At 40.8% G+C, this 141,127-nt stretch overlaps 3 protein-coding genes across 7 annotated transcripts; 1 reads left to right on the forward strand and 2 right to left on the reverse strand.

Moving 5' to 3' along the window:
- Positions 1-33,941: 33,941 nt before the first annotated feature.
- Positions 33,942-36,030, reverse strand: LOC121864965 (frizzled-1-like). The gene has a single exon (XM_042364191.1). It carries the CDS (start codon positions 35,922-35,924, stop codon positions 34,509-34,511), a length of 1,416 nt encoding a protein of 471 aa, XP_042220125.1. The 5' UTR covers positions 35,925-36,030; the 3' UTR covers positions 33,942-34,508.
- Positions 36,031-39,935: 3,905 nt separating this feature from the next.
- Positions 39,936-42,880, forward strand: LOC121864967. Its single transcript, XM_042364197.1, has one exon. The coding sequence runs from the start codon at positions 40,047-40,049 to the stop codon at positions 42,411-42,413; it is 2,367 nt and encodes a 788-aa protein (XP_042220131.1). The 5' UTR covers positions 39,936-40,046; the 3' UTR covers positions 42,414-42,880.
- A 1,225-nt stretch (positions 42,881-44,105) lies between these two features.
- On the reverse strand, positions 44,106-118,650 carry LOC121864966 (receptor-type guanylate cyclase Gyc76C-like). Of its 5 annotated transcripts, none has more exons than XM_042364195.1 (25): positions 118,635-118,650; positions 103,044-103,089; positions 99,567-100,018; positions 99,257-99,412; positions 98,876-99,025; positions 92,256-92,321; positions 91,932-92,130; positions 91,020-91,178; positions 90,516-90,700; positions 84,664-84,693; positions 79,782-79,805; positions 71,199-71,364; positions 70,273-70,421; positions 69,419-69,682; positions 55,124-55,272; positions 54,496-54,700; positions 53,880-54,048; positions 52,683-52,838; positions 51,194-51,392; positions 50,680-50,823; positions 49,935-50,058; positions 49,415-49,591; positions 48,794-48,951; positions 48,305-48,586; positions 44,106-46,914 (listed from the first exon to the last, which is right to left on the reverse strand). In XM_042364195.1, the coding sequence occupies exons 3-25, from the start codon at positions 99,996-99,998 to the stop codon at positions 46,311-46,313; spliced, it is 4,347 nt and encodes a 1,448-aa protein (XP_042220129.1). In that variant the 5' UTR covers positions 99,999-100,018; positions 103,044-103,089; positions 118,635-118,650; the 3' UTR covers positions 44,106-46,310. The 5 variants fall into 5 exon arrangements, with proteins under 5 accessions (XP_042220129.1, XP_042220126.1, XP_042220127.1 ...); XM_042364192.1 differs by having other exon boundaries at positions 69,371-69,682; XM_042364193.1 differs by lacking the exon at positions 79,782-79,805 and having other exon boundaries at positions 69,371-69,682.
- Between the last annotated feature and the right edge of the window lie 22,477 nt (positions 118,651-141,127).

The following is a 141,127-nucleotide window of genomic DNA, read 5'->3' on the forward strand; positions in this document are numbered from 1 at the left end:
CTAACCTAACCTAACCAACCCAACTTAATGTAACCTAACCTAACCTAACTTAACCTAACCTAACCTAACCAACCAAACTTAATGTAACCTAGCCTAACCTAAAGTGTGTATAGTACAGTAATTCTCCTGTAACAAGACGGTTTGAGACTCGCACACTTCTCATTTCCTGTACCCAACGTAGAGATGACCAACGAGGAGGGTACAGTTACAGTCACGGGGTACAGTTAGGGGGGTACAGTTACAGTCACGGGGTACAGTTAGGGGGTACAATTACAGTCACGGGGTACAGTTAGGGGTGCAGTTGCAGTCTGCGAAATTTACAGTTGAGGCACAATTACAGTCTGCAGGGGTACAGTTAGGGGTGCGATTTACAGTCTGCGGGGTACCAGTTAGGGATTCTGATTTAGTCTGAGATTACAGTTAGGGGGTACAATTACAGTCACGGGGTACAGTTAGGGGGATACAGTTAGTCACGGGGTACAGTTGTCACGGGGTACAGTTAGTCACGGGGTACAGTTACAGTCACGGGGTACAGTTACAGTCACGGGGTACAGTTACAGTCATCTTTGTGTCGTTGTCTGAGCCTGTTAGGATGTATGCTCTCTACAGTTAGTCACGGGGTACAGTTACAGTCACGGGGTACAGTTACACAAGGAGTCAACACTTTTTACCCTTGAAAATATGACAACCCACAATCATGTCTTTCAGCGTACCGTATCGAACCCACCGCTCTAACTCACTGTAACACTGTAACTTACTGTACCGCCCTCTTACTCTCGTTGAACACTGACTTACTGTAACTAGCTGTAACTCACTATACCTCTGTAACTCACTGTAACATGTAACTCACTGTACAATTGTTACTGTGCCTTCTGTAACTTACTGCACCGCGGTACCTCACTGTAACACCGACCATCACCGTAGCAGCCACACATACCTGTAAACAAGAATACAGTGTAAACAACTACAGTAAACTACACGTATCCATAAGTATAACAAATAATCTGTATTCTACCTGTTATTAACCTCTAGTTTACCTGTGATTAATCTCTAGTTTACCTGGGATTAATCTCTAGTTTACATGGGAATAATCAATGGTTTACCTGGGATTAATCTCTAGTTTACATGGGAATAATCAATGGTTTACCTGGGATTAATCTCTAGTTTACCTGGGATTAATCTCTAGTTTACCTGGGATTAATCTCTAGTTTACCTGGGATTAATCTCTAGTTTACATGGGAATAATCAATGGTTTACCTGGGATTAATCTCTAGTTTACATGGGAATAATCAATGGTTTACCTGGGATTAATCTCTAGTTTACATGGGAATAATCAATGGTTTACCTGGGATTAATCTCTAGTTTACCTGGGATTAATCTCTAGTTTACCTGGGATTAATCTCTAGTTTACCTGGGATTAATCTCTAGTTTACATGGGAATAATCAATGGTTTACCTGGGATTAATCTCTAGTTTACCTGGGATTAACAATGGTTTTTTTTTTGCCATAAATAAAAACTCTCTCTCTCCCACAACAAAGGGAGGAACGTCAGCTGGTAGTGGTGGTGGTGTGGGGCGGACGTACACACACACACACACACACACACACACACACACACACACACACATCCCAGGTACAGTAATTACCTCCTACCACCAGCTCGTGCTCTCACTTCCGTTCCTCCTCCTCCTACCTCTACCTACCTCCTCCTCTTCTTTCTACCTCCCTTCCTGTACTTCCTCCTCCTAACTCCTAATCTACCGTCCTCTGTTCCTCCTCCAGTTGGTCTTCTCTCTTCTTCCTCCTTCATCCTCCATTCTATATTCTCCCTCACTCCCCTCCCCCACTCAGTAAAACTCCCATAACCTCTCCTCCCACTCAGTAAACAAACACCCATCTCACCTCCTCCCCACTCAGTAACAAACACCTCCACCTCCACTCCAATAAACAAACACCCCACCTCCCCCCCTCAGTAAACAAACAACCATCTCCTCCTCCCTTAGTAAATAAACAGTTTCACCTATCATACACAAAAGTAAACGAGAAAACAACTGTCTCGCCCACACAACAAACAGATGCCCCCTCCCCCCGACCTGCACAGACTGCATCAAGCGAGGTGAACACCGACGAATTACACAAGATTCCACAGTCCATTACGACAGAACAGCAGAACACCCGATAAGGGCAAAGGTCTTCAGCCTAAACAAACATGAATATACAGATGCCATTGCTCTAAGTTAAGGTATGGCTAGCCAATAGAAGGTTTGCCCTCCCAATGAGTGTGTGGCTAATCCTACGACATCGACCACGTCATGCGTGAGATATGACGAAGTATAAGATCTCAGCGAATAATATGCTGAAGGAAATTTGCCACGACGTTACGGCGAAACTAACCCTCCTTGTACCACAGGACGTCCAACATATCCAATGAAGCCCGTGTAAACGTCATTGTTTGAGAATATTCGACCCCAAGGCCGCATGTCCCCGTAACCCGTCCCTAGAGGCTGCACACAAGAGGAACGAGAACGACAAGAACAGGGTGTAGTAAAAAGAATTCAGAACGTGGATCAAGGCAGCTTCACTCCTCTGGCGTTCACAACCTCTGGCGGGATGGGACCAATGATGATTCTGTCATTCTATGCATAGATCTGAGGCTTAACTAACTCAGTTAGGGTAGTTACTTTTGTATTAGAATAGTTAAGTAATAAAATGTGTGGATAAATTATGGCTATAAGCAGAGGTTGGAGGCCATATTAAAAAAGGTAGTAGTAGTATCATTATTATTAATACCGTATATTTAACAAACACATCAACCTAACCTAACCTAACCCCCAGGCAGCTCTAGGGTGTTTATTCTTCAAGTGATATAAGCTGGGGTGCCTTATCTTCAGATGATCTTTCCCATACACTTGAAAGGTAAATGAGAGGGCACAGTAGATTGAATTTAGAGAGAGGGGGGGGGGGTGTGTTATGGGTAGGTGAGGAAGTGGAGGGTGTGTTTATGGGTAGGTGAGGGTGCAGGGGGCGTTTATGGGCCAGAATGTGAGGATGGGGAGTGTTGTGTATCAGGACATATAGAGGGGGTGGAGAGAATGTTTACTCGTGGAGTGAGGGGGGGATAGAGTGTTGTGTATCAGGACATCGAGGGGTGGAGGGTATTTATGGTAGGTGAGGGGATGGGGGTGTCAAATTGAAGGTTATGAGGGAATGGGTAGGAAGAGAGAGAGGTGATCATGGATGGGTCAGGTTGGTGGAGGAGGTTATGGGAAATGGGGTGACATTTGGAGGGAGGGAGGAGGGAGGACTCACACACACACAGGGGGCACCCCACTAACATACCCCTCTCACCCTCTGTCATTTAGACACCACGCAGTCCCCCTACCTACCCCCACTTAACCTACACCCCCACAGCAAAAATTCAACTTCCCCACCGAACCTATCCTGACCAAACATCTTTACATAAACGAATCCATTGTCCATCCATCCATTCATCCAAGAGACACACACAGAGAGAACGAGAGATAAGAGATAAGAGAGAGAGAGAGACAAGAGACAAGACTCGGGGCAAAAATAAATCAGAGAATTATCGCGAACATGAAACTGGTTCTAGGAGACGGACCATGTTGCCATAACGAGATCATTTAATTTTTCCTCCATCACTACGAGACGAGATTCTTAACAACCTATTTATATTTTGAAATTAATAATAAAATAGGAACTAGAATAGGTTAAGATTAATAGCATAGGTGTGTAGGTAAGGAGGGTGTAGGAGGGAGGGTAGGAAGAGGGAGGTAGGAAGAGGGAGGTAGGAGGAGGAGGTGGTTTAAGAGCCCCAGGCGACCAACGTTTATCGCGTCTTGTTGTGGGGGAGGGAGGGAGGAGACGCCGCCATCATGGTTCTCTTCGGTCGTCGTCTCCTCCTCCTCAGCTACTACCACTACTACCACCACCACATATTATCCGTTCTGTAACTTGGAATACCGTTGCAACCACCACCACCACCACTACTACAATCATCAACCACCATCTTCAAGACAACGGTTACTACCACAACTATCATCCCTCACCACTACCACCTAGAACCCAATCCACTATCATCCCTACCACCACTCACTACCACAACCACCATCCCTACTACTATCTTCAAGACCACAACACCCCCCCACCACATCCACCCCCCCCACCCACCTCTTTGACGAATTCAATTCCTTTGGTAACACACACACACACACACACACACTTACTTGCTTATAGTTGCCCCTCGTGTAAAGAGGATGGCCGGTCCAAGGGCCACCTAGGCGTGAATTTGTTTAAGGTGTAGAAGCTGTCGCCAACACAACAACCACACCCTAAGTTAACGAGCTGCATGACCCAGTGTCAAGGAATAGTCCGAGAAGACCGGACAGCTCGCCAACTGTACACACACACACACACACACACACCACTTCTGTTCACCAATTGACCAAAATCAAGTTACAAATGGAGCAGAAATTCCACTGAGACTCAACAGCACAGTGAGTCAGTCAGTACGTTCTCACATCAGCAGTTAGGAGAAGTGGATCACCTGAAGATTAGCCACCCCAGACTATTACACCTGATGATTATTAACCACTGTAACGCTACCTGGGGGTTAGATTAGGTTTTGTTAGGATAGGTTAGGTTAGGTTCCCAAAAATACTGAAGATAAGCTTTGAGAATTCATCCTTATTACTGCTGAACTGCTTCCCCGTTATACTTATGTTTTTTTCAATTCCACTGAAATTTATGTATATACTTCTAATATATAAATAACAAAAATAAACTAAAAAAAAAAATAAAATAATAAATAAATATACTGTAATTAATAAATATTGAAGTGATAACCGTGGTAACATTATGAGATGTTCTTATTACCGCCATGCTATTGAACTATTCCAGGTGTTACTAAATGTTACATAATACTTCCTTGAGATAAATGAATAGTATATATCAGGTGCCTAAAAGAGAGCTCAGGTTCTCAAATGGCTCAGCCATGGTAATATTGTTATTATTATCCACTCTGTATCTGTGTTTTTCTGGCTAAATAAACTGTTTCAATCCAATTCAAACCATATACGGATACATAAGCAACTTGAGAGCTTTATGAGAATCATAACATAACCTAACCTAACCTAACCTAACGTAACCTTCAATCCTAGCAACTGTCCCTAACGCTAATCTAACTAACCTAATCTAACCTAACAAGCACAGATTATCTAACTGCCCTAATCAGCCTAACCAATGCTAATCCATCGCTAACAATACTAATCTAACAATATCTAACCTTACATCAGCATGAAAATCCTTCAACCCACCCCTACTTAAGCCCTAACCTAACGATAACCTACCCTTCCTAACCTAACCTAACGCCCACTCAACCCTTTACATATATAGACTCGTTCTGGCCAGCAATAGCGAGAATGAGTGTTTCTAAGGCCATAAATAGTGGGTGAGAGAGCCTCATTGTCTACCCAGATGAGTCACACGTCCCCCCCCACCCCACCACACTATCCTCGACTGTAGTGGTGGAGGGGAGGGAGGGAGGGGGGTAGGGGAAGGGGGAAAGGGGTATGAGGAGGGGGAAAGGGGTATGAGGAGGGGGAGGGGGGAAGTAAGTGGTCCTATTTTGGGCACTTTGTAAACATTTTGTGATTTCCTTTGTGTCGATATTTTGTTGGTTAATATTTTTGTTGTTGTTTTGGTATTTTTCTTATTTCTTGTTTTGTTAATTATTTATTATCGCTGTTGTTTATTATTCTAACATTATTATTGTTATTGTTATCATCTTAATAAGTGTAGTGGTGATGGTGGTAGTGGTGATGGTGGTGGTGATGGTGGCAGTGGTGGTATCCTACAAGAGGGCTCCTACATGGCAAGGACTACTGCCTACAACAAGACGCCCAACATCAGAGGGTCCTACTCCAACAGCAAAAAGGTCCTATAAGTGATTCAAGGCCAGAGATCCTTAGAGAGGGTTATCCTGAAGGAGAAGCGGGAGGAAGAGGTGGAGGGGGAGGAAGAAGAGGTGGAGCAGAAGGAGGAAGAGAGGTGTAGAAGGTAAGGAGGTGGAGCAGGAGGAGGAAGAAGAGGTGGGGAAAGGGGAGGAGGTAGAGGAGGAGGTCGAGGAAGAGGAGGGGGTGGGCTGAGGAGGGGACAAGGAACATGAGTGACAGCATCAACAATCAGGAGGAGGAGGAGGTGGTCAGGGTGTCTCAAGGGCACCAAACTAACCCTGCGGCGCACACTTCCTCTCCGTCTCCCTCCCCTGCTGTTGCTACTACTACTGCTGCTGCTGCAACTACTACTACTGCTACTACTACTACTGCTGCTACTACTGCTGCTGCTACTTCTGCTGGTGTTGGTATTATAGGTCTTTTACACCTACTACTACTACTATTATTACTTTAACTACTATTCATACTTTTACTACCACTACTACTGTTATTACTTTAACTACTATTACTAATACTATTCCTCTTCCTATTACCCCCGCCCCCCCACCTAGCCACTCTCCCTAATACTGCTTCTCCTCCTCGCCACTGCTCTTCCTCCTCCTCCTTCTAGCCACTGCTCCTCTTCCTCCTCCTAGCCACTGCTCCTCTTCCTCCTCCTAGCCACTGCTCCTCTTCCTCCTCCTAGCCACTGCTCCTCCTCCTCCTCCTGGCCGGTCTTCCACACCCTCTTGTTTCTGAACACATCAAGCGCTTCCAACCCTTAGACGTCCCCTTACCACCGCACCTCCCTAACGTACCCGGGCCATGTGGGGTCGTCCTTGTCCGTGTACGTGCGTGGCTCTCTCTCTCTCTCTCTCTCTCTCTCTCTCTCTCTCTCTCTCTCGGCGGTCATACACTCACTTTCAGACATAAGAACATACACTTGTTCTCCAGATAACATAACACCCAATTGTTCACCAGATCATAAAAAGCCTAGCCACACACACACACACACACACACACACACACACACACACACACACACACACACACCGTAGATCTTGTCACCTATACAAATCACTGTGAGAGTTAATTGGGAATCTACCTGGCGTTCACCGTAAATTAATTGGAAGTTCACGTGGAGGATTGCCTGGATTCAACGTAGGAGTTCAATTGAGTTCATTTGTCGTTCAGTGAGAGTTGGGGATGGGTTCATTTGGGAGAGTTTTATCCTAGTGTTTAGTGGAGAATTAATTAGTGTTTACCTTGTATTACCTGGCGTTCACTTATGTCCATTTAGCATTACCTGGCGTTCACCTATGTCCATTTAGCATTACCTGGCGTTCACCTATGTCCATTTAGCATTACCTGGCGTTCACTTACGTTCACCAACCACTACCCAGCTATCACCTACCATCGTGTGGCGGACGAGGTTGATGGTAGTTGTTAGTTAAGAGAGAGAGGTAGTTAGGTAGGTAGGGTGGTTGACGTGTAATTACCCTTCCTCTGAGTTATCCTGACCAACTTCCTCCATGCGGGAAATACCCCATTAATCTGTCAACCCCTTCCCCCATCACCCCCCTCTCCCTCCCCATCACCCCCTACCCCACCACCCCCCTCAGGTGATGGGTCGGCCGCAGGTAGGAACAGTTTCGTGGAACAATTAATACTACACAGGTACAAAAAAAAAAGATATGATGGCAATTTATCGCAGGTTGAAAAAAAAATGTAAAAAAATAATAATAAAAATGATAAAACGGATATTTTTATTTATTTTTATTATTGTTTGTTAAATAAAGTTCGATTTATTGTATTTATTTTATTCATATTAACAAACACACAAACACTCACACACCCCCAAAAAATATCATTACAATTTGGTTAGGTTAGGTTTAGGTTAGGTTTATGTTAGGTTAGGTTAGGTTTAGGTTAGGTTTATGTTAGGTTAGGTTAGGTTTATGTTAGGTTTATGTTAGGTTAGGTTAGGTTAGGTTAGGTTAGGTGACTGCAGGACTGAGAGGTTGGGGAAGGTTCCGACAGTGCTAGACGACACGTTATGCATTATTCATCACCCATACATCCACCCCTCGCTTTAATTAAGAGAGAGAGAGAGAGAGAGAGAGAGAGAGAGAGAGAGAGAGAGAGAGAGAGAGAGAGATATTGGCCTCTTTCACTACAGATGTCGAAGTACTTGAGACTAATGAGGCGAGACAAGCAGAGGCTGATAATGATCCCAGGACGAACAGGAAATGGCAAGTTATATCTACGTCAATGGAGGCTTTGTGATGCTTGGTGAGGAGGGGGAAGGAGGAGAGGATGAGGTAGGAGGGTAGGAGAGGAATCAACAATTAAAATACAATAAAGTTAAATTTATCAGTTGAAGTAAACAAAAAAATATTCAAGGGTATTTAAGCTCCGCCCATTATCTCCCAAGCTCACTACTCGTCATCAAGCACAAAACCTTACCAACATACCTCACTTATTTCACTTTATAACTCACTACTCATTAACTTACAACCAATAATATTTACTTATAATAAAAATTCAATGTTTTACCCTCCATTCAAGCATAAATTCGAGTCCATTACTTAATAAATATTATGTTAAAATGAGAAACAAACACACGCTACCCCCAGCCAGCCAGACGAAGGTGGTGGGCGGGGCTTAAATAACTCAGGTTTGTCCGGGAAGTTAAAACAAGCAATAAATTAAACCACAAACCCTAATTAAAACAGTAGCCAGGAAATTACAGATATAAATCAAAGAACAGTAGCAATATACACATAATAGAACTTCCTAATAGCTAGATAACTCAGGAACACACCTCTGATTAATACATTTGAAGTAGCATTGACTTTACTGGGGATAATGATAATAAGAAAACGTATATTGGATAGATGGGAAACTTTTATATATCAATGTATTATGTCTAAAATAAATAAAAATAATAACTTTAGATAATAATAAGTAAGAGTGCCAACCTTAGTGCCCTGTAGTCAATTATCGCCCCCTTGCTCCAGTGCCACTTAATATCCACCAGCACCCCCTCCCCCCAGGCTACACGTGTGAGGGTCAGTTTAACCTCCAGGTAGTCTTTCCCCTCAGCCGCGCCCCCCCCCCCTCTTTCCTCCTAGTGCCTTCCCCTCATATTGGCACCTCTCCCCTTAGTGCCACCCTATACCCTGGGGCCAGCCTTTTCTCTATCACCTAAGTGTCATTTCCCACCGGTGCCACATCCCCCCTTAACGGTGCCACATCCTCCCTAAACAGTGCCACATCCTCCCTAAACAGTGCCACATCCTCCCTAAAAGCGCCACATCCTCCCTAAACAGTGCCACATCCTCCCTAAACAGTGCCACATCCCCCCAGTCCGAATTCCCCTTCCTAATGTTATCTCCCTACTGATGGCACTGACACCCCACTCCCCTCACACCTTCTCTCCCCAGTGCCGCCTTTCTCCGCTCCCCCCTCCCAGAAATGCCATGCCTCTGGGGACCTTCCTGGGCTGTTGGGAGGGGAGAGAGAGGGGGGGGAGAGAGGGGAGAGAGGGGGGAGGGAGGTGAGAGGGTGACCAGCCGACCCCTAACAGAGGCGCCCTTCACAGTCTGGGTAAACATGGCACCGCGGCCCTACCTACCCTCATGGCACCGTCCACCATTCACCATCAACCATATTTTTCTCTAAACCATCTACCATATCCTGAAAACATCACCATATCCTGTCACTGTCCACCATCCCTACAGTGCCACCGCCACCATCAATTTACTGAATTACTACACCATACTTACCTTCCCATGACCACACCATTATCAGGCCACCATTAACCATTACTCTCTACACCACAACAATCACTATTAACAACCAACACCACCAATAACAACCACCATCACCTACCACTACTATTATTGCCAACCACAACTACCATCACCACCCACCAACACAGTCACCTGAAGATTAACGTAAAGGTCGTATGTGTCTATCTATCCATCTATCTATCCACCAATCTATCTATCTATTATTTCCATGTTACCAGCCGTCTCTTGGCCAAAAACCACGAGATGAATGGCCTTAAATCCTCCTTGCACAATGGAACACCTGAAGCACGGAAGATGACCTACACCATCAACTATCTATCCTCATATCTATCCATCTATCTCAACTCACAAGCGATTGACATTCCCACCACCAAGCTAATGACACCAGGGTCTTTGTTCCATAATGCAAAACCCGAAGCTTGAGAGTATCCACCTATCCATTTCTCTACCCGACCCGTCTATCTATCCTCCTAATCTATCCATCTATCTCTACTGGCCGGGTCATCGAGATTCTCAGCCTCACCTGCTCGTCACTAACCAACAGGTGAGTATAATGCCTGATTCTTCCTGTTGAATAAAGCAATGCTGTAACACCCGGTAGAGTATACTGTTGGTGGGGAAGGGAGAGGGGGGAGAGGGGCGAGAGGGGGGAGGGAAGAAGGAAGGGGGAAGAGAGGGAGGTGAGAGGTAGGGTAAAAATGGAAGAGGGAGAAGGGAAAGGCGAGGAAGGATAAGAGGAGGACATGAGAGAGAGAGAGAGAGAGAGAGAGAGAGAGAGAGAGAGCATCCATCTGAAGGCTTTGTCATCCATCCTTCGTCAAATTGGCTTATTGTTTACCACTGTTGTATACCTACACGCTCTACCTACACTGTATACCTTCGCGGGTCTACCTACACTGTATACCTGCACTGTCTCTATACATGTTAAGGCAATTATAAACTTGTATGACGACTTGACTGAATCATCATCATCATCATCATCATTATCATCATCATCATTATACCCCCCTTGTCACCCACCGAGTATGACGTCACTGAAGGTCAACACGTGATAAACATTATAGGTCAAGTCCGTCTGTCTGTCTGTCTGTCATAAGCCGTCTTCCGTTTCACCCTCATTCTATCTTTTATCTCCCTCATTCTTCCCTCCCCTCCCCCTCTCTCCTCACCGCTCCACGCCCCTCTCGTTAGGCGTGGGCGGGCGGGCGGGGGAGGGGGGCGTAGACAGTGGGTCAATGTGGGTAATAAACGTGTTGGTACCCCATAAAACACTACCATTACGGTCCCATAGTCTCAACCCGCCGCCACCATACTCTCTCTCTCTCTCTCCTACAGCACCGCCTCTCCCTCCCTCCCTCTCTCTTTTCCCCCTTTCTCTCTCTCTCCTGTTCGGGGATGGGATGGAGGATAGGGAGAGGAGGGGGAAGAAGCAGGGAAGTCAAGAGAAGAAGGAAGAAGAAAATCTGCAATGATGTGACGTAATAAAGTTGGTCTTCAATAACATCAACACAATTACTAATCAACAACTTCCTTCTGATTGGACGAAGCAGCGTGGTACGTTACTTCAGACTGTTTCCTAATTGGTTGAGATGCTTTGTGACGTCAGAAAATAAACCTTGGCTTATTGGTCTACTGAGTTTATCAATTACCATATTGGTTGAGGCGCTTCATGACGTCAGAAAATACACTTTACCCTATTGGTCCACTGGATTAATCAAATATCTTATTGGCAGAGATGCTTTATGACGTCACAAAATTACATGTTCACTTGGACCTATGCGGTTTTCAATTGGGTGATACGGTACATGACGTCAGTGGGTCCACCTCATCCTATTGGTCGATGAATCAAGCTGTGCGCGCCACGTTCTGTAAACATTAAGGCTGTTGTTTTTTTTTCTTCAACTGCAGAGAGAGAGAGAGAGAGAGAGAGAGAGAGAATAAAAAAAAATATCCACCACCAATATATTTCCTTCACTATCCATTTAATTAATTCTATCAACAACCAAATCCCCTCCTCAAACACCCACCCTCCCCCTCCCCCCACCCTCACCCCCACCCCCCACAACTCTAACAAAAACACAAGCGATAATTTACACACCAAAGAAAATCCAAAGGCACAAAATCCACGACCCGACAGCTGTTGAAAGTGTAGCCAAGATAAAAAAAAATATATATACATACCCACACAGAGAAGACACACTGGGGTGGCAACACTGAGGAACAGATGTAAACAAAGCGACAATGGCGACTCAGCTACGGTACAAAATGGTTGAGTGCGTCGTCCATGGCTATTGAGAGTACTGTATCGGGAGGGTGTTTAACTGAGAGAGAGAGAGAGAGAGAGAGAAAGAAATAATGATAGATTGAGAAAGAAAGACTACCAAACCCCACACACACACACACATCTACCAGTAGCACCTTGAACTTAACCAACCAACCAAGGAAGCATCTGGCGGCTATGTTTTGAACTAAGACATAAACAACACTGGCCGAGAGAGAGAGAGAGAGAGAGTTATTATCAACCTGCCTCTCCTCCATCATTCCACACGACACACACTTATTATGGACCGTATCATCTACATTCTACAACAACTACCTAAAGCAAGATGGAGGTGGTGTTTACGTCGTGGATATAACTTCATTTGTGAACGAGAGAGCGGGTCGGGTCCTGCCATAAATACTATCAGCGTCTTCATCTATCTACGGCTGAGTATAATCTTTTCCTTGCTATTGGTCGGGTAGATGTGACGTTACTTTTATCCCCGTTGTGTTATTGGTTGTAAGGTTTGACGTCATTGTTATATCTGTCGTTTTATTGGTTGTAAGGTTTGACGTCATTGTTATATCTGTCGTTTTATTGGTTGTAAGGTTTGACGTCATTGTTATATCTGTCGTTTTATTGGTTGTAAGGTTTGACGTCATTGTTATATCTGTCGTTTTATTGGTTGTAAGGTTTGACGTCATTGTTATATCTGTCGTTTTATTGGTTGTAAGGTTTGACGTCATTGTTATATCTGTCGTTTTATTGGGTGTAAGGTTTGACGTCATTGTTATATCTGTCGTTTTATTGGTTGTAAGGTTTGACGTCATTGTTATATCTGTCGTTTTATTGGTTGTAAGGTTTGACGTCATTGTTATATCTGTCGTTTTATTGGTTGTAAGGTTTGACGTCATTGTTATATCTGTCGTTTTATTGGTTGTAAGGTTTGACGTCACTCTTAAAGTTGTCGTTTTATTTGCTGCACGGTTTGACGTCGTTCATATATCCGTCGTGTTGGTAGTATTAAGGTTTGACGTCTTTCTTAAAGTAGTTGTGTTATTACGAGTAAGGTTTGACGCCACCATTAAACTAGCATTTGTTAGTTGTAAGGCATGACGTCACTACTCAACTCCTCAGGTGTTAAAATCCCACCAACTTGCCACGTGATTGGTCAAAAAGACTAATTACCTCTATTAGTCACCAGCACAAAATGAAAGGTTGACGTCACTGCCAACTCTCCCACGATTGGTCGATGAGGTTGACGTCACTACCAACCCTCCCACGATTGGTCGATAGGGTTACCGTCACCTTCAAACTCAGCTAATCATTGGCCATAGAAAAAACTCGGGAGTCAAAACAGCATCTGAGATAACAACAACAATAATAATAATAATAAAAAAAATATATAAATAACAATAATAAAAAAATTACAATAAAAATAAATAAAAATCACAATAAAAAGTTACATGAACAATATAAACAAGACTAATGACGAAATTTACACCCACTTCACCACCTATAGGCCACACAATATTATTCCACAAACCAGTTCTAGTACACAACTGTTACCACCCCCCCCCCCACTACCACAGACACACACGGACGCATATAAAAGGCCAGTCGACGTCCTAACTATCTAGCCGGAGCCATTTAACGTGTAGAGGACTAATATTCGCTGATAATGTACCGTGTTGTTGTTTGGGTAGGTAAGAATGATGATTAGATGTATACCTGTGTGGGAGGGAGGGAGAGGGTCTGGGGAGGGAGGGGAACGGAGGGAAGGAGAGACAAGGAATGAGAGACAGAGAATGAGATAGAAAGAGAATGGAAGAGAGTTTAGTGAGAAAATGATTCAGAGAAAAAAAGAATGACCCCTCAAATGACAAGTAATTACGCCCTCTAATGACCTGTGCCTGCGTTAACTACCTCGTACCTGGCTTGTACCTAGGTTGTGGTTTAACCTAACCTAACCTAACCAAACTTAACCTAACCGTCATGACTCAAGATGCTACCTGGAGGGCGAGGAGAGGGGGGGGGGTGAACCTCGTAAGTCAGCCTCGAGGGGGTGGTGGGGGAGGGGGTAGGAGGGTAACTACTCAACTACTACCCACGAGAATTAAACTGTTGACTAGCCAATTGGTCTGCCTGAGGGTCCTGTACTCACCTGAGCTGTGTACCGTACGTCATGGTAGTGGGGTCTTACCTGTAATTAGAGTAAGGTACTGGTTACTGGCGTGTTCAGGGGTTAGGTTACGTTTGGTTAGGTTTGGTTTGGTTAGGTTAGGTTGGGTTTGGTTAGGTTAGGTTACGTTTGGTTAGGTTGGGTTTGGTTAGGTTAGGTTACGTTTGGTTAGGTAGGATTAGGTTGGGTTCTATGTGCCTTAAATTATAAGTAATTAAATACAGGTGACTTATGAATACAATAATAATAATAATAATAATGACATTGAAAATAAATCACTTTATTAACGAGTAAAGATTTTAATTACACTAATAGAAATGTATACATGTACAGACATACAATTTAATACAAACTCATACATACACATTCATACCTAAACTAAAATACACAATTAAACACACACATACAGTACAAGCACGCAAACTAACGCACACACACACACACACACACACACACACAACTTTATGCAACAATAAACTAAATAAACAAAATAAACCTGAAATAACGAAGCGAGAAAAAAATAAAAATAAATGTGAGTATTTTTCTGTATAAAAATAAGTAAGGCGATGAAATATGTCAAGTCATTAGTGTGAGTGTGTGTCATATCTCTCTCTCTCTCTATCTCTCTCTCAGTAGGTCGCATTATGGCTACCCGTTATAAATAAAGGGTAGCAGCTATCTTTGTCGCCGCTACCCCTTCACTGTGGTCAAGTTGAGCGATTTTTGCTAAACTTGGGGTAAGGAGGAGGAGGAGGAGGATAGAGAAAGAGAAGGAGGAGAAGAAGAAGAATAGAGGAGATAGAGGGGGGGCAGAAGGTGTCATTGACTAGTATCCCCCAAAATCAGCCTCAGCCACACCCCTAATCAGCCTCACCTGCCCAGCCCAGACCACAAGGGCAGACCAGCACCGTAAGAGAGTAAGGTGGCCTTTAAGAACCAACACTCCCGGCCAACTCCAATCATGATGCTTTCACAGATTAATTACCAGCAGAGGGCCACCGGTGAGGTGCCTGGTAATACCTGGCGCTGGGTTATTTGTGGATAGGTGGATGGATGGGATGGATGGATGGATGGATGGATGGATGGATGAGATAGATGGATGGATGGATGGATAGGTGGATGGATGGATAGATGGATGGATGGATGGATGGATGGATGGATAGAGAGGAGATAGACAAAAAAGGAGAGAAAGAGGGGGAAGAAAGGAAGGAATGGAGGAGAGAGAAAAGGATTAGAGAGAGAGAGAGAGAGAATTATTTACACAGCGGGAATAAATTATGTGAGGACAGCAAGAGGCGATGACGGCGGTGATATTATCTTCGTCTGGCGGATGATACTTCGTCAGACGATGGTGAGAGAGAGAGAGAGAGAGTTAATTTAAGGTTAAACCAGCAGGTAAACTAAAGGTAAACCTAAATTAAATCCCCAAAGTAAATTTAAGGTAAACCAACAGGTAAACTAAAGGTAATCCCTAAACAAACCCAAGTAAAATCCTGAAAGTAAACCCAAGGTAAACCAAGAGTAACCTCCAGGTAAACCAAGAGTAACCTCCAGGTAAACCAAGAGTAACCTCCAGGTAAACCAAGAGTAACCTCCAGGTAAACCAAGAGTAACCTCCAGGTAAACCAAGAGTAACCTCCAGGTAAACCAAGAGTAACCTCGGAAGTAAACCAAGAGTAACCTCCAGGTAAACCAAGAGTAACCTCCAGGTAAACCAAGAGTAACCTCCAGGTAAACCAAGAGTAACCTCCAGGTAAACCAAGAGTAACCTCCAGGTAAACCAAGAGTAACCTCCAGGTAAACCAAGAGTAACCTCCAGGTAAACCAAGAGTAACCTCCAGGTAAACTCTGATAAGGTCCATCACTCAGCCCCCCCACACAAAGACGGCGAATCAGAGCGACTTCACTGTGGGTCAGGTGGGGAGGAGGGCAGGAGGAAGAGACAGAGGAGGCGGAAGAGGGGAAAGAGGGAAGGATAAGAGAAGATAAGAGGAGTAGGAAGAGAGAAAAGGAGTAGGAGGTGGAGTAGAACAGTAGACAAAAGAACAACAAGAGGAAAGGAAGAAGTAGGAAGGGAGGAGGAGGAGAAAGAGGAGGAGAAGAAAGAGAAGAAGTAGAAGGGGAGGAGGAGGAAGAAGGAAGAGAGAGGAGACAAGAGGAGAACAATACGACAATAAAACCAGTAAACACGTCCCACCCTGAACTAATCTGTTATTGACTGACCCACAATGTGCATTCTCTCTCTCTCTCTCTCTCTCTCTTGTGCGAGCATTCTCTTTTAAATACTCTCTCTCCTCTCTATACACACACACGCATGAATATATTCTTTTAAAAACACAATGTATATCACTTTTTTTATATAACCATTCTTTATCACACACACACACACACACACACACACACACACACACACACACACACGAACGGACAGAAAGATGATCAACAACTAGGGTAGGTTAGCCCTTTCAAAAATAATAATAATAATAATAATAATAATAATAATAATAATAATAATAATAATAACAACCACCACCACTACCATTACCTCACTATGCTAAACAAGACCCCCCCCAACACCCAGTACATGTCTCCTATGTGATGTAAATATTAAAAAATCTGTTTTACATGGCCCAGGCATCTTGAATAGGCCTAGGAGACGCCAACTCTCTTAGGCCTAAGCCATCAGCCGGGCCAGCATGCTGTTACGGAGAACATTTGTATGCCAGTGTAGTGAGGCTGATGGCTAGGTGGGGATAGGCCTAGCTGAGATGAACTAGCCCCAGCTCTCTCTATATCATAAGGCGAGGGAGGGGATAGATGCAACGGATAGGCCTATGCACTCTCCATCTCACTACATATAGAATAAAAGCTAAATGGATATAGAGGCCTATGACCTCACATCACTCCATCATAGGCAATGGATAGTTAATTACAATGAATAGGCCTATGACCCCTCCATCTCACTTCATCATAGGATAATAGCGATGATGGATAGGCCAATGAAATCCCAATCACTTCATCATAAAGAGGAGGATAGCATCAATGGATAGGCCTACCAAGGGATGGATAGCCCAAAAGGATAGGTCTATCATCCCTCGACTTATCCCCTGGCTCATCTTAATGGTGTGTCAAGTAGGAGACACCAGGGGGAGAGAGAGAGAGAGAGAGAGAGAGAGAGAGGACACAAAACAAAACCTTAACAAAGAGCAACAGACAATAACAATTAATTCAAAACAACAATAAAAAAAAGGTTAAGTCAATCAGAGAAGACGTCTATTGAGCTCTCTGACGCAACTGATAAAAGATCGTAAAGCAACTAATATAAAAATGTATCTTTGTCAAGAGAAACGTATATAGTGCTTGTCTACGCAACTACATCCATACATATAAACACACGCACACAGACATATACACACACACACACATACATACATATAAACACGCACACACAAATATACACACATACACAAACATACATAACCCGGTACATACATAAGAACGTCTGTCAGTCATTCAAAGTAGAAGAATAGCGCCACCAGTTCTTGGCTAAATAAAGGAGGAAGCTTAAAGAACTGTGATAAAAGAGGGAGAGAGGGGGAGAGGGAGGAGAGAAGAGGGAAAGGAGGAAGGAGGAGAGGAGGTAGAAGGGTAGGAAGGAGGAGGAGGAGGGTGCCGATAAAAAGACCCGATACGAGAGGTTAGTCCGTGCCGATACAAGAAGCTAAACCGCGCCGATACAAGAGCCTAGTCCGTGCCGATAAAAAAAGCTAAACCGTGCCGATAAAAGGTGTGGTTAATAGCGGTCATGATTAACAAGAGTGGTGGTCCGATTCCAGGTACTAACGGGCCCTGGAAGACAATGGACGAGTCTCTGGGTTAATGTCCTGGGCCCTGTGTGTGTGTGTGTGTGTGTGTGTGTGTGTGTGTGTGTGTGTGTGTGTGTGTGTGTGTGTGCAAAAAAGACGTACATAGTGTAATCTTTAGTGTATTCGGCTCCTTCACACACACACACACACACAAAATGACGTCACTTCTGGTGGGTATATCAACAGGTCAGTTCTGTTTGTCAGTTTCCCAAAGACATGGCTTAAGATGTTGTGTCAGGTGAGTCAGGTGTGTGGGGGGGAAGGTAATTAGTGGGGTTTAAATCTCCAGGTGTACAATGCAGGTGTTATGATTTTAGCTGACCTCTCTCTCTCTCTCCTCTTTGTCCCTCCCTTCTCTCTTCCCTTCTTCATACCCGATTCTCTCCCTCAAATTCCTCCCTCACCCCTCACCTACCTACCCCCCTCACCCCTCAGGCAGACATTTCCGGCCGCCGTGTGTCTAATATGGAAGGTGTGGGGGAGGGGGGGGAGGGGGGGGAGATGTCGCTTCCTGTACGAACATGCAAATATGGAATACTGACCGAGGCGGGGAGGGGGGAGGGGGAGGGGGGGGAACTGTGCCAGTCTGCTTAGAAGAGACAGGGGGGGAGGGGGGTTCAAACACTAGCCAGGGATTATGAAGGGAGGGAGGCAGAGGGAAGAGGGATTTGAACGCCAGTAAGGGTTCATGAAGGGAGGGAGATAGGGAAAGAAGAGGGGAAAAGGGGGGAAGGAAAGGGGAAGGGAGAGGATGAGAAGGGGAGGGGGTAGAGAAAATCCCCCCCCTCCCCTCCCCCGCAAATCAACCCCAGGTAAATATAACATACAACACAATACATAGAACAAATTGTATGATAGAAATAACAGGGTTGGTGTTCGTGGCGAGGGAAGAACCCAAAGAAAACGCAGACCAAGAGTGAACGGGAACTGAACCAAAATATTATGTTGTTATTTACACCACAATAACCCAACTCTCACTACACAATTCCCAGTTGTTTTTTTTTAATATTATTTTCACCGTGACTGACACTTCCTTTGTGTTGGGAGTTACTAATGATTTAAAACAGTTACTTGATATTACTTGATTTAAAACAGTTACTTGATATTACTTGATTTAAAACAGTTACTTGATATTACTTGATTTAAAACAGTTACTTGATATTACTTGATTTAAAACAGTTACTTGATATTACTTGATTTAAAACAGTTACTTGATATTACTTGATTTAAAACAGTTACTTGATATTACTTGATTTAAAACAGTTACTTAATATTACTTGATTTAAAACAGTTACTTGATATTACTTGATTTAAAACAGTTACTTGATATTACTTGATTTAAAACAGTTACTTAATATTACTTGATTTAAAACAGTTACTTAATATTACTTGATTTAAAACAGTTACTTGATATTACTTGATTTAAAACAGTTACTTGATATTACTTGATTTAAAACAGTTACTTGATCTTACTTTGTATTTTGTTATCTAATGCGAATCTCACTACGGGGTAATGAATGTTATCAAATAGGAATTATAATGTATAAATTTGGGTGATAAAATATTAATATATACAATAATTATGGTCATTAATACGAATATAACAATACCGATACAAAAACAATAATAACTATAATAAAAATACTACTAATAAATAATAACAATAATACTAGTAATAATAATAATAAAATAACAATACTAGTGGCAAAAAATATTAATCTACAATAATAGTAATAATAATAATAGTAATAATAAGAGTACGAATATTAGTCCTGTCTGCAATACGGTGTGTGGTACTGTTACTTGACACTAAACTTCGATCTTAAGGTATTGATTATATTTCTGTTTTAGTCAGCCCTTCCTCCCTCCCCTCTCTCTTCCTTTCCCCCTTTACTGCTCCCTCCCTCCCTCCCTCATATTATAGCCTCTCTCTCTCTCTCTCTACTGCTTTCTATAAACCTTTCCTTCCCTCCTTTCCCATCCTTCCTCCTATCACATTAGGGCCTCACACACCCCTCCCTCCTTCCCTCCCATCATCACACCCCTCCCTCCCTCCCTTTCCATCCCAGTTGTAAATCCGACAACAACCGGCCTCTGGATGGATTTTTTTTTGGGGAGGGGTAAATCATGCGTGCGCCTGTGTCCGATTTATGTATATCGTTCCTAGATCAGCCGTGTAGACTCCGTTCAGCCGTTCACCCGTTCCCTGTCACACTTGCTCAGCCATTCATTCAGACGTACAGGTACAGCCGTCCACTCAGCCATATGCATTCAGCCGTACACATCCCCTCAGTCACACACGTCCACTCAGCCGTACACGTTCAGCCGTTCATTCATTTTCCGTACCAGATGTTAGAGCTGGGAGCTACAAAGGTGGAGAAATGAGAGTCGGCCTTTGATGTCTGGGAGCACGGTGGGGGAGGGAGGGGGGAAGGGAGGGGAAGGGAGGGGGAAGGGAGGGGAGGGACAATCAGTGAGACGGAGCGATCAGAGAAATAAGAGGGAAGGAAGGAAGGAGGAGGGTAGAAAGTGAGGGAGGAGAAGCAAGATCAGAGAAATAAAAGGGGAAAGGAAGGAAGGAAGGAATATCCACCTCCGTGTCGTAATTTATATGAGCAAGCTAAGATACTTTCTCCCATCTCAAGAGCAAAATAAAATAACTTACGAACCTTTGAGAATCCATCTTTATATCGCAACTTAAGTCAACAAGTTACATTAAATCATCAATTACGTTAAATAAAAATTACCCTACGAACTTTTAAGAATTTCGTGTCTCGTGAATCACTTAAGATAAATTACTCACGGTGTCAATTACGAGAATTAATTACCTTAAGACAGAGAGAGAGTCTTAAGGTGAGGCTGTGAGACGTGATGACAACCACCTCTGAGGAATAGATTTACTCAGGAGTCCTCAGAGGACACCTGACACCTGCTGAAGGAGTTCCACTGGGGGAACACCTTGGTGGCTCTCATTAATAGTACCTGACAGTGTGTGTGTGTGTGGTCCTCTGGTGTATGTAGGGGGGTGGGGGGCAGGGTGAGGGAGAGGTGAGGGAGGAGAGGGAGAGAGGGGGAGATGGTGGTGGTGTTTATTTTGAGGTTTTTAGTATTAATCTGTCTCTCTCTCTCTCTTCTTTCCTTCTATACGTACGTCTTTCCTTCCCACTCTTTCTTCCCTCTCCCACACCTTCCCTATCATCAGATGTAAAAGTGACTCAGGTCTTTGAGGAGCTCCCAGTGTTAATCACCTCAGAATGACGCGACACGCTGCCTCTCATCCACCACTCAGCTCACGTCTTTCATATACAGCTCTTAAAACATGCTAAGACTTAACCTAACCTAACACCTCTATACAAACAAAACACCAACTTCAAAAAAAAAAAAAAAAATATCCCAATATCCTTTAATAAACTACAAAAAATAAATATATTAAAACCTTAAAAAAAATTCTATCGTATATGCCACCAAAACACAACTATCGTACACGCTTTGAATATATCCGACAGCCCCAACAGCGGGAACAAGTGCGCATCAGAGGGCGACAGGTGTCCGGCGTCAACATTTCACACCCCGACAAGTGTAGCCGTCCTGGAAGTGTTTATTGCGGTCGAGTCACCTGGTTTATTGTTAGGGTTTTTTTTTTAGCTTGTGATCTGAGGGTTGTTTTATTGTTTTATTGTTGTGGTTTATTTATTAGTGTTATTAAAATATATTAACCCACATATTCATGTCTTAGGAGGCGAAAGAAGGGCAGGGGAGAGGAGGGCAGGGGAGAGGAGGGTTGGGGAGGCTGTGCAGGGGTGGAAGGGGGTGTATTAGCCCTGCCTAACACATAGTAATGGATATAAAAATTAATAGCATATATTCTATTACTGTCTCTTGATAGGGGCTAATACATAGGTATATAAATGTGGGCTGCATAGAAGGGAAGGGGTGAGGGGTGCTGTGGAGGGGCGCTGGGGTGGAGGGATGAGGGGAGTGGGGTGGAGGGGCGCTGGGGAGAGGATGGAGGTGGAGGGCGCTGGGGTGGAGGGCGCTGGGGTGGAGGTGGAGGGCGCTGGGGTGGGAGGGGCGCTGGGGTAGAGGGATGGAGGGGTGGAGGGGCGCTGGGTGGGAGGGATGAGGGGTGGAGGCGCTGGGGAGGGATGGAGGGGTGGAGGGGCGCTGGGGTGGAGGGATGGAGGGGTGGAGGGGCTGGGGTGGAGGGGCACTGGGGTAGAGGGATAGAGGGATGGAGGGGTGAGGGGCGCTGGGGTGAGGCACTGGGGTAGAGGGATGGAGGGGTGGAGGGGCGCTGGGAGAGGTGGAGGCTGGGGTAGAGGAGGGGCGCTGGGGTGAGGGCGCTGGGGAGGGATGGAGAGGTGGAGGCAGGAGGGATGGAGGGGCGCTGGTGAGGATGGAGGTAGGGGCGCTGGGTGGGAGGGGCACGGTGGTCTACTCACAGCCTGCAGTATGCCCACAATTCTCACAGCTGTCCTTTTCCACACAGCCTCCTTCTCCCCAGTGAACGCGTGGCGAAGTAAACCCCAGAAACCCCAGGTATATTCCAGAGTAAACCACAGTTAAACAAAATGTAAACTTCACGTAAAACGCATGTGAACTCGAGTAAACCCTAAGTGAACTCGAGTAAACGGTAAACCCCAGGTGAACGCCAAGTAAACCCTAACTAAACCTAAACAACCACTACCTATACAAAGTAACCCTCCCAACAACCACCCACAAAAACAACCCCCCCCCCCTTCAGAACACAACTATTTACTACACAAAACAGTTGACGCCCACGGCACACGTTCAGCATAACACAATGCACGCGGGCGGGCGGGAGGAAGGTGAAATGAAAGCAGGTAACGATAACTCCACGACAATGAAAACAGCGGGTGGAGGGGTGGGCGGAGGGGTGGGTGGAGGGGTGGGTGGAGGTGGGAACCATTCACAAAAGGCGCATAAGTACATCGTTAAAAATAGAAAATAAAAACAATAATGAAATCAACAAAAATATAAACAACAAATTGGTAAAACTTAATATTTAGCCTCAGGTCGTAAAAGTACACCCAACTGTTCCTTTCATTAACTCCTTGTCTTCTTCTTCCTCTCTTCTCCTTCTCCTTCTCTTCTTATTCCTCTCTTCTTCTCCTTCTCTTCTTATTCCTCTTCTTCTTCTCTTCCTCTTCTTATCCTTCTTCTTCTTCCTCTTCTTCTCCTTCTTCTTCCTCTCCTCTTCTTCCTGGTTGCCGTCCCGTCTACCCGCTGTTTAGTTCACACAATTAGCGACCACTAGCCGTCTGTCTTGATGGTGGTAGTTGTGGTAATTGTGGTAGGTTTGGTGGTTGGGGAGGGGGGGTGGTAGTGATAGTGGTGGTAGGGGTAGTTGTGGGGGCGGTTAATGGTGGTTGATAAGTGATTGTTGGTAGTAATAGTGGTTGTGATTGATGGGGGATGATTGTGGTAGTTATGGATGGTAAGAATTGTGGTGGGGGTATTGACTGGTAGGATAGTAAAGGTTGGTGGTAGTGCTGATTGTGGTTGACGAGGAGAGAATGGTGGTTGTTGTAGGTGATGAGAATGAAGTTAATGGTGTTGGTGGTGACGATGAGTGTCATGCCAATGGTGGTTACAGATAGTGATGGTGGTTGATGGTGGTTCCCGAGAAATAAACCCGACATTTTTACAACCACAATTCAACCATTACCGCAACACCTAATGGCCGTAATAACGAACACTTCTAGAGAGAGAGAGAGAGAGAGAGAGAGAGAGAGAGAGAGAGAGAGAGAGAGAGAGAGATCCTTTAAACGAACAACCTTCAAGAAAACTCATTAGCGAAACTTGTAACAGGTGCATGACGAGTATGTCTGTCGTCTGTCGTGTGTGTGTGTGTGTGGGCGTAGGCGATAGTGTATGGGCGTGCGTGTGTAGACGTATTGGGCGTGTGTGTGTGTTGGGGGGACGTACACCTTAAGACTGTCATGGGGAGGGGAGGAGGGGGTGTAGTGTTGCCCTCACCGTAACTGTTCCCGACATCAACAGCTGCCACACACACACACACACACACACACACACACACACACACACACACACACACACTTTATATATAGCAACAAAATGGAAATAAAATAAACAAGAAGTTAATAAAATAAATACAAAACAGATAAAAAGGAGAACAAGAGGAGAGAGAGTACGTGAGAATAACAACAGCTGTTAAAGTTTTCATATGGTCATTGTCCTTCCTTCCCCGCCCTCCTCAGCCACCACCCCCTCCCCTCCCTCCATTACTGCAACCACCACCCCTTCCCTCCCTCCCACCACCACAACAATCATCTCTCCCACCACAACACCAAACACCCTTCCCTCCCCACCACAAACCCCTCCCCACAACACCAATCACCCCCTCCCCACCACAACAACAATCACCCCCACCCCATCAACACAACCACCACCAAAATAACCACCCCAACCACAATACCAACCATCGTCCCCTAGACCACAAAAATCCCTTTACCCATCACGCCCACCTACCCTCCCTCACGCCCATCCGTCCTCCCTCACGCCCACCCGTCCTCCACGCCCCGCCCACCCTGACATTTAGGTCACATGAACTATACCGTTGCAAGGTCGCGAGGGTTATCAACTCACCCCAGCGACGCCCACCCACCGCCACACCCACCACCACCGCCACCCACCGCCCACACCCACCACCCACATCCTCAAAGGCTCATAACATATTTTCCATGATTCCTAAGTCGATTTTTCTTCCTAATCCGTTGAGGATAAGAAGGAACCACGTGCAGATTACTCACCCCAGCTTAACTCACATGAAGATTAGTCCCCCAGCTTATCACACGCGAAGATTAGCCCCCAGCTTATCACACATGAATATAAGACACCCCAGCTTATCACACATGTAGATTAGGCACCCCAGCTTATCCCACGTGCAGATTAGGTACCCCAGCTTACCACACACGAAGATTAGGCACCCAGCGTATCACACATGAATATAAGACACCCCAGCTTATCACACATGTAGATTAGGCACCCCAGCTTATCCCACGTGCAGATTAGGTACCCCAGCTTATCACACACGAAGATTAGGCACCACAGCTTATCACACATGAATATAAGACACCCCAGCTTATCACACATGTAGATTAGGCACCCCAGCTTATCCCACGTGCAGATTAGGTACCCCAGCTTATCACACACGAAGATTAGGCACCCCAGCTTATCCCACGTAAAGATTAGTCCCCCAGCTTATTTCACCAGATGATTGACATGAGCATAGTGATAATTTAACCCAGCTACGACTCGAACACAGTGATAATTTGACTTCAATAATTCACCCGTGGATTATGGATTACCGGACGGCTGAGATGATGACCTACTTCCGGTCGGCCATCTTGGATATCACCGAATATTACTGAAATAAAAGGATAACGGATTGTTGTTGTTGTTGTTGTTAGTGTATTGTAGTGGAGGCATTATTATGGTTGGGCTAGTTTGTAGATCTGTCGGAAGCAATGAGAGGGGAAGAGGGAGAGGTGGGAGAGGGGAAGAGAAGGGTGGGAGGGGAGGGAGAAATGGGAAGGAAATGGAAGAGGATATAATGAATGGGTAGAAAGGGAGGCAATGGGATAGGGAGAAAGAGGGGAGAAGATAAAACAAAGGTGAGAGAGAGAGAGAGAGAGACGCTGACTCATCACCCATAACTATCTCTCCTGATGCGTCGCCGTTCCTTGTCGATCTCCCGGAGCTTGGCCAACCCTTCCTTCCTCCCCTCCCTCCCTCCCTTTCCTTCTGAAACATGACGCCCCTTGTTGTCTCTTGGATGGAAGGAACACCCGCCCCTTGTAGACGGTGTGTCCTGGGTTCGATCCCCGGGCAAGGTGAAACTATGGGCAAGTTTCTTTTTTACGCCATTTGCCTCTGTCTATCCCAGCAGTAATTGGCAACCTGGAAGTTAATCGATTTACGGCTCGTATTCGCTGCAGCTGGCGAGTTGTCCGGTCTTCTTGGACTATTCCTTGCCACTGGGTCATGCAACTCGTTAACTCAGGGTGTGGTTGTTGTGTTGGTGACAGCTTCTACACCTTAAACAACTTCTCGCCTTGGTGACCCTTGGTGCGGCCAGCCATGTATGGTAAGCAAGGGCAGTGACACTAATAAAATAAAAATATAAAGTAAATAAATAAAATGATCACTTGCCAGGTGCCATCAACCACTGGTGTACATCACACACCATTACCCATCCCCCCCCCTCCTCATTACCCTTGATCACCCATAATAACCTATTGGGCTTGAGGCTCTCGTTCACTGTGACACCTGATGTATGTGTGTGTGTCCACCTGAAACACATGAGCCAGGTAAAACGAAGGTAAAATATCTCCGCCGAGGGCAACATCATCCCCTGACTCGACGGCCCATCTCCCCTTCTCCCTCCTCCATCTCCCCTTCTCCTCTCTCTCCCCTCCATCTCACCTCGTGACCTGAGATCCAACGCTGTAATCTTACTGCTTGAGCTGCACTGCAATAAACACAGGCAAGACTTCACCTAACGGATCACCTGAGTATTAGCCCCTCAGTCTACACTTCACCTGAAGATTAAACACCCTAACCCTACCTGGCAGCTTAGATTAATTTAGTAAGTTATGTTAGGTAAAATAAGCTGGAGTGTCTAATCTTCATGTGACCTCGAGTATTCTCAAATAATGCGACATCTCAGAGAAAACACACACACACACACACACACGAGGGAAAAGTTTACTCGCCCCAGTTGTATTCTTTAGTAAGCCGCCAGCGTCCACCACAAGGGTCTCAGAGCGTGCCAGTCGACCTCTCACTAACAAGGCTTTCCAGCATCTGACCTCTGACTCCACAATACAGGCTAGACCTCATAAATTTGTTATAGTCTATCAATACGCTCTAACAGGGAGACGATGACCCAACTGAATGACTCAATTACAGCAGAATGGTTGTTTATTTAATACCTATTCGTTTCTTTTTTGTACGCAATATATATTTTCTACTACACACAATCCATTGAATATTTCTTATCTCTTCTAATCTTCTACATCATTTACATATTAATCTCACTTTGTCTGTTAAGTTCACCAATATATCTGACATGTATATAAATCATTTTATTGTTATTATTTACAGTTCAACACTTCAGCTTCATGACAGCTGTTTTAACATCAGATAACTTCCACCGTCAATCCCCCTTGCATCTGAACACACTGTACTGCCACCTTACTTTCTATAATAATAATGTTAAGTTTAATATCATAATTACACCGTATTTAACTATGTATATAACGAAAATTTTATTGTATTTACTTAAATTTAATAAAAAAAGTTAAACAAATACTCCTACCAGCTAAATGCTTCGTGTAAATCAAAGTACGTTCATCACAGCTCAGGCGTCGCTAATCCACGAACTTAAAATTCTTGAAAGTCCAAATGGTGTCGATATTACACTCACCCACGACAATATTTTGATAAAACATTTTCTCGTCCTGAGGTAGGGGACAAAATTAGCATAGGAAACCTTGAGTATCGCCCTACATATCTCTACCTTTACAATGGTCTACTCTGCCATAGGTTACGTTCCCTTACCCTCAAATTAATTCAAGTACGTGTTGGCTTAGCAGAAATGGGTTTAATTATTACTGTAGTAGCTTAACGTTAAGGCTGGGAGCGACTGTAGAATCCCATACAATTTCTGGACGCTGTTTGGCTGCTGGTTGCTAAGTGAGTCGCCATGACACATTAACAAATTGATGACGTTGGTTTTCTTTATCGATTAAACAGGAATTGTCACCTGAGAAAATGTCATTAAATTAAACAAAACAAATACAACAACAACAAAAATAGCCATAAATTTGCCTGTGTGGCGTCGCGACTCAACAACCAATCATCTTCCAAGAATTATAACGCTTGTCCAATCAAAAGTAATCGGAGTTTGACAGATTACTTCAAAACCTAATCTAACCCTAGTCAACTGGTGGGGAGTAAGGGGGGGGGGGATTAGGGAGTAAGGTGGAAGGAGGAAGTAGGAAAGGGGTTCTAATGCCCTGGCATGTAAGAGGTTAGGTTGGATCGAGTTACAGTGCTTCCTCTACGGTGTGTCTCTAACTGTCGAGGAAATAAAACAATCAGGGTACACGCCAACAACAACTGCCTTCCGCTGATTTATTGGGAGCCCATGATTGTCTATGGGGGTGACGAGGACCACGGCTGGCCAATGTTACGAAAAAAAAACCACCGCAAACAGGACTGAGGAAACAATTTATTTTTTCAGGTAACAATCCAAATTTAACCTAACCTAACCGAACCATTCCTACCCGCGGATAGTTAGGTTAGGTAAGATTAGTGATTTCGGGTCCTCTGCCTTCAAATAATAATAATAATAATAATAATAATAATAATAATAATAATAATGGTACCAGGATTTGTCTTACCGATTCAATATGCGAAAACCGTTTCTCACCAGCACTGATCTTGAATAAAACATTAATAACTACACCGAGAAACACAAAGGGGTATATACCTGTATGAAGAAAATAAATTAAATGTATCACATTAATTAAAAATAAAACTTCCACACAAGGTTAAGGTTAGGTTAAGACGCGCCTCATACACTCCCACCCATCAACAAACTCACAGACGTACACGTTATGTGCGGTTTAGGCATGTTTGGAAGTACGATGTTAAGAGACAAGGGATGGTACGTGGGAGAGTGTGGGGGTTGGGTACTAGTTCTCAGATGGCCTCCACATATGGCCCACCTAGGAGGTCCCATGAGTAGGTTAGGGGATGAGAGAGGGAGGGAGGGAGGGGTAGCAGGTGGGATGGTAAGCATGTAGGAGAGTGGGTGGTGGGGGGGGGGCGTTCGAGGTGACGTGGTTCCTGGCGTCACAACTGCTGGAGGATTCAGTCTCTCTCTCTCTCACCTTAGGCAATGAGGTACATATTGCAGCAAATATAATCTGATGTATTTTATAAACTAATTAATTAAAAATATAAAATTCCTCCTTTTCTTAATAAATAACAAAAATCCTTTTCAAAATACATGATAGTATAGAAATCTCTCCTCTTTTAATAAATAATAAAAATTTGTATAAATTCACATTCGTGATTCCATTACAATGTACAATTTTCCGGTGAAAGAATCCATGAGGCCTCTACTGCGTCAACCAGCTTAAATAATACTGTACTCCACTATACTGTGCAGGTAAAGTATTCTGTACATGACCGCACTATGCTATTGTTTTATGAAATATTTATAAGTAAAAGGCTTTAGGTGATCCAACCGGTAAGGTTAAGCGGTGTACCAGAAATATGAAAAACCAAAACATATTTAAATTTTTAACCTCTTAAACCGATGTACGGGTTTATAATATGAAATAATCACTGTGTAAAAATCTTCCCCCACTTCATTTTTCCCAAAGCAATTTTAAAGTTTTGGCTCTATCAAGGAGTTGCAGAACTTTCATGACAAAATATTCATCGAAAATGTTCCAAAATAAACCGCGTAGTGTTTATACAGAATCATGTAACATAACACAGGATACTCTAGAACTATTCATTAAAATACCATAGTGATATTTAATAGGCCTATAACAGTATCAAAATGTAATCACTATAATTTAGGTCTCCTGTAAGCAATGTTTATATACCAAGAATGAGTCAATCTATCCCATGAGATTCTGTACAGCATTTGTGAGGTGAGACCGTTGGTAGGTGGTCAAATGGGCCAAACTTTCCCTACCCTATTTTACCCCATCCAAACCGAACCACAATAGGACCCCTCAGTGTTATGTTACACTGTGTCTAATAGGATGGGAACCCAATTAACTAATCACACCACCAGTTTAGAAATACCCAATTGTTTTTATTACACATTATTGGTAAAAAGTAGATTTGTTTATGATGGGTAACTGAGTAATATATGTGGAAGAAATTGTGATGAAATACTAACTTATAATATTATCCAAGTCTATAATATAATAAAACTTACTTATAGGCCTAGTTAGTGTAATAATTTGACCACTTACAGGTAAGTGGATAATGTACTTCTACTTATTTCATTATAATTCTTGTCTAACATGTATAGTATAGTATATACTATACGGTCTTCACACTACTATCAACCCTGAACTATTTTTCTATTTATTATCCTTCTCAATATATATATTCCGACTCAATACCAAGAACTCATTAAAGTAATATTATATCATATAATCCGCTAGACTTTCCATCACTCGTAATTCACCTTGCTGATATGCCATATATATATATATATAATCAAACTAAATCGGATTTTCTCTTTCAAATATCATGTGACTGTTCCAGCATTCACCGGCTATCCCAAAACCTGAGCCAATTTCTGATCTCTCCTAGTACTGCATACCTCACATCACACTCGCCGCCACTGCCCCTGCCCTTAGCTTACGTAAATACAGCTGCAACTTAACCATTCATAAATTATTAATCTTGCACTGGCATTAAAACGCATGTCTACGTGTACTTTCGACAATCTTTAATCACAGGAATCGTTTGACTAAATCATCTGAAAGAGAAGTTGCAAATAATCTAAACTAATTCCTTTGGGTTAGGCTAATACCGCGCTCACACAGGCCAACTACCTACGGGATCAAACAGTTACTTCAAACATCACATTTATCGTGTATCTATATCTTCACTTCAAAATTAGACCTTCAAAAATATTCTTCCTAAGTTGAATATCGAACAACTGGTATGACAAGTTTGAACCATTAAAGGATTCAGAATTGCCATGACACACACACACACACACTACAAAGGTCACCTCTACAGTACACACAAACACACTAAGAAAAACAGTATGGTATAGAGCCAACACAACTGGTATTTTAATCTAACAATGAAGACAACAAGAACCAGACTTGAGAGGCTGAGTAGAATCCCTCCCTAGATACAACATAATCAGGAAAAGGACATGAGAACCCCCATCGCTGCTATAGCTAAGTACAAGAAAAGCCCCGGGCGATAAGTAAGGAAGATTGCCTGCCACTACAGCACCTCTGAACACACTAAACAAAGAATTCTTCCGCCCCTCTCCACCGCTAGCCTACGTGAGCTGTCTCCAAGGCTGAGGCTCAATGAATTTATTTTGGTCTTCAGTCGCCACGGTGAACCTGTTTCATCTTACTGGGAAAGTTGGGAAAGGACTAATGTAAGATACAATAGTTAAATGTATAAACCAGGAATAAGTACTGGTAGTAATGTGACCGATAGATTACCCATTTAAAAAGGTGAGAATATTGGAACCAGTTATCGTAAACAAACAGATACCGTATATATTATCCCATCATTAAAAAAGTTATTTATATCGGAATAAATCATCCAATATTTTAAATACACTGTTGCCGTACCTTCAGGATTTTTTTTTAGTAATTCAGTATAGTTTATAATACTCACAAAAATATACAGTACCTAAATGTAAAGTATACATATAAACTCAGCACTTAAAATTTTAATACTAAAGATCTATACAATGTTACAAACGTAAGGCAACACAAATCATCGAAGCTAAATACCGGGAATTTAATACTGTAGTAAGTAAAACATTTTCTAGACGTTCCGAGACATTAACGAATTGTTTTTGTACTCAAGTCTTTTCGCAGGAACTTTAATAATGAAGAATGCATTTAGGAACATTGTCCACATTATATTAGTCAACAAATCTATGTATAAATCCGAACGAAACGCAATTGGATATGGAGTGAAAATATAAAATAAACCGTAACACTAAAGACTATTAGGCTTTGAATTCAGCTACGGTACGATAACAACTCTAACTAATAAACAGCACTGAGAGAGGCCATCAGTTCCTGTAATGGTGTACAAGGAGGAATGAACCGCACATAATATCCACTAATAGTGATGCCAACTGACAACCAAACGGAGCGGAAAGAGGAAATGGAAACCCAATAATTGTAGCGATATATATTACAGAAAGGGATCAGGTGGGAGGGGAAAAGATAAGGCACGAGAACTCCATTTTAACCCTAAAAGATAATGTTAAGTTGCTGCTACTGGGCCAGAGTCCGCCCCTTCTCGCTTATATTTGTACTGTACATTGGCCCTTTGACTGAAGCAACGACATTTAATTTAACCTAGAGATTTGATGTTTGTGCTGAAGCCACTTCATAAAATTATACACAGGCCACCATCCCCCCCCCTCCCAAAAAAAATCGATTAAATGGCATTCGTCTTAAAAGCAATAATAATTTTAAGAACTTGTATGTATTACAAGTAAACAACAACTACATATAACAGAAACATCACATAAACAAAACTACAGCAGAAAAAAAAGATTATCAACTTATCCTTGACGATTTTCAGGACATCAACCACTTCTTAAATACAGCAAACGAATACCTGAACACAGCAACATTTCAAGTGCCACCTATCAAAATAAGTTTTCATTGACTCATAAATATACTGCAGTGCACCCTAAAAACACATAATGATGTAAACTAACGGGTTTCTAAAGCATATACTAAATACACTAGAATATTTTCAGCTGTATAAGTCCAGGGAATGGCGTGTTTACATTCAACAAGCGCCTACCAGATGTGGGAGACGTCGCCGCGTAACTAAGTACCAATGACACTACTTATGCCCTTGTAAGTTGGCTGATGTTTATCTTAGTAGTACAGTATCGCCAGATCTACGATATATCGAGGCATAGTCACATTTCTTTCCTCAAATCTCAGGACATTAATCGGCGGCAGTATCCCAAAGTTTTCCAGTTCCCGGAGATTTTTATATCCCCCCCCCCAGATTAGCTATCATTCGGTGTCGTGACATTTCTCATGAGGGGGCCCCCATGCCGGCCCTAGGATGGGTATGGATGTCCTAATTTATTATCAGCTGAGCCGAACATGCGGTGGTCAGGTCTCCTGGAGCGCATGGAATGTTTCAAGTGACCCAGACTCACTCTCCTCCATCTCCTGCCTCTCAAACACCCCCTCCATCTTCCTCCTACCAAGCCCACTCCAACCTCTCTTAGGCTAATACCACTCCATCTTTCCCTCTCTACCTTCCCCTGTAGGGTCTACTCCATCCTTCCCCGTTAGTCTCTCTCCTTCACCGGACCAACCCCTCTCTAACTATCCCTGTCGGGCTCCACTCCATCCTTTAGACATTAGATGGCATTAAAGGAAACGCGATAACTCCTAAGAATAACCTTCGGTATTGAACTTAGGTGGATTCCCACCCATGTTGGAATTAGGAATCATGATCGTGTAGAACTTGAATTGAATTGAAACAGTTTATTTAGCAAGAAAAACACAGATACAGAGTGGATAATAATAACAATATTAACATGGCTGAGCCAGTTGAGAACCTGAGCTCTCCTGTAGGCACCTGATATACACTGTACAATTATCCCAAGGAAGTATTATGTAACATTTAGAAACATCTAGAATAGTACACATAGAATGGTGGTAATAAGAACATCTCAGAATGTTACTACGATTATCACTTCAATATTTATTTAAGTATTTTTTTTAGATAGACTGGCCAATGAGGCATGTAACAAAGAAACTGTAGACCGGGACCTTGACCTGTCCAATACTGTACTTTAAAACATACAGTACAAGTCAAAATCATGAACTCTGATCTAGAAGAACTGAAAAATGCACAGAGACCTGGTAGTTGTAGCATTAGTAAATACTGGGTGCTACTATAGCGTGCGGTCTACGGGATATTTAAGTTAGGTTATACTAAAGATGTCTTTGTAGACCGCACGCTATAGTAGCACCCAAACACAGATCCTTCACCTGCAAGAACCCCCCTGCCCTCCCCTTCGTCCCCTCACCTAACCTACATCTTTTACTTAGTTCTCTCCTCCTCCCTGCCTAACCCTACTCCGTTTTTCTCCTTCCTACCAAAACCCAATACAATCTTTCTGTACCTTCTCAATCACCCTACCTGAACCAAAAGGATTGTATACGGCAGCCATCACAATAAAAATACTGTAGGGTCTGTAGGGTAATCAGCATTAAATCTGTAATTGTACAAACATGTTCTAGCTAAATTATCTGTTACACTATATTCATAAAGGTAAATGGTAAATTTTGGCCTCAGATACAGCAAATATCACTGACGTTTTACTTGAAGGTGTAACAGTAGATGGCGTTCTGTTGTGAAAGATTTCAATCAATTCTGTGCTTAACTCAAAAACAATAATGCAGATAATGGTACTTCAATAGCGTGTATCAAGTGGTAAGCTAGTGATGTTTACTGTGCAACATAATCAATAAGAAAAAGATAAACTACGGAATGTAAATGGTGTTTATTTGTACGTTAAAAATCTTTAATTTCAAAGATCCAAAGGAAGTTATTTCCAAGTATGCATATATCTATCTAGTTGGCTAAATGGGGTGAAATAGCTTACTGAACATAAAAAAAATGGAGCTTACTGATCAATCGCAACGGGGAAGGGACGTGAGTATACATTAGCTTTGTTTGAATGTGGGACAGTGTGGATAGCTTGGCGATTACCCTGGGATATGTTGACACAACTATGGGCGGGTTGGCCTTACCTTCAACATTCTCGGTGGCCAAAATGACGATAGTCTTGATGGCAGGGAAGGCCCAGGCCGCAAGGTGGAACCAAGCAGAGTTGTTCTCGATGGCTTCGTGGCTCCACTTGAGTCCTGCCGCCAAGAACCAGGTGAGCGTGAGCACCACCCACCAGATGGAGGCTGCCATGGAGAAGAAGTAGAGTGTCATGAAGACGATAGTGCACCACTGACGTTCCACACCCTGGGTGATGGTTCGCACCATCTGGTCCCTCAGCTCCGGCAGGTGCTTAGGAGGGTCCCAGGGGTCGTCGCAGGCCACACGGTCCCCCTGCACCAGCCCCACGACGTAGGTGGCCGCGATGAACCAGTAACACATGCTGATGAAGATGATGGGTCGCTCAGGGTAGCGGAAGCGACGCACATCGGCCAGGAAGGAGGCGACAGTGAAGGTAGTGGATACCAAGCACACGGCGGCCCACCACCCCACCCAGTGACGTGAGAACTGGAGGTCCTCCTCGTTGAAGAACATGCCGCTACAGGGCGAGCCGCAGTTCTCCACCTCCACCCCGCCCACCCGCAGCTTATACTTCTTTTTCTTGGGCACTCTGAAGTGATGAGGACACTGGAAGTCCTTTCCGGCATACTGAGGGCCGAGTGGAGGAGGCAGGTCTGGACCTGATACAGGGAAAGAGGAAGCTGGCGGGGAGGTGCTGTTCTCCCCTACACACAGCTCCTCGTGAGGACCTGCCGGAAACTTGTTACAATCTAGGGATTCTGGCCACTGAAACCCGAATTTGTTCATGAGGTCCTCGCAGCCGTCCTTGGCGGAGAGACAGAGATGGCGGCAGGGAGGCAACGGTCTGTCCAGGATAGTGCACACAGGCACGTACACGCTACAAAGAAAGAAGTGCAGGTCCTGCGAGCACTGCACCTTCACCAGCGGGAAGAACTGATGCACTTCCATGCCCGCCTCCTCCTGCGTGTGATGGTTGAGAAGGTTAGGCATGATGGTGGTGTTGTATTGTATGTCCTTACACAGCCTGATAGTGATGGGTTCACAGCGGTTGTGTCTCGGCAGCATGTCATGGTCAGAGATGTGTTCAACTCGCCCCGAGCCCAACCTCGTCCCCGCTCCTCGCCCAGCACCGCCTCCACCTCCTGCAGTCATCTGGGCCGCACACAGCGTGGCCCCGAGCAGCAGCAGCAGCAGCAGCAGCCTGGAGGAGGGTGCAGCTGTAAGCCGCTGAGACGCTAGCCTCCTCACAGTGACCGACACCGCCATGCTGTGAACTCACTCTCCAATATCTCACTCCACGCACACCTTCGATTCCTTCCACTCCAGAACACTGATCTTCCTTCTCTAAATTATTCGAACATATCAACATTATCCAAAGTATAAGGGGACCACACACGCTTCAGCACCAGAGGGCTGCACACCCCTTGCTCCACTAGGTTCGTATGGCAACTGAAGTCCCTGTTGTTATTTTCCCGAGCACAGACCCCGGGGTTGCCATTTTGGAATATAGTATTTCACACTTAACCTTCTATGGGCTCTCCTACGAAGTTTATTCTTATCATAATAGCATAAAAATTCCATTAAATCGTCATATTTAATAAAATCTTAAGAAAATCTGCATATATATATTTCTACGATACTCTATGGAAAAAATACACGATGAGGCACTTTACGCAAGATTCTCCATTCAACACTCTGTCAGCCATTGGGTGGCTATGCCGAAACGATATGCGCTGGACCTGGCGATTGGTTAGTTACCACACGAGGGCCAATAGTTGCTCATAGAAGAAAAATGTTCTTGGCGCTCAAGTTAAATCCCATGAGAGAATGTTCTTCGCCAACTTACAGCCATAATGACCCCAGTAGTTGACAGTACAACAATCAGCGAACCTGTGTCATATTGTACTTACAGAGTTCCATCTCATAATTTTTAATGTTATTGAACTAGTGTATTATTAACTTTGTTACGTGCTTAAAGACCTCCGTCGTAAAGCGCAGAAATAACAATATAGCAGCGTAAGAACATGGTGTATCTACCCTGAATCGGTTTGTTTATCTATCCATCTGGCTATATTTCTGCCGGTCTGTATAGTGTGTTACCACTTACATCTAATACCATTACTGCCTTATTGTCTCATTAGTTCCATTATATCGACTCGTGTAAATAAGAGCAAACAGTAGCAGCTGGTTCAACATGCATGAAAAATAACAATACAGCAATAATATCACAATCACTGTACAATGTAATGTTTGTTATATTCAACCACAAACTTTGTAGTTACTTATACTAATTACTTCCAGGACCCTACTGGAAATAAGCATATGTTGGCTTTATCGATTATCCTTGGTCGAAGAATTGCCTAGTCTTTTTACCATTGTAAACCTACACTGTCTGTGTACATTGTATACTCACACTGTTTATAGACATGCTGAATTATAATGTACCTGCATTGTCTATAGTAGTAGGTAGTAGGCAGCTACCAAACAGGGAGGTACTACCGCCTGGGAAGATATTGGAAGCATAATGTAATGTCTTGGGGTACTGGTGGTAGAGTGGTACCGTTCTTGCCTTCGCAAGCCAGATGTCACGGGTTCGATTCCCGGGCCGGTGGAAGTTGTTTGGACTTACTTCCTAGCCCCCATTAGTCCCTGTTCACCTAGCAGTACAGTAGGTACCTGGTGTAAGGCGAAAGTTGCGAATTCGTATTCAGGGACAAGTTGTTGGAGCTTCCAATAACTTGAGGACATAAACCATTGACTCTTCAGCATGAACTTAGCATGCTTCCCTGTTGGGCGCTGTAAACGCTTCTGCACTTCACCTTACACAGGGATGTAGGGGGTGCCCAATAAATAATACTAAAAAAAAAGTATTGTCTAATGGTAGACCCTGCTGCCCTATGGCATCACGAAAATTGTGACCAAGTCCCAGGTTGCTCATCTGTCTTTCTGCCTCATTTACACACAATTGCAGGGTCTCAATTGTTTCTCTTACTATTGACAACACAACATACATATATCGTTTCACACTTTTGATCTTTTTTTGTATTTCTTTATTATTATTATTATTATTACAGTGGTTATTATTTTTATCATTTTATTATTTTGTATTATAAATTTTATTGACTATGAATCATTATTATTATTATTATTATTATTACATTTTCGCCCCCCAGGCCCCGATGTGGGTCAGTGACCTGTGCCCAGGTGCGCTAATTCCCTTAAAAAAAACTGTACCTGCATTGTCTATATACATGCTGAATCAACAAACTTATTTGATGATTTTAATGAATATATATCAATTTATATATATATATATATATATATATATATATATATATATATATATATATATATATATATACTTAACCCAGAGACAGGGTAGCATGGTGGACTCAGTTGACCTGGGCAACCTATCACTGCTTGCCAGGGTTGGGTCCACCTTATTGTCAGGCCACTATGGTGCCAAAGAATACTACCAGCTGTGTCTGTGTCCTACGCTACACTACAGATTTCCTCAAGAACTCTGGTAAGCTCAATAAAAGAATTTCCATGATTGACGAGATGAATGAAGTCAAACTGTGATGCAGTCACCGTATTACAGAATGTATATAGAATCTTTGGAAAGAAACCAGAGGAGAATGACAAGACTAATCCCGGGCATTAGGAACCTTGAATACAGAGACAGGTTAAAGCATCTTAATTTGCACTCCCTCGAGACGTAGAGTGAGGGGCGATATGATAGAGGTGTATAAATGGAAGTCAGGGTTAAACAAAGGGGACATTACAAAGGTACTCAAACTATACAACCAGGAGCGAACTCGTAACAATGGTTTTAAATTAGACAAATTTAGATTTCGGCGTGAAATAGGTAAACACTGGTTTGAAAACAGAGTAGTGGATGAATGGAACAAGTTACCAAATATCATCACTAACTCGAATACGCTGGATAGCTTCAAACATAGGTTGGATGCTTATATGAGCAATAGGGGTTGGGTATAAACGGGACTGTCCAGTATGGGTCAATAGGCCCGCTGCAGTTTCCTCCATTCTTATGTTCTTATCAATATCCTTACTCGACTCGTCCTCTTTGGCAAGCACCAGGAGTGACCACACGGAGAAGGCAAGCAATACCAAACCTCTATTGATCTATTCGTTCAGATTGTAATCTTCAAGAAGCTTCGGCATCTCAAATCATACTTGCGCAGCAGCCTACAGTGACACATCAACGTCTGACTGGCCTGGCTGGCCCTCCTCCACCTCCACCATAAATATTGACAAAGTGATAAGAGACTTTGATGCCACAGTTCACCACGAATCATCTTTCTAATGAGTGATGGAGACCAATATTTTGAATTATATGTAAAATTAATTATGGATTGTGTAAATATATATTTTTATAGCAACTATTAGCTTATTTTCAAATTATTCCTTGCAATGATTTACAAAATTTAAAGCAAGTTTATGAAGGGGGCAATATTTGAGCTGAGGGAAGGTGAATGTGTTGTATCTGAACTGTTCCTATTACTACGAGGATAACTCTCCAGACTAAACTCAGATATGCTATGATAACTGATACAGTATTAGGTTTTCAACCATAATGAAAAGAGGAAAATATGTGGGTAGATATTTCCTTTGTGGGGTCCCATTGTAAGCAGTGTTTGTGTGTATAAACTTATATTCTTTGTTATGTGTGTATGGATAATAATAATAATAATTAACTCGCATATATTAATGTTATTGTGTTCGTGTATAACTTGAAAAAAGAAGTAACACTACTGGTACTAGTGTCGACCTCTGCCACACTGTAACTATATAACAAGAGGTTAGAGGAGCGTCGTCAAGCGATACATCCTGCAGCTGCGGCGCGGCAACTACACACAAACCAACTAATCCACCCAGTTTTTCTCTAATAAAATTTCACATCCAACTCTCTACTTCGTTGTAAACTCCTCTAGATTGGGTACCGTAGATGTGATAATATGAATACGATTTGCTTTTCGTTTGAAGAGACCAATTTACGTTGATTCGTAAAAAAAGAAAAAAAAATAGTGTTTCCTAGCCTTTAATACTGTATACAGTATTTCTTATTATTTTGCGGGGAAATATCACGAAAACAAAGTATCCATAACACTATGAAATGTATGTGAATTTACCGTTCCGTTTGATGATTTAATGAGCATAGGAAGGGTACAGAAAGAATAATATAAAACACATTCCCGTAATTGGCAACTGCATCAAGAGTAAAGGATACCAACTGGCTGAGGCTCCAGAGCGTGGGAGCCAGTTAGTCCTTGTGAGGATATTACGGATTAGAGTCCTGCGCTGCTCCTGGCGGGGCCCCATTGCACTCTGTCTTTAAAAGCATAGAGAGTACTACAAAGTTTCACAATGCCTAGGAGAGGAGGGCCAACGTTAGGCCGTGCACTCTCCTCATCGCTGTGGTGGGCGTCACTACTTTTGCTAGACATGGGGTGTATAGCGGCACCAGACTGGGATATTTGGAGGGTAATTACACAACCCACTGCCCCAGATGCCTCTCACTGTGAGCCCATCACTATCCCCCTGTGTAAAACTGACCAAATCCCCTACAACACCACCACCACCATGCCACACAGCCTCAGGCGCCACGACACACAAGAGGAGGCCGGTATGGAAGTTCACCAGTTCTTTCCGTTGGTGGAAATCCAATGCTCACCGGATTTGAATTTGTTCTTATGTAGTGTGTACGTTCCCCCATGCCCAGTCACCCCAGGAAACATAGTGCCTCCTTGTAGAAGCCTTTGTCTGTCAGCTAAGGCGGGTTGTGACACGCTTATGTCTATATATGGTTTCCAGTGGCCGCAGTTCCTGAGCTGTGACAAGTTCCCAGATGGTTCAGAAGATATGTGTATTGGAAATGGTTCCTCCACTGCTGAGCCTCAAGACTCACTCTTAACAAGTAATGATACTGATGTGACGGGCAGTAGCACACAAAGTCAGCAAAACCACACTGTCATTCACAACGAGAATAAACAACGTGAAAGAGAAAGCGTCAACCAGACTCAGCAAGATCAGTGCGAGAACATCAGACTGCCGCTGTGTAGTGACCTGCCTTACACGAGCACCCGCCTGCCTAACCTCCTCCACCACCGCACTCAAGAGGAGGCCACCTCAATGATGCACCTGCTGAGGGTGGCGATCATGACCCAGTGTTCTCCAGATCTTCGACTTCTCGTGTGTGCCATCATCGTGCCACCATGTACCCACCAGCAGGAGGAGAGGCTACCGTGCCGCGAGCTGTGTTTCTCCGTTAACTCCGGTTGTGCGGAACTCATGCAAATGTTTGGCATTCAGTGGCCCTCCACACTAGACTGTAACATGCTACCTTCAGGCCACCACGAGAGATGCATTGGGGCAAATATCACCGATTTTTCAGTGGTCACAGAAGCTACAGCTAACCCCGAACAGTTCGTGATTTACGAAGGAGAAAGTATTTCCACCACAGAGTTGCAGCCTGTGCCAAACAAATGTGAAAGGATAACCATACCTACCTGTCAGGACCTTCAATACAACGACACTATCATGCCGAACGCCTTCAACCACAGCTCCCAGGAAGAAGCACAACTGGAATTGGACCAGTTCTTGCCGCTAATAGAGAGCAAGTGTTCAACTAATCTGCAGCTCTTCTTGTGTAGGTTGTTTGTACCAGTGTGCACCCCCATGGAGACATCGCTACTACCTTGTAGAAATCTGTGTCTCTCTGTCGAGGCCGAGTGTGGCTCTGCATTTTATGCACACGGTTCTGCCCAGCCCGTTAAATGTGAGGACCTTGACGATGAGTTGTGCCTGGGGTCTTTCGAGTCCTTGGCTGGTGAACTAGTGCCCTCAACTCCTATGAGTGTCTCTCCAAGGTCGACTACACCTCTTGTGATACACCAACACGTTCCAGAAGGGGGACGCTGTGAATACACCACCTCCAATTTCTGTGTGGATCTATATAACACCACCATCGTACCAAACTTACTTGAACACATATCCCAGGAGGATGCCGCATTGGAAATGCATTCGTTCATGCCCCTAACGCAAATAAAGTGTTCCTCTGACATACTTGCATTCCTCTGCAGTGTCTACATTCCCCCGTGTACATCTTTGGAGCAGCCAGTGCCCCCATGTCGCAGCTTCTGCTATTCTGCCATGGATGGTTGCATTGATGCCTTGAACAGTTTTGGCTTTCAGTGGCCCGAATTTCTGAACTGTGACAGATTCCCAATTGATGATGGGAATGAAGTATGCATCGATGCCAGCTTGTTGCAGCAATCTTTAAACAGTGACCTGGATGCTGTAGATGACTCGACACCATTAACTACAGAACAAAACACAACTCCACCTCCTACTGTCAACACAGGACTCCAAATTTCCTCCAAAAGATGTGAAGACATCACAGCATTCCATTGTCTTGACATACCCTACAACTCCACCTTGATGCCCAACCTACTCAACCACATGACTCAGGATGTGGCCAACATGCAACTATCACGATTTTACCCACTAGTAAAGGCTCAGTGCTCTCCAAACCTGCAGCTGTTCTTGTGTATGGTGTACATCCCTGTTTGCACCATCATCGAGAAGCCTATACCTCCCTGTCGTGATCTCTGTCTATCTGCCAGGATGGGCTGTGAAGGCCTCATGATCAAGTTTGGGTTTCAGTGGCCAGCGGATCTCGCCTGCGACCATTTTCCGGAGGATCCCAGTGTCGAGTTGTGTGTTTCCTACTAGTGAGGAAACTGACCATGAAGGATAATAGTGAGCATGCATCTAAATGGCTCATTTAAAAATTAATTCCTAAAGCTTGGTAAGGTGCCATTGTAGCATGCAGTTTACAAAGAAATCTTTAGTCTAACCTAACGATAAAGTAGAACTGGTAATTTTTCAGTGGGAACATATATAACTGGTTAACTTGTCCTATGATGCAACAATGGCTGTCAAAATAACAACAAAATTAACCCCTAGACGTGACGTGACCAATCGCCCAAGCGGCTAATGAGCCGATGAGTGGTGAAGAGGATAAAACAAACAAATAGATTAATTTTTTTTATCTGCAATCTCAAGGTATGGAGGAAAATAAAATGGTGACTGTGACTCCTAACTGAAGATTTCACTAATTTAATATAATACTAATATACTGTATGTTGATTCTAATTGGCATTTATGTATTGTAATTACTTAAAAATTTCTATACTATGGCACTGGTATTTTTTCTTGTATCTGTAATTGTCCTTTGTACTTGTGTCTATACCTGTACTTGTATCTGTCTCTGCACTTATAAGTCTGAGTACCAGCCTTTTTATTTAATAATACATTCTCAATACCCTGAAGTTACTGCAAATGAAGGCTCTATAAGGCAAGCAGAACAGCTTGTGTTAATTGTAAACTTTTGCTATACTGTATGTCAATGACAGTGCTCTTTGAGTGTCGTGTAAAGATCCAAATGATACAGCTAATGAGTTATTATCTGAGCTGGAGTTGTGGAAATAGAAGGCTAAAAGGGAAAACGAATTCATTGTACAATGTGGGAATGAACCATCTCAACTGTAACTTCAGTGAAACACCTTGGACTAACTCTTGACTCTTGTTTGTCTGCTGAATTAATCGTAGATAATATAATTACAAAAAAAGTACAATAATGCCAAAATAAAATTTCTCTATAGAAATACTAAATGCCTATCAGCTCTGATGCTCGTAGGACCCTTTGCTTGGCGCTCATACAATGTCACTTGGATTATTCCTGCTCATCATGGTAATAATAATAATAAAAGTTGCTGGTCTTTTGTTTCTCAAAAGCACCAGTTCTTCTAAAGAATTCACTAGCACTCAAAACACTATAAAGTCAAAGGCTTGAACATAAAAAAATAAATGTTGCACTACAATAACATCACAAAAAATTACAGTTCAACTTTTATCATTCCTATACCCTTATGTTTTAATACTTCCTAAACCCACCTTACCCTGTTAAGGATCATAAGCTTTCAAAAAACGAAAGGTCTTAAGTTATTTCTTAAAAACCTCCACAGTAGTCAGCTGCTTCATGAATGCAGGCAACCAATTATACAATGTGAGTGACGTACTGTATAGGAAAAAGATTGGGCAGTAAAAGCCCATGTGCCCATGTTGGTGAAGTCTGGTTTTAATAAGCTCACTTTTGGTGCCAACAACATTCTCTGGCAGGGGAGACCTGTTGGAAAAAGATGAGGTACTGTCTTGGTATTTCAGTGACCATTTTCTTGTATATTTTTTTTTTTTTTTAGATACACTGACGACAACCTTAGCTTTACATCCTCTCAATATCAAAACTGATTTTGTGTTGTTTACTGTCTGTGTGTGCTGAATTTATTTTACTACTAAAGTCTTAAGTTCCTAAATACAGTACGAGCATTGAGCAGAACATGTCTAGAAATGTTATACAGCATAAACTTTCATAAATATGTATTTTTAGTTAATGTATATAAATACATTTAAGTACAAGTATGTTTAAATCCATTTACACATGCAGCTTCCCAATACTTTGGCATAAGATCTTCATTTCAATAATAGATTTCATCTGTGGAGTTTCAGGCCTGGAAATTCAAAAAAGGATTCTATAGTCAAAAGGGAGAAGGGGCACAGCACAGTGGCCATGGACCCTTTTTGTTTTTGCAATGATGGCTAAGGCTGCCATGAAATTCCAAGCCTGGAGTTTGTGCCACGAATAATTTATATTCTCCATTTATTTCCAAGCAAATTGAAGTCATGAATTTAATATATTCAGCATAGACTAAAAAAAAAAAAAATAAATAAATATAAACACATGAACATTATTTTAAAGACATGGATTCTACTAGACCCGAGAGTCACATGCTACAGTGTTGCTGAATATGAGAAAAAAGAAGTAATGTATAAAATAAAAAGGCCTAAGATAAAAAACATTCATTATATATGTGGCTCGGCATAATCTTGGTTTACTTAAGTACAAAAATGCATTTTTGCATTAGTGACATTACAGAATAATTGTATTGGTAATTGTGTATAATTAAATGTGTTCAACATGACTATTTTATACAGCACAGGAATGATGTCACAAGTAATGATCAGGACCCAGCACAGTACAACTCTTCCATGAGGGGAGAAATTGCCTTCAGCTAAAGTTATACACTGAATGTTGTATTAAAATTTAGGCCACCATATAACTGTTCACATTGTGAGCTTGTACAAAGACGACACTCCATAAAGACAATTGCGAGGACGTGCAACCTGGCACAAGCTCTCCACAATACATTTTTCAAATAACATTTTAGAAATGAATGATACCACAGACAATATACTTCTAGTCCTTTCAGTAAAGAATGCCCCAGAGTATGGCACGTTCAGAAAGTTGAATACAATGTTCAGATGAACAATACAGAGAAAAGTGGTTTGTAACAAACTCATTGCCCACTCAAACAGTTGCTCCACATCTGCCCAGTATAAAAATTATTAATGTTCACTTTATCTAATATTTAATACAGAACCAGTATTTTTTCTAAGAGTTTTAAATATCTGGAATACAGCTTAGCTTGGTGTGAATGTGTAGCCACTTTACTCAGAACCTTCTCAACAACTCATTGTGTATCACAGTCTGGCAAAAGTGAACTTAGTAAAATCCACATTGTGCTATGATCTGACAGACCAGCCTCACGGCTTCTTTAAGTAAGATAACTAGTTATTCCATAAAATTAATTTTATCATATCTAATGGATAAAAGTTTTTATATTTTGTAATACTAATTTACATAAATTTACAATATTAACAATAAGTCAATTTTTCACATTATGTAAGTGAGTGGCCAAACCATGATGCCTCCACATAACATGTCCAATCTTCACTTCACTTGACAAATATACTTGAGACCACTTGAATATACTTGAGACCACTTGAAAATTTTTCATGTATCGGATGGCTCAGTGATCACCCTCAGGTGTCAATTATCATTACCAAATTGCATCCAATTTGTAAATCACTTTTAACCATCTTAAAATTGACAACCCAAAATGTTTTTACAAAATATCATGTGACTGAGAGCCACTTGTATATTCTTGTTATCTATCACATAACATGTAACAAAACTTCACATATCAACCATTGCTACTTTCATATTATAACATAAATATCACCTCTAAGTAATTTAGCAGCTATGACTGATGATACAAGTAGATCTTTTATTCTGAGCAATTATATTAGGCATTTAATGCACTGTCATTTTTATTTTACAAATGATGAATTCAAATCTAATTAAAACCTGTCATCTGCAATTTTAAAAAACTTTAGTATTAAGAGTTAGCTATACAGTACAGTACAGTATATATGTTTTTCAAATTTTGTAAACAAATATTTATGTATAGTACAGTTTTCTACCCCTTACAGTACTTTTCAACATATTTTCATCAATAGTTTTTTTGGTTAATGATAAAGGTTTTTGCACTTCATGTAACTGATAAGTAATTTACTTTCAGTATCAATATCGATATTCACAAAATGAATTTTATAAATTTTGAAGGTAAGATATTTATCTTTACTGGTGTCTTACACAGCCTCTAGGAATATTACTTAACCATGAGTGAATAAGAACTGTAATCATAAATAATCAGTTCAGAGAGTAAACTAAACATGACTCTCACTCTTCAGTCCATTCAATGAACCTTTATTTGTTGGTATTCGAGCATTAGAATGTGAGAAATGGATAAGTCCATTCAGCCAGCGTATCACGGACGATCGTATGCTTTCAGTTCCCGACACACACGGACTATTGTTTCCAGTATAAATGCCTTGTAATGGCGTGTCTCCTTCACCTTCGTTTAACATGGGGTCCCGTTCACCATGACAGTGGGTGGCAGGAACGTCTTCATTGTCTGCCGCCGAGGGACAGAAGTTGACTCCACGCTGTATATCTTCCAGCGGTATTGTCGGGACTGACGATGAGGGTGATGCAGCTTTGGTGATGTTTTGTAACGCTGGCACTTCTAAACGAACACCAGGATGGTGCAACTCATCAAGACTGACACTCTGATGCACTATATTAGGAGCACTTTCTTGCCTTGGGGGGCAAAGCAGACTGCCTCGTGTAGTGTTATCTACGCTGGAAGTGCGGAGATTGTTGCTAAAACGTCGACGGTAGGAAAAGATGTCTGAACGTGGGGAGTCTCTCGGTTCATCGTGGTGTAACTGTGGCAGCCCACCATTTAGATCTCCTGGGTCTTCTATGCTTCTACATAAAAAAAAAAAAATATATATATATATATATATATATATATATATATATATATATATATATATATATATATATATATATATATATATATATATATATATATATATATATATATATATATATATATATATATATATATATATATATATATATATATATATATATATATATATATATATAGCATTTCATTATACAAGAATAGGTAAAGCAATAAAGTACTATGTTGTTAAAGAAAAGAATCTATTTGTAAATCACTCATTTCTCTATTTATATGATATTTATTTTAAACAATTAACACTCATTAACTTTCTAACAATCTGTAAAAGATAATATTTCAAGTATACAGTACCACAGATCAAAGCACATAATAATACTGTACTAAACCCCAGAATTAATGCCTGACACAAATTACAACAAACTCTACAAATATTTTAGTTACCCACTACTGTACTGTAATAAAATGTGAGAAAAGAAAATTACACTTCAAATGAGGGGGAGACTTAAGCAGGTGTGATATAGATCAAGTGAAGCTGTTGTGTAGAGGTTGAAGTGGGACATAAATCAAGTAAAGCTGTTCTGTAGAGGTTGAAGTGGGACATAAATCAAGTGAAGCTGTTCTGTAGAGGTTGAAGTGTGTTATATGTGACACAAACGTATACTGTAAGTTGGTTGGTGAGACTGTAAGGAAGGAGTCTAGTTAGGAACTTAGCCTTTGGGGAGTAATTACACCCAAACACAGTCACGCTGGTCATGAACTTTGCTAGAGAGGAAGATATGTTTGGTTCAGACACTCGTGAGAAGGCTGTTATCCTACCAAAGGGTGTTGCCCTACCAAACATCACAGGTTTCCCCAGATTCCATTTTCCTCCTGTATTAACACTGGTTAGAACAACCGCCCGAATGGCTACTAAGCTGATAAGTGGTGAAATGATTAAAGAAATTAAATAAAAATAAAAAACACCAAAATTTCAATCTGATAAACTATTTGGGTCACCTAAAGATTCTTTCCACTCCTAGCTTATTTCACCTAAAGGCTAACAACCTAATGTTGACCTGACCTGACCTGACCTAACCTCACCCCCAAATAGTGTTAGGGTGGTTAATCTATAGGTGAAATAACCTGGGGTTTAGAATCTTCATGTAATCCAAATATTCTTATTTTCTTACCTCAAAAGCTTATCACTTAAGTAATCAATTGCCTATAAAACTTGGGAGAAAAAACTGACTGGCATAACATACATATACTGTAGCTATTAGGTAAGAATGAGAGGTCGGGAAATTACTTTTCTAACATTATTTCCAAGGGTTTATAATATCTAATTACCATTTACCTCTTGAACAATGTTTACAGTGCATCACTATATCAACAAGAGAACAATGAGCTCACCTGTGAATGCTTGATGTTCGGCAGCCTAGTGAAGACAATCTAGGGCTGCGGCGTCTTGTCTCTGGCTCAAATTCGTTGAGTTGAAGCAGAGGCGGTGAGACAGACTCGATATATTCTCTACGCTGGATGGCCTTAGGTGTGGCAGAATTGAGCCAGTAGGTCAGGACTTCACCCTTACCCTTCATGTTGACTAGTCCACGCTCCTCCATCACATACCCACCAAGTTTTTCCAGTGCATCATGACATGACTTAGATATATGGATTCTCAGTGGCTCCCCATTACTATTTGTGATAAATAACAAAAATGAATTTTACTGAAAAAGTTTGGACTGTAACTGAAATAACAGTAGTCATATCACACATTATCAAGAGAGGAATCATTGTATACAGTATTGTAGTTTCCAATTCTTAAAGTACATTTAACTCTTATCACTTATTATAACAAATGTGAAGTGAGTGATTTCACATCAATTGTATATCATGACTCACCTCTCCATTCTTGAGGCAGTGTTTACAGTGTCCCCAAACAGACAGTATCTTGGCATGGTGAGGCCCACAACCCCAGCTATTACCGGGCCTGTATGAAGCCCAATACGTAACAGCAGCCTTCTATCAGGACGATGCCGAATGACAAATCTATTTTGAACCTTTAAAATGGAAAAATAAAAAAGAACAACATGATAGAAATTTTTCAAAATGTCATCTGATAATATATAAATATGAGAAACTTTTTAATATTTATGAATAAATCTTGTGAAAGCCTGAACCTGCTTAAATATGCTATCTTCACTTCCCATATACCTCTTCTCTTATTAGCTTCCAACAGTACTTGTCCATGATATTGATAATTGCAGGAAGGAAATAATCATGTCCAAGTAATTCTAGCATGAACTAACAAATACAACTGAGAGTAATCCTTTAGTTGGAGGATACAAAAGCTGACAGAAGAGAACAAAGAGAATTTTCTTTAGCAATCTGAAGAACACAACATTCTTTACCTATCTACCTGGCAGCCACAACAGCTAGAAGTAGTTTTAATGTACTGGGATAGATATTACAGTGGCTTGCTATCATCCAATCACTAGAATAAGACACATAAACATTACTCACTCCGTCCAGCAGTTCGAGGGCCATGGAAGCGATCTCTCCAGCATGTCTTCCCATATTAAGCTTGGGCAGACCAGATACTACCATATATGCATCACCAATGGTCTCCACCTTGTATACCTCATAGCCACGTATGATATTGTCAAACAGGGTGTACAGGTCATTAAGGAACTTTACCACCTGGTAAGTATAAAAGACAGTTAACATGTTTGCATGAAAAAATATGGGAGAAAAAAAGAGAAATGGTGAGTGAATTATCTGGTCATTAACAGGTATGGGTGATACAATATATCCCTGATAAGCAAGATTTCAATGAATCAGATATCCTGATAAAATGGACTCTACCAAGTACTTCTGTACTTACTGGAGAAAATCAGTTACAGTAATTTTAAAATTTTATGGTTTTCATAAAATTACAGTAGTCACATCTACAAAGGTGTTGGTTGTAGTCATACATTTCTATTACATTTACTCTATTTCAAGAACATGAAGTAGTCTACAATAAAAGGTGAAGAGAACTGACCTCATAAGCCGTGCTTTCTGCAGACAAGGAAGTGAACCCCACAATGTCACTGAAGTATATGGTGACAGAGTCAAAACCTTGAGGCTCTACAGCCATGCCCTTTGTTAAACTTGCTGCTACAGACCTGCAACATTAACTCTTATCTAGATTCACATCAATTAATTTATGAGAAATATATTATGAAGAATAATATATATGTGTGTGTGTGTGTGTAAAGTTCTACGAATAAACAATGGCAATCTCCACGGTGGCACAAGTGTAATATAAGTATGGGATTACAACAGTTCTTAATTACACTAATATTAACCCCTAAGCTTTGGTTCATGTCATATAACAGATTCCTATAGTACAGTATTTTGCAGTACTGTACATTATAAATTGTCATGTGGGCCAGGCAAGATTATGTTGCCAAGTGGGCATTTATCTTTCATTTGCTCTTGCATGTGAGCCTCCCAGCATCCCTTCTCTGTAGTGTCTAAGTTTTTGTGATGTATGAACCTAGTTCTTCGACTTAATACAATTCACCATGAGTTTCTTCCCCCAAGCACATATGTAGTAGGGGTCTTGACCATCAACAGATTTGAGATCAATTACTGGAGGCAGTAATAATACTGTAATTGTAAATAATGTGCATGTGTGGGTGGGTGGAGGAGAGTGTATGCCTACTGTAGTCCAGAGCAGGGAGGGGGGGTTAAAAGAACACCAAATTATATCAAGGTTTTGATTTAAAATGATGGTAACTAACGATGGCAACATTCGATGAAGGAGGTCCTCAGTTTTGCGCTGTTCGTCTTTGAGTTGCTGCGTGCGGTTGCCGACGAGTTCCTCGAGGTTTTTGCTGTATTGTTCCATCATCTGCATCATGTGGTCCATCAAGTTACCCTTCCGACTGAAAAGAAGAACCACTAGTTATTCTTAAGATTTGGAATGATGACCCAAATGTTACCCTTAGGATTGAAACTGAATAAAAAATATTGCTAAACACTCACTCTTTACTCTCTCTACATTATTATAACAGACGTGTTGTGATCTATAAATTATCTTTTTTGTTGTTGCTCACCCAAGTTTTACTCAATTCCTCAAAATATGATGTAATTCAGTGTGTTTACTGTCATCCTCTTGTGTCCTGTTTGTGCATCTCTTTACTTTCTGCCTGTTATTATTAGTAAATTGTGCTATTATGGCCAATATACCATTAGTTTTACCCATTTCTTTCACTTTTTATTATTAGTATTATTATTATTAAAAACTTTACAGACCTTTTATCTTTCATGTTCTTGAGTTTCCCCTTAAGCGTACGGAAATTTGGTCTGTCGGCAGGTTTTTCTTCCCAGGCTGCTTGCATAGCCTCGCGTACAGACTCATCGGAACCATAAGGCATGCCCACTATCTTGTTGAGGTCAGGCCGATATGGAGGGCCAGTCACTGTTGAGCCATCCTTCAGTTTCCTGATAATATCTAAAAGGAAAAAAAATATATATATATATATATACAGTATCAGGGAACAAAAACAAGTGGTCAGATAAGTTCAAGTTCCTGATAACCAACTTCAATTTTTTTAAACCTTCAGGAAAAGAGGAAGCAATGCATATATTTTTGTAATTACTGTAGGGGCAAGGTACACTGGTGCATGGTACTATAGATGATGTTACAATTTTAGAAACCACGACCTTGACCTTTGACCCAATTACCACATAAATGATAAGGGTTGTCCTAAAACAACATTTCTTCATTTATCAACTTTAACCCTTTCATTCTTGAAGGGTTAAAACATCATCCTCAAAGGGTTAACGCATCACACTCAAAGGGTTAAGCCATCATACTCGAAGGGTTAAATCCTTATTCACAAAGGGTTAAAATCAAGTTCATTTCCATTCCCTGGTATAGTACCGTACACATAAAAATCCTCCAACAATAAACTCAACAATCTTAAATTATTCCATCTCTGCTCTTACACACAGCAATCGGGATCTGATCATTATATTTTCATCTCAAAATTTCCTTCTCCCATATCTTTGCCAATTCATTCCTTACACATACTGCAGAGAAAACCCCAAACCATTTCTCATGTCTATTTCTGTTTGTCCTTATATCATTCCTATACAGAGTTACAACCACAGATTTATCTTTTTAGTGTCAATCATATAAGCAATCTCTTGCCTCAACTCCACTCATATCACCCACAGACCATAGCATAATATCCCTAACAACTGCACCAGCACAATACAGCTATACAATCTGTCTCACTAATTTGTACTGTGATCCCAATACAACATAAAACTAGTTAGATGTACCAAACACCTCTGGCATTTTACTGTACTTACACTGGGAGGAATCATGAATAAGTGGTTAATACAGTACATGTAATGTTCTAAATTTACACCTAAGCATAAGAGATTTAAATACAGTAATGGTCATCTAGCACTCAAATTTACTGAGGTGTGGGTAAATGTAACAAGTAAATTTATGAGTAGTTTTTAAAAATGTATATATCTGTATAGAAAGATCAATACGAGTATCTGTTTAGTAAAACTGTTATAGCAGTTTGCATTGACTTAGCATGCACAGTATACAGACAATGGAGGTATATGATATACAGAGAATATGATATATACAGACAGTTGCAGGTATACTAACAACATACTTTAATAGAAATCTGTGGAGCTGCAGAAGGACGAAAATAAAACAGGAAAACTGAGACGGATACATCTGGAGATTTAAAACATTTCATGAGCTGTAATTACTGACCTGAAGCCACGTCTGTATCAGGTTCATATGTGTCATACGGCCCTTGGCGGCCAATTATTTCATGAAGTATTATAGCAAAGGAGTAAACATCTCCTTCCTTGGTTCCTGGCACCTCTATGCCAGCACGAAGAAGTTCTGGAGCTCTCCACAGCATGTCTGAGAGATGGGATGAATACATATAAGTAACTGAAAGACATAATACCAAACAAAGCAAAAAAGCATAATAAAAAGTCTTGTCCAATGCAAAATACTTGTGAATTATACTGTAATAAGGGGAGTCTAATACAGGCATTTAATAGATTCTAAATCATTACCATGAGGTGTCTGTGCTACAACAATGTTTTTGTTCCAACAAACCCAATATTACTAATGACTTCCCTGAATAGTACGATAACCTGCACTTGTGGTCCTGGGTACTGTACTGTACTATGAACACTCAGTACAGTATCACCAAACACTTCACCTGTCACTCTTCATGGACACAGGTGAATATAACCAGTGGGAAGAAAGTTGTTCTCCTACAGCCATGTTTCTGTCATCTTTTGTACACCACTGCATGGCCTGTAGCTACTGAAGAGGACTACACCTGAGGCTAAATCTCCAATCACCTATGTCATTTATGATGCCAAGCTGTGCAGGTAATTAACAATATATAATTTTCTTTAAACTACAGAGTGTGACTGCATAACTTCGTTTACAATAAGAATAGGAAATGAAGAATCAGTAAAAAAGTGTTAATTCAGTTGTGGCAGTTAGAAGAGAAATGGACGACTAACAGAGTAGTTTAAGGTGGGGGAGGCACTGGAGAGGAGAGGGAGAGACATCTAGGAAACAATGACAGACATCTATATTCAGAGAACACGGTGTTGAGTGGTTTGTAGAGTAGGAAGCGCTGCTGATGAGTGATGTTTGGGTACGAGCAGTAACGAGAATAAAACAAACAGAATCTTGGGGGACTGTGCTGTGAGGGTAACTACAGCAGGAGGAAAGAATGACGTTGTATGAGGGAAGAGTTGGTTATGGTTATCGTGAGACATCTGGGGAAAAAACTAGTAAAAAATAGTCATCGTAAACTTTATTGTTACCGATCTTATTATGTGACGGTTAGATTGTACACTGTGTATCTGAAGTAACTGTCTCTATAATTGTATTCTCTATAAACCCTACTGGACGATGAAAAGTCAACACAATACATACGCCGGTCAAATTGGTCGTGGTCTTCCCTCTCAAGATTACGAAGGCTTTCACAACGCAGGTCATGGAGGCCATAGTCAGTGATCTGGAGAACCCATCTGCTATTCACCACACAGTTGGAGGACTTTAGATTACCATGAGGACCTAAATGTGAATGTAAGAATATCATCCCCTGGAAAAAAAAAAAGGATTCAGCAACAGAGAAACATTTAACAAAGATATTTCTACAATCAATAGGTACAGATATTATACTTATTTCTGATGGTTTAAGATTTTAATGTATAAAATATGAATGATAATTATACTCTCTAAGTGACTCAATGATGTGGATTAATTGATAAAAGGACAAAAATATCTATCTGTCAATATACGCATACACAAAACCACACGTTATGACCGAGTGGTTTAGAAAACATATGAAAGCTTTATAGCTGTGTAGTATCACCCTATGAAATGATAACATGATGATGAAAAGTAATGATATTTACATTAGTTAAAGGAAATGTAATTTAAACTTTCCCTGCAGCACTGACTACGCCTCCTCTCTCTCATCCATGCTTGATCTTCCCATTATCGGAAGCTTGGATCTTCCCTTGAGTTATGTTGTGTTTCAACTTACCCTTAAAAGGTCATGAACAAGGGAGGATATGAAGAGACAATCCAGTTTGATGTCTTCCAGGGCAAGTATATCAAGTAGTGATCCTCTGGCACAGTACTCTGTTACTAGTGTCACCTTACTGTGTTCCCCATGTGCTGCTCTCCTCAGTTCAACATATGCTCCAATAAAGGAACAAACATTGTCTTGTTTCATTTCCCGCATATTTCTGGAGGAGAGGGCAATGATATAAGTTATTTCTTACTAAGTATGCTCGGGCTAGTGTACAGGGAATGAACCCTGTCCTCGACTATGGCTTGTAAATAAACCCATAATCCTTTCCTTGTGAGACAAATACTCCACCACTCAGTTATGGTAAATATTTAAGGATTTCAGACACATTTAAATAATGTATATATAAAGCAGGGCAGAGAGGCTGGGATTACAACACTCCTCTGGGAAAATTTATACTGACTGAGAGAGAAACTTAACCGATATAGAAAAGTACATGTGAATCATAAGAAAATTATTTTAATGAATAATAAAAAATAGCAAAAAGAATACATATTGATTTTATTTGACTAAAAAAAAAGAGAGAAAAAAAAAAGAGAGTTGGGTTCTTATGTAATATGGTCAGCTGACAAAAGCTAACCTCATTTCTATCATAGTATTACGAGTGAGTTCTGGTCTCCTCCGGTTCAGTGGCATGGACTTAAGACAGACCACTGTGCCTTTGTAGTTACCAAGGTATTGGTACCACTGGCCATGAACGTCATACGAAACAGCACTTGCAAGACTTGTCTGTAAATGAAAAAATTGGGATGGCCATTATTCATCAGTTCTGTTACAATGGTACATTATATCTAATATGTCACTGAGGATCTTACTGCTGATGATGACCACACAGATGGTGATGGAAGTGCTCCAACTTTACAGCTTTTGGGGGGAAAATTTTGTGTCTTATATAATAAGTAATTGTATCAAAAATTAATTTGTAAAGTTCTTTATCTTTTATCAATATAAAAACTAAGATTTAACTTTCCATTACATTATGTTACAGACTACAGTACATTACTATAAAACAATTCATTTAAATATCCAATTAAGTTATCCATTAAATCACAAAAATAATAGCAAATTACAGTTCTGTACTGCATAGAAAATTTTAGAAACTTTTGACCATAATAAGTAAATTAATACATTATTTACTACAAGAGGTCACAGTAAGCCACAGTGACAGTATCAACTAATGTCCTCACCCTTTTCATACATGGATGCTAAATAGTGTAAAAAGTGGTTAATCAACTACAAACATGAATTCATTACTGTTAAAATCTGTATACACAAACTCCTTCATTAACATCCAAACAAATAACATCTCATACACTGATTAATTAAAATCATTGTGCATTATATAAATTAATCCTCAACAATGTTACAATAACACTCGTTCTATTTACATGTATAAACAATTAAGCTAATCCAACACACACCCAGACAGAAAAATTATTTTTTACAGAGAGCAAAATTTCCACACAGACAGAACGTAGATTTCAACGTTTAAGCAAGCAACTCATTGGACACAGGGAGATAAATAAGGGGGATCCAGGACTAGTTAACACTTAGAGAATGATGGTTTAAACAGTATAATGCTTAAAAGACAATGGTTTAAACTATAATGCTTTGAGAATGATCAATTAAATTATACAAGGTTTTGAGGATGATGGTTTAAATTTTAAGGTTTTGAGGATGATGGTTTAAACTACTGTATACGGTTCTTGAAGAGGATGATTTAAGCTAAAATGCTCTTAGAACAATGGTGTAAACTATCATGCTTCAAAGACAATTGTTTAAACTACAGTACAGTATACAGTATTGGTTTTGAGAACGATGGTTTAAACTATACTGTAATGCTATTGCTTCAAAGGATTATATAGCTAGTAGCTTAAACCAATGTCTTAAAGGTTTATAGCTTGAAAGGAGGATGACAGCATAAACAATTGTCTTCAAAGGGCTGTTACTGTATCCTCTTGATGTATGCATTAAAGCAAACAGATCAATGACGATATCATGAAATAAAAATATCAGGAATTAAAGTGATGACCTTCTCCTTAACGTCTACTGCCAATTATCTCAAGACAATATAGTACATGGATCCGCCCTTGATGTATACTGGGTCAATAATAATGATACAATACACATGTTAAAATCCTGTTCATTTATCACCTATACAGTATACAGTAGAACGTCGATTAAAGCGATTCAATTTAGGATTATTGACTTAAAGCGACACCCACAATTAAGGACAATACTTTAATTTAGAGCGAATCTTTCCTATTCTGCGTGAGTCAATCTGGACCATCATATTTAAAATTTTGCGCCTAATGTTTCTCTGGGCACGCTACACTGTCCTAAGGGCAAAGCTGTACTGAACATGTACAGTACTCAAAATAATGTACTAAATGATTACTAAAATTTTTGTCTAGTGCAAACTATAGCATGTTTATATTCAAATTAATCACTTTTACTTTTACTTTTATCCTCTTCACCACTGATTAGCTCGTTAGCCATTTGGGCGATCGGTCACGTCTTATAAGAATTCCAGCAATGTAAATTATATTCTCCCCGGTCACTTCTGTGACATTTTATAAGTAAAAAACATAAACTCAAGCTAAAGGACATAAATAAACAAATAAATACTTCACTAGACCTTCGGCGCCAACTGTCAAACATGTCACTCGGCCATTTTTTTAAACACTCGGGGCAGCAAGCCCGAAGAGCAATCCCGAATGTCGGGTTACTGTTTGGTAACCCGTCAAATGGTTTCGTCAAACTTGAATATCAATCCCGAACATCGGGTTACTACAGTATTTAGTAACCCGAACGCCGCAACTCGAGAGGGTTGGTACGCCTTATCCAAGATAAATATAAACAAACCAGGTCGATCTGCACGCCAAAATTGAAGCAGAAACATGAGTTGTGGAGATAAAAGTTCGTCTTCAAGGGAGAAGGCAGACATCACCACCAATTATGCCAGCGTCTGCACCAGCAGGAACACTTAGATCAACTGATCCAACATAAGGATCACCCGTGTCACCAACAGCAGCATCAACATCCAGTCATGGGGGGAAGAGAAGGAAGCAGGTGAACAAGAGGAATGAATGCTTCATTGCCATTATTAAGGACAGTACACAAGAACTGAATGGTGCTATATTGGAGGCTTTAAAGGCCTTCACTAGTATGTACAGTACATTATCAGCCCAATCTGTGCGTAATGTATTTAGAGCAAGCATTAGAGTTGTTGACCAGTGGCATATGTCAAGAGTGCAGCCATAATTCCACCTCTGGCAATCAAGTTAAATTATGGAGACTTTGCCATCAGTGTCATAATTGATAATGTATAAACTGTGATTTTTTTCTCTCTCTGTTTACTATTTTTTCTTAGGCACTTAATGGAGAATATGAAATATTTTTTGTTCCAACATTATGTTTTTTTTTTCTTTTGTGAAAAATAATAGATTCTTTCAACTTAATTTGTTATATAATGTCAGATACAATAAACAGTACTGTGATACTGTGTATCGTACACTCATACTTATTGGAAAAATTTAATTGTACTGTACTTTCTTTATCTCTGTTTACTGTTTTATTTTTGCACTTAATGGAGATGTGAAATCATATTTTGTATGATCAAACATTTGTTATGATTTTTTGTTCTTTTACTTTTTGTGAACCAAAATAGATTCAACATATATTTTTGCTAGAATTTCATATACAATATACTGTGCATTATATACTACTCATACTTATTGGGGAATTTTATCATTCTTTTATTTCACATTTCTTTTGTACTTAAATTACAATTTAAATACAGGTACAGTACAGCACTTCTAAAATCTTTCAAGAATGATAATTGCTATAACTGTACAGGTATTTGCAATTTCAAACTAAGTATGATTACTATTAATTTATATACAGGACTGTACAGGTACTGTGATAAAATTAGTTTTACTGCTTGTTCTTATTTAGAGGAACTAAAATTGTTTATGGATTTCTGACACAGTATACTGTAGTACTTTGAAGCCTTTAAAAATGTGTACATTTATTATTTCAAGCAAAATACTAAAACTGTTTGAATATAATTTTACATATACATATACTGTAATGTACTGTGTAATCCCTTTTTAATTTTGTTTGAATTGAAATACTGTTTCAAGTTGTACTGTGATAATGTTTGGAGGAAATAAAATGTGTTATTTGAAGACAAAAAATTTATTGGAAAATAACCTTGAAAATAAAATCTATTCTCTAAAACAATTTTTTTACCAAACAAATAATGCTTCCATTTGCCCTTATACTTGCTCTACTTTCAAACAAACTACATTATACAAATCAAAACCATGTATCAATTACACCCCCTTCTACTTCGATGTAGTTCAGCTGTGTTCCCTCCAGGGCTTCTAATAGGGATATGAAACCCACCAATGCAGCCAAATACACCAGACATCTCTACAACGGTGTGAAATTCGTCTACAAGGTTTTGTATGTTGACTGATTCTGGAAAGTGGATGTAATCTTTTGCCGTAAGGGTTAAAATAGGTGCATAGGTTATGATAAACTTGTAAATTGATGACACAGAAATCTTAAAACATTCTGCCATACTAATTTGGAAGCTGCCACTGCTAAAGTATCTCAATGCAGTTAGGAGTTGCAGGTGTGTGGAATACTGCATCCAGTAGGATATATACTGTATATATTTTTTTTATTTACTGTTTTGTCTAACATTGCATATCTTGATTATAGTAAACAACAGGTCTCTTATGATGATATTTATTACTGTGTTACATTTTAAGTTCTCCAGAGAATCACCCTCCGTAAAGTGCAACATACAGGTAATATCCCCGTTAGCCGGAATAATTGGTGCAGAGCTCTTCCAGGGATGAGAGACTTCCAGATAACAAGAAGACTCTCAAACCATGAAAAATCCCACATCCCTAGAATTTTTCCAGTTATATGTAAAAGTTTTCGAGTTTAAACATTATTTCATCCTCGGAGACCCAGGAAAAAACTCGGAGAGTTTCAGGAAGTTTTCATAAAAATTTCCAGAAAATGTGCCTGATATTTAACCTAGAAATTTGCTCCAAGGCCTGGAATCTAATTTAAGAGAGTTTTCGGAATAAAAAAAAAAAAAAATTAAACCGATTTTCAACCTTGAAAACTTGTTCACAGACCCGGAATGTTGAAAATTTTCCCATAAAAACTCCAAGCCAATTTAAATTCTGAGTACGTATTAACGAATTCTGGGTAATGAAGATATTACTGCACTGTAATTATGGCCTGGTGGTATTATTATACATGGGAGGTGGGTTTAGGGGTTTTCATGGGTGCTGAGTACTGTATAGTGGTGATGTCCCCCCCCCCTCCTTTTTTTGCATCACTGCATAACATTGAATAAATACCCAATACACTTCTAAACAACTGCCCAAATCCAAGATTTAGAGTTTCCGTCTACAAAGATATATTTAGTCTATCCTAACCTAACCAAACTTTATCTAACCTAACCTAATTTTACCTAACCTGACCTGACCTGACCTGACCTAAGCTAACTTAACCCAATTATCTTGTAGACCGCATACAATAGTAACACCAGAACTTTTTGCCTCGTCCTTCTTGAAGGACAGCCTATACCTCTTGATGAACTCCTCCTCAGAGAGATAAGCAAAAGGATTTTGATGGTCTCTAATAACAATACCAGAATCCTATAATGTCAGCCTGAGGAAAAAAAAAAAAATTTAACATCTATTATCTATATATTGCGGTAACTACTGCATAAAAGACAAATTACTTTTGATAATAGTTTACAGGCGTGTAGCACAGCTATTACAGAGTATTTCTTTAAGAAATTTGTCCATAGTATATTTAACTTTTGTTTATTGTTGTTCCGGTGATGTGAGATACGACTGACACGATTTAAATCGAGTGATTGAAAACATCATTAATCAATTTTGGCACTTTTTTCTAACCCTGAGTTCAAACATTTCATCTAAAAAAATATTTTACGTAACCTAATCTAAACTTACAAATAATGGTAGAACCTAAACACAACCGGAACAACAACAACCCAAACAGTGAAATATAGCAGGAGAAATTTCTTTCATGGTAATTATCAGCGTGGGTCACAGATGACCGTAAACTATTACCTCAGCAACCTACCTAGTATGTTTGGCTCATCTTATATTTTTCCTATAGTATAATATATTGGCGAATTGGAAATGGCATTACATCTATCTATCACAAAGAAAAGTGCGTTTTTTAACAAACTTGAAGCCATAAGAGGAGGATTGTAGAAATGCAATGCTTGATAAAATTGGAGAAGGACGATGGGTAGATGAAAAATCTTCGGAGTTGAAGGCAAAACATTACGGTGGTAGACGGCGGTCTCTTAAAAATATACAGTATACATTTCCATTGGAACCGGTTATTAGGACATTTAAATATTTGTTTTCTTTATTATCTCATCTTAATTTACATATATTATATTTCAGTGACGTTTTCTATTCATATATAACTAGTTTGAACATTCGGGATAAGTCTTTCGTGTGCCTACCCACACCTGAGGACTTATCCCGAACTTTCCAATAATATTGTTGGACTACCAAATGGTAACCCGACAAAATTTGGTTTTAAAAAATGGATTACGGCTCGGAGGGAACTTTCGGGTTACTAATAAGTAACCCGAGTGTTTAAAAAAATGGCCGACTGTCACTTCACTTCCCTCCCCTCACTCCCTTCCCCCCATCTTCCCAGCCAGGGTTTGGTGTTTTAGGCTGAAAGTTTTTATCTTATAAAATTCAGACTAAAGTTAGTTATATATAATTTGTCTTGCTGGAATCCTTGCAAGACAGCGAATTATTTGAATATAAACGTCATATATTTTGCACAAGAGATAAAATTTTTTGCTCTGTAATAAAATTCTTAAATTATAACTAAAATTTGTATGTCTAATGCGAGCTATAGCATGTTTATATTCAAATTAATCACTATCTTATAAGAATGCCAGCAATGTTAATTATATTCTCCCATGTCAGTTCAGTGACGTTTTAAAAGAGAAAAACTTCAAGTCACTCTTAAGGACAGATAAATAAATAAGCACTAGAACCTTGGCATCAACTGTCAAACATATCACCTCACCTCCCTCCCTCTTCCCCCATCTTCCCAGCCAGTAAACAGACCATTTCGCATCCCTTAATTTTAGCTGTGTTGATTTATGAGTGTTTGTTTTAACATAATACTACAAAAAACAAATGTTTTGTTTATTCTAGGAGAGGGGTTGAGGTGCATCTGGGTAGACTCTCAGTCTTTTTAATATCTTGTGTTTCTCTCAAGTACCAAACTAAATTATTCCATTTAAACAACACTTCGATTTAGTGTGAATTCGGTTTAAAGCGGCGACCTCTCTTGGATCATATGTCCTGTTATATCGACGTTCTACTGTACAGTATATCTTTTTATTCTGTATTCGGGAAAAAATCTAAAAATAACAGACAATTCATAACTACTTAGAACACCGAAAGAAAATTTGGTTTTGAGTAATGTTTAATACCTGTCTAAGAGCACAAGAGAGAAAATGAAGCTTAGTGTTATATAGCCGAGGCCACGTAAATACCTCAAGCCAACATGCTGCACAGTAACTTTAATTAAAAGGCGCAACATACAAATGGAGCAACAAGCAAATACACGCACGTAGCACAGGCAACAAGTATACCATCAGTACAGTTTATGAGATCATGTGATGAAAAGATAACGTTTCTCCGTAAGTCACTGAACACAAGGCCACTCAGTGTGATTGGTAAGTGATATTTTTTCATGTGGATATCTTCTAATAGTAAAGAAGTTGATGCTAATGGTAATAAGAAGCTGATGTGATATAACACACAAGACACAGAGATCAAGAACACATTTATATATCTGTACTGTACAAATGTGGTTCTATGGGAGAGTTATGTAGTGATCAAGGTACTGTATGTATAGACAGTATCTGATACCTGCTGATGATGGTGAAGGTAGGACAAAAACTCACTTACCCTTGCCTAACCCTAACCCGTGAATTTTTGTCCATGTACTGACGTTGCTAACAACAGAACAGTAACAACGACAACACAACAATGGCAACATGAAGGCTATAAACAAGACAGGTGAACGTTTCCCCTATAACTGTTCTTAAAAGTTTTACATATGATAAGAAACATATATTTGTGAGAGACCTCGCACATCAACAACTACTCGGACAATGCTTTCACGATCTCTACACGAAAATCTGTTAGGCAGTGTGTATGCATTTCCCTGAAGCATCGGCTCTACAGGAGAGACAATGGAGTGTTTGACTGCATTTGGGAACAAGAACTGATTTTTATAAATATTGTAGTCCACTGAAAAAAAACAACTTTTTGATGGTTAGAGAGAGAGAGAGATATGAGTATTCTCACCAGATAAAAAATGTTGAACTGCCGAAAGACACAGCTACAGTACCTATACTTTTCTCTCCCGTTTATTATACTGTACAAACAAATTCTACTTATAAACACTCATTCACTCTTTCCACATATCTTTCTGTACTTATGTCATCTTATTGTGCCTCCACACAGTACAGTTATTTTTATAGTTATTTACAGGTACATACATCTTGTCATTAAAAGGGAAGACTGATTCTGAAATTCTATTTGAAGAAAGAGCCTGGGGTCAGGCTAGTAATGTAATGCAAGACCAGTGTATGGAGTGAAACTCTTACAATAAATCTTATCTTGATATAATCTGAGCCATGACACTGCGTTATAATGTGACTCACCTAAAATGGAATTACTAAACTGTTTGAAAAGTTCAGTCAAAATGGCGAACTGTTAAATTTCTCAGAGACATATGCCCAAGTTATATTTTGACTGGCCAATCTCTCAGCGCAGTCCTCTGGCACCACCTGGATTATATCCTATCATATAATGTCTTTCATTTACTTTGTACAATTAATGAACCACTAGCAATAAAAATCAACATGGCAATGAAAAGGGAACTGATTGATGCTTGGGGACTTATAAAGACAGCTTGGTGGGCCAACGTCATCACTTCTCACACCTCAGGATGACACCTTGATTAAGTGACCAGTCAGGCTAATTGCTGAACTGCACATACCGGTAATAGCATTAGCTTTGTACCAATAAGTTCTTTGTGTTCATTTCAGTATTTAGTAGATTACATGAATGTCCTCAGACTGCTGTTACAGATTCTGACTTTCATGTGTGAAGTATTCTTGAGGCTGCTGAGGACCATCAGGTGTATGCGTGTTACACCAGAATTGAGGACAACTCAAGATTACATGGTGTGCATTCAAAAATAATGAGAAATCAATATTACAGCAAATATACATTATGAGTATGTACTTACCTACACATGAAGTTCGATGAGACTGTTACATTGTGCAAAGGATGAATTTCCAAAGTTCATATCTAGGAAGACCACAGAAACTGACCTCAAAGTGCATCAGATGTCACCATTTTGCAGAGAAAAAGTAACTAAAATTTCCTGGAGGAGACCTCCTTGATCCCCTTCCCATACTGCATGTCAAGTTACAAGTCACAAAACAGAAGTCCTACTACCCTACTTCAATCATAAGCTCTCCTAATTCATATTTTTATAATACACCTTTTCACATATCCGTTGAGACATTGTTACATAACTATTTGACAAATTTCATAACCGAATGACAGAACACATATCGAATGACAATCTAAAATAACTGTTGGTGGTATGTCATTCTCCAATTGTTACATTCTCAAACTATATGTAGACTGTCGGTTTATTGTTCACGTCTGTCAACTTCATAACTTATGTCAATCACTTCCGTTAGCATGAACGAACAGTTATTTTAGATTGTCATTCGATATGTGTTCTGTCATTCGGTTATGAAATTTGTCAAATAGTTATGTAACAATGTCTCAACGGATATGTGAAAAGGTGTACTCCTTGTCAGGCAAAGTCTCTGGTATAGTACTGTGGTTCTTGGAGGTGCAAGGTCAAGCGGTGAGGTCAGTTGGCTTAATTCACTTATCTGAGGTCTAGTGGTGGCGTCAGGTGTAGTGCTGTGGTCCTGATGTTTTATCCAAGAGAGCAGATCCACTAAATATGCTGTGTAACAGCTACCAAACAGGGAGGTACTAACGCCTGGGAAGATATTGGAAGCATAATGTGTTGTCTAATGGTAGACCCTGCTGCCATATGGCATCACGAATATTGTGACCAAGTCCCAGGTTGCTCATCTGTCTTTCTGCCTCATTTACACACAATTGCAGGGTCTCAATTGTTTCTCTTACTATTGACAACACAACATACTATACATCTAGCGTTTCTCACTATTGATTATTATTTTTCTTTTCTTTATTATCATTATTACAGTGTTATTATTATTATTATTATTATTTTATTTTACTTTTTATTATAAATTTTATTTACTATGAATTACTATTATTAAATTTTCGCCCCCTAGGTTCCGATGTGGGTCAGTGACCTGTGCCCGGGTGGGCTAATCCCTTTATAAAAAAAAAAAAAAAAAATATACATTGTGCTGCTCAATGTCTTATAAGTCTATAACTCCCTATGCTATATAACACCCTACACATCACCATGCAACTGTTTCATTTACATTGTCAGTCAAATGTCATCTGCTAACCCGATGTCACTTCTAAACAGTGGACTGAAACGTGAAATCCCATTGGTTGACAGAGGAGGAAGCAAGAGTCAGGTGAGAGAACTTAACCAGTAGCCCCCCTGTCTGAAGCCATCAAGAGAGAGGCTGTAGTTTACTGGTTGGTACACTGGCTAGAGAGAAACAGTCAGGTAATGTTCTGCTACCTGTAGTCTTTCTTATCCAGCTGATGCATTGTACAGTATCCTGAATCAATTGGATGAGAAAAGCTATTAATAACAATGCATTATCTAACTATGGTCCCTCTATTTCTGGTGAGTGTAAGGTACAAATGGTTATGTTCTCTCACAGGTTATATAATTGTCAAATCCAAAAACATTGTTAAGACAGTATCTTATTTATGGTAACTTAATATAGATAAGAATAAAATTGTCCCCAAACTATAAAATATAATCATTTACATCTAATAACATTTCTGATAGACCAACTTGAAGATATTTCAGTTAACGTTACATGTATACAGTCAGTTCTGCTATAACGCGATAGTTATGTTCTTGTAAAATATCGTGTTATAGAAAATCGCGTAATAGAAATAACAGGGCTTATGGAGAAAATAGGGTTAGGTGCAGATTACTACTCGAAATCGAAAAAAATTTAGTAGTTAGCCTAACACAAAGGATAGCACAGTCTAAATAAATGTTACATTCATATCTAATAATGAAATCATACAGTAAATGTAACACTTTACCTTGAAAAAATATGAATATAACTTGATGGGGGAGAAGGGTGATTTTGAGGTTGATAACATCGAGCTTCTCTTCAAGTGTTATATCCTTTCTTTTACGATCATCACCAGGAATTCGATCACCAGAACGCTTCTTGGAGATATTCTTCTTTACCATATTCACAGTTAATACCACAAAATTGGAGAAATAGTAAGCAAAAATCGCGTTATACAAATATCGTTCCTCTATTCATAAATCGCGTTAGAGCAAATTTGCGTTATCAAAACACGCGTTATAGCAGAACTCACTGTATACAGATTTGGCCTGTCTACCATCAGCTGAATCGTGACCTCTCACTTCAACAATGACTTCCAGCATCCCTCCCCCACCCACCCTCAGGCAGCATAAGAACCTAACACTTCAGAACAACGGTGTCTTGTAGCTGTAACCTTTATTACAGCTTCTCTTACTTCCCTAATCCTCTTGACTTGTTTTGTTTCCCTCCATTTTGAACATCAGTCTTGTCATCCTAACTGTGCAGCCGGATCACCCTCAATACACTCATAACTTACTGCTTTGTAACTTAATCGGCAAATGAAGAATAAACATTTAATTGCATTATCCATAAAATAACATGTTAAGTTCCTGTACAGGGTATTAATATTTTTGATTTACAAACTACAGTTAGTTCTGATCTATGATGACAGACAATGTTATAGGAGAAACCTTATTTTCCATGCAGTAAACACTTCTTAACCCTTAAACGACAGGTAAGGTTTCCTACACCGGCCCCACGTGCACAAAAATGGAACGCAAGAAAAATTAAATGTTCTCCGATGATGACGGACGCCGTTAAGGGTTCGAGGAAAGATTCATAACAAACGAGTGATCATGCACTTGGACTGATGGAACTCTCAGCATGAAGCAAGTATGACCATCACTACATGCAAGCAACTCAGCATATCAGCAAATACCAATCAATAAAACCCACCATGAAAATAACCATACGATGGGGCAACATCACAGGGAACGGACTAATAGTAATTAAGATAGAGAGTAATATATAAAAATAGGAAAATAATAGAGAAGGGAGGTAAAAAATGGATTGCCAGGTATAGAATAAAAAACGAACAGCCATACTAAGTGGTTTACAGTGACAGTGACTAAACTCAGCTGAGATACATGTTGCAATACAGGTAAAGGTGTGTAGGGGTCATAAAGTTGTAAGTGATGATGGAAGACATACAGCATGTAGAAAAATAAGAGAGTACAAGTCCTGGACAAGGCAATTAATACAGATGGAGAAGAATACCACATTAGTTCACCAGAGAGGATAGATGCTGAGGTGTACTGTACATGAGAAGAGAAACAGCAGAAGGTACATAGAGGAGACAGATAATGTGGCTACCTCTCATATGCCAATTCCCACATTCAGAGCAAAGTTATACATGCAAGTTTAATTGTAGCTTGGTAGTTATCAATCAGCTTCACATACTTTGTGCTAAAACACCAAAATGCAACATTTATACTGTAGTATTTTATGAGGAAGTCCACATGCTTGTTTGACTTTCAGAAAATGGAAGCATTTGTGTTTTGCTTGTACTGTACTGTAATGCAATGTACTACTTTTAAAAATTAATAATATATTTGAGTAAACAAAACTACAGGATAAAGTACAGTAATAAGGATAAAGAGTTAACATTAATAAATATATGATAAGAACCAAAAGTGAGAGTGAGACAAGTGGTTAATTATTATCATTGAAGTACAGTATTATGATCAGCATTTGCTTCTACTGTAGTATTAGATGACAAACTCAGCCATTAGGATAATGGTGGGAAGAGGAAACTAAGAACAAAACTTAATAAACAAGAAACCGTTAAGAACAGAAGAAAACAGTGTTAAAATTTAGGAAAACGGTGCTAGATTCTGAAGAGTTAAGAGAAAGTGTGGCAGCTGCCATGTGTAAGATGCGATACACCTGTACAGTAATAAAATAATTGAATCATGGTTAAGAAATATGAAAAATCCTTCACTGCTCCTTGTCTCTCAGGATATATGGTAGGACTAACTTGTCTCATATCTATACTTTATTAAGTACTCAACTTTATATTAAAAAATGTAATGACAGTACACAAATACTTTATCTTAACCTAACTTTATAATCAATTCATCTAGCCATCTGGGTCCATGAAACTACTTGTAATGCACAAAAAAATATAATAAACTTCAATAAAAAAAAGATGTATGTGAAGGCAAATGAAAAGTGGGAGTTAAGCCAGAGGATAAAATATGAGACAAAAGAATATATATATATATATATATATATATATATATATATATATATATATATATATATATATATATATATATATATATATATATATATATATATATATATATATATATATATATATATATATACACAGTGGTCCTTCGATTAATGAACACAATTGGTTCCACAGAATCGTTTGTTAACCAAAAATTTTGTTCACCGAACCTATTATTTCAAAGGGATATTGGGTAATTGGTTCCAACTCACAGAAAAAGCATATACAAAGTACTGTATACCAGTAATAGAATTAACAAAACATTAAATATAAACTAAATACAGTACTGTACTGTACAGTATAATAATGAATAAAAACAATAAAATACTGTATTTTAACTTACTTTGAGGTGCATATGACGTATTCCCGACAGCTTTGTTTACATATCAAACAGCTGATTGTAGAGGCAGTCGATGATGATGCCATATTCTTTACAGAGTGCATGGGTTCTAATGCCTTCTTCATGTTTCATAATAATTTCTGTACTGTATATTATCAATATGTGAACTAAATTTCAGAATGACCAATAATTTTAATGTAAAAATGCAAAAATATTCAAGAGACCAACAAACTGGATGTTCACTCCACTGTAAACAAAGTTAAACTGAGAAGCGTTGGTGGGTGATTCGATCAGCTGATTGACACACAAAAACTGTTCCCTGCACTGTATATATTATCAATATGTTAACTAAAAATAAAAAATAAAAAAATATTCAAGAGCACAACTTTCTTGATATATACTCCACTGGAAACGAATGTAAACATAGAACCAATTACTGTATTGGCGGACTAGCCGATCAGCTGATGCGCACAACAAAGCGTGTTTCTCGTAAGGCTTTCGTTAATCGAAGGTTTGTTCGTTAATGGAATTGAAGATCCTCATGGGAGCTAATTCGTTAATCAAAATTTCGTTAATAGGACCGTTCTTTAATCGAGGAACCACTGAATATCAGAGAGAAGGACTTACAACTGGAGGAGAATGTACAAAGATTTAAAAAATAAAAAATAAAAATAATGATGAAAAATATAGAAGGAAGATAAGTAAATACCAGCATGTGAAGAGAAGATAGAATATAACTAACAACAGAGAACAAGTGAAGGTGCCCATGTGGATGACAGAGATGCAGGGGACTGAAGGAATACTTACGTACCCTGCTGGTTAGGGAAGAAGAAGTAGAGTATAAGCCGGCCTCACGTACCCTACTCCCAGCAGAGGCGTGGCTATTCAGTTTCAAGTCGTTGCAATCGATACGCCACTGGAGACCATCAATTTCCTGTTCGTATTTCCAGTTGCGGTACAAAATGGTGGAGATGAAGGTGAACAAGATGAGTAATCCACCCATTGCCCCGGCAATGTACTTCTGGTATTCCTGATCTCTTCTGGCGCATTTTTTTCCGTCGTAGCCACACTCTGGCTCGTCCCGGATGTTGAACTTCTCGGCATGTAGCATAAGAGAAGAGTTCTGTTGTGGGTGAAATTAATTATGTAAATATTATGTGATTTATTTACAGTAAAACCTCTATTTAACAGACTACATGGAGAGGAAAATGCGTTAAATCGAGGGTCCGTTAGATATGAAACCTCCATATACCGAACTATATCGAGATGAAAGTCTGTCATATGGGGCTTTTACTGTATGCATGCACCTAGAAGGTTTTAGAAAAGTGTACATGATTGGAATATTTTTCCTACATGTTTTTAGAGAACCTTCATTATTTCACTAAACATAACAATAACATATAAAGACAATTTTATGCTTTCGTTAGATGGGAGTTTCATATCTAACGGACCCTTGACATACAGTACAGTAATGAACTTTCCTCTCAGTATAGTTGTTAAATGGAGGTTTTACTGCATATGATAGTTCTGCTGGACTTTCCTAGGTCAATCTATTTATGTCTATGCACACATTTATACTATATCAGCATAAACTTATACCCTATGATGATTTTACTGAATAAATCTCTCTCCCTATCTATCTATCTACAGTATCTATCTATCTATCTACCTCTCTCTCTCTCTCTCTCTGCCGTGGTACTGACGATGGCTCACCTCACTGTAATAGTCACTAATCTTATAGAGACACCTGGAACAGTTGAGGCTGTCCTCCGTGGGGTCAGGGCATTTGGAGAAATAGTAAACGCTGTACTTGCCCTCACTTGACGCATTTGAATTCATGGTCATGTTGAACCCCAGGATGCCTGAAAAATTAGGTTCAGGTTAAGATATAATTATTTAACAGAGCTGAAGAGAGAAAGAGAGAGAGAGAGTTAAAATTTATGAATTCTGAAAAAAAGTATAATGGTATAGTTAACATACAGTATTTTAACCATACTGTTCTTGTCTGGGGCAGTTTATACACGCACAAGTATCTGAAAATACTACACACTGGTTTTATATTTCTGCCTCATGCTGTTCAGTCATTTTAGGTCCTGTAAATTCTTCCTAATGGACTCTGCACTTACAACTCCACTTATCACTTGTTTTCATTCTACACTTATCACTTGTTCTCATTCTACACTTACCACTTTGCCTCACTCTACACTGTGCACCTGAAATGCAACAATCAGTGTGAAAGCGTTAAGCACATACAGTAGTAACCTCCTACACTGTAACATGAGGTACATCCACACAGGTAATGAATTGTACATCAAATAATTACAGATCACATGAAGATTAGGCACCCCAGCTTATCAAACACACTAGTACTAACTGGGGGATAAGGTTAGGTTAGGTTATTTTAGGTTAGGTTAACTTAGGTTGGTTTAGATTAGGATAGGTTATCTTATTTTAGGTTGGGTTATGTCAGGTTAGATGTGTGTTAGGGTGTTTAACCATCAGATAAAATAACCTGGGGTACTAAATATTCACGTCATCCATAATGTCATCTGTAAGAGTCAACATCAAAGAACTGCTGCAACAGACACAAAAATATCAACTCAAATTAATTAATAAAAGAGTAACTAATTTGTACTTACTTAAATACGTCATTTTCTTGAGATGGTTCTTGATCCTGGCACCATCTTTGGCAATTTCTTCAACAGATTGTATCTTTGTTTCTTGGGCAGCATAGAGCTCAGACACTGCCCGGGCATACAACTGCACTGAGTCATATAGGTACGCCGACGTCAGATATGGAATGTGCTGCCCAAGAGATACTGTCAGATGACGCTTTATCATTCTGCTAAATGATGTGATGAGAATGTTTCCAGGGTGGGGGGGATGGGTAAAGAATGACTTAAAGGACAGCGGACATGAATCAGAGATCAATGCATGGAAAGGTCATAAGTGTGAAGTTAAATCATTAATGTATGGAAATAAAACAAATTAAATAGGTATAGGTGTGTGTGTGTGTGTGTGTGTGTGTGTGTGTGTGTGTGTGTGTGTGTGTGTGTGTGTGTGTGTCCTGTTTTTTTAGGCAAACTAGTACAGGTATTATAGCATATTAATCAACATAATGTCAAAAGAACAACAATGTTCCACAAATACTTTAATGCCATGTAGAAACTGAAGTGTTATTTAGATACTGTAGAACTATGTGGACAGTGGAACGTTATGCAGAAATAATATCAATAGAAACACGTGCAGGAAATAAAGGCCGAATAAGTAATAATCCGATAAATGGTGAAACGATGAAGGATTGAGTGTGTGTGTCTGTCTGTATGTAAAATATAAGAGAGCATTGAATTCTAGATAAGAAAATGATTGATGGAAAAGTTGAAATATGAGGAGGAGGGGGCGGGGGGACTGTGGTAGTGGTAAATATGAGTAACTGTGTATTCTAGTATACAAGAACAAGACTAAGCAAGACATTAATATGCTTCAGTAGTAAAGTATTATGGTTGAGATACAATATATTTAAAGAATAAAGATGAAAAAAATGGCAGTTACATGAATGAACAAATACGTCTTGATAGCAAGTTTTAAAAATCTTAGTAACTTTTATATATCTCCATCAATTTAAAAGGAAAGTTTAAAATTTTAATTTATTAGAGATTAATTGTTATAGATTATATTTTAAAACAAAGTTGCGATTTAAAGTGCATGTTCCCAACTGTTAAAATCCAGTGCTGAAGACAATATTCTGTACCTACTGCCAGCACTGAAGACACAGCAAGCAAGAGAGATAGTTAAATTTAGCAGAGAGAACATATAGTCAGATATATACTGTGCTTTGGCAATAAGGTATTTCCTCCGCACTGGGTTTAACACGCTGAGCCACACTGAGGCTACACATGCAACAGGTTCCATTCCGTAATAATCTTCATGCTCATTCATTATTTCCAAAACATATACAGCAACCAACACTGATTCCTGAGACAACATCAAGCCCTGCTCAGGCACTTATAAGTTCCTCCCATTACCACATTGAGGAAATAAGGAGAGCCGTTTGGAGTCCCTCTACAGTATACAACAAATGCCTCTAGTGCACCTGAAAAGACTCTCTCCGGTTTAGCTTGTTAAATCCTGTCTCTCAATGCATTCTCAATGACAGAGTGGTATTAATGGCCGTGTTGCTCGTGTCACACTCAGGGTTTATCCACTACACTATATACTCACCTTTGTTGACTACACTTACACCGATAGCTAAGAAGAACTAGTAACACCAAGCTACTCACTAAGATTCACCACACTTATAGCAACACTCCATCATTACTACCACTACGTCAATAAATACTAGCCAGCGCTGACTCCTTGTACAGAGCAAGTTATCATATGTGGTCATGATAAAGACAGAATGATAATGGCATCGTTCATTAACTGGATTACAATGAAAACTATCAGCGCTGTCTAGTTTGTTGTCATCAAATTACAAAATGAGTTGCATAATCATCCTGTAAACCACGCAGATCAAAATAATTAATTCACCAAAATCAAAACAACATAAATAACTAAATCAAATCACACAATTAATAAAAAAAAAAAAAAATCGCAAACAAAAATGAAATGCAACATAAGCAAGTCAGTCAAACTTATACAATATGTAATCAACAGTTTGGATCACATCGCCACATTACAAACATTTCTCCTTCATAAAATAGACATAAAAATTTGACTTTAACCAGTAACACATTTATACAGTAAGAGCAAATACTTCACAGAAAAGTTTTTTTTCCCTGAACATTAAATAATTACAAGTACAAGAAGCAAAAATATCATACTTACATTAGAATCTTCAGGAGTATTATGAAGTATTTACTATTACATGACTAAGGTAACATAATATTCCTTTGCAAATATTTCCTTCTCTTCTCAGTTTTAAATTTTGTTTTAGGAACTTTTAAATTATAGAATTATCCTTGTCAAACCAAGAGTATTACAGCACAGTGCCACATGTTTAATTACTCTACCTATAATTCTGATAAGTTCCAGAGGTAAGTCATGAAATGTTTAGGTTTTAATGCAGATAATAGCTCTGATTACACTTATTTCCACATTAGTATAATCAAAAGAACGGAAACTTTAATTATGAAACTCACGGTACTAATATAAAAAAATTTCCATCACAGTTAGTCGGGATAAGACCACGCGTATTGCAACATAATGATCTTAAACATATTAGATATATAATAATCATAAAAAAAAAATCAACGTATTGTAGAGCCTAAAATACTGACTTCCAGTGAACTTTTCAAGGGATATATGCTCAGAGTAACAGTTTAGGATTCTCAAATAATCCTCATAACTCAAGCCATTCACGTGACAAAAACAAGTCATATGAAGTTGACGCATTCCCAGCTATGGTTTACCCAGCACTAAGAGGCCGTAACCACAACAAAACTCATTTGTACAGTGCATTAGCTGTACAGTTCTGTGAAATTAAATTAAAAACTGGGAGATTAAATTTGATTTTACAGATTTATGATCCCAGACAGAAATTTATATTACAGCGAAATAACTTGTCATTACAGACAGGCATACATACACTACACACATTGCTGTATCCCCATGTAATCCAGCTGAAGCCAGGGAGATGAAATGGTTACTGGGTAGAACTTTTAAAAACGGAAATTAGATTAAAAACAAAATACAATCATGTTGCTAATATGGAGCATAGAAAGGCACAGTTGCCTATATGCATGAGTCACACCGTCCACTTGTGACTAATAAAAACATTGGGTTAATTTTCTTGGTGCAAAGGCAGATCTGGCAGAGTAGCAGTGGGCACCAAGAGACTGCTATCACCCTTTCTGACTTAACTCTCTCATTCATTTCTAAGTCAATCAAAAATCTGGTTTGGGCTCTTGTGATAGTCATGTAATGATTCTGGTCATGTGAAGTCAAACAGCCATACTGTTAATGGGAGGTGATGGTGTGAGGTAACATAGGATAATAAAGACAGTGATACTAAGTCATGACAAGTGGCAGATTATGTGAGATCAACAGAGGACAGTGAAGATAAGTGAGACTACATAAAGGTGGCAGGTAAGGTTATGGGAGGCTAACGTAACTGCCAGGATAAGGAGCAGACATCAAGATTTGTCACACTCAGATCACTGCCTGAACTCTTGAGGAAATGTTTGAGCATTTTAGAGAAGTAAGTCATTCAGGAGTGAGGAGCTGTCTATCAGGCTTCCTCAGTATGTACAGTCAGTCCCCGACTTACGACGGGGTTAGGGACCGACGACCAGGTCGTAAGTCGAATTGGTCTAAGTCGAAAATGCGAAAATAATACATAGAAAATCTAAAATGCGCCTCTTTTTCTTCTCAGCACCACGAAACTCCCACTTTTACGCTTGCCAGCCATTTTAATGGGAATTACAAAAAAAATTTTTGTCAGTGCACAGAACGATCACTTACGTCAGGACTCGAAAAAACGTAATTTGAAAAAAAATTGTATGACTGGCGGTCGTATGTCCGGGTGGTCGTAAGTTGAGGAGTACCTGTACTGTATTATGTTCCACTGAAATTTTTTTAACTTGAATCAGCTTCTAAACTTCCCAATCACTTAAAATTAAAAATTTTGCGAAAGCATTTAAATTATCATAAATGAAGAAAAAAGCAAGTTACTGAGATTTTGAATTCAGTTAGACATTTTCTGAACATATGAAGGTGATGTTGTCAACTGTAACAAAAACATTTGATGCAGTCACGGGAATGCATTTCTGGTTCCGTGATCCTCTTTTAAAATAGATGGCTGCAGTAATGTATGATGGTAATTACTAGATAATGTTATGATAGGGCAATAAGTTTAGGTACATCCAAGTGAGACTTAGATTACTGTAATGTCTTCCTATAGAAAGCATATATCCCAAGAAAGTTCAGATTTAATCAAGAAAAACAAGTCGTCATGTGCTATGTCAAGATGAAAACAGTAATTGTAGTCATTTGTACGTCCAAGAATGAAATAACACAGAAATTAAAATAAAAGCTAAAAACAAAAGTGCCAAATAATTTCAAGTAAAAAAAAGAAAAAAAGGGGGGTTTATTTAACATAAAAAACGCCAAGAGTGGATAAAATTTCAATACAGTAGTACCCCAATTTAAGCGGTCAATTGACCCCATGGGGTACCACGGAAAGTGAAAACCGGGTAAAGTGAACAACAGAACATATGGGATTAATTCCAATAGAGACTGGCCCGACCCCAAACTCCACTTTTTCAGACACAATACCTATGTTGTAGTAAAAATTACATCTTAATTTTATGATGGTATGCACACACAATTAATAATTAAGAGAAATATCAATAATATTAGTTTTTTTAACACTTACATTAGTAGAAAAGATGGCTGGGCACACAGGGATGGGGGGTTGGTTCCGAGGCAGAGGGCAGATTATTGGCCCTCACCTGTATCACTTGTATCACTATCCACCACATAGGCTTGCAGGGCCTCTTTATCAAACCCCTCAAAGTCCACAAAGTCCATATCCTCACTATCACTATCACTGACTTAGGCCGGCTGTGGTGGGTGGCGGGTGAAGAACTCGGTAATGTTTTGATGATTGGGCGACCTTGTGCACATCCTGCCCGCGCCGCTTCCCGCGTATATGAGTAGATGCACCGCGGAAAGTGAAAGTTCGGTTCTGGCGAGGCACCGCGTAAATGAGAAATTACGAAGAGTGTGAATGACAAGAGAAACACAGCTAACATTGGCACTGTAACTCTATTAGTACTGTAGTATTTAACCCCAAGAATCAATCAATTACACATTTTTTATTTATTTTTTTAATCTTTACAGGTAAGTAGTCGAGGCTTACTTACCTGATTGGGGGGGGTTGTGGTGTTCTTATGCTATCGTCCCTGACATTATACTCATCATACACCAACCTTATACTCATCATACACCAACCTTATACTCATCATACACCAACCTTATACTCATCATACATCAACCTTATACTCATCATACACCAACCTTATACTCATCATACATCAACCTTATACTCATCATACACCAACCTTATACTCATCATACACCAACCTTATACTCATCATACATCAACCTTATACTCATCATACACCAACCTTATACTCACCATACATCAACCTTATACTCATCATACATCAACCTTATACTCATCATACACCAACCTTATACTCATCGTACACCAACCTTATACGTACTGACATATACTCATCATACACCAACCTTATACTCATCATACACCAACCTTATACTCATCATACACCAACCTTATACTCATCATACATCAACCTTATACTCATCATACACCAACCTTATACTCATCATACATCAACCTTATACTCATCATACACCAACCTTATACTCATCATACACCAACCTTATACTCATCATACATCAACCTTATACTCATCATACACCAACCTTATACTCATCATACATCAACCTTATACTCACCATACATCAACCTTATACTCATCATACATCAACCTTATACTCATCATACATCAACCTTATACTCATCATACATCAACCTTATACTCACCATACATCAACCTTATACTCATCATACACCAACCTTATACTCATCATACATCAACCTTATACTCACCATACATCAACCTTACTCATCATACACTAACCTTATACTCATCATACACCAACCTTATACTCATCATACACCAACCTTGTACTCATCATACACCAACCTTATACTCATCATACACCAACCTTATACTCATCATACACCAACCTTATACTCATCGTACATCAACCTTATACTCATCATACACCAACCTTATACTCATCGTACACCAACCTTATACTCATCGTACACCAACCTTATACTCATCGTACACCAACCTTATATGCATCATACACCAAACCGTTACTCATCGTACACCAACCTTATACTCACCATACATCAACCTTATACTCATCATACATCAACCTTATACTCATCATACACCAACCTTATACTCATCGTACACCAACCTTATATGCATCATACACCAAACTGTTACTCATCGTACACCAACCTTATACTCACCATACACCAGCACAGCTCCAACTATCACACAAATATGAGAGACATACTTTCGCACAACTTCCGAATAACAAACAGACTTGCATCATCATCATCATCATCATCATTAGAGAAGTGGGAGAGCTACAGTATATCTTTTATTACCGTGTCTGGTACTTTATCTACGGAAGGAGGGGGAAGAGGAGAATCATTTATCAATTAAAAAACTCAACTTGGAAAAAAAAATAAAAAATACCCGAACCTTTAGATTTTAATTAATAGTTTTTTTTTTAGCTTAATTCCCATAGGGTTTAGTGAGGAATACAACCAATATGCCACATGCTGAGGTAACGTACACAACACAGCAAGCATAAATAACGGAAATATACAGGACTAGGCCGACAGAATACAAGTTATACTGTACAGAACAGCTGCATTCATTACAAAGAGAACAAATTATACAATAATATGTTTACCCGTGTCCAAAGTAACTCTTGTGGTTTTGTTTACCCATGTCCAAAGTTAACTCCTGTTGTTTATAAGCATGTCCAACTGTGATGTGTACAGTATGTCAAATAATTTCCATTATTTTTCCATCTTAGTCAGACACTGCAGTACCTATATGTAGCCACCTCGTCTAAGTTTTTCAATAGAGAAATAAAGACAGAAATGGTAGAAGACAGGGGATGTGTTGATCAGGGGCCCCGAGTACTGTACTGTACCCAGTATGGAAAATGTCATTCTTTAATATATGGAAAAGTAACTGTATAATATACTTGGCAATGATACACACAAGCAATGTTAACTTTAAAACTTTTTTTTTTTTACTTGACTACAGTAAATAATAATAATTAAAAAAGCTTGTATTGAAAGGTCAACAGGAACTTGGCCACGTGCCTTTTAAAAGTGAGATGGCTGTACAGCAGTACTGCAATTTGTATTGTGCATACTCTATATTTTTGAGAATATAGTATATTCAATATATTATAAACAAGTATAATAGAATTGTGACTTTTCACAGTCCTAAGCGGCCAGTTACTGAATACTGATTTTATCTTGCACTAAATGTTTCCCTTAGAGTTTCTATTAAATTAAAATCAAAGAATGCATTAAGGAATTTTTTTTTCTGAAAGCAAACACACCAGTTAAGATAAATAATAAGAAAGTTATCGAGTACAGCTATAACACAAAGAATAAGAACAAAATTGAAAATCAAATTTGTGGAAAAATTGAAGTAACATTCACAGTTGTATTGTCTGGCAGTCTTCAGTGTCTGTTTACTGGGTGTTGAAGATAAAGTTTGGGAAACAGATGACCTTGGTGTTTATCTACAAGAGAGACACAGAACAAAGCTCATATCCCTTCCACATAACTGGCTGTGGACAAACATCTCATCAGCTCTAACAACACAACACAGAGATTAGCATAAATGCCAGATCATAGAAGGGACGACTTCATAAAGGTGAAGAGCAAGACATGTTTTATAGTGTCTGAGTTGACAAGAACAGAAAAATTTGAAATACTGTATAAATATATTATTGGCTTATATTTTATTAAGGTAATGTTAGTGTATACAGTGTGTGCATATATACTGTATAGTATATATATATATATATATATATATATATATATATATATATATATATATATATATATATATATATATATATATATATATATATATATATATATATATATATATATATATATATATATATTAAAGAGAAAAAGAAACATATAAGATATTAGTTATACATATAAATCTGCCAAAGGAAAGATAACAATATTAGTGTGTGATTCACAGTGGCACAATACTGTATTAGTGTGGTTTATGTAGTGTGGAATATGTTTACAAGTCCATTAGTTCTTAAATCAGTTGCTAAACATTTATGAAATTGTCCCCAAATTTGCAAAGTGAGAGGCAAGTTTTCAATAATCCTCTAGCAGAAGCAGGACACACCCATGTCACGGTCACAGGCATTACAGGAGCCACAAACATTCTTGTCTATGCGAAACAAGATGACCTAAACCAACATTACCAACTCTATGACATGGACTGTGCCTCCTGCTTGTACCGGGAGACTATTAGCATTTGAGTGAATCACCCCAAGCATAGCCCAAACTGTACTGCACACCCACACATTTCCCAGTGCCTGCTGCCTCGACCTACCGGTTCGATGGAGATTGCTGGTTCCTGAGGAGGAGATATTATTAACAGATCAGCATTAATCCCAACTTTGAATTCCACCTTCGGTTTCTTTACATAATACATTTTAATGACCACCACAAGTTCTCCTGCTTTAGCTTTATACAATGTAAATTCATATCAGCTAAATACAAATATATATGTAGAAGCATGTAGGAAATATATCGTACTGAATACTGTAATCTGCCATGTTTATCTTTTCACATTAACCTAACCTAAACTGACCACCTCTACTACATATTAACTAAAACTTTATTCTAGAGAGATAAAAATTTATTAAGCATAAGAAAAAAATTTCTAAAACAAGTCTGTATTTTTTTTAATTTATAACAATATAAGTAAATCACCCCTATTCAACAAAAAGTTCCTTCCCCCATTAGCACCTAATTGGCAGATTTCATCTATTCTGTATGACATATTTGTGTGTGTGTGTGTGTGTGCAATTTTCTTTGATTGAACTCTGGGTAAAAATGCAAAAAAAATCTGATTATATTATACAGGCATTATTTAGGTAGTACCTTACCTCACATTCACCCACACTTGAGCCTCTTATGCATCAGTATTATACACAGTTCATGGTACATCTTTCTAGGTTCTGCTTTATCTCTTCTGTGTATACAGTATTCTTAAAACTTTCACTGAAACATTTTCAAAATATTTCATCTTACATCAGTATACTGTACTGTACTGTATTCAAGAAAAAACTTTGTAAGTTGCACATAACTTGAGGAAAGTATAAGTCACTTACACTGATACATCATCCTACATGAGACCTACAATAATGTGTACAGTATTTGTAGATGCACATGCCTGATACAACATTCCTGTGTGACCAACACAACCACCACTAGAGGTAATGGACCAGACATGTAATGTGAATAGTTCTCCAAAGTGACACCTTGAGGAAAGTTATTCATAACTAAATGTCCATAAACTCTATACAGATATTTTGAAGTTAATGCTAAGATAAAATACTGACCAAATGCTGAAACCAAATGTGGCTGGAAGACAACCACAATTTTATACACCGTATGTATCACTAATGCCTTCTAGTTCTTCCTCCCAAGGACTCCCCCTTGAAGGAGTGGCTGTGACAGAAAGTCCTCCAGACCACTACCTCAACATCTCTGTCCCTCATACCATCAAGCAACCTCCATCACTCCTTCCCAGGTTGCTGGTGCCTCTCTCTTACCCTGGCATTCTTTATCTCAGTCTTGTACACTCACTCTGTAATACTGTACTGTAGATACTATCATTCATAATCCTCACCCAGATGCCCCCACTATCTAAGTCCTATCTTAATCCAAATTATATCTTTGACCTCACTAACCATTCCGCATCTCATAATTACATTTCATGACTGCTGAACTTCCTCCACTTACTAATACTGTACCAAACAAACCCACACAAGAATCTTTCAACAGCCCAAATTCTATAACTCTACATTGGTGCAGGTCCGCTCTTTACTCTTTTATGTTATGGCTGAAAGAGCTTCAGTCGCTTCTCAGTCCTGTCTCTACACCAATGATTTCATTTGTACTGTTTAAAATTTCTTCAAAGGCTAAATCCCCCTATGGCAATATTATTAAAAATTAACTACAGCACTCAGGGTTTCAACTACTCGATCAAATGAAAACTAACCAAGATATTATGAGAATAACTGCCCCCCCCTCCCTATTTTAAGAAGGTGACCACATACAGACCCTTCTTAGTACAGTACCTACACCATCATCACTACACACCATCTCTATCATTCTACCCTCCACCCTTAGAAAAAACCAACACCAAAACACAAAATATTTCCTGACAAATGAATATTTGTATTACAACAGCAACATTCTCCTCGCTTGTGGGAGACCTCGCATGTCAACAAGCGAAGACATCGTTGTTGTTGTCATACTGTACAAGAATTCATGCAATCTCCACAAAGTCACATACCGGTAGGTGGAAAAGTCCACTCAGCAGCCTGTAATGAAGTGCTTATGGTACAGTATACAATAACATGAACCATTACTACATTACTAGGTGTTGCAGAGGACCTAAAGCACATCTGTCTGTGCTCAATACCTGCCAACAATGAGAGCCTGAGAAGGAAGTGCCCATCAGGTTGGCTGGTAAGTTGGTAAGTACCGTACAGCAGAGAATATTAGAGAGAATTTGTAAAACTAATAGTTGGTAAAGTAACAGTTTGTTAAGTATAACTAACCACTAAGGACAGTTGTAGAGTGAGCTGGATCATTAAGAACTATTGCAAGAATAAAAGACTACCAAGAGCTATTGCAAGAATAAAACAGATCACCAAGAACTATTGCAAGGATAAAACAGATCACCAAGAACTATTGCAAGAATAAAACAGATCACCAAGAACTATTGCAAGAATAAAACAGATCACCAAGAACTATTGCAAGAATAAAACAGATCACCAAGAACTATTGCAAGAATAAAACAGATCACCAAGAACTATTGCAAGAATAAAACAGATCACCAAGAACTATTGCAGTGAAACATTTCCACAGTGTTGATGCACCTGCATTCTGAAATCACAAACATTTAATACAATCAACCAATTCCAGAGTTAGTTCAGCATTGCAAAAATCCTCCAGTACACTGTACTGTATACATTTCTCATCATAATCTTTTTCAGTACACCAAAACCAAAAAGCTTCTTAGGATAACTTGGTAAGTAACACACACCTGAAGCTTCCATAGCTCCAACTTCACCTCAACCTCTCTCACTAGTTCCAATAATAATCCTTCATACTGATGTACCAACAACTTAAGAGCACAATACTGTATTATTATTTATAGATCAAGGCATTAATAAAACCCTTGTGGATTGCTGAGGTCGAATACAATGAACCATTGTTTATACAGTCGATGACTTGTTAGCATTTAATGAATACAGGAATTCTTTTTATTAAATGTGCATCTCCACATAAATACACTTTTTGCTTGGTCATAATGTTCCAGAATCACCACTTTATGTCCCTAGTATTTAAAATAAATACTTAATATATTTCTTAACAATTACCATACTGTTCTTCACGATGACAAAAGATGGCAGCAGTAAAGGCTCTTCTTTCTGCAGACCAAAAGTGAACATCCAACTAAGTTTCTAAATTACTGGTACTTGGAATATTTTGGTAGCCTCCAACTTCATCATAGGCAAGGGTTAAAAAGCAATAATTGGGTGAAAACTTGTACAACCAGACATACACAGTCACACACAAAAAGATGTAAACATACAAAAATAAAAACAAACACACACACATACATGTTTTTAAATCCATATCTGACCACAATAAAGTATTTTCCAAGTTAACGAAATTATTTTCATTTATATTAATAATGTAATGCTAATGTATTATACCTTCATGATATTATGAGAATAGATGTTTTGTTCTACTAAATTATATAAACTGTAGCTACTGTATACATGTACACAACACACAAACAAAAGCACAACTGATGTAACATAATGCGTGTACTGTACTCTACTATAGTTACTCATACCATCATTAATACAAGCTGGTGCATGTCAAACCTGAATTTTTTTTCAAAGAATTTAAAATTGTAAAGGCAGAAACAACAAACTTGCCCTACTTCTCCAGAGAGTCTGTCTGAACAGCATGTTTCTCATCACTGTACAGTACCAGCCCCTTAATACCTGCACTGTGGAAGGACTTGTCCCTGTTTGAGCCACTTCAGGACCCTCACACAGCTCATAACACCACAATCAACCTATAGAATTTTGGGCAGAGAGGTTCTCTCCCATACTCCCTCTGCCCCTTGTAATTTCCAGGTTAATAAGAGGACATCCAAGTGGACAGCGTTTACAGTTTAACAATAGTTTTGAAATGGTTCGGAGGAACAAATCCTTCTACACTACAGGCACTGAGGCACTTGCAATATCAGTGAGGTAAATGTTGCATTGTCCAGGTAGGTTATGTGGAGAGACAGAGGTAATACACTAGGATGATCTGTCTTGATAATCCAGACTTCTAAGAACTAAAGCCCAGGAATAACTTAAATCTGTCTCATAAATGTCAGATCTGAAGAATATTTATGGTAAACTTGTATTACTTGTATATTCTGTACAAAAACGTTTTCCTATGTAGAAGGAGAAGACTTTTGAACCATATACACCAAGTTAATATTCAATTAGCAGTATTATATAGAAACTTTACATGAGATACTTCATTATCCTGTAACCCATTATTTCTTTACTAAAGCATTAACACTACTGTACAGAGACTACATACTATATACTCATTATAAGTAATTCACCTGCATTCTCAGTTTCACATTAATGAAAGTGCACAATGATAAATACAGTATACTGTATTATAAACAGGAGAATGACACCGTGTTCAACCCCAAAGGAACTACTGTACCCTGATTTGCACTTACATGCTAATAAACAGTTCAACAGACTGGAGCCTTGCAAATGTTTGTCTTCCATCACACAAAGATGTTGAAACCTTTTCAATCAACATTTAAGTTATTTTAAAACTATGGTTGACAGGTTGTGCATCAATTACTTTGTTGCTAAATTTCTACTACTTTTTTAGTTTCTTCATCAATCAGTCAATTTCTTATCAGTCAGTCAAGTGCAAAGGTGCAATTATCATGCAAGACTACAGACCTGCAGAGGTTATCTAAATACTTTATCCACACAACTTAAAAACTTGTTTAAATAATACAGTAGAGAGCATTAATAAAAAAAAGATAAGAAAAGAAAAAAGTTCATCAATTCCACAATATGTCAAACATCTACTTTTCCCCAAATCATGGATGACTATCAGAGTAGAGACAGCAGAGGGTCGCCCTTGGTGGACCTACGTACCTTCTCCATCATTCCTGGCTTCCGGTCAGGCTTGTAACATAGCAGATACAATACAAAATTTATGTCTCTCCATTTCAATATTTTATATACATATTATTATCCATTTAATTCACATATAAATGAGATATATCCATTTTATCAGAAGTAATAAAAACAAGTTGAAAGTACCAGAAACATTTCAGTTACACTTTCCATAACTGACAAACTAACCAACATCAAATAACATCAACAGAACTGTATCATGCAGAGTTAACACACATGCTAACATATCTTGTCATTATGCTTATGCTGTCTTCAATTTTATGTATGCATTTTCAGATACCGTTTTAAATAAATTTTTACCAAGTATAAATATTTATCCCATATTATTCAAGAAAATAACCTGGAAAGAAATAGAGCCTCAGTTGCCTCAAAAAAAACTGAGGGAAGTCATCATGAATTATTACTCATATAGTACAGTACTGCATACCTAAGTCTTATGACCTGTTGTAATAATAATAATAATAATAATAATAATAATAATAATAACAATAATAATAATAATAATAATAATAATAATAATAATAATAATAATAATAATAATAATAATAATAATAATAATAATAATAATAATAGAAAAATAATAATAAGAGTAAAATCTGCTGTTCAGTGTACAGTACAGTATTAGTACAGTACGGTAGGTCTATTCTGTACACCTAACAAACAAAAAAATACATCTTCATGTCTTACTAACATGATTTTCCCTCGACATATTAATTCACCTCTGAGAGTAATGTACCTGTAGTGTTAATATTTCATCAAGTGATCCCCAGAAGCCTAAAACACATTATTAACATCACCGTAAAGACAACCTCTAACTGTTCTAAAAATATTGACATGTACGGTAAGAGAGAGAGAGTGCACACGAGAGAGACTGTGGTTAGGTGTCAAAATATGAGAGTCCATTTTCCATATAACATTCACATCAAAGGCCCTCTTGATCTAAGACGTCAAGAAGCTCCGGTATGAGTCATTATACAGTAAAGATTTTAATTATATCAGTGGATCATTATTTAACTCAACTTTTCAACTACAGGTATTTGTTAATCATAAAACACAAAAGGTACAGTATTCATCATTTTGAAACACATGTATTAATCATTCACTGAATATTTTCTCCAGTTTGTTTGGGTCTCCTACATAAAAACATCTAGTGAAAAGTCTTTACTCTAATAAATAACTTCATCCTATTTGTAATTTCTCTCCATATGATACGCCTCATCTTTAAAATATACATTCCATCTATCCTGTTATTCCTCCTTTCATTCTCTACTTTAGGGGAGGGGGGGGGGGATGTTGGGTAGAGAGACAACTAAACATAAGCCGCTGAAACAAACACGTAGAATCACACTCGTACATTAAATAACTAAATGAGAATAAATAAATACAGAGAAGTCTCCCAGTTGTTGAGCCTCTGTTAATGTTTCTCTCATCCATAGTTTCAACATACTGGTGTACTCTCTCACAGGCCTCCATTACCCCACACTATTTTAATCTTTCATTTTTTAATCAGCTTTTATCACCCTAACTTACTATATTAACCCTTTCTATATATATCAAGTCTATATTTACTCTCCCTTCAGCCATCCTCTCTATAATCAAACCTCTCCACATATTTTACATTAAACATCCATATTAAATTTAAACTCTCTACATATCTACAATATAATTTCCAGAATGTCTAAATTTTGTCATATTATCACTTCTTTTATCCCACTTCTTATATATCCTGTACTATCTCTCTCTCTCTCTCTCTCTGTTTATATTTAGAATATTATCTAAATTGTCTATATTTACTCTCTCTACATGATAACATGGTACAGTACTACATATATACTGTACCATAATTTTCTAAGTGTTTTTTCCCTTTGCTCTCTATTCCTTCCTCTTCCTCTAATTCCATCTGTTCTAGCATCCTTCATGTTTCAGTTTCCACACACTCACAGGCTCAGTTTATGTCAATTATATACTATAGTAATCATCAACTAACACATGACTGTAAAGTACATGAAAGATAAAATACTTACACTTTAACCCCTTGTGTACAGCCAGTATAGAAACTTACTAAAATAATCGTCTGATATTAGCTAAAGAAAGTAGTAGAAGTGGTGTTCCCATAGTGAAGGGGTTAATGAGGAATGTGAGTCTACTTTGAATTTATCTTCATTATATAAAATACAAGTACTGTACATACAATACTGTATAGTTTAAGTAAGCATAGTGTCTTTCACCGGATACCCTGTATTTGAAAAACTCTATTGTGAAATTCCCTCAAAATTTGTTAGCATTACAGGTGTCCCTCTTTACATGCATTACCTTTACAATCAAACTCATTATTACTGTACAATACAAGACACGCATTCTAATAAAGTAGTACATCACTTTTACTAGACTAATTTTTAACGTTCAATGGTCCAGAACAGAGGAAATTGTTTACAATCCAGCTCCGTGCTTCAACAAAACTCTCCAGTAATTTCTTGAATTTTCCAAATGATTTACCCTATATAGAGATGTGAGGGAAGTGACCAGCAAGTGAAATGAGCAGCAGTAGTAGTACTGTACCCCTAGTGGTAAGTAACCCCACAGAGCCATTACTTTAGATGTCAAGTTGGAGGTGATAAGGTACATTGAGATTGACGAGAAGATGATGGCTTATCTAAACTGTGCTATAAAGTGGAATTTTATTTCTTGTTGGATATTTTTTGAGGAAAATATCTCACAATTCATAAAGGTAATCAATAGATAAATATGATTCACCTTATGATTACTGTATTCAAGTCAATATTAGGGTTTCGGGAACACAACGAAGATAAACCTGTACACTAAGCAACACTAATGTCTCAAGTACTCTGAAAAGTTGACTATCTCCTCATCTATATGGCAACTCACACAGCTCAGTCTGCCATAATTACTGCTGCCACATTACAAACATACAGTGTGATGTACTTAGTGTATCTATATGTGTAGGCACAGTGTTTACTCTGTAGTTCTTATTCTCATATCAGTCTAGTCTTATGATGTTTCAGATATGCAGGAGTCCAGTAACTTGACATACTACTATAATCTGGTGCTTAATGTGAGCATTGACTCCAGTATTGTAGTATAATAACTTCTGTGTTGTAGATCATTTAATGACATACTGTACTGACCATACTTTGTCCTCTTTTTACATTAATCTGAGGAACACTTTTACTTTGTTTTGATGAACCCCAAACAGTCTTAAAAACTGCAACTGTACACATGGGCTTTAAATATCACATACATATACAGTATCACTTTCTGTCTAAAATACAAAAATGCATTTAAAGAGCATTTACCCTGAGGAGCAGCAGTGTGGCCACAATTACAACAAATCTTTATGGATATAGTTAGTCTATGCATCACAGAAACTAAAAAAACAGTCAATGAGATAAAAGAATAGAGGTTGTGTTTTAGTATTAAAACAGAGTACAGTATATAATAAGAAAGTTTCTATCCTTCACTTACTTTACCTATTATTTCATAACAAATTCAACCTTTCAAAGTAAACTAAATGTATCCTAAAAAGTAAACACTTGTAAGAGTGTTTGGTTAACAAAGAACGAAGTATGCAAAGGGCCAAGTTTGTTTTCCTGTACATGTCATAGGGTACTGTACTGCCCCCAAAACACACAATTGTCTCCTTTTTCTAACAAGTAATCAAGATAAATACAGTATATCATCAAGCTGAGACTAGTTCTTCAAAGACAAATAATAAATCAAGTTACAACGCACTAAGTCATCAGCAACGACTGACCACCTCCAACCAAACACAACCCTAATAAACATATGGATACCCGTACTAACCCACGATATTAAACCAGATCAGAATACAAAACAACTTACTTAGGGAGCATAGACTATCTCGCCTACATGCCAAGTATGAATTAAATGAAGTTATGCTTGTCTATGGAATGGCTGTGAACAAATGGATAGAGGGGGGCAACCAAATCCATTGCCTCTGTCCTGTGGTAACACCTAGCTAGAGGGATACATTTCAAAGTGCAATCTAACAAAAGCCTCTACACATTTCTGTATAAATCAGGTTAAATAAGAGTCCACCCACCAAAGAAGTGAGAAAGTGATAAAACGACATCAGTAACTCGAGAGGAACTGTAACACCACAACTCAATAGCTATAAATACCTTTTCTCTAACAAGGTCTACCACTGTCTTCAACCTAGTACAGTAAATAGCTACAATGAATCATCAAGTACGTACAACGCGAGCCTTGAACTGTACACACATAAGAACACTTCATTAACGGTTACCAGTCTGTTTTATAATTCCTCTTAACTACACATTATACAGTTAAAGAAACATGATTACCCATATGGACCCTAAAAATTAAGATGTGAATGCAGAGACATCTCCTGTTTCCCTTCATGGAGCTAAAACATCACATTATATATCTGGGAAAGTTTCTGGGGATTCTGGGAAAGTTTCATATGTTTTTGTAAGTTCCCAGAGCCTTATTTATGAAGAGGAACATGTTAATACTACAATCAAGAACTACATCAGTCAACATACTCAAGAAATAAGGCATAGCATCCGCCTCACTTGGTGGTACACTACACGGTTGACGGAGATTAGTATGTTAGTTATATTACAGAGAGAGATATACCTGTACCTGCATAATACCAAATACAATCATACCAGGTTTGTGATATGTGATACTCATTAACAAATACAGTAGTAAAAATAATCTCAGCATAAAAGTATATTAAGTGATATGAAAGTAACTAAGAGGATATTGACACCTCTTTTGATAATTGTCTCTGGTTTTGTGCATTGCAATGTTATAAAATATTCTTCTGGCAAATTCACTACTACACGTTTCACAATTTCCACACACCACTCACAGTCCTCCACCATTCAAGTAGTTTTATCAATTCTTTGCTTTTCCCTAAAAATTCTGTACTAATAATTATACACACAAATTATCCTTCTCATTTACCAATAATTTCTTTGTTCATGGACCTATTTTGTGCTTTTTCCCCAATCAAATTTCATTCTAGCAACAAATACAGTATTACAGATCACCTGCATTCATAACAAACATTCTATTAGATATTATTATATATAGTGTAATTCAGGCTAATTTTCCATTTCCATTTACTGTTGATTTAAAACTACTGTATCTCCACACCCAGTCCAGGCCTGATCACAGTAGTTGACCATAATCACACACTATATTCCCCTAATGTGTCAATCATCCTTAACTTGTATTTTTCTACCTCATTATATATTGAAGCTTCCCAGAGAAAAAAACAAAGTTACAAATTTTGGTTCTGAAAATCAACTCAACTGTATCACATAATTAGATGCTGAGATATATTTTTATTGACAAATATTACATTATTATTTCTAGAATTTAACTACAGTACTATAAGTTTTCTACTCCTTCAGTAGCTACAAGCAAATGTTACTCCTACATGATGAACAGTATATACTCCACAAACCTCTAACCTTGAATTTGGAAAGTTATTTTGCCAGAGGTTAAAACCCGCCTTTACCAAACTACCAACATAATACCTGCCTGTACAAAATTGGTTATTTGGCTAAACACCTGTATATTAATATGTGTTACTATACATTATTACTGAAGATGTAGTACAGTATACAGTACAGTACTCTGAAATGTTTTATATCTGAAGTTACTAAAACAGGATTAGATTATGAACTAACTACAGTATACAGATGCTATAAGTGTCAGCAACAAGTTTTAAAAAATTTCACTGTGCATCATCATCTGTGGTCAGTAACAGAGTGAAGTATGGAGTAGTTGAGACTTACCCTGTTGAAGCTGGGGTGGTAGCCGAGACAGAAGGGCGACTTCTTGTTGTACTTCCTGATCGTCTCCAACAGATTTTTACTTTCCGGAACCCTGTTTGCTACAACCATGAACGCGCCATCATATACCTTCAGATCACGTTCCAAACATCTATTATCACTCTCGATCTGCAACAATGAGTTGCCCGCTGCAAGAAATTGAGATATATAACTGTAGCTTTAGCGGGGAGTCACCATGATGTTTGTTCTCTTTATGCCCACTTTGTCTACGCCCATTATATCTACTCTGAAAATGTCACATACAGTATTCCCAAAAATGTCTACCGTCAGTTAATGATGAACTGACGTGACCTATTAAAACCCCTTGAAATAAATAAATCCTTTCTCTATCTACCTACAGTACTAAAATAAAAATAAATTAATCATCTAGTTACCTCCTCACTGGAAAAAAAATGGTGCAAATCTGACTGTGGGATAGAAGCAAGCATGGCACCATCACACACATACCCCATATATAGCTGTGCCAGTCGTTGGGCATGTACTCCTCCCGCTCCACGAAGAGCAGCACGTACTCCTTCCTCCTCTCCTTCAGCGTGAAGATGCCCGTCATGGCCATTACCGTCAACAGCTCATTTACAAGATTTCGATGACCGATGAACACATAAACTGAGGGGAGAGATGGATAGATAGATAGATAGATAAGCCGAAATAGACAGAGATAAGTAGATAGATAGACAGATAGATAGTTAGATAGGTAGGTAGGTGGGTGGGTAGGTAGATACATGGATAGATATATATATATACAGTATATGTACTGTATATAGTCAAATCCTAATACAAGTTTACTTTGATTCAACATGTATATAAACAATACTCTGCACAAGTATACAATAAACCTACATATCTTAAGGTTTTTATACAACATTCCCTCACAGAAATCACAAACATAGGAGGTTAATACTAAAATATTCATCGTCAGAAAAAAATGTATAGTGAAAACTTATGAGAAACAGATGAACCAAAACACATAATGATCTTTCAATAACGTTTAGTTTTTGTGGCTGTAACATTTATAATTATGCTTATTTCATTTATTTTTTGCAAGTCTTATACTCCTTACAATGCCATGGCAAAGTAGTGTTTTTTTTTTTTCAGCACATGCTTATTTTAGCACTACATAATATTTTTGCACCGGTGTGAATGAAATAATAATAATAATAATAATAATAATAATAATAATAATAATAATAATGATAATAATAATCACATTTATTAGTTATAATAAAAATAATACTAATACCACCCAAGCTTATTTCACCTCAAGATTCCCCTAAGCTATTTTTATTATTCAAAGTAATTTCGTGTCATTCATCATCTACCCCTTCATTCTATTGGTCTGTCTCACTGTCACTGACTTACTCCTCGTCTCATTCTTGGTCTCCTGAAAGATGGTGTGGAGGTGCTCAGTATTATACTGTATCTCATGGTTGATGGTCATATTCTCCTTGGAGGCTTCCTCCTTCAGGGTCTCCATCATGCTGTGTTGGCCGTCGCTGTAGATAATGGAGAACTTACTCCAGTTGTTGTGTCGCAGCGTCGCCACCGTTGTCTTGATGATCTGTGTGAGTGAAGGGGAGGGAGGGTGAGTTGGTGTAGTACTGTGGTGACTTTCTATCTATCAATATATTTAACTTTCTTTCTCTTTATCATTACACCTGACGTTTCTCTCGCTCTATCACTCACATATTTCTCCGAAGGGTTTGTCCTGGCGAAGGTGGTGAATCGGGAGGCCCGCTCATTGCTGCACCCCTGTGAAGAAAAACTCTTAATAATAACAACAATATTGATGATAAGAATTCATGATAGCAATGGCAAAACTGTGCGGCTTTTATCGAAACTGAAATGTAGTGATAAAAGAAGAAACGAGAGCTCTCAAATTTTTAATACCTGAAGACACCCAGAACCTCACCACCTGTCAAAATATATCTTAATAATAATAATAATAATAATAATAATAATAATCCAATAGGCACATGGCCAAATAATCGGACCAGTGAACATGTCCCTTATGGGTAATAATGGCATTCGAATCCCGTAGACTTTTGGGATTTACGACGTCTTGCAATTCGAAACTAAAGTAGAAATTTAGAAGAAAAAAAATAAAGTGAATAATAAAAGTTTGGGGAGGAGGGTGTGTCAGTGTAATAGTCACAGCATGTTAGGGGAGGAGGGTGTCAGTGTAACAGTCACAGCATGTTAGGGGAGGAAGGTGTCAGTGTAACAGCCACAGTATATTAGAGGAGGAAGGTGTGTCAGTGTAACATCCACAGTATATTAGGGGAGGAAGGTGTGTCAGTGTAACAAGGAGGAGGGTGTGTCAGTGTAATAGTCACAGCATGTTAGGGGAGGATGGTGTGTCAGTGTAACAGCCACAGTATATTAGGGGAGGAAGGTGTGTCAGTGTAACAAGGAGGAGGGTGTGTCAGTGTAATAGTCACAGCATGTTAGGGGAGGAGGTGTGTCAGTGTAACAGCCACAGCATGTTAGGGGAGGAGGGTGTCAGTGTAACAGCCACAGGAGGAGGGTGTGTCAGTGTAACAGGGGGAGGGGTGTCAGTGTAACAGGAGGGTGTCAGTGTAACAAGGAGGAGGGTGTGTCAGTGTAATAGTCACAGCATGTTAGGGGAGGATGGTGTGTCAGTGTAACAGCCACAGTATATTAGGGGAGGAAGGTGTGTCAGTGTAACAGCCACAACATGTTAGGAGAGACAGGCATATCCAAATTTCGTTCCAGATATAGAAATTATACCAGACAGATAAAAGAATACAGTATTATTATTACTGTTATTATTTAATTACATTTTCTGTAATTTACGTATATATATATAAATAAAATAATAAATAAATATACTGTAATTAATAAATATTGAAGTGATAACCGTGGTAACATTATGAGATGTTCTTATTACCGCCATGCTATTGTACTATTCCAGATGTTACTAAATGTTACATAATACTTCCTTGAGATAAATGAATAGTATATATCAGGTGCCTAAAAGAGAGCTCAGGTTCTCAAATGGCTCAGCCATGGTAATATTGTTATTATTATCCACTCTGTATCTGTGTTTTTCTGGCTAAATAAACTGTTTCAATCCAATTCAAAGAAGGAAAAAATTGAAAATAGCTTCTCAACATTCTAAAATTCCAATTTTTCTGATGTTTCGGCCCATACAATTTTTTTTTTTTACAAATAATATCTAGAACACCATTAGTTACACTCATCATTGATTCAAGTTTTTTATTAAGGGCGTAAGTTGGTCCGCCCCGCCTATGCTGATTTTAGTGATGGATGCTTGTCGGGCATGAGGGATTACCTTTTGGACGGCTGAATGCGGTCATGGCCAATTACAGGGTTGGGGGTGAGGGGTAGGAGAGAGGGTGAGGAGTGAGAGGGGAGGTGAGAGGAAGGGGCGGGAGCCTACTTTGTCAGGCATCGCGAGCACTTGAGATGAAACGCCTGGCCAAATAAACGTCATAACCAGGGCTGCCAATCTCCCCATCACGCACACATCAACAAACACACACTCTACTCAACAACCTCCATCACCCAGTCTCTCCTACTCTTATTTATTATCTCTATTTAATGATAGTGACCGTCCATCCTTGAAAGGGGATGATGATAATGCGTTTTGATAATTGGGTGCGTGGGTGATGCGGTTGGCAGGGGTGTTGGGCACGCGTCGCCGGGCTAGGGAATGAAAGCTTTGAAAATATCGTTAACTCCTATGATCTCGCCCTGGGTTAAGTGGGGTCATGCGGTCAAAAAGGTCACACCCCCCCACTTGACCTAACAGGTCATTAAATAGTTAAACGAGAGGCGTTGAGTTTTTTCTTATACATTACATGTCTCAATAGTATATTGCAGTGGCGGGATTTTTGTCAAAGTGAAGAATTGTTGGACAGGATTTTGTCAGTTCCTCCCACCCATATTCACCACTCATATCCTCGGAAGTCAAAAGGCATGAAAATTTTGTTGAGGTGAGACGTCAATGTCACCTTTATATTCACTATACGACATTATGCCTTGGCTTCATGTCAAGATATATAAATAAGCAAATAATTTTTAATAATATGACCTTCAAGAGGATTTGTAGACAGTTGACACACACACACACATGTACGTATATAGTCACGTGGATAGATATACACACACACATGACCAGCATAAGTTCAGATGTGACCAACAACTGGATGATGATATACTAATCATTTCGCTTTTCAGCGTGTAAATAAATACGAGACATCTTTCCATATTTTGTTTCTTCATATTAAAAAAATCTAATATTAAAAAAATATCTATATTTTAAAGTTATTGGCAAATTAGGAAAAGCGTAACTATTTTTTTACTTTATATCTAAACAGCCAATTTTCATAGCTATCTCGTTACAATTATCGACACGAACAAATTATACTAATCAGACAGAATATCAAATAGTATTAATAATTGCCCAGACCAAAATCAGAGTGAACCTCGTCACTTCCACCTGTTGGAAACTATATGCTAATGAATTCACACGCGATAATTCACGCTGGGTTGTACGAAAGTGTTGGAGGGCGGGAGACAGGGAAGGCTATTATTAAGTGTCGGCTCTCGCAAAAGAAGCCTATGATATACGTTGTTTATTATGTGGGAAGAGTCATGTTGGAGGTGCTGGCTAACGAAAACAAGTGTTTAATAATATGCCTTGAGTATCCAACAGTATTACGAGTATGTTGTGTTATGGGTTTGCCCGGCAGCGATGTAAGCCACCAGCCCTTGTTGCCTCCACAGCCCCCCAACGTCTCTATCACCCACTCCACTGCTCTCAAAAACAATTAATCATGTTATAAAACAACTCTCCTCTCTTACTACGTGCGATCATATGTTTTTGAAGGGAGTTAATGTAAGTGTATCGGGTGTTAAGTTCAACAGGGCGGGTGAAGTGGATCAAGAGGGTGTTTGGGTTAGTGGCGCGCTTGTTTGGCAGCACTCAAGACTTACCACGAGTACCAAGTTCTTCTCGCCTTTCTGGGCTAACACTATCCTGCATACTAGTCCAGTACTCTGCATACTAGCCCAGTGCCATGCATACTAACCCTGTACCCTGCATACTAACCCTGTACCCTGCATACTAACCCTGTACCCTGCATACTGGCACTGTACCATGCATACTAACCCTGTACCCTGCATACTAGCACTGTACCCTGCATACTAACCCTGTACCCTGCATACTAGCACTGTACCCTGCATACTAACCCTGTACCCTACATACTAGCCCCTGTACCTACATACTAGCCCTGTACCCTACATACTAGCCCTGTATATACTAACCCTGTACCTGCTTACTAACCCTGTACCTTATACTAACCCTGTACCCCTACTAACCTGTACCCTGCATACTTTCCCTGCATACTAACCCTGTAGCACTGCATACTAACCCCACCTTACCCCTGTACCCTGTACATACTAACCCTGTACCCTGCATACTAGCACTGTACCCTGCATACTAACCCTGTACCCTGCATACTAACCCTGTACCCTGCATACTAGCACTGTACCCTGCATACTAACCCTGTACCCTGCATACTAACCCTGTACCCTGCATACTAACCCTGTACCCTGCATACTAACCCTGCATACTAACACTGTACCTACTAACCTTGGACAATCACTAGTTTTGGATCTATTATCAGTGCCGGATTTAGACCTGTGGAGGCCCATGGGCAGCCTCTTTGTGGAGGCCCCCCTCATTATAACTACCCAAGAGGGTGGGGTGGCGAGTGAAGCGAGCCTAAACATCTGGGAGTTCCGGGGGCGCTGTAAGCCCCCCGGGAAAATTTTGAAATTTGAACACTTGTTTGGAGAATTTTGAAGCCATATGCAGTTATATTGAGGAAATTAGAACATTGAGAAATTTTTAATTAACTATATATTGATAGAGTACAAATTACCAACACACATACACAAAAGTGAGACATGACTGGAGTCATTCATGTGGTTTCAAGTCGACCAGCCCTGATATAGCTACTATCGCACATGTCAAAAATTTTCAAGAGATTTCACAGAAAAGAATATATTATTAGTTATTACAGAGAGATGATTCTTTGCATTATTCATGAATTTCAAGGAGTAGCTAGCCTTATTTCTATCACGCTTCTTGCTGAACATAGTTTTACGTGGTGGAATAGATAAACATGAATTTTAAAGAATGAAAATAAAAATAATCCAAATGAATAAACAAATAAATAAAATATTGTAATATGTAGAGGCCCCCAGATTGTGGAGGCCCCTGGGCAGCTGCCCACTTTGCCCACTCCTGAATCCGGCCCTGTCTATTATGACTCGTAATAATTAAAGTACCTCAATAGATTTTAACTATTCAATTATGGTCGAGTCTGTAATTTCGAAGGCATTTTATCCCGCCAATTTGGTACCACAGTTTGGCTAGTTAATAATGAGAACACAAAACCAGTACTCGTATATAATACCTTATGGTATTTTCCCACGAGTAAAATTCCGATTATCAACAGACAAAGTCCCACGAATTTAAGGTTTAATTTCTGGTAAAAATTTACCTGGGAGGTGGGATTTCATTTATTCACGCAATACATTTGGTAGTGGGTCTTCGTAGTAAAAAAAAATGTCTGGTGGGATTGTGGATTTTAGTAATGCGAGTCTGCCTCAGTGGAATTTTTTACGTCAAGATTCTGTCCAGTAAGGAAATCTGGAAAGGGATTTGGCCGTGTGAAATCTATCTGGTGGAAGATTTTGCCCACGCAACCTACCCCAGGAGGAGGAGAGGGAGGGAGTCACAGGCTCACAGCAGCACCTCATGAACTTACTGCACCGGCCGCCATAAGAACAACTGGCCACGTCTGGCTATTTTTAGCCGGCCAGCACCCCGGACGCCGACGTCGCCACCACCGCCTCTCTCAGCTAAATAACTCCCGCCTTCCAGTCTTCCCTCCCTAGTAAACCATCAGAACTAGGAAGTGTCTGCTACGTTATCTAGAGCATCAAGAACATCGACTGTGTGTGTAAGAGGACGTATTAACCGGGTGTGTATTTGTAGTCTCACATAAACGAAAGCATTTACTACATGTGGAAAGGAAGGTTGCCACGCCGACATTTTCGTCTTCCACTGGTTGGGAGGGATAGCATTACGTCACTCTTAATAAAGAAATTCATTCGGGATACCCACGTGACTTATGGGTCGACGCTAAGGTTAACTACAATACTCGAAAGTCTGAAGATGGTTGTACTTGACGCTCGGTGATAAACATGTCAAAATAGATGGAGCTGATAGCGTGTGATTTGACTTTTTAAATGTTGACATCTGAAGCCTCAAACCTGCTATTCCCAGCACAGGATCAGGTTCACTGACATCTAATACGTATACAGGTTTCCAAGCAATAAAGTAGATGGTAATACAGGAGAGTATTTATATCAATCAGACAGATAATAATAATGAGTTAGTATATGAGCGCCACATGTTGGCAAGAGTTTCTGGTTACCGTAACAGTGGTGACCTTCAACACCCGCTGTACGATAATACTCCTTAAGTCGGAGGTCATAATATACACTATCCCTTCTTCCTAACTAAATTAATTTCCCATACCCGAATACTTGATCGTAAATATCAGACTCGAGATATATATTATGATAAGAAGTACTTCAGTGGGGCGGAAGTAAATAAATCTATGATGACTAAATACGTTAACACCTTTGCTACAAATTAATTAAATTCCAGCGATGGTGTCATGCGGTTTTGCTTATTTTATTACACTGGACATACTTAGTGACTCAGGGTTTTGTGCGTCTATTTATAGTACTGGGTGGTTAGTTTTAGTTTAATGCGGGCGGGGATTTTTCCAGAAGGCTGGACAAAGGCCGGCCGCCGCCGTCCACCTTACATAAACATGAAGCTGACGCCAACTTCACACAATATGGACGACCGGACACTCACCAGTAAAAAGCTGCCTCCGATGGTCACCTTCCCAATATATTAATACACGCTCCACACAGTACATTAACTCCAGTGGTTATTGCTTATCACGTGAGCATCACCTGTCTCACTGTCCAATGCCTGCTGCACCGAAGGATATTCACAAGCTCCCAACACGACTCGGTAATCATAGGACTGCAGGATACTCAAGTTGGATATTAATAGGTACGATAGGATATACCAAAACACGACAGGATATCGCCGTAGGAAGGATATCACGACAACTATATGCAGTATAATGGTCTAGGTCATCTCAAACACGGCAGGATGACCTCACAAGAACAAGGATAAGTCATAATTGACACTGCAGGATACTCACGTAGGATATCATGGGTAGGTTCTTGCCCTGGGCGATGGTTCCTTCGACGTAACAGGTGTGCTCGGGGCCGAAGATGGCAGAGACGCCCTTACACAACAAGTCTACCACGGATTTGCTCCCTAAATCCTCCAGCCCTTCGGTGTCGTGGACCTGAAACAAACCATGAGGGACTGTTATAATAATGGGAGAAGAGAAGACTAAGATGAGAAGAGAAGGGAGAGGAAAAAAGGACGAACTGAACCAAAAACAGAATAATAAGAAGAGGGGGACAGGGAGAAGAAGAGAAGGAAGAGGAGCAGCAGAAGAAAAAAAGAAGACAAAATAAACCAAAATAAAAGAACAAGAACAAAGAGAAAACAATAACAAAAGAGTATCAATCACCTCAAACCTCATCTGGTAATTCTCAGGTAGGACGGATCTGTTGTTGACATCTTCCACGGCGTAGGAGAAGGCACCGGGGATCTTGAGTCCTAACCTCTCCCTCATTTTCCCCAGCCGCGTCAGTAGGAACCCCACCAGGATGCTCTTGGTATTGTTCTGTTGAGAGTAAGAGGGTCATAAGTCAATACTAGGGTTGTTTATGTCCAGAGGGAAATGATCTGGTGGATGTTATGTCCAGTGGGAAATGATCTGGTGGATGTTATGTCCAGTGGGAAATAATCTGGTGGGGGTTATGTCAAAGTATACTCACGTCAAATTTAGGCCACTCGTTTGTCTGAACACACGCAGTAGTCCAGTTGGCAGCGTGTTCGGTTTCGTTGATAGTACCTCGCACCGTGTTGAAGGTGCCCTCATCTAACATAGGGGACACGTAGGAACGGAGGCTGGAGGAAATAGTGTTGGTGGAGGGGTCGTCGTCAAGACTGGGAGAGGCGGAGGTGGTGGAGATGGTGTAGGTAGTATTGGCCTGGGATGTCACCCCTGAGGTACCCCACACCAATGTTAACAATACAAGGCACAGGACATAGACACCCGAGTTATGAGAACTTCGCCGGGGTGATGGTAGTGTGCTTGTGAGTCGTGGTGGTGGTGGTGGGCGTTTTCTTCCTCCCCGTCCTCCTTCTTTTCCTCCACCACCATCCCATCCCCACATCACCCACCAACACCGCCCATGCGCCCCCATCACCACGCCTGCAGCAGTACCTGAAGAGAAGACACGGACATAACATCAAGGGGTTTAGTTTGAGTCGAAGTGGTAATGTATGTGTGTGTGTCTTGTGAATACCACCAACACACACACACACACACACACACGACCATCCACTGTACACGAGGAGGCTTCATGTCGTCATAGGAGCCTACAGCGCTGGTGAACATCCTGTACTATAGATAACGCTAGCCAGAAATAGACTCCTTATCTCCCAGCGCTGACTATCTTTGGAGTTCACTGTTAGAGTCTACATCATGGGAAACACCACACATAAACAAACACACACAGACAAACACACATAACACCAATATTACACATTCGTACACATAGAAGACCACACATACGCATACACGCACACTTTATTCTCACTATAAAATTTATGCCAAAGGAACATGAGACAAATAGAAGAACATCATCTATAACAAAATCGCATCGCCTAAAACAAAGAAGCATCACCTAAAATTAGTATATAAACATGAACATAAGAATGGAAGAAACTGCAGCGGCTCTATTGGCCCAAACTGGGCAGTCCCATTTACACCCAACCCCTATTGCTCATATATCCGTCCAACCTAAGTTTGAAGCTATCCAGCGTATTCGAGTTAATGATGATATTTGGTAACTTGTTCCACTCGTCCACTATTCTATTTCCAAACCAATGTTTACCTATTTCGAGCCTAAATCTAAATTCGTCTAATTTAAAACCATTGTTATGAGTTCGCTCCTGGTTGGATAGTTTGAGTACCTTTGTAATGTCCCGTTTGTTCAGCCCTGACTTCCATTTCTACACCTCTATCATATCGCCCCTCACTCTACGTCTCTCGAGGGAGTGCAAATTAAGATGCTTCAACCTGTCTCTGTACTCAAGGTTCCTAATGCCCGGGATTAGTCTTGTCATTCTCCTCTGAATTCTTTCCAAGGATTCTATATCCATTCTGTAATACGGTGACCAGAATTGAACTGCGTAATCCAGGTGTGGTCTCACAAGCGCAAGATATAGTTTTAGGGTGACCTCGCTAGTCTTGTAACTAACACTCCTTTGTATGAACCCAAGTACTTTATTAGCCTTGTTTCCAGCAAATACACATTGTTTACTTAGCTTAAGATTCCTGCTTATCATTACTCCTAAATCTCTCTCGCAGTCGGATTTCTCTATGGCATCGTTGTTCATCTGGTATCTGGTTTCCCTGTTTACATCTCCTATACTGAGTACTTTACATTTGTCCACATTGAATTTTATCTGCCATTTTTCAGACCATTCGAAAATTTTTTTTAGATCTTACTGTAATTTTGCGGAGTCCTCGTCAGATTTAATTACACGCCCTATTTTAGTGTGTGTGAAGGTCAGCTTGGTTAGGACTCAGCTGTTACTGTTGAGTTGTTCTCACTGACTTAACCACTGTTCACCAATGTTCAACACTGGTTCCATTCCTTTCCTAAATGAAATTGTAACTTCTGGCGAGAACTTGTTGATATTCCGGTGGGGAGGAGGGTTCAGGGGAGGGAGTTGGTATGGGCCAACTTAACAGTTGACCTGGCTGCTCCCAGAGGAGCGCCAGGTACGTCTTGACCCTTCAGTGGTCAAGGATGTAGTGTGTGTGTGTGTGTGTGTGTGGTAATGGGCTAACGAGAGAATATAAACACATATTTATCTCCCTCACGTGGGGGAAATTTTGAAAGGGCTCGTCAAGTTAGGGAAAATTTTGCATAAGCACTTAGCAAGTTAGGGAAATTTTCACGAGTAATTGACAAATTTGGGAAATTTTCACGGGGACCTGGCAGGAGTTTAGGGAAATTTTCACGACACGATATCTATCTATCCATGTATGTATGAGCCTAACAGACCTTAAACTAACAAGATATAAATATATAATAATCTTATAAACATCGTAATAAAAGGACACACACACACACCTTGTTTACTCTTCCTGTTGTCTTCTCATTTCCTATTTATTTTGTTTATTTATTTATTTAATGTTATCCAAACGTTTTAAGTATTGAAAAAATGGATGAGGTGACTTTTTTTCATTATTTCTTTCATTCATTCTTTTTCTTCCTTCGTTCCTTCCATTCGTTCTTTCTTTTATTCTTTCATCTTCCTTTCTTTCATTCCTCGTTTATTTATTTCTTTTCCACACTTAATACATAAATAAAACATATTTTTATCTTCGTGTAAACAGAAAGGAAACAACACAGACACCACAAGAGGGACTCGACCTATCAACGTTCAGGAATGGTGCGGGAATTCTCTCTCAGCCTATCAGCGTCCAGGAATAATAGCTTAGGAGTTCTCTCAGCCTATCAGCGTCCAGGAATAATAGCAAGGAATACTCTCAGCCTATCAGCGTCCAGGAAAAATAACGCGGGAATACCCTCAGCCTATCAGCGTCCAGGAATAATAGCAAGGAATACTCTCAGCCTATCAGCGTCCAGGAATAATAGCAAGGAATACTCTCAGCCTATCAGCGTCCAGGAATAATAACGCGGGAATACCCTCAGCCTATCAGCGTCCAGGAATAATAACGCGGGAATACTCTCAGCCTATCAGCGTCCAGGAATAGCGAGGGAACAACAGAATGGAGGGTGGAGCCATCTAGCGGGTATTCTTGGAAGACAATGGCGGGCTGGCAGTGTAGACACATAAAGCTCCTGCAGCACTTTGTGTTCTTTAGTGTTATAAGCGACCATATTTAGACCACCTGAACATTAGCCACCCCAATTTATTTCACCTGATAACTAAGCATTTTAACGCTATCCTAACCTAATATAACACCAACCTAACAGAATCTAACGCTAACCTAACTCTAACCACGTCTAACACCAACCTAACCTAACCTGAGAACTACTGTACCTGTACTTAAAACACACACACTAATTAATTACTAAATAAACTTCCTTAACGTGATTCTTAAGTTTTACGTCTCCTGATTAATTTGGAGAGAGAGAGAGAGAGAGAGAGAGAGAGAGAGAGAGAGAGAGAGAGAGAGAGAGAGAGAGAGAGAGAGAGAGCTAACTCACCTAAACAGGGTAGCTTCACCTCTACTCGCTCATCATCATCCGAGACCTGCAAAGAAATTATCCAGTGTTACTTACAAATTATCCAGTGTTACAAATTATCCAGTGTTACAAATTATCCAGTGTTACTTACAAATTACCCAGTGTTACAAATTATCCAGGGTTACCTCACTATCACCATCTGGTATAACAGCTGGTGGTACCCAATCACATCCCTGGCTCAATGTGACATCAAAGAACCACCAACCAATCAGTTAGAGGTATAATCGCCTCTAAATACCATTAGTGATTGGTGATTGGGAAATTATATATGGTTATTACATTGATGTGAAGGCTTGGTGATTGTGGTGATTCGTGTTAGGGATTGGTTAGTTTGTTAGTGATTTGGTGGTGGTAGTAGTGGTGGTACTTGGTGATAATGGCGGTGGTTAAAGGGTGTTGGTTGATATTGGTGATAATTAACTAAATAAGTTACTAAGAAAACAAATAAACAAGTAAACAAGTAAGTCAAGAGTCAGGGGAGCCTCAGTATAAGACAGACAGACAGACAGACACTTTTCACTAGACGAATGGGGGAAGTTTGTGGGGTGGGAGGGGTGAGTGGGGGGGAGTGGGAGGTGAGAGGGAGGGGGTGAGAGAGAGAAGAGTGGGAGAGAGAAGTGAAGAGGAGGGAGAGATATTGACAGCTTGAGAATTGAAAGTTGAAACAAAAATTGCAACTTGTCTCTGCAATTTAGAATTTCATGAAAGTCTTTACGAAGATTCTGAACGTCTGCAAGTTACAAGAAGCAATTTAAAACAACATATTGAGTCAGGTGGTAGGTAGGGGAGGGAAGATAGGGAGGGGGAGAGAGGGAGGGGGAGAGAGGGAGGGGGAGATGGAAGATGTGGGGAAAGGCGAATTGAGGAAAATGATGGAGGAAGAGGAATAGCAAGAGAGAGAGAGAGAGAGAGAGAGATGAATATAGTGAGCGAGTGAATGTCTGGAGTGAGTAATTAAAGTGAGTCAGGAGGTAATTAAGTGAGGTGAGATTTTTGACTGGAGGATTACAATCAATACCGTGTGAGACTTGACCTTTCACTCTCTCTCTCTCTCTCCATCTTTACATATCTGTGTCTATCTCACTCCTTGTCTTTCCCCCCCCTCTCTCTCTCATATATGGGCGCCGTGTTAACTATAGTTCTTATCTAGTTAATGTTGGTATATTATTATTCCTTTAAATGCTGTACTGGTGTTGTTCTTACTGCTCGTGTTGTTAGTTGTTGTTGTTGTTGTTGTTGTTGTTAGTTGTTGTTAGTTTGTTGTTGTTGTTGGGGTTTTGTTTACCATCACCACCACCACCACCATCACCAACACCACCACCACCACCACCACTGCCACCACCACCACCACTCACCACCACCACCACCACCACCACCACTCACCGCCACCACCACCACCACCACCGCCACCACCACCACCACTCCCGCCACCACCACCACCACCACCACCACCACCACCGCCACCACCACCGCCTTGGTAATACTGTCGACTATTAAACCCAATTCATTTTTTTAATGACGAGTGTAATCTTTCTTCTTTCCCCGTCTCACCTCCTCCTCTTCCTTCCTTCATCTCCTCGTTTATAATCAATTTCCTCCCCTCCCCTCCTCGTCCGCTTTCCTTTATTTTTCAAATTTCTTTTCCTCCTTCTTTCCTTCTCACCTCCCCGTGTATATAATCAATTTCCTCCTCCTCCTCTTCTCTCACCTCTTTACCTCACTTTCCTCCCCCATTCCTCTCCCTTGACAATGTTGCAGAATATTTTGTTTTTGTTGTGGTGGCCTGACAACCAACATCAATCAACCACCACCACAAAATAACGCGCGCAATTTTGGCGGGAAATAGCTCTCTCTCACCAGCACTCCCACAATGTTTTGGCGATAGGATAAAATCACTGGGGGAATAATTTATCCACCTCAACACCACAGTAGAATATTTTGGCGATGAGACCAATATTATAACGAAAAATACCTGCGCGAAAATAGAGCCTCTTTAAGAATATATTTCCGAAGACGATGACAGGATGATATAATCTGGGCTATTTTGGCGGGAAAATATCCACCTCAACACCAATCAGAAACTATTGATGTTGAAGAAGAGGAAAAATGACCGCGAAATTACACACTTCATCACAACCTCTACATAATTTTGGCGGAGTAAAAAGGTCGATATTACCGTTATTTAAAAATATTTACCCGGGAATATTAACTTTATTTCATAACACTACGATAATATTGACACCAGGACAAGCAACACTGATCAGCAACCACCGAAAATTACGCGGGCAAATTTAGCGGGAAATTACAAGCCCGTTCCTCGACACCTACACTATACAGAATAGGGTTTAATCACACGCGCCACCACCACCGTTACCGCGCCTGGCTGACGAACGATGACGATCCAACCCTACAAACGGGATCAAGGACGATGCTCACTTGTTTACGTTACCTCTATACCCATCCCTAGAACGCTGATTGGACTATGCGATCCGTGTTCCTGATTCTGGTGGCTTTTGATTGGCTGGCGATGTTTGACGAATGAGTGACCTGTTTACACACGTGGGAGTGAGAGTGAGGGTTGATTATAGTGTGTGTGTGTGAGGGGGGGGGGTGTAGTGAAGATGATTGTGGGGAGCTTTACACTGACTCATTCACTGTCTCCTGTCCACTGAATTACTGTCATCTTGAGGCACTACCAGTAGACGGAAGAGTCTGTCTGAGTTCTGTATGTTTCACTGTCAATTTTGTGTTATGCTGGGAATTTGTATCTAAAGAACAGGAATTTGAGGAATTTAATATGAAGGAATAGAAGACAAATAGGAATCTTGAGAATTAACACAGAATTAAAGGAACAGAAAGATTACAACGGCGCCAACTTAAATTCCCGAGAATTTAAGGGAAAAAGAGTTTATAAGGGTTACCACAGAGAGACGATTCCCATTCCAAGAACCCAGGAATGGAACAACCAGCAGAGCGGAGAATTACTCAGAATTATCATGTCAGAATTAAGGCCCCCGGATGACCACGGCGCCAACTAGCAGGAAAATAATGTCTTTGTTGCCTCATACACAACGGCGACGCACACTCTCCCTCTTTCTCAAAGGTTCCTACGTTAAGTTTTTTTTCCCTCCTAAGTGGAAAAGTGTCTGAATCTATCTTCACTAACTCACTTTGAATTCCGACACAGGGGTGAATTCTCAAGGGTTCCTACGTTAAATTGTGTTCTGGAAATGTGAGAACGGTTAAATTACAACATATAAATGAATTCTTAAAGGTTCTTACGTTAAATTCTACCACTTAACTTAAAAACGCAGTTAACGGATACACTTAGGTCCAAAGAAGTATTCTCAAAGGCTCCTACGTTAAAGTCTACCCCTTAACTACGACTATGAAAACGCACTTTAAGTTAAGACCCAAAGATGGACTCTCAAAGGCTCCTATGTTAACTTGTGTCCAGTAGTTGGGGTGTTAAGTGAGCGCAGTTATTAGTCAAGTCTCTGTGCAATTAAGGCGCCATTTTGGCCACTATCCAGGAACCGCAGATTAAGTGAGCAGTTAGATATGTTGTCTTACATCAGCACCAATTAGGGGAGTGGGGGAAGGGGAGGGAAGAAGAGGGGGGAGTGTAAGGGGAGAGGGGGGAGGAAGAGAGAGGGGGAAGGTGAAGGAAGAAGGGAGTGGGGAGGGAGAGTGCAAGTAGAGGCAGAAATAGGAAAGAGAAGGGAGAGGAAAGGGGATGGGAGAATGAAGGTGTAGAGAGGAAGGAAAATGACGTTGAAAGAAGAGAGGAAGTGAGGGACGGAGGAACGTTAGGGGGAGGGTGATGGAAATTTAACGAAAACACCTATTGAGAATCCACCTTAGTGTCGTAGGTTAGAGGCAGGTATAGATGCGGTCACCCACTACAGCAGGAGACTGTATCGTAGAGGAACCTTGAGAGTATATACTGGGTCCTGGTGGGGGTGATGAAGGGCGTGGACGGGAGCCAGAGGGAGGGAGGGAGGTGGGTGGGATGGAGGGGGATGGAGGGGGATGGTAGGGAGGGAAAGGGGAGGTGAGGTTAGGTTAGAGTTAGGGTGTTTAAACATTACACACACACACACACAGACACACACACATGACCTGGCAACACACACACACCAAGGAGGGAGGTCACCAGCAGGCAGGTCTTGGTGGATGGCAGGGAACGTCAGTAGTGTTTGGTGCAGCAGTCTGAAAAAATCCTCCTTTGATTTTCCTTCTCTCTTCTCGGCCAACTATTATACCTTCGAGATTACCGAGTTTTTAGCCTGCAGTATTTTTTTTTCTTTTTAACGCCAGACGAACGTTCGCCTGTCTTCTAACGTGTTAAACTTTAAGATAATTCAAGTCCCAGACGCTGGCAGTCAAGTAAAGTCATTAATTCCAGGCGACCTTAATTGTCGACTACTGTTGAGTACATAAGAACTTTTTTTATGAACCAAGTCCTCTGCCTACAGTGACGCTCGTTTACCGTCAGACGAACGTTCGCCCGTGTGTGTCCCTGAGAATGCATGTTTTCTGCCTACAGAGGTGCTCATCTACCGCCAGACGAACCTGACCGGGCTTAAAAAAAAATAACCTGAGTTGATTGTCTTACTGAGCTGGGTGACTGCCAGGTCTCTGCCGCGTCTGCCCTTCTGGAGGAGGGTGCTGCGGGGAGTATGGGAGGTGAGAGGGAAGGAGAGGTAAAATAGGAGAAGAACATGGAAACTGCGTGGGCGGAGAGAGGGTGATGGGGAGAAAGGGGGTGAGGGGAGAGGGAAGGGGTAGGGGAAAAGCAGGGTGGACAACCTGGTGTAGAGGAGAAGGTAAGGGGAGAGGGGAGGGAAAAGGGAAGGAAGTCTATACAAAAGAAAGAGAGAGAGAGAGAGAGAGAGAGAGGAGAAGAAAAGATATGAAGGAAAACAAAGAATAACTATGACACAATACTTTCACAAATAACGCCAGGAGCAGAAGACAAACTAAACCCCTAGACGTAAACACAAATCAAGACTTATTATTACCAACGCCTGTTTAAGTGATCGCTCGTACTGGCGTTTGAGGTAAATCTCCTCCCTCCCAAGGTCCATCTGATCGCTCGTACTGCCGTAACCCCCTCGTTCAATATCCTGCCAGCCAACACCTGTGTCTCAATAACCTGTGATGTATTGTTTGTCCACCGCCAATAACCCAGCAGTAATTTATGGTCACCCAGATGGCCCTTACCACCACCACCACCACCACCACCACCACCACCACCACCACCACCACCACCACCACCACCACCACCACCACCCACACACACCAAACCATTTGTTAATTACATCAGCTAACGAGGGAAGACCCACCCACGGCGCCCAGGTCGTTGTAGTAATTGGTAAGCTCCTGTGTAACGAGGTGTGGGTAAATGGGTTAATGGTAAAATGGAAAAATCATAAGATAAATGGGTAAAAATGGGAGAAATGGGTAATAAAATATCCTAATAAACGTGTAAATACATAGGTCGAAGTGATAAGAAAAAATTACATAGATTTGAAGAAAGGCTTTTAGTATTGATAGTTTAAACACACACACACACACACACACACACACACACACACACAACACACACACACACACACACACACACACACACACACACACACACACAACACACACACACACACACACACACACACACACACACACACACACACACACACACACACACACACACAAACACACACACACACACACACACACACACACACACACACACACACACACACACACACACACACACACACACACACACACACACACACACGGAATGAGTGGCGTTCGTATAATCTGTGTTTTGGGAAAGCGTATCGGGTCAAAAATCAAGTGTGTTGATGGGAAATTAAAGCGTGACTGACCCAACCATAAGGTGTGTGTGTGTGTGTGTGTGTGTGTGTGTGTACAGTGTCATATATCCTACTACACATTATCTCTCTCTCTCTCTCTCTCTCTCTCTCTCTCTCTCTCTCTCTCATGATAAAGCTAAATCAATAATAAAAGTAAACAAAAATAAAAAAACCCACCATAAACAAAATTATCAAAAGCTAAGCAAAATAGACAAATATCCGTAAAACAAAAGCTAAAAAAAGGTAACAAAATAGACCCAAATAAATAAAATAAATAATTCCAGTTCATTATCATTCTCCTTTCCCCACTCTGTTCCCCCCTTCTTCCATTCCTTCATCCCTCCTGTCCCCCTTTCCCTCCATTATTCCACCCATTCCCCATTCCTATCATACCTCTCTCTCTCCTCTACCCTTCCCATCACCTCTCCCCTTTACCAAAACCATTTCCTGGAGAAAAAAAAAAAAATCGTAACTACTCTACCATCACTAACTACCCTATCAACACTAGTTATGTGGGTTAAATATAGCAGATTGTCGTTTCCGTTCTGAGTTAGTGAGTTAATTACTGGTGATAACACAGAGATATAAAGAAGAACAATAATCTCTTTTTTTATATTCTTATTTTTTACTTTTCATTTTGTCATCCGCTTCAGGTTACATCCATCATCCATTCCTCGTATCGGTTCATTTTATCCATTATCCATTTCTCTGTGTATGTATTTATCTTATCTCTCATCCTTCCATCCCCTTCTCATCCTTCTTTCATCCTCTCATCACACCTTTCATCCATCATTCTTATCTACTTCATTATATCAACCACCTCATCTTTCATCCATCCCTCACACCCACACCCTCATCCGTCCCCCACACCCTCATCCACCCCCATGACTCATCCATCCCTCACACCCTCATCCACCCCCATGACTCATCCATCCCTCACACCCTCATCCACCCCCATGACTCATCCATCCCTCACACCCTCATCCACCCCCATGACTCATCCATCCCTCACACCCTAACCCATCATCCACATCTTCACCCATTCACCCACACACAAGCAAAATAAAAATAGTCGTAACTTATTAAAATATATATATAAAAAAATATAACTAGTCATTATAGTCATTCAAGTCACCCATACGAGATAAAATTATCCCAGTGATTTAAGTCAAGTTTCTCAAAAAATCGTAAGATAAATATTCCTCGTAAAATGAATTAAATAAAAAAATGAATGATTTTTTTTTACTTAAATCACACAAAAAAATACGAAAATAAAACAAAACACTAAAACTATACCTGAAATTCGACCTAAACGAGGCACTTAACACCGACTAAAAAAATATTAAGTTAGAGAAAGTTTTAAGACTTTTACTAAATACAGTAAGTTAATTTAGTCTTGAGTAATAAGTTAATGTATCTAGTTAAGGAAGAGTTTAATTCAATAATTGATGGTAGTTTTAACTCACTCTTTGAAGGTGTGTTGTTCAAGCAGTTAATTACGAGGAAAATTAAACTTAAGATTTTTTGAGACTTCACACCCACCTGTGTTGCCTCACCTGGTAGAGTTTATGACCCACACCTGCCCATCTACACCTGTTGTCACCCATACCTGCCCACCCTTTGTAGCCCATAACAACAACAATAACAATAATAATAAATCATAAAAATAACAATAACAAAAGCAACTACAACAACAACATTAATTACAACAAAAACACCCAGTAATAACAATAAAACAAACAAAGAACAACAACCCCACTATCAGCCTGTCCACTTTACAACCTCCACAACACAACGTGGATATACATAACAGTATTAGGCTCGTATTAGTGACGAGGGGGCAGCTAGCCATCAATCTTTGTCTGTCAGTCCTAATCTGCGCCGCCATACAAACAGGTGTGTGTGTGTGTGTGTGTGTGTGTGTGTGTGTGTGTGTGTGTGTGTGTGTGTGTGTGTGTGTGTGCGTGAGGGAGGGAGAGAGAACCAATATTGTATAAGCAAGACAGACAGACAGACAGACAGATGGGTGGGTGGGTAGATAGATAGATAGATAGATAGATGGACAGACAGACAGACAGACAGAAATACAGAAACACAAACAGATAGACCGAGATGGACAGAAGTACAGACAGACAGACAGACTAAACAACAAAATATGCCTCTCATTTTACTATGCAAATTAGTTCCAGGATGTGGTAGACTACTGTTACCACATGTGGGGGTGGTGTGACATACTCCCCACCATCCCCCCACTACCTCTCCCCTCCCTCACTTCCCTTCAACCCTTCTCCACCCCCGCCCCCACACAGTCGTTACAAACATATACAGTTTAGTAGTTGTGTTTGAACATGAGACACCAGGAGTTACTTTTGGCACACAGAGGCGAGGAAGAGATTTGGAAGGAGAGGAGGAGGAAGAGTAGGAGGAGCAGTGGAAGAGGAGGAGGAGGAGGAGAGGAGGGAGGAGGAGGAAAAGGAGGAGGACGAGGAGGAGGAGGAGGGAGGAAGAGAAGAAGGAGGAGGGAAGAGGAGGAAGAGGAGGAGGAGGAAAAGGAGGAAGAGAAGAAGGAGGAGGAAGAGGAGAAGAGAAGAGGAGGAGGAGGAAAAGGAGGAAGAGAAGAAGGAGGAGGAAGAGGAGGAAGAGTAGAAGGAGGAGGAAGAGGAGGAGGAAAAGGAGGAAGAGAAGAAGGAGGAGGAAGAGTAGAAGGAGGAGGAAGAGAAGAAGGAAAAGGAAGAGGACCACCTATGACTATGGATCGTATCAGAGGAGGCGTCGTTCTGGCTACATGCGGCTAGGTATTTCGGGGCAAGGGGTGGGGGTTGCCATGGTAACGTCGCATATATTCATTCAGTTTTTCTTGAATGACTGGACACACACACACACACACACACACACACACACACACACACACACACACACACACACACACACACCTGCTATATAAGGTAAATAAGGATGCCAGGCCAGGAATGCCAATTAATCTTAGGTATGCGTCTCACACGTCAGCTGCCCCACACGTCAGCTGCCTCACACGTCAGCTGCCTCACACGTCAGCTCATCCCAAACTCAACAGAAAACGTAAAGGGGGAAGATATATGTTTTAAGAAAAATGCTTAAGTAGGTGGCACTGAGGGAGGGTGGCACTGAGGAAAGTGACACTGAGGGGAGGTGGCACTGAAAGGATGTGGCACTGAAGGAAAGTAACACTGAGGGGAGGTGGCACTGAGGGGAGGTGGCACTGAGGGGAGGTACCAACACACGTCCGCTGGTGAACTTAACCTTAAATTGTAATTAAAATTCTATAAACAACAACAACAACAACAACATCGGGTCTACGGGGGCGTGGCTGGTTGTCATGGTGATGCATATATTAATTCCTATAACGGTATATATATCAGGTATAACAACCATAGAGCTGTAGAGTCTCGAGGGACCACCTGAAGATTAGCCCCCCCCCCAGTTTAGTTCACCTGATGATTAAATATATTAGGTTAGGTCAGGTTAGGTTAGGTCAGGTTAGGTTAGGTTAGGTCAGGTTAGGTTAGGTTAGGTTTGCTTAGGTTAGGCTCGGGTTTAGTTTAGGGGTTAGGTTAGGGAGTGGGAGGAATAGAGGAGAGGGAAGGGGGGAGAGAGGAGAAGAAGAGGAGGAGGAGGAGGAGGAGGAGGAGGGAGGGAGGAGGAGGGAGATTTGGATGTTGTCTCCCTCCCTAAGTTACAGTGAGACGAAGGAGGAGAAAGAAAAGAGGAAGAAGAAAGAAAAGGGTAAGAGAAGAAGCATGAGGAAGTAGATGGAAGAAGAAGAAGAAGAAGAAGAAGAAGAAGAAGAAGAAGAAGAAGAAGAAGAAGAAGAAGAAGAAGAAGAAGAAGAAGAAGAAGAAGAAGAAGAAGAAGAAGAAGAAGAAGGGTGAAGAAGAAGAAGAAGAAGAAGAAGAAGAAGAAGAAGAAGAAGAAGAAGAAGAAGAAGAAGAAGAAGAAGAAGAAGAAGAAGAAGAAGAAGAAGAAGAAGTTGAAGAAGAAGAAGAAGAAGAAGAAGAAGAAGGAAGAAGAAGAAGAAGAAGAAGAAGAAGGAAGAAGAAGAAGAAGAAGAAGAAGAAGAAGAAGAAGAAGAAGAAGAAGAAGAAGAAGAAGAAAGAAGAAGAAGGAAGAAGAAGAAGAAGAAGAAGAAGAAGAAGAAGAAGAAGAAGAAGAAGAAGAAGAAGAAGAAGAAGAAGAAGAAGAAGAAGAAGAAGAAGAAGAAGAAGAAGAAGAAGAAGAAGAAGAAGAAGAAGGAAGAAGAAGAAGAAGAAGAAAAAGAGGAAGAAGAAAGAAAGGGTAAGAGGAGAAGCATGAGGAAGTAGATGGAGGAAGAAGAAGAAGAAGAAAAACAAGAAGAGGAGGAGGAGGAGGAGGAGGAGGAGGAGGAGGAGGAGGAGGAGGACCTTACACCCCCTGCTGCTACTTACACATTAACTATACCCCTCATTACCCTAATCGTCTGGCGGAGGTGCACAGGTGTGGACAGGTGTATGCAGGTGCGTGTATCTATATTACAAGTGTTTATAGAGGATCAACGCCTCATACAGGTGTGTCTTCATAGGAATACCCATCTTGTCCATACACCTCTTTACCTGACACCTGCGCTACTGAACACACCCCTTATACCTAACTCACATCTGTAGTACACACACACACACGTGCACACACATACATACACGTTTACACAACACATACACACACACACACATACATGCTTACACACACACATACATGCTTACACACACACACATACAGGTTTACACACACACACATACACGTTTACACAACACACACAGACACACATACATGCTTACACACACACATACACGTTTACACAACACACACAGACACACATACATGCTTACACACACATACAGGTTTACACACACACTCATACACGTTTACACACACACACATACACGTTTACACAACACACACATACACGTTTACACAACACACACAGACACACATACATGCTTACACACACACATACACGTTTACACACACACACACATACACATACATGCTTACACACACACATGCCAATGCTTACACACACACATACACGCTTACACAACACACACAGACACACATACATGCTTACACACACACATACAGGTTTACACACCATACACGTTTACACAACACACACAGACACACATACATGCTACACGTACACATACACGTTTACACACACACATACACAAGCTTACAATAAATACCACACACACACACATACATGCTTACACACACACATACACGTTTACACACACACACACACACAAAGATCCTTGACATTTACGAGCGGCGTCAGCAGCATCCCGTCTGGACCAGTTAGTTAGATCACCAGCATCACCAAACAGCCCACACCCAGGTCACCATCACCACCAAATACCTTAATCTCACGTCACCAACTTCACTATTCCCGTTCGTTTAGATACCAAGTAACTATATAATCACCATCCTCACCAGCAGGACCTTCTCAGTCACCAAGAACTCCTCACTATCTTATAATCATCACCAAGTCACTATCAGTTCACTATAATCATCACTACTATTATTTCATCATCAAACTGTTCACCATTTCACCAAGTCCATTAACTCTCTATCCCATCAAATCACCATCATGCTCCAATCATTATATCACCATCCCAAACCACAAGACCCAGTCACCATTATGATTCTATACTTTCACCAATGCAAGTAAATAATCACCAAAAAAGCGTAACGATGGTTTGGTATGTAAATCACCACACTGTAATGAGGTCACCAGAACACTCCATCACCAGGATAAGGAACAGTTAAGTCAAGGCTTTTTCCTGGAGTCACCAAGATGGTCACCAAGTGTGTAACGAAGGCTTGGTCCCGGTGCGCATTTAACAACTTACAACGTCATCAAGATCACTACACAGGTTCACCAAAATTTTAATGTTATTCTCAGCAACGAAAGTGTGTGTGTGTGTGTGTGTGTGTGTGTGTGTGTGTGTGTGTGTGTGTGTAGGGGGGGGGGATTGGTGACCGCTGTGGCTTCTATTACGTACTACTACTACTACTAACAACAAGGTGCAACAAAAAGAGCAGCAATAGCAACAACAATAGCAACAATAACAATAAATAATTATAATAGTAACAATAATAGCCAGCTGGGTAACCAAACCACAGAAATCATTACCAGTATCAACAGGTGGTGCACACATTCAAATTACATAACCCATTTAGACCTACCTACCTACCTCTCTCTTTGTACTTACTCTTATTCTCTCTCTCTCTCTCTCTCTCTCTCTCTCTCTCTCTCTCTCTCTCTCTCTCTCTCTCTATCTATCTATTTGTCTCTCTCTAATCTGTGTGCTCTCTCTCTCTCTCTCTCTCTCTCTCTCTCTCTCTCTCTCTCTCTCTCTCAAAACACCAAACTAGGCCACACCTTTAACACACTCGTATGACTGTCCATTGTTATTCTGTTTATCAAGTTACACAAAAACACACACACAAACGAGAAAGGTTTACTAAATGATGTTTTAACCTAATTAGTGTTTTATTATATGATAAACACACATGTACATACACGTAAATATACATACACACATACATATACGTAAAAACCACACACACACATACACACACTAGACCTATTATACTCGTAGGCCTAAAACCAATTTATCACAGACGACAAACAAATTATAAAATGTAAATTAGGTCTAAATTCTTTAAGAACATTATTACTATTAATTAGAACGATGGGGGGGGGGGGGGGGGGTGTGAGTGAGGCTGCGGGGTGATATGTGAGGGTTGGAGGGCTGAGAAAGAGCTAAGAGCTGAAGTGAGGGCTGAGGGAAGGGTTCAAAGGCTGGTGGGTCTAAGGGCTGGTGAGGATGAGCTAAGGGCTGGTGAGGATGAGCTAAGGGCTAGTGAGGGCTAAGAGAGCTTTCTGGAACAACATCAGATTAAACTATTTCAAACCTGCTTTTTTTAATCCCTTTATTTTTTCCTCTCTATCCCATCCACCATCTTTATCAGCCTCTCTCCTTAATCCCTTTCTTCTTTATCTCACCTTAGCTTCTTCTTCTTCTTAACCTTTTCCTATATTTTATAATTTCCTTCTTCTTTCTGTTTTTACTTTATTCTTCTTCTCCTTCTTCCTATCTTCCTTCCCCCTCCTCCACCTTATCACCTCTTCCCGTTTTCTTCCTCTTCTTCTTTACCTTTTCCTCCACCTATCTTCCTTACCTCTTCCACCTATCTTCCTTACCTCCTCCACCTATCTTCCTTACCTCCTCCAGCTATCTTCCTTACCTCCTCCACCTATCTTCCTTGCCTCCTCCACCTATCTTCCTTACCTCCTCCACCTATCTTCTTTACCTCTTCCACCTATCTTCCTTGCCTCCTCCACCTATCCTCCTTACCTCCTCTTCCTTATTCGCCCTCAATACATCTTAAGTTACCCAGCAAGATATTGGCGATGAAGAGAGACGTGGAGGAAAATTGATATAGACGAAGAAGAATAAGAAAATAGAAGAGAAGATTAAAAGAGGAAGAAAATAACAAATAAAGAGGAATAAGAAGACGAAGACAAGAATAAAGAAAATATGAAAAGAATAAAGAAAAGAAGAACAAATAAAAGAAAAGAAGTAGAAGAAAGAAAGAAAGAAAGAAAGAAAGAAAGAAAGAAAGAAAGAAGGAACTATTAATAAAAGGCAAACAATGAAAGACAACAGACACGAGGCGATAACAATCACCAAACACAATCGTCAGTTGGAACAAGACAAAGAGGAAGACTGATAAACGAACCACAAAGAGAAAGTAACAATAAAGATGGAATAACATACAAACGAAAGAGAGAAAAAAAAACGAAAAAAGAATCGACTCAAAGATCAATAAGAAAGAGTAATAATGATAATAAATAATAATTACAAAATAACATAAAGAATGAGATAAGAAAAAGATAAGAAATGCAATAATAAATAAAACAGAAGTACAGGAAGTGTAAAAAACAAAACGAGAAATAGAGAAACGGTGATAAACAGGACATAGAAGAGAAAAACCGAGAGAAAGAGAAACGGTGATTAACAGGACACTGAAGGGAAGAAACGACAATAAGGAGAGAACACCAGCAACGATTATATATGCAGGTGACAACAAGAGAAGGAGGGAGGAAGGAGGGGGGTGAGGGGGAGAAGAGGAGGGGTGGGGGGTGGGGGGGTCGAGGCTAAAGGGGATCCAGTTGTAGCCAGTCGCCTCGTGCAGCAACTGTCAAGATGTACCCCACGACCCCTGCTGGTGTCTGGGAGGCGTGTTGGGGGCGCGCGCGTGTGTGTGTGGGCGTGGGCGGTCTGGGCATAGCGTGGGCGTGTTTATGTTTATTGTTAAGTGTTCTGAGGGCGTCGTGGGCGTGGTGACATTAGAGGTATTGTGTGTGTGTGAGTGTGTGTGTGTGTGTGTGTGTGTGTGTGTGTGTGTGTGTGTGCAGAAGGCGGGACGGACATAACCCACGCCCATCCTGTTGACCCTGGTGAGTGTGTGAGCGCCACGAGACGCCCTTTACCACCTCTTTGGGCACCACACACCACATTGTTTCCCACTGGACAAATTACCCCAGATTATTTCCCATTGGACAGATTACACCTTCAAAATCATAAGAAAAAATCCTATGTCAAATTTATTTACCCCTTGAGTACGATGACTTTACCCCTTGAGTACGATGACTTAACCCCTTGAGTACGATGACTTAACCCCTTGAGTATGATGACTTTACCCCTTGAGTACGATGACTTAACCCCTTGAGTACGATGACTTTACCCCTTGAGTACGATGACTTAACCCCTTGAGTACGATGACTTTACCCCTTGAGTACGATGACTTTACCCCTTGAGTACGATGACTTTACCCCTTGAGTACGAATACAAATTTTTCTCAAGGGGTTAAATAATAATACACAAACACACACACACAACACAGAGAGAGAGAGAGAGAGAGAGAGAGAGAGAGAGAGAGAGAGAGAGAGAGAGAGAGAGAGAGAGAGAGAGAGAGAGAGAGAGAGAGAGAGAGAGAGCAACATCCCAAAGGAGGTCGTAGACACACTCAGGAGGCCACAGATAGACTCACCAAAACCCTCACAGACAAGACACACTTTGTACACTAGGTGACCTTGGCGTCCACCAGGGGGAGTATCCAACCCAAATATATATACACACATGGTAATGGTAAGTCCCTGTGCAGTAACAAGACTCCGAGAGCATAGTTATTTATTGCCTTTATTTGTTTCAGGTGCACAGAAACTTTTCGATCATCTTGTAAACCCTACTATACGGTCATACACACCTTCACCTGTCACTATCATACACCTTTACCTGTCACTAATACACACCTTCACCTGTCACTATCATACACCTTTACCTGCCACTAATACACACCTTCACCTGTCACTAATACACACCTTCACCTGTCACTATCATACACCTTCGCCAGTCACTATCATACACCTTCACCAGTCACTATCATACACCTTCACCTGTCCCAATCAGTGTCATAAATCCTCACCTGCCTGTCAAACACCCACACACCCACCTGTCACCAATAATACTCAGCTTCCTTACACCTTCACCTCTTACCACCTGTCTGAACCATCTACCATCACCTGTCACCTGCTAACTCATACCTGATACCACCTGTGGGACGCCTCTGATCAAGTCACCTGTAAAAGAGAAAAAAACAAACATTATCACCTTAGCAAAATTTTGTTTACCTCACGTGGTAATCAAAATCATAATTAATACCTTACCTTCCTCAGTCACCCCACCTGTCTGCCCTAAAATTGATGACAGGTAAATTGCAGGTAAATATAATGATTTCTATACACGCTATATCAATATACATAGGTAAATACCCTATTATGTAGCTAAATAAGAGGGTATATGTAGTCAATTATGGGTAGATGGGTGACGCAACATGATGGAAATACAATGTCAACACACATACCCCCAAAACAAATGCGTATCTTGGGTGTTACGTGTATTTGGCGTAAGGTGATGTGGTTTTCTTTATATACGCCATATGTCAAGTAATATAGAGGATATACGCTAACTGGTGTAATATAGCTTTGTGTTATAGCTTGAGAGAGAGAGAGAGAGAGAGAGAGAGAGAGAGAGAGAGAGAGAGAGAGAGAGAGAGAGAGAGAGAGAGGGAGATACACAGAGAGAGAGACGAATCACCAAAGAATGAGAGAGAGAGAGAGAGAGAGAGAGAGAGAAAGCGACAAAAGAGATAGAGAAAGACTCGCTAAAGTGGGGTGAGACAATGAGACAGTTCAGAGAGTATAGGAACACTCGGGTCTCTTCCCCCTTGGGTCAACTCGGTGCCGGAGTCAGGTTGCTGTGCCTTTGTTGTTATCTGATAGTGTGTCCTTGTGTTTATGCATCTGTCGACTTGGCTCTCTCTTGCTTGCTTGCTTATTTGCTTGCTTGATTGATTGCTTTCTCTTCTCACTTCCCCTCGGTTCCAGTTTGCTTGCTTGCTTGATTTTCTCTTCTCACTTGTGCTTGCTTGCTTGCTTGATTTTCTCTTCTCACTTGTGCTTGCTTGCTTGCTTGATTTTCTCTTCTCACTTGTGCTTGCTTGCTTGATTACTTGCTTTTCTCTCACCTCCCATCAGTGTCTTCCAACTCGTTCCTTCATCTTCATTCACTTACCATCATATTCAAAGTCAAAGTCTTCCTTCATCTTCACCAAATGCCTTCAAAATCTTCCCTCATCATCACTCACCATCATCAAAATCATCAACAAACTCAATATATAACTTGACCTCGCTACAAACTCCATCTTTGAATTCAAAACAAAAACACACCACCCCTTTTAGAACACTCAAGACTCGCAACACCTTCCCTATAGTTGAGTTGACCCGCTTGGAAACTTCCCTCACCCTTCCCCTCACAACTTCCCTCACTCTTCCCCTCACAACTTCCCTCGCCTCTACTCTACGTTTCTAAATTACTTCATTATGCTCTTGTGAGGTAAATGAATTCATCAACTGTCTTCGATACATCTGACGTCTTGGAACATTTCTCAACACTTCAATATTCCCCCTAACACAGCAATATCCCCCTAACACAGCAATATCCTCCCTAACACAGCAATATTCCCCCTAACACAGCAATATTCCCCCTAACACAGCAATATCCCCCTAACACAGCAATATCCCCCTAACACAGCAATATCCTCCCTAACACAGCAATATTCCCCCTAACACAGCAATATTCCCCCTAACACAGCAATATCCCCCTAACACAGCACATCCCCAACACAGCAATATCCCCCTAACACAGCAATACAGCAATATCCCTCCCAACACAGCAATATCCCCCCAACACAGCAATATCCCTCCCAACACAGCAATATCCCTCCCTAACACAGCAATATCCCCCTAACACAGCAATATTCCCCACAGCACATCCCCCAACACAGCAATCCCCCTAACACACACAATCCCCCTAACACAGCAATATCCCCCAACACAGCAATATTCTCCCTAACACAGCAATATCCCTCCTCAACACAGCAGCAACATCCCCAACACAGCAATATCCCACTAACACAGCAATATTCTCCCTAACACAGCAATATCCCTCCTAACACAGCAATATCCCTCCTAACACAGCAATATCCCCCTAACACAGCAATATTCTCCCTAACACAGCAATATCCCCCTAACACAGCAATATTCTCCCTAACACAGCAATATCCCCCTAACACAGCAATATTCTCCCTAACACAGCAATATCCTCCCTAACACAGCAATATCCCCCTAACACAGCAGGTAGCCAGCCGCGTGTGGTGGTCGTGGTTCACCTGGGCAAACACCGTGAACAAACATATCTGTGAGGGACAGGTGTGTACGCAGGTGTGTGTGTGACAGGTGTGCGATATTTCTCATTAAGACAACCGGTTTGTCTAGCGTTAATTATGAGAGCTATTATTATGCTAATGTGTAATTTGTTGCTTACCTGAGGACGAAAAGGAAACACCAACAACAACAACAACAACAATAATAACAATAATAATAACAATAATAATAATATATCTCTTTATTTTCAAGTGTTCATACATTGTTGAAGCACACACACACACACACACACACACACACACACACACACACACACACACCACTGCTAACAAAACATTTTTAATTTAATATTCAAATTGTTTGAGCATTCAACTGGAGAGAGAGAGAGAGAGAGAGAGAGAGAGAGAGAGAGAGAGAGAGAGAGAGAGAGAGAGAGAGAGAGAGAGAGAGAGAGAGAGAGAGAGAGAGAGAGAGAGAGAGACATGCTTCCTTACACACAAAACACTTCCTTATTATCCAGTACACTATTGTTCCGTGTGTGAAGTGACTCAGAGTGAAAGTGCTTGAAGACCTTTGCTATTGAGATAAAACCAGATAAAGATAAATAATGTAAAATAAAAACAGACAAACACGACACGGGAGTAAAACATTTCTTTGACCTTTCACTGACCTTGACCAACAGTAACCACAGTAACAATAACAGTCAAGCATAAGTGAACAAAGGTAAAAACAGATAACAACAAAAAACAGACGAGAACCTAACATCTCACCCTGTTCCACCACCAAGAACAACAGAAACAACGGCAATAATAACAATAATACTAACAGTAACAACAGTATCAAACAACAGAAAGGTATATATATATATAACACTCTTGACAGCAAACAGACGAGGAACTAAGCACTTACCCTGTACCACCACCACCACCACCACCACCACCGCCACTATCACAACATGCTAACCTTGACCCCGTTACTAACCCAGAAAAAACCCCATCCCTACCACCATCACTATACCACCACCATCATCACTATACCATCATCAATCATCATCATCACCACTACCAACAAGAATAACAACAATAAAACAACAACAGGAGACACAACAGAAACGGCAAACTAACAACAATAAACAGCAAAAACAAAAAAAACATAGACACTAAACAGACGGGGAACTAACACCCCACCTTGCACTACCTTGACCACAACTACCACTAACTTTTAACCCCCATAATAAACTACAAAAGCCAACTACCACAATAACCACAAACCACTACCATAATCGAGAGTAACAAACGGTAAAACTCCAAACGGTAAAACAGCCAAGAGGGACAGCATCGTAACAGCAAACAGAGGAGGAGGCAGCACCCAGTGTCTCGCCCAGCAGCTGACCTTCGCTTCCACTGCTGCTGAATCTCAATGTAAACACGACCTATAAATACCACGGCTGCAGTGTCGTCGGCGGAGGATAGTATGACCATTTGACTACTAATACCTAGCAGAGAGAGAGAGAGAGAGAGAGAGAGAGAGAGAGAGAGAGAGAGAGATTAAACCTCTTCCTTTCTTAAGACTAAAACAAAATCCTAAAACTCATAACACAATACAAGATTTCTTCAAAGAGGACGACGAAGGAATGGGAGGAAGATAAAGAAGAGGAAGAGAAAGAAAGGGAGAAGAAGGAAGAAAAAAAAGGAAAAGGAAGAAGAAGCAGAATTCAAATTTCTTCGGCAGTAATTAATCTTGATAAAAAATTTCACAGAACGAATTAAAAAAAATGTCGAAGCCTTTAGTAACATTTCTTATTATTATTATTATTATCATCAACATCATTACTATGTGACTAAAAACAATAAACCTAATTCAATTAAAACTCACCCACTTAAACCACGAATTAAAACTGACAAGATAGCGTAAAAAACAGCCAAGACTGAAAAACCCTTTAAAAAACTAATGAAAATTAATAATACTAAAACCGATCCTGTCTCTCCAGCTCTCACAGAATAATAAACTCGCGGATTTTAGAGGCTTCGAACCCATCTCACAGATTCGAACCCCCTATAACAGACTTCGAACCTTTATAATAGACTTCGAACCCCTAAAACAGATTCGAACCCATATAAGATTCGAACACCTATAACATATTCGAACCCCCTATTAGGATAACAGTTTCGGCACCCCAGTGTTTATACAGATGGTCGTAACCTCTTTTCTCTCAACACACACACACCTCTGTTTTGACGTAAGGGTCAATATAATGTGTGAATCTTTGTGACTTTGCTCCCTGAGTGGATAACAGGAGTCTGGTTATTGTTAATTTAAAGAGAGGGAGGTGATGGGTGGTCTCTCTTTCCCTCTCTCTCCCTCTCACACACACACCTGAGTATTCTTCGTCTTCTCAAGGTATATTTCACCTGAATATTAATAATCCTAGTGCTGCCTGAGGTGTTTAGGTTAGGTTAGGTTATGTTAGCGTTAGGTTAGATTAGCGTTAGGTTAGTTAGGTTAGCGTTACAACATACTTGACCTTAATAACACAGTCACCACCATCTCCTTATCTATAATATAATGTAAGTATTTGGTCACCCGGAGTCATCATTCAAATGTGACCTGAATCTCTCAATCCATAAATATCCACAACTTTCTACACTAACCACCCCCCCCCTCGTTACAGTGCCAAGTAGAGAGGGTGTCACTATCTACATCTCTCTCAGTACAGTGCCACGTAGAGAGGGTGCCACTATCTTCAGAGAATGCCACTATCTGCATCTCTCAGTACAGTGCCAAGTAAAGAGGGTGCCACTATCTACATCCCTCTCAATACAGTGCCAAGTAAAGAGGGTGCCACTATCTACATCCCTCTCAGTACAGTGCCAAGTAAAGAGGGTGCCACTATCTACATCCCTCTCAGTACAGTGCCAAGTAAAGAGGGTGCCACTATCTACATCCCTCTCAGTACAGTGCCAAGTATAGTGAAGGTGCCACTATCACAATGCCAGAACCTCGTCCCTAATCCATTTTCATTTTACTCAATCCAGCTCAGATCTACGCCCTCCATACCATCAACTATCCATCTATCAATATTGTCCAACTCCCTTCAGGATATATTACGGATTGGTGACGTAACCAATCATCACCCTCGTACCCAATCATCCTCGTACCCAATCACCCTCGTAACCAATCACCCTCGTACCCAATCACCCTCGTAACCAATCACCCTCGTACCCAATCATCCTCGTACCCAATCACCCTCTCGGATCTTGTGCCCCCAAACCCCCAATCCATACCATCAACTTTCCACCCAATCCATCTTCCTTCAGGGTACGTGGCTGTATATGGGTGTGTGTGTGTGTGTGTGTGTGTGTGTGTGTGTGTGTGTGTTTAGACCACCAACGCCACTATTACGAACGTTTTAGGCCACCAACGCCACTATTACGAACGTTTTAGGCCACCAACGCCACAATTACGAACGTTTCAGCTCCGCCATTTTACCCAGCTGGAAGTTTCGGACCAATAGCTAGACGCCGCGGGGTTCAGACACCTTGGCAAAACACAGGTCACGTCAGGCTGGGGGGCGTCTCTACACACACACACACGCACACAGTAGGCCCTAGACGTGTGGGTATGTAAACACAATGTACAGCTGACAGTAACTCTCTCATACAAAACACACAATACGACCACCACCACCACCACCACCACCACCACCATCACCACCACCACCACACCACCACCAACCTCACCACCACTATCACCACCACCACCACCACCACCACCACCACCACCCCCCACCACCACCACCACCACCACCACCACCACCAACCTCCACCACCACCACCACCACCACCACCACCACCACCACCACCACCACCACCACCACCACCACCACCACCACCACCACACCCCACCACCACCATCACCCCCACCACTACCATCACCCCCCACCACCATCACCCCCCCCACCACCACATCACCCCACCACCACCACCACCCCCCACCACCACCATCACCCCACCACCACCACTCACCCACCACCACCACCCACCACCACATCACCCCCACCACCACCACCACCACCACACCACCACCACCCCCACACACCCACCATCACCCCCCACCACCACCATCACCCCACCACCACCACCACCACCATCACCCCCACCACCACCATCACCCCACCCACTCCCACCCCCACCACCACCACCCCCCCCACCACCATCACCCCCACCACCACCATCACCCCCACCACCACCATCACCCCATCACCCCCCACCACACCCCCCCACCACCACCACTCCACCACCCCCCCACCACCACCACCCCACCACCCCCACCACCACCACACCCCCACCATCACCCCCCACCACCACTATCACCCCCACTACCACCATCACCCCCCCACCACCACCACCACCACCACCATCACCCACCACCACCCCACCACCACCATCACCCCACCACCACTATCACCCCACTACCATCACCCCCCCACCACCACTATCACCACCACCATCACCCCCCACCACCACCCCCACCACCATCACCCCCACCACCACTATCACCCCCCACCACTATCACCCCCACCACCACCATCCATCACCACCACCACTATCACCCCACCACTATCACCACCCCCACCACTATCACCCCCCCAAAGGCTATAAGTGACCGTATATTTAACTTCAAAATACGCGTGGTCACTTCCGCTCCTTGACTACTGCTTGTTGCTGACCGCTGTGTGCTTGTGTGTGCTTGTTGCTGTGGATAGTGTGCTTGTCTGTGCTTGTTGCTGACCGCTGTGTGCTTGTTGTGTTTGTTTCTGAGTAAAGTCCTAGTGTGACCTCGTTGCTGTGGATAGTGTACTTGTTTGTGCTTGTTGTTGTGGGCAGTGTGATTGTTTGTGTTTGCAGGAGTGAAAGTTCGATCACTATATTATCTATCTATCTATCTACAGTGCAAGAAAACGAGAGAGAGAGAGAGAGAGAGAGAGAGAGAGAGAGAGAGAGAGAGAGAGAGAGAGAGAGAGAGAGAGAGAGAGAGAGAGAGAGAGAGAGAGAGAGAGACCAAATACTTTACCACCAACTATCAAAACACACACACACACACACACACACACACTACTAAGTCAACAACATAACGCGTAAACATCACCAAATTATACGGTACAGGCCATAAGAACAAGGAGGACACCAGAAGCGCAACACTGAACCAAAATACAGACACACATACACACACACACACACACACACACACACACACACTTTCCCGCAATGTATGTGGGAAGTAACATTTAATTATTAACTAGAACAGGTGTGAGAGTTCCTGAGTAACGATTGGTTGGTTTAATGGGTCTTAGTTCTAATTGGTTGTAATGTAACCTGACTTAAACTTAGCCTATTCTAACTTAACCTAACTTCAATTACCCATCCTAATTTAGCTTAACTTAAATTAACATAACTTAATACGTGTTAATTTTAAAGTGTATATTTGACCATAAGAACTGGGGGCCCTTTTGGAGTCCACACACACACACACACACACACACACACACACACACACACACACACACACACACACACACACACACACATACACACACACACACACACACACACACACACACACACACACACACACACACACACACACACCAAGAATGACTGAGACAACAGGCAGCAATCCCACCCCACCGTCTTCCTCCCTCCTCTCTTCCTCCTCTCTCCATCAAGGTCTCAGAATATATATAATAATTAACCTAACTGACAACACACACACTCTGTTTGCCTGGCGGCGCCATTAAGTGAATAATTACCCCAACAACACAGGTTTACGAGAGGAGAAAATGGCGCCGAAAGTACACCCAGACTCTAGTTATTCTGAATCCCGTTACAGGAGGGAGGGAAAATGGCGGAGGGATTACACTGTGACTCTATTTTAAACCTTGGTGAGGAAATTGAGGAAAATAGTTAGGTTAGGTTAGGTTAGGGTGGGTTAGCTTATATTAGGTTAGGTTAAATTAGGTTAGGCTAGGTTAGCTTATATTAGGTTAGGTTAGGTTAGGTTAGGGTGGGTTAGCTTATATTAGGTTAGGTAAAAGTAGGTTAGGCTAGATTAGGTAAAGGTGGGTTAGGTTAGGTTACACACGTCAGCATAGTAACACCACAACAGCGAGCAACACACACCATCAACACTCACCACCACACCACCCGGAACTAAAGTAACCCGAGGAGCAGAATACCAATACAGTCAATGTCGCGACTCACAACCTGGTAACACCTGGCATGAGTTAGCAGGTAGCTCAGGTGTTAGTCTGGTTACCTGTGTGTACCTGTGGTGATGTGTGACCTGTGTGTGTGTACCTGTGGTAATGTGTGACCTGTGTGTGTGTGTACCTGTGGTGATGTGTGACCTGTGTGTGTGTACCTGTGGTGATGACGTGTGACCTGTGTGTGTGTACCTGTGGTGATGTGTGACCTGTGTGTGTGTGTGTACCTGTGGTGATGTCTGTGTGTGTGTACCTTGTGGTGATGTGTGACCTGTGCACCTGTGGTGATAAGACCTGTGTGTGTGTGACCTGTGTGATGTGTACCGTGTGTGTGTACCTGTGGTGATGTGTGACCTGTGTGTGTACCTGTGGTGATGTGTGACCTGTGTGTGTGTACCTGTGGTGATGACGTGTGACCTTGTGGTGTTGTTGTTATAGTGGGATCACATGAAGATTAGGCACCCGAGTTTATTTTACCTGATGATTAAATTTTCTAACACTACTTAGTGAGGTTAGGTTAGGTTAGGTTTAGGTTTGGTTAAGTTTAGGTGAGGTTACGTTCAAGTTAGATTAAGTTTAGGTTAGGTTACGTTATGTTGAAGTTTGGTTAGATTAAGTTTAGGTTCTCCAATCTTTCCACCTTTACAATCCTCTTCACCAAGGATTCACCTCAGGACCAACTCACCAGAGGCCTTATCAAAAGGTATTAAGCTTGACAGGTATACAGGTAAGCATCTCCACAGGTAGCTTCTCATACACTGATTCTCTAACAATAACTATTCCGTAATATATTTCCTCAGTGTTGTTTCCTCAGTGTGAGTTGTTTCTTATATTATCTTCATTATCTTCAAGACTCACACCTCTTTCTTCAGCGCTAAATTATCTTTATCTTAAGTGGGTCTTCTTGAAGGCATCGTGAACACCTGAAAGGGGTCGTGTCTCAGGTGTTATTACGGATATTAATTACCACCGGCAGGTAAATGGAGCTGGATCGTCACACCTGTTCATTAATACTCCAATATAAACTTAATTTACCTGGAGAGAGAGAGAGAGAGAGCTAACATTTCTCCTCTACAAAGTGAGTCACCAGTTCCAGCCAGAACCTGGAATTCCCCTATTAAATGGAATCCAAGATTTAAGGGATTCCCAAATTAAATTAATTCCTAGATTTTTTAGAGATTTCCAGATTATAGGGACAAAAGGATTACGAGATGGGTAAGAGGGGGAGAAGGGGCAGGGGGGGAAGTGGGGGAAGGAGGAGGGAGGAAAGAGGTGGCGGGAGGGGAGAATGAAAGAGGGAGAGGGAAAGAAGTGAAAATAAGGGAAGGAAAGATAGAATAGAGAGAGAGAGAGAGAGAGAGAGAGAGAGAGAGAGAGAGAGAGAGAGAGAGAGAGAGAGAGAGAGAGAGAGAGAGAGAGAGAGAGAGAGAGAGAGAGAGAGAGAGGTAACTCGGAAAATGAATATGAATGGATGGAGATTATGGTGAATGAGCGTCGTAGTCGTCGTGGTAAAAGCACCAAGCGTTAGGCCCACTATCACGACATCTTGCCATTGGTGTCGGCCCCCCATGGACCTGGCCACACCCATCCTACCTCAGCCTTTATCCTACTGTTTATTCTATTCCCTTCATTCTACTTTATCCCTCTCTCTCTCTCTCGTCTCAGCTTGTCCTTGTATTATCTCTCTCTCTCTCTCTCTCTCTCTCTCTCTCTCTCTCTCTCTCTCTCCACACTTAACAAAACACCACTGTGACTGTCTCTCCTAAACAGTCAAGACGCACATACAAACATTAATCTCCACCCTGCGAGACACTAAGAGACACCAAGAGACACGACAGCGAGAGACAGACATGTGCATTCTCTCTTTATTTATGTGTGAGATCTCAAAGTCGGAAAAACTGTCAACAACAGCATCTTGAAGTGTGTTTACAGTTTGGACCAACCTGAGGTCTCGTTAACGCGAGTGTGTGTGTGTGTGTGTGTGTGTGTGTGTGTGTGAAGGTGACCTACATTACACAAACTCAGGGGATCATCTTGCCTCAATATCTCCTCCCTCACCCTCACCTCCAAAACACCTACCAAATACTGAAATCGTGATCAGGGAGTCGAGCTGCTCTTTCAACTCCCCTTGACGCCTTATCCTCACACCGAAGCAGGAGTCAACAACTACGATTCAGTTAAACCCGCGGGCGTGACGAGACGGGTTCACTCGTGGCTTTTGGGGGGCTTCGAATCTCCCGTTGTTGTTAAGGTTCGAAGCAGAGGCTCAAGAGTTCTAGTTAGAGAATCCGGGTTCGAAGCGTCGTGACTCTTGGGTTTCTAAGTTGTCTCGCGTTCTACAATCCGGGTTCGGGTTCGGGATTCGGGATTCGGGTTCGTTTACAAGTTCATGGGTTAAAGTTTCACATTTCTAGACTGTCATTCCTATCCTGCTTTGAGATTCCCGACGTAAACACACACACACACACACACACACACACACACACACACACACACACACACACACACTCGAGGATCAACACAAGATACAGGAACTCCCAAGACAATACTAAAGATCAGGATTATGGTAAACACAGGTCAGCCTCTCCACACCTTCCCTCGTGTGTGTGTGTGTGAGGGGGATGGGGTTCAGCTGAGTCCAAATGGTTTTTTGCTGAGTCCCACTGAGTCCCACTGAGTCACACTGAGTTCCCATATTGCTATTACGTCTCTCAGTGGTCAGTGGCTAAACTGTTTTGTCATGAATGAACTTTTTTAAACTTGTTTTGTAATAATAATAATAATAATAATAATAATAATAATAATAATAATAATAATAACTCCTCACCCCCTGAAGAACAACACCCCTTACCCCCTGAAGAACAACACCCCTTACCCCCTGAAGAACAACACCCCTTACCCCCTGAAGAACAACACCCCTCACCTCCAAAACATCCCTCCTTATCCACACCTCCCCAAAAGACCCCTGAAGAACGACCCCCCCACCTTGTAAATATCCTTCTCGGTCATCCTACATCATGACACCAGCAGAAGGATGACTCACAACATACATACCAGGAAGCCAGGGGTCGACTCACTCTCTGGGAAGCACAAACACCATATGTGTGTGTCTCTGCTCTCATGAACCTGCCTGATGGGTTGGGTTAGGTTAGGTTAGGTTACGACATAAGGTCTCCGGGTGTACTTGTGACAGCCTTACGATCCACACACACTGAGTCAGAGAGGTAAAGTGTTATCTACTGCAGGCTCTCTCTCTCTCTCTCTCTCTCTCTCTCTCTCTCTCTCTCTCTAGTAGAAACAAACATGTGAAGATACTTAAGTAAGCCTTTCCCGTCTGTTTGTGTATTCAGTGGTGTGTATGTGTGTTAAAGAGAGAAGTAAGAACAGAGGAGAATAGGGAGAAAATTAAGTGAGGAGGAAGGAAAGAGGAATTAGGAAAAATAGCAAGAGGAAAGAGGAAGATAGAGGAGGAGATGCAACAGGAAGAAGGAAGAGGAAGATTGAGGAGGAGGAAAGGGAAGAGACACAGACAGGTGAGTACAGGTAAAGCGGTTTCTCTCATCAAGTACAAACTGACCCACATATCACCTTCTCTTCCTCCTCCTCCTCCTCCTCCTGGTCCCTCTCTTCCTTCTCACCAACCCACACTCCCCCTCTCCTCTTCCTCCTACTCCCTCTACTCTTCTATCTTTCTCCTCCACCTCTTTCTCCCAACTTACACCCACCACCCCTTCTCCACCCCCTCCACCAGATTTACACTCCAGCCGCCTACAGTATCACCTTACCATAGGGCGCGTACCAACCTGTAAATCATCTTTTAAATAGTTCTGTAAATTATCCTTTTTAATCATCGTGTAAATCACCCACCTCCACCCACCTCCAGGAAGTAGGTGGGTGGAGGGGGGTGTTATATTTCACCGTGTAAATATCCGGGTGTGTGTTGGCGTATTATAAACTATCAACCTTATCTATCAATCTATCTTAAGTTGGGGTCATGTGTTTCAACTAAATCATCATATAAAACTACAATACAATACAATACAATACAACTACAATACAATACAATACAATACAATACAATACAATACTATACTTACGACACACAAGAGAGATATTCTCAAATAGGTCGTATGATAAGAGACAATCTCCCTAACTGTAGATACGAGAAGTGTTTCCATCCGCTATAGTTACGACACAACAGGGGGAAGGGGGAAGGGGGAAGGAAGGGGGGGAAGGGGAAGGAAGGGGAAGGGGGGGAAAGGGGGGAGGATTTCAAAACGCTCTTAAGGGTTTCAAATTTCCACACTGATGGGATACGTAAATATACACACGTAAGACACATCCACACATACATACACACATACATGCATACATACACATATACATACACAACTTCCTAGCTAACTTAAGCTTGTGATGATCATGATTTAACCCCTTTGATGACGATGATTTAACCCCTTTGATGACGATGATTTAACCCTTTGATGACGATGATTTAACCCCTTTGATGACGATAATTTAACCCTTTGATGACGATGATTTAACCCCTTTGATGACGATGATTTAACCCCTTTGATGACGATGATTTAACCCCTTTGCTGACGATGATTTAACCCTTTGATGACGATAATTTAACCCTTTGATGACGATGATTTAACCATTTGATGACGATGACGACGACAATTTAACCCTTTGATGACGATGATCTAACCCTTTAAAGACTGATCTAACCCTTTGGACGACGATGATTAAACCCCTCGGGACTCAGAGTGTTAAGCTAAACTATGCAGATTTATTGTTAAAAGTTTGTAAGACCAATTTTTTCCCTCTTACGGATTAACTTACGAACTCTTGAGAATATAAGTTTGGGTCTAAAACTTCAGTGAGCCAATTAGATGCATTTTAGAATCCATTTGGTTTTTTTCGTAGCTTAAGGAGAGAGAGAGAGAGAGGAGAGAGAGAGAGAGAGAGAGAGAGAGAGAGAGAGAGAGAGAGAGAGAGAGAGAGAGAGAGAGAGAGAGAGAGAGAGAGAACGACCATGACAACAGTACGACCATGACCACCCACAGGACCCATGTAGTGAACAGCAATATAACGACCCTATTTTATTTCATGAACAACATCTAGTTTATTGTGCACCTATCTGTGAGTTGTAGCTTCCCACCCCCAAAGGATGATAGAGCAAAAGTTACAAAGGCATTACAGAATATGTTATCTGCATGAGGGACATACTGCCAGAGGGACATACTGCCAGAGGGACATACTGCCAGAGGGACATACTGCCAGAGGGACATACTGCATATCCTAACATTGGTCTAGCGGTTACAGCACCTTGTAATCCACTTGTTATATACCTGTTTTATTTGATACATCTTAATATGGTAAACAATTGGTTGACTGGTGACTGTTTGCACTTGTTTGCTTCAGTGAGAGTCACCCAAAAGCTCTTTCCTCATTACAGCTCTCGAGGGTGACGTGTGGCGGAGTCAAGGTCGACCTTCACACTCTCGCCTTAAATAAACACTCACTTCAGTTACTACCTAATGAACCGCCTGCTCAGGGTCGCGTGGGCGTGGTTGATGAGTGTGGATGTGGGTGGAGGACGTGGGCTGTGGTTGTGGGTGGTGCACGTGGGCGGTGAGTGTGGGCGTGGGTGGTGGACGTGGGCGGTGGGTGTGGGTGGTGGACATGGGCGATGAGCGTGGCTGTGTAAAAGGGCGTGAACGTGGTTGTGGGCGTCCGTAATGAGCGTGGGTGTACATGGGCGTGGATGATGAGCAGAGGCGTGTCTTGTGGGCGTTCGGGAATTTTTTTTTTTTCAATGTTGCTCCAAACGATAGCTAGTTAATTGTGCACACCCATACTCATCCTGTAATCGGCAGGACAAAAGGATTACAGGACAGAGGTCAACAAAGGGTGTATATAACAGACCCCAGAGGTGAGGTTAGTGTGTGGCGTTGAGTGTTACAGAGGAGATACAGTGCAGTGTTTGTTTAGTTAGGTACATCGAAGCTTACTTAGCTTTACACAGCTTTAGTATATCAGCTATCTTGCCATCACAGATAAAAATGCTTGGATCTGTCCCTAAAAGGTTCTGTTTTTTCACACTCTAGGATGTAGCGTGCGTGCGTGCGTGCGTGTGTGTGTGTGTGCGTGTGTGTGTGTGTGTGTGTGCGCGCGTGTGTCACCCAGCACCGTTAGTAACACTCGGGTAATTCCCAGTGCCATTGTAGGAGAGAGAGAGAGAGAGAGAGAGAGAGAGAGAGAGAGAGAGAGAGAGAGAGAGAGAGAGAGAAAAGAAAGAGAGAATTCGAAACCCTTATCTAATCCAGTCCAGTTATCTGCCCTAATCCATACCATCTGTCCCCCTGAATCCATAAAGAGATTGGATAACCCACCTAATCCAACCATCCATCTTGCCCCTGTAAATCAGCAAAGGATTCAGTTATCTCACCTAATCCAGGTATCACGTCCCCCAAAGACACTTCAAGGGATTGGATAAACACCCTAATCCCTAGATCATGTCGATGTGAATCCCTCAAAGGATTAGTTTATCTTCCGAATCCAATCATCGGTTCCTTTTGAATCACTAAACTAATTCCATCCTCTATATTAGGTATTTCTCTCATTTATCCCGGTATCCCTATTCCATCATTTATCCAATTACCCCTATTCCCTTATTTATCAATTACCCCTATTCCCTCATTTATCAATTACCCCTATTCCCTCATTTATCAACTATCCTTATTCCCTCATTTATCAATTACCCCTATTCCCTCCTTTAGCCAATTATCCCCCCCCCCCACACAGGAAGTTGACCAAAAACGATGACGAAATCTCCCTCAAAACTCACTCCCAGAGACACACAACAACAGGACGCAGTGAGTGACGGTAAAGGCTCGAGTCTTGCACCATATTTTGAAGGCTCCTGGGGGCTTGCCTTCCTCTCTGACTGTGATAATGAATATATAGATACGAGATGTCCCCCACCACTGCTGTGTGTGTGTGTGTGTGTGTGTGTGTGTGTGTGTGTGTGTGTGTGTGTGTGTGTGTGTGTGTGTGTGTGTGTGTGTGTGTGGTTGGTGGGTTAATTTGGTATACGTGAATAATAATTAGTTGGCTAGGTTGATTTTGGTTGGGTTCATTGTTTTTACAGCACATACACCATATTCTCCTCCACGGGCCCCATCCAATGAAGAAGAGAACAAGTATAATATATATAGACCTCACTAAGCCGTGTCAACACCGACCAGAGTCTCAGAGACCAACACTAATGTTTGGGTTAAGAGAAGACAATAATAACAATAACAATAATAATAATAATAATAATAATAATAATAATAATAATAATAATAATGACAAAAATTACAATAATGATGATAATAATAATAATAACAATAATAATGATGATGATGGTGATAAAAATATATATCAACTAAACACAGAGATAGATAGATAGACAGATAGATAGATAGACAGATAGATAGATAGACAGATAGACAGACAGACAGACAGACAGACATATAAAAATAAAGATAGATAGTTGGATTGGCAGATAGCTGGCTAGATAGATAAAATAACAAACACATAGACTAATAGCAATTATTCAACAACCATAAAGAAAACAAAAAACAAACAAAAATTAAGTTGCATATGACACAGTTATAGGGTTGGGTTGGGTTAGGTTAGGTTAGGTTAGGTTTGGTTAGGTTAGGTTAGGTTAGGAGTCCAGATCTACAAGGAGGAGGCTGGATGGTCACCTCTTGAGAATTTATTGACACTGGGGCGATGGATGATGACAGCTGAGAGAGAGAGAGAGAGAGAGCACTAACCAAGGACAAACAGAGAGAGAAAGTTAGTTAATGAACCAAAAATCACCGTTGAACATCACACTCGTTAGCTAATTCGATCAACAAACAAACTGAAAGGTCGAAAAATTCTTACCCCCCCAAAAAAAAACCCAATAACAACAAAATAAAAGTCGTCAACAAACTGAATAAAATATATACAATAAATATTTAATACAACAACAACAATTATCAATACAGTACTATAACTATCATTTAATACAATAACCTCCAACAATACAACAAAACAACAATAAACAAAAAAAATAAACAAAAAGAACAACTCAACAACAACAAAGAAATAAACTAAATAAACAACCAATTAATTAAAAACTCAATTAAATATCCAGAATTAAATAGAATGAATTAAAACAACAAACAGTAATAGACAACAGCTAATACGTGATAATTATATAGTCTCAGGGTGTTACAGTGGCCATGACACCTAACCCCAGTAGATTGACCCCATTGACCCTTGACACCTACCCCAGACAACGGTGATAATGACCCCCTTTCCCTCATACAAGGTCACCAACCCAGTGTAATGATTCAATCCTTCTGTTGATCTCGAGATAAATAGTGCTGTCTGTCTGTCTGTCTGTCTGTCTGTCTGTCTGTCTGTCTGTCTGTCTGTCTGTCTCTGTGCATCTGTGCAATGCAATGCAATCATAAAAATATATAAACCGACTTGCACAATTACGGACTTAAATAAGATAAATGTTGTTGGCTGACGGGCAATCGAGGCGTTAACTTTAACCTCGTTTGGAGTGTCTGTAATAGACAATTTTTATTTAATGACCTAAAGTCCCGGGTCAAAGGTTAAATCCAAGGGGAGGAGAGGGGAGGTCAGAGGTCAAACTAACAGCCCAAAATTGATGACCTGGTCTGATTCATGATAGTGTTAGAAATGGGATTTATTTTAACTCGTAAAAATTCAGGGGTTAATGCCAGTGATTCCAGGTCAAAGGTTAATATATTGATGACATAATAAAAAACATAATGGCTAGTTAATTCCTACGTTAACATTAACAAAGTGTACAAAGCCTACATCGAATAGGTTAGGTTAGGTTAGGTTACAATAACGCAGGTTAATATTAATTCTATTCACTTAAAGACTATATTGTTCCCATCACACACACACACACACACACACACACACACACACACACACACCAGTCATAGAGCAATCCCCACTCTGAAAATCCCATTAATCTTTATTATACCAAGACAGCAAAAAAAAAATCCCGATAATAAATCTCTCACAACACTCAAACCACTACGAGGCATTAATCTCTAACCATAAATCCCTCCTGGTTCTTCCAAAAGGGGGATTAACAGGTAATCTAGGTCATCAATCCTCCCGAGTATAACACTTTCTTGACTCAAGCCTCAAGATGAATGAACTTAATTTTTGATAGAGTGCGTGAAAGTGTAAAATGATACCATCTGTCTCTCTCAATGTCTCTATCTCTCTTAATATGTCTCTATCTCTCTCAATATGTCTCTCTCTCTCTCTCTCTTTCTCTTTTATCTCTCTCACACCCACACACACATAAGAAGCGACACCAAGGTTCAGCTCCTAGTCTAATTTTCAAGACAAATTCAAGGATAATGTTATTACTCCAGGCGGTGTCTTGAGGAACACACCCACCATTCTGGCAACACTGTTTTACACCCTCCCTCCCCTGTGTGTGTGTGTAGGTGTGTATGTAGGTGTGTGTGTGTGTATGTGTGTAAAGGCCGTCTCTGTGTATAAGCTAAGAGAGAAGCACTGGGAAGCTCGCTCTTAAGGCCACACACTCACCCCCTTGTCTACTGAAGCACTCTTTTGACACGTGCCGGGCATCATGAGCACCTAATAATAATACTCATTAGTCAGTCTATTAACCGAGGCTAATTATGTGTTTTGATAAAGAACAATTAATGGGGGGTTTAGGTTTATTTATATTTGTAAGTTGTATGAACATTAAGGTTTATTATTATGCTCTGGAGGGTAATTATCTGTAGTTCTATTGTATTAAGTCTTATTAAGTACGGTACTGAGCCTTATTAAGTACGGTACTGAGCCCTATTAACTACTGTACTGAGCCTTAGTAAGTACGGTACTGAGCCTTATTAACTACTGTACTGAGCCTTAGTAAGTACGGTACTGAGCCTTATTAAGTAAAATATAAAGCCTCCACTAACCCCATCACCCTCACCACCACTATCACCACCACCACCATCATCACCCTCATCATCACCACACCCTCGCCAACACCACCATCACCCTCATCATCACCACACCCTCGCCACCACCACCATCACCCCTCATCATCACCACACCCCTCGCCACCACCACCATCATCACCCTCATCATCACCACACCCTCATACCACCACCATCATCACCACACCCTCGCCACCACCACCACATCATCACCCTCATCATCAACACCCTCGCCACCACCACCATCATCACCCTCATCATCCACACACCCTCGCCACCACCACCATCATCACCCTCATCATCACCACACCCTCGCCACCACCACCATCATCACCCTCATCATCACCACACCCTCGCCACCACCACCATCATCACCCTCATCATCACCACACCCTCGCCACCACCACCATCATCACCTCATCATCACCACACCCTCGCCGCCACCACCACATCACCACCCACCATCACCACCCTCACCACCACCATTACTCACCACACACTGGAGCATCATAATATAATAGTCTTAGGATCCGCAACGTAAGTAACTAATGCACTCTTGTACCCAGAATACAATGGGAGAGAGAGAAGTAGTATTATGTATGTAGAATACGTCAATAAATGAATCAAAAATATACACATGTACATTGTATATCACCCCCCAAAAAAACTTTCACCACACCAACGTTAACACCCCTTCAAATAAACCCCTTTAACCCCCAACCCCACCCTCCGGCCAAGTAACTCCCCCCTCACCCACAACACCTCCGTCCAGGTAAACCCCAACAGGTAAGGGGCGCCAGGTGGTCTCGTCTCAGAAAAACACCAGCTGTGTCACCATCACCTACCACCAGCTGTGTCACCACCCACCACCAGCTGTGTCACCACCACCACCACCTGTGTCACCACCACCACCACTGTGTCACCACCACCACCAGCTGTGTCCACCACCACCTGTGTCACCACCACCACCACCTGTGTCACCACCACCACCAGCTGTGTCACCACCACCCACCTGTGTCACCACCACCACCAGCTGTGTCACCACCACCACACCACTGTGTCACCACCACCACCTGTGTCCCACCACCACCTGTGTCACCACCACCACCTGTGTCACCACCTGTGTCACCACCACCACCTGTCACCCACCACCTTCACCACCACCAGCTGTGTCACCACCACCACCACCTGTGTCACCACCACCACCACCTGTGTCACCACCACCACACCACCTGTCCCCACCACCACCCACCTGTGTCACCACCACCACCACCAGCTGTGTCACCACCACCACCCCTGTGTCACCCACACCACCAGCTGTGTACCACCACCACTGTGTCACCACCACCACCACCTGTCACCACCACCTGTGTCACCACCACCACCTGTGTCACCACCACCACCAGCTGTGTCACCACCACCACCACTGTCCACCACCACCACCTGTGTCACCACCACCACCGCACCACCACCAGCCCACCACCTGTGTCACCACCACCACCAGCTGTGTCACCACCACCACCCACCTGTGTCACCACCACCACCACCTGTGTCCCACCACCAGCTGTGTCACCACCACCACCTGTGTCACCCACCACCACCAGCTGTCACCACCACCACCAGCTGTGTCACCACCACCACCAGCTGTGTCACCACCACCTGGCTGTGTCACCACCACCACCACCTGTGTCACCACCACCACCAGCTGTGTCACCACCACCACACCACCTGTGTCACCACCACCACCACCTGTGTCACCACCACCCACCACCTGTTCACCACCACCAGATGTGTCACCACCACCACCACCTGTGTCACCACCACCAGATGTGTCACCAATGAATAAATTTACCCTCTGGACGGACACGATTTATCCCTTCATGAATGGAACTACAGAGGTGGAGGTGTGGGTGGGTGGGAGGTGGTGGAAGGTGTGAGTGGAGTGGGGGAGGTGGAGTGGAGATGTGGGAGGTTGGGAGGTTGAGAATTCTTTATTTTCTAACCTATCCTAATAGTAATAGTAAAAATATCCTGTAATAATAAAAATAATAATAACAACAACAAATGTGGTCAAAATCACACCCAGACCTCAACTAAATCACCAAGGACAGTATAAACGACAAACAAGATGGCGCCACAATTACACTGAGACTGTATCGCATTGGTCAGGTCTGTTAGTGACGTAGAGAGATAAATACAGGTTATGATAGGGTGTCGAGGACGGGGATTGGTCAGGGTACTGCTTACGTCACGCCTACGTCATACCCTCCCCCTTATATAAACAATGGCCTTCTACTTTCGCATTTTTTATTTTTTTATTTTGTGTTGGTTATAATTTTCGTGTGTGAAGGAAGAAGAGGGGAATAAAGAGGAGGAGGAGAGGGTAAGGAAGAGACGAGAGGATAGGAAGACTAGAGGAAGGAAGGGTTGGAAGATGATTAGAAAGATAAAGAAAAATAAGAAGAAGAATAAGAAGTAGCAACAGAAAGGAGAGAAGAAAGGGTAAATGATATGAGAGAATAATAATGTAATAATTAAAAAGAGGAAAAATGCAAGAAATAATGGAAACACACACACACACACACACACACACACACACACACACACACACACACACCTCAACACAGTGTATTGTAGAAAGTGTAACGAGTTGAGAATACAAACACTACACTTATGCATCAATCTCTCTCACACACACACACACACACACACACACACACACACACACAGGTCTTTAGTCCTTTCGTATACACATGTGTTTAAGCACTTGTGTGTATATAACAGGTGTTCAGAGCCTCAGTGTATGATGGTGAGAAGTCTGTATACCTGAGAGAGAGAGAGAGAGAGAGAGAGAAAGAGAGAGAGAGAGACGCCCTGTTAATCAACGTAACCTTGTCTCCTCCTCCTCCTGGGAGTCCTACGGCGTAGTTCTTACTTCCCTCGCCTCTACCACCCCTCCTCCTTCTCCTCCTTCAAGACCTAAATTCTGTCAGGATTTCCCATCACTTAAAGCCACCACGGCGGGGGCGTCACCACCCTCTGGAGTAAGGATTCCTTGTCTTACTCCCCAGCCACCTGTACCACCTCCTCTCTTATCCTTCTATCATCCTACGGCGTACCTCCTTTTTCCTTCACGCACTCTTGAAGGAATACAGTCCGGCAGGATCTTTCACTCTGAAGGATACAGACTGGGAAGTACATCGTTCACTATGCTAAAGGACTTCTGTAGCCCAGGTCTTGTATATCCTACAGTGGTATTACTAGTTCCCTCACGTCCTCTCAAACCAAACCACGCTAGGATCCCCGGCCACCACTGTAGGATACCCCAGGGTGTCTTAACCCCCAGAACGGAAGGACTTTAGCAACCAGCTGTACCGCTACTATCCCCAGGTCCTATACCCTGACCCCCCCCTCAGGACCACACCATCAGTCTAGTGCCTGTACCGACAGACAATAACAACCCATGACACAACCCTAACACACTATTAAGCTTAGCTAGGCGGTCAGCCCGCCTCTCTTCCCCTCCTAAATTTCTTCAATTTCCAAGCTATAACCCTTCCCTCACCTCTAATCTTCTTTCCTCTCCTTTCTCTAAACACCACAAAAAAATCACACAAGTACCCACGCGGCTGAGGGCAGGCAATTCAGTACACACACACACACACACACACACACACACACACACACACAGTTTATTATACCAAGACTACTCCGTGCCCGTGTCATGTGTCAGGTAAATCTCCCACACCTCTAATTTGGACCATAACACCTGTGATCTTTGGGTCAAAAGGTCAAGAGATGAAGGTCACAGGTTAAATAAATTGCCACCACAAGGGGGTGCCCAATAAACTAGCCCCCTCGTGGGAACTCTAAACCAGGAAAGACTTGACCCCTTCACTCGAGTGAACCAAGTTGATGGGTGACACTCGAGGAGGAGTTTACCTCGAGGATTACCTTCTCTTATAACTTGAACCAAAGAAAATAAAAAAATACTG

The sequence above is a fragment of the Homarus americanus genome, unplaced genomic scaffold, assembly GCF_018991925.1.
Source record: "Homarus americanus isolate GMGI-L3 unplaced genomic scaffold, GMGI_Hamer_2.0 scaffold2539, whole genome shotgun sequence".
NCBI classification, from domain to species: Eukaryota; Metazoa; Arthropoda; class Malacostraca; order Decapoda; family Nephropidae; genus Homarus; species Homarus americanus.

Bases quoted from the DNA above. Each gene is read 5' to 3' on its own strand.
- LOC121864967 (XM_042364197.1), top strand. From the start codon at position 40,047: ATGCCTAGGAGAGGAGGGCCAACGTTAGGCCGTGCACTCTCCTCATCG.
- LOC121864965 (XM_042364191.1), bottom strand. From the start codon at position 35,924: ATGGCGGTGTCGGTCACTGTGAGGAGGCTAGCGTCTCAGCGGCTTACA.
- LOC121864966 (XM_042364192.1), bottom strand. From the start codon at position 99,998: ATGGGGGCGCATGGGCGGTGTTGGTGGGTGATGTGGGGATGGGATGGT. The intron at 84,694-90,515 runs GTAAGTCTCAAC...CTATGTTACAAG, and splicing joins ACCACCCCAGCTTCAACAGG to CCTGACCGGAAGCCAGGAAT. The intron at 55,273-69,370 runs GTACGTAAGTAT...TTTCATTTACAG, and splicing joins CTTCTTCCCTAACCAGCAGG to ACAAGTCTTGCAAGTGCTGT.